This window comes from Rhyacophila brunnea, unplaced genomic scaffold, assembly GCF_057557595.1.
Source record: "Rhyacophila brunnea isolate RB1 unplaced genomic scaffold, BYU_Rbru_1.0 scaffold_21, whole genome shotgun sequence".
Taxonomy (NCBI): domain Eukaryota; kingdom Metazoa; phylum Arthropoda; class Insecta; order Trichoptera; family Rhyacophilidae; genus Rhyacophila; species Rhyacophila brunnea.
The window spans coordinates 29,651,778-29,789,399 of record NW_028232871.1 but is presented as its reverse complement, the minus strand read 5'-3'; the positions used below and the strand labels follow the sequence as shown (position 1 = coordinate 29,789,399).

The 137,622-nt window shown below is 34.1% G+C and overlaps 1 protein-coding gene and 1 non-coding gene across 2 annotated transcripts; one reads left to right on the top strand and one right to left on the bottom strand.

The window, feature by feature from the left end:
* Positions 1-28,830: 28,830 nt before the first annotated feature.
* Positions 28,831-28,902, bottom strand: TRNAN-GUU (transfer RNA asparagine (anticodon GUU)). The gene has a single exon. It is a non-coding gene; the product is annotated as a tRNA-Asn (tRNA).
* A 34,489-nt stretch (positions 28,903-63,391) lies between these two features.
* On the top strand, positions 63,392-133,299 carry tko (30S ribosomal protein S12 technical knockout). The gene is made up of 5 exons (XM_085948861.1): positions 63,392-63,476; positions 63,579-63,654; positions 129,728-129,891; positions 131,830-131,993; positions 133,139-133,299. Exons 1-5 carry the CDS (start codon positions 63,474-63,476, stop codon positions 133,218-133,220), a joined length of 489 nt encoding a protein of 162 aa, XP_085804987.1. The 5' UTR covers positions 63,392-63,473; the 3' UTR covers positions 133,221-133,299.
* The last annotated feature ends 4,323 nt before the right edge of the window (positions 133,300-137,622 follow it).

Here is a 137,622-nt window from a genome sequence, read left to right as displayed (position 1 = left end):
CCAGTGGTACAATCGGCCGGAGCGTGCTCCAGCACTTCTTCAAAAAATTCTCAAGATTATTATATTATGCACAATAATTTTGAATCACTTGAATATAGTTAATTACGTCGTTGTTATTGGGACTGAACCAGGAACATTCATAATCAGTAAACTGAGCATTAAAAACTTTGAAAAACGATTAATCAGTTCAATTCCGAACTGATTATAGAATTACTGCCTTTTTACTTTGGTCACATACACACGCGACAACCACTAGACGTTGCGAAGCAGGTGTTCAGTATAGGGACAGTTTAGACATGGGTCAATACGGCAACTTGCGTTAATACGGCAAAAAATACAGAATATAATATAATCCTTTTTAGTATGTTAATAAGGTACCGAACCATACTATCAAAATATTGAAAAATGTCCTTTTAACGAGGAGGGTTGATGAACATTTTTTAAATGACGACCAGGTACTATTTTATTTAGTACAACACCACCGTTGTCACCTTGCCGGAGACTACAGAAATAATTCAATCTTATCTAATGTAATCAACGTTTCAATAGGGTGACAACACAAATATGGACCATCCAAACCAACCCGTCTCGCACCACACTCGGTCTTAATCGAGCATATCACGAGACCCTACATTTGAATGTGAAGCATCACTAGTTTTTTACGCCTGCGAATTTCTCACTACTTTCTACCCAAGTCTGAGATCGCCACTGTCTCAAATGAGCTTTGACTTAGTTTACTAAAAGACTTAATTTAATAAAAACACACATGGGAAAGAAAAGCACGGAGACAATAAACAAATCTATGTAAGGAGATCTTTACTTCCGCAATAAGACGCCGCAATTTATTTTAATGCAATATAATTTATCTTTGTGGCGACTAGGTCAGACGGTCCGATGGGTCCAACAGCGATGGGTCCAACAGCTGGTTGGACCGGCATAAGCATCTCTTCCCTCTCAGAGCACATTCTCGGACATTCCCAGAGGATGTGGTTTGCATCCTGTAGTTCTCCGCCACATGAAAATGTTGACCGGGTAACAAGTCCAAACTCATAGAGTTTGGCAGCGAATCTACCATAGACTGTCAAAAACTGACTGGTATAGTGATCAGGAGTCAATAGGGCAACAATGTAACTTAAAGAGGTGTGTAATCCACTTGCAATTTCGTTTGGAGACTCATCTAAACATCCGCTCAAATCACAGGCACGGTCACTTGAGTCAAAAGAAGATAATAATTACCAGCACAAGAGCAACAGTAGGTCAAACATTATTTATTAGTACGATGATCACTTTTACGGACCAATAAATTAATTGCTAACTCACGTATTTTAATTACATAAAAAATATAAGAAACATTGATTAGACTTGCTATACCAAGTAATAGATTACATAGATACTTCGTAAATACCTCATAAACACATATATTTTTTTAAAAATTGATACCAGGCGAGACTGAAATGCATAGCAATTAAAAATATCACATATTTTAATTTTAATTTTGTGAATCATTCATTATTTAATAAAACGCATTTTTTTGTAGTACTTATTCCACTTTTACTAGTACTACAAAAATAAAATTGCGTTTTATTAAATAAAAACAACAATCCACCATGAATTGACAGTTAACAAAATAAAAGGAAATACAAAGTATTAAATAAAATAAAACAGTTTATTAAATTATTAGCAAAGACATCTACGTTAAGACTAAAATTTGAAGAAATCTAGACGTCGGCGTTAAGCGTCGGCCTATAGCGTCATGGGTTCCAGGTTCGAATCCTGGGTCTGGCAAGTACACATAATGTTTTTTTTTAAATTTGTCTTTAAATTTAAATGAGTCAGCGTATGGACCTAATAGGTTGAGTAAGTGTCCGACATCCATTTCTCGTAAAAACAAAATCTGTTAATACAAACCTCCACTCTGTGGAGGCCCATATGATCCTATTAGGATCGAACATGGTCGAAAGAAAAGAAGAAAGACGTCGGTTATAAATCAAAATATGTACCTGCCTACACTCTTACCACAAAAATCTGGTTGTCAATATTAACGCAGTTTGAGAAACACTTTAGTCGCATGATTTCGTTGTAATTAGGTTGAATTCAGTGGTTAAGTTGTTAAAGCACATTTGCCGAAATCTGACGTCGGTACCGTATTTTTTTAATATTTGTCATTTTCTAATGATGTATGCTATACAAAGAATGTTGTTTGAAAGAATGCTTTGACTGCGACTCGCTGTCATATCGCCACTTCTCATCTAGGAGAGGATCCGACGATCAGGTCCTTACTCCAATTCTGTAAAAAAAACTTTACAATTTTGCCAAGCTCTTCCATCTTACCCCACCGCCAGGGCTTCTTTCAATTCGTCGACATTCTTAAAGATATCCGCAATTCGCTGCTGTACTCTGTGTCGTTCATATTTAGGGCATTGTACTGCTTTATGTACAATGTCGAAAACATCACATTCGTCGCAAAGCTGCAAATCGCTTCTTTCCATGAGCACATCAAATCTTTTACCCATTGTGTGTCCTTTTCTTAGCCTCAGTATCCGTTTATGAATTTTATATTCTTAAATCAAGTAAATTATTGGTTGAATAAAAAAAAATATTAATGTTTTATAATGCATAGATGCTCTGCCTTTATTACTCATTGATTCATTGATTACTGATTAAACATCAAGTGACTCGTATGACTATAATAATTATTATTCTAGTCACTTGATGACATCCACATTAAATTACCTATAACTTGACAATGTTCTGCATGATAAATTCTTTGAGCTCACGTCTTTTTATGGATTTCCTGTGTATCTTGCAAATAGGCTTAGTCTTTTAAAATTTTGCGAATTCTACAAGCACTTCATTATGACGTCATACCTTTTTTTTAAATTAGATAATAATATTATAGTAATTTTATTCATTATATACGAGGCACGATTTGATCACTCACGCGTCGTTGCCTAGTTCAGGAGTCGGCAAACTGTGGCTCTCAATGCACGTGTGACTCTTCAGATATAATAAATTATGTAAAAATTAAATTATGTACACTAGTATTTCCAAAACTTGTCAAATTATCGCCGAAAAGAAGACGACAGTGCCTCTGTTAATTATTTTAGTAAGTAAATAAGTTTTACGCATGAACCTTTTTTTCTGCTAGCACAGTGTAAGTAATTTAAACTTTCCTTTAAATGCCAATTGTGAATTTAATATGTAAAAGTACGCCTTTGTACTTAATATGAAATCTGATTTCACAACACAGTTGAACATAATATTATAGGATATTCTTCTTTTTTGATCAGTTTATCAGGGGGGGTGTCAAAAATATGACGTAACATTGAGGGGGTAGTAAAAAGTTATGTTACGATATGTGACGATGGGGGGGGAGTTAAAAATAGCCAAAATCATGTGACGTCATATGTGGACGGTCCCTTATGTATAATATGCACATTTTAGGGATACATATTAATTACTGATATATTTAAATCTCCAAAATGTACTTATTTTTTTTTAAATCATACCTACTCGGTAGGAAAAAATATTTATGAAGCAAGTTACAAAAGTTGACCATCGCTACAGAAACGTATAAGAAAATTTCATGAACTTCTAATCTAAAATTTTCTCATTTTATGTACTTATAAATTCTTTTTTATCATAACCAACCGACATTACAATTAATAATGTAGAGTGTTAAATGTCAATGTTTTTTTTTAATACATAGGGTTAATGTCTGGGTGGTGATTGTCATGTTACCGTAAAATATTCATTATCAATAGCGTCTAAAAAATCTAAATTGTTATACTACTAATATTTTCCACTTATATGTCAAAAGTTTGACGATCCCCAGCCTACCTTGATAAAAAAAATATATTTAATTTCCAAAAGCTTCACATACCTATTTACTTTCTTTAGTAATATTTCTCATATAACTACATTATTTATATAATTTCATAATTTATAATTATTTAACCTTTCATTTTCATAACTGCCATTCTCAAGGGTGTTGATAAACACGAACAAGGGGGTGAAATGAACGAGTGCACGCTAGACCTTATAATTATACAACATTTTTTTTTAAATACATGTTACAATAATCATGTAATGCAAATAATTACATGTATTGTGAATAGGTACCTATGCTAGGTTATAATAAATTAAATATATACTGTATAAGGGCCTAGTCACATTACCACATTATGCTAAACTGTGGAAATGTACTTATTGATATATAATAATATGTCATACACAATATTCTTTTTTGCGAATAAAATTCCATGCCCTGACCTGCGACTTCGTGCATATTGTGGTAACGCCTATTAGTTGTCTAGTTGTCGTATGCGACGGCATTAAAGTTGTGCGCATTGATAACTACTTGCGCGTGCAACAGGTCGCAGCAACTGCTAGGGGAGCATCACACCAATGTTATAGTAGATCAGTAGTTGTTCATCGCTACAATCAAAGTACAGTATCCAGGCATGGAGAATTTACATGGGGTAAGTGCGAGGGGCTTGCAGTGAACGCGTCTAAGGGCGATTAGGTCGTGTAGTGGACGTTGTGGAGTTGTGGAGTTGTTCTAGTTTGATTGATATGCTGCAGGTATAATAAACTAGATTTCAACTGTTCCTGGTTAACTTTAGTTATTTATAAAAATCGCGCCATTTTGGGAATTTGAAGATCTTTTTTACCATGTTTTTTGGGAGTTTTAAATTTTTACATGTTTTGAGTAATTGGTCCTGAAAGAGTCGCAGACTGGAGATGCTTCATATCAAGCCTTAGTACCCCAGGATACGTGCAATTTAAATTTAGAAAAAATATGTAGGCTATTACTGCTATTAGAGTTTAAGAGCAATTAATATTGCTCGTGGTTTCGAAAATTCGCTGGAAATTGCTAGATCGCAATTGTTAAGATCTTTGATCGACTGGTTCGGGAAGTCAGCTGTCATGGAGCTGTAATTATTTTTAGAAGTTTCAAGACGTGGTCGTAGATGTTCCATCATGTGGCCATTAGATATAATTAGCATGTTATTTAAATGTGGTAATTAAATATTAATTAAAAGCATGCACCTTTCCATGACATTTTTCGTTAGGTATTCATATTTGGTATACTGTGTAGCCGGTGTAGCGCATCTTGGTTGTATACTTACTAGGGTTAAAAGCAGTGTGACGCTCTACCGAAACGTTTTCCAAATAGTGTTCCAGGTGAAATTAAGGGTATTCAATATATGTATTGTTGGTGATTTTTTTGTATTTTTCAATAAATCCACTTGAGTTATGAAGTTTTAAAATATCGACATATAAGAAAATTTGTATTAATATTTTTTAAGTAAAATAGCGCCGCATGCGACTTTTTTTACCATTAGAGTAAATTTGTGATGTGTGTTTATTACACTTACAAGGTAGACACGCCACGCCACGCCACGCCACGCCCCCCCCCCCCCCCCCCCCCCCGGAGCCCTGTCAGCCCGCCCTTGTGTCGACACACATTGAGTGGTCAGCTTAAATATCATATTATATATATAATGATAAAAATAAATTTCAAACAAGTGCGCATTAAGTAACTAATGGAAAATTATGTTAACTAAATTGATACAATAAATATATAATAATTTATTCTTGCATCAATAACGTTTATTGACATTGGTGCCGCAAAAAACTCGATCGACAGTTTTTTGTCGCTACATAATTTTTTTTATGTAGATGAGCGGTTGATTTTTTTTGGCAGACAAATTTGAGTCATGGTCGAAGCATAATGTTGTTATTAAAAGTTTTTTTTCTTGAATGCAAATCGTAAAATTGATATTTTTCAATACAAATACAATATTGTTGTAGCTGTTCTATCAACCATGCAGCCTTTTAACGATTAATGAAGATGCAGCGTTTAGCATGGCCGAGAAACGTGACATGAATTCTCAGGAAAACCTCAATCTGTCCAATTATTATCCCCTTTTCCAATAACCACCTCATTATCAATATGTTCATTATATTTAACAATATTGTGTCGATATATATGCGACATATATATCGGTGATGACATCATCGGTAGAATCTTGATAAAAAAAAACCCCGGACATTGCCACCCAGACATTGCCGCCAAAACAATTTAGATACGAGACAATTTTAATTTTTACATAATATAATATTTTAGATACACAAATAAAAAAATCATACGAATAAAGATATTATACAAAAATAAAGATATTTAAAAAATATATATAAATTATTTTCATTCCACATCTGGTATATAAGTAGACTTGTAGACTTGTATATATTTACTGTCTAAAAGGCATCCCCGATAGTTTCAATTGTTTTACTTTACACTAGCAACTGAGCGGGTATTATAAGAACTAAATAAAATAAAATAAAAACAATAATTCTTAAGAGCATACTTCAGTGAAACGGCAAATAATTTTCAACAATAGGTGCGACGAAATTTTGAGCTGTGAACACGTCAATTTGTTTTGTGATGGCGACAGCGGTATTAATTCTTAAATCGTGTGAAGATGACTAAAAAACGTCACCCATTTACTTGAAAAAGAAAACATGTCAATGAATATATTATTATTGTTACTAATATAATAATAAACAGAACATTAAATGGACGCATGTTAAATTTTTATGACAAATTATATTTCGTTCGGCTCGCGTCATTTGCACAATCCGCGCATCGCCTAGTCACGATCTTTTTAGACCATATGTCAACTAAAGGTATAGCCTTATGAACCAATCAAGAGAACGCGAGCAAATTGCTAGCTGAATCGTTCCGTGTAATTTCTATTTGAAGTCGACGATTGCTCACGGCGATCGTTGAGTCGGGTTGGTTCTGCGAATCTGCTTGTGCAATTAGATGTTAAGACTCACTCATATTCTAGTCCTAGTGTATGCCAATGAAGATCTAGATCAGGCAACGCAAAATTATTGAGAACTGGCTTACCCAAACTGAGTTTTGACGCAGCCTAAAGTCTTCAAATATTGAATACCTACCCGTTATGTATACGCAGGGATATCAATACCGAATAAATATATCAATACCCGTATTTCGGTATTTCTTATTGACAAGCGGTATTTGTCAAAACATATTATAAAATAACTACAACAAATTATAACTTTTTAAATACAACGTTTTTAAATTTTCTGTTGAAATATTATGCTCAATATACTCAAACTTGTACTTGATACGAAGTAAATAAAAAACAAACAAACAAACAAATATAGAATACTGAAATGTCATTTTGATATTTCATTTTGATTTCCATAGTAACGCACGTATATGTTAATAATTTAGTTGCTAGGAACACCCCCTTAGCAACCGATAATAGTCTTTTACTTTTTACGGATTTTTCCGAAATAACTTTCCATACAAAACAGAATTAACTGAAAATGAATTCAATTCTGCTTAAAGATTGCTAAAAGTATTAAAAGAATGCATTGGCATCGTGTTCTGATATATTCTAAAAGTTTCAAATATCTAGCTAGTCGGAAAGTTAGTTAAAAATCGATTGCACGATTTATACTGGACAAACAACCACCGGACAAACAAGAATACGAGCTAATGAAAACGTTGTAAAAAGAAGTAGGTACCTACCAATAAATATAGGTCTTAAAATTCATTTAAAACACTACTTTATAGCAACCTAAAGTACCTTCCTACATTTATTATGTTGACCATATTCTTTAATATAAGTGTTGAACTTTATAACATGTATTGATCGTAATATTTTAGAACTGGTAGAATTTTTAGAAGTAATATAAGTCCATGTACAGGAAAATCTTCGTTGTATGTTCTATCAACGTTGGATCGATAGTTACAGAATAATTGGAAATATTTGCCACAAATATTTTTTCTTTTTCGAAATATTTTAATTCATCCCGGCAATTCTATAAGTATATTTGAAGGATTTTGTTACTGGATTATTATTTAACCAAGTTTTATTGATTTCAGTCAATAAATTTGCATTTAGGCATCATTAACCTTATGCACTAATTTAATATAGATACAATAATATAGTAGTAAGTAACGAAAAAATAACATTAAATTCATTTTCGAAAAACGTAAACGCGTATGCTTTCTCAATACTGAAAATACCGGTATTTTGGATTTTTGAAACCGGTATTTCGGTATCGACAAATAATTGAATACCGGTATTGCAATCCCTAAGTATACGTGACAATCTTTTATACATATAATGAAACAGTTGATGTAACTATAGAAAATAAAATAGTGCTTAAGTTTATGCCATATTTTTCTACACTCAAGATTCGTACCCTGTTATTTCACACCCGGTAAGGTAAACCAGTTTCCATTAATGTTGTGTTCCCTGGTTTTGAAAAATTGTTTCTACAATACTCTCAGTACAACTGAGAGACTTCTTAAACTCATTCAGTGCTAACACCGCGACAGGCGGGGCTTGGAGCAGTTGGCCATTCGATGTAATTAACGTGTTGTTTTAATGTGGTAATTAAAATGTAATTAAAACTTCAGCAGTGATTATTTATGCCACGATATACGCCCGAATAACGGGTAGAGGAAATTTAAATTACTGAAAAGGAAATGACATCAGTTTCTAAAAATACATTTTGAACTTGACCAATCAGATAACTTACTGAATCATTGCCATTTATTTGAAAGTCAATAGTTTTTACTAGGCTAACTTGTTAGCTACCTGACCGTTTGAATTAAGACTGATTACATTCTGTGACTTCACCAAAGAAGAAAGCCTTGGTAATCATTCAATTTATACTTGGAATGTCAAATTTAATAACATTTATTTTACTATAAATTATCAATTTAAATAATTACTAGCTTACAAATTGAACACATTATTGTGTGTGGGTTAAATGTTAATTTGTATTTTTTTTAAATACAGTGGCCGAAGGATATCAGTATTCAGTACCGGATTTATGTTCATGTTCAAATATTTCATCAGGATATTCCGGTTAATTTTATTATGGATTTGCATACATACCAACAAAAAAAAATTTTGCAGAATCCAACTCATACAAGCCGCATCGAAAAAATTGATCCATGTGCGTCCAATCTAATTATGACGAAATTAACTAGTAGTATTAACATTTTCAAGTGCTCAACAAATTGTGTTAATTTTAGCAATCAGATTCTGTGTCTTAAATCAAGATTTCAATTATATACATTAATTATTACCAACCGACGTCAGGGTGTCTCGAAATTTTAGTACTCGCACTTGCTAATAATTTAATAAACTATTTTTTTTGTTAATATGTTCAATAAAATAGTTATACATTCTTACATAATATAATTGTGAAGTATACGTTGATCGCCGATCTGCAGAACTAGAGTCCGCCTTCCCTGTATTCCACGTACATAGCAATATCCCCGACCATCGTTTTTGCCTTCTAAACTACATAGTACATACATACAGCAATATTCAATCGGTATATTTAATAATTATTTTTTCATTAAAAGTAACATTTCAAAGTCAGTTCAATAATTGATAAACATACTACTATACATTAAATTTAAATTATAATAGCATAACTTAGGTAGAGGTATTACATTTATAATTTAATGGCAATTTAGACACTAGGTATAGATAAGTGCTAGTCGGTACTCTAGTTTCAGCACTTGCCCATTTCAGCATCGTTATTCAGCGCCGTTCTGATTCAGCAACAACCATTTTACTAACCGTAGTGTTTTTAACTCACAACGAGATACCACCCCAACTATATATGTATTTAAAGATTTTGACAAAAAAATAGTAAATTGCGTGAGAAATAAAAACTTGCATTGTTTTATGTGACACGCCGGAAGTCCGGGTAGGGAGGGGAGTCGGGGCCTCACAGCCCGTTCCGACCTCCGCGCTCAACTCTCCGGTCGATCTGACGTTAATGACGCCCTTGATAGCGCGCCGTCGATCGATACGTGTGAGTCACACGACCAGCTTCCACCCTTCGACTAGCTCAGTGATGTAAATTGTTCAGGGTGGTCAATCAAAGCTGGGTTTGGTGTGGTAGAGCACGCTCAGTGTAAGGTTAGGTCTTGACAGTTGGGTAAAGATGCAGGATTGACAGTTGATGATGGTGGACATTCAAAATGAAGCACACGTTGTTCGTAGCACAAATCTTAGCAAAAAGTTTTATTTTTTAACTGGTTAGGTTCACAAAAGAGGTTACTCGCTATACACACAGATACACAATATCAATACACATGAATATTTTTGCAACAGCCCTAAATTTGTTAATGATGGGCGCCGTGGGCTGCGGCAATTAAAATTTAAGGATCTATGAATCACTTGGTTCGTAACACTAGCGAATTCTACCTACAACGTACGTAGCACGCGAACTCTGAAATTATTTTACAATTCAGCGAAAATTATAACACTAGGAGTGGTGTGCGGGGACACCGTGTCCATCACGGATCGAAAGGCTTCGGCTTCTGACCTGGCCGCTCACACCACCGGCTATGTCCCCTTTTCAGCCTTATCGCTGTCCCTCTCAATCCACCCCTGAACAATAACCCCTCTCTATCACTCTCGCCCGCAGCGGGCACCTTCGTCTTTTACCCGCCATGGGTTTTTTTGGCTATAATTTCAGCCAGGTAGCCGTGTTATATGAATTCGGGGAATTGGGCTCAAAAGGAACAATATTAGGTATGGTTTTTGAAATATTCGAATTACGACTATAAATATTAATACTGCGTGACCAACCTTTATCTCAATCATCTAGTATTTTTTTTACATTTTTTTTAGTTAATAAATACAGAGCATTTTATTCATCGAGCGGCGATAGACGGAAATTTGGCTTTGCAGACTATAAGAAACATTAATGTGGCATCCATATCTTCGCTTGTACTTTACCCCTCCATACACGTAGAAACGTGGAGGTATCATATGTATTTATTGAAAATAGTAACAAAAAGGAAAAATGTATATTTTTGAACTGAGCACATTTCTACAAAAAATGCACTTCATTAGTTTTCACTGGATATCTTCTTAGTTATTCCCTTATGACCGAGGATCGACACCACCTTGACATTGTTTCATCTTTTGAGCGACCAAGACTTTCCATCTCTCTCGCTAGTCAGCTCCTCCAATTGGTTGCTTCAGCACACCGACACTTTTCCTCTGCTTCGCTTTCTTTAGAATTTACCCAAAACCACCAATCTCTCCATGTTATCCGATCCGCACCGAGCAATAAGTCCAAAAAATTACAAAATGCGTCTCAAACATATTGTTGAGAGCCATTCCTTTATCTTTAGTCCATGGATGATTGGCTGTTTCATCTTGTGCTCTATCCAAGAAATACGAAGCATTCAGCACCAACACCACAATTCGAATCCATCAATTGCCTTACGCTCCCTTGCTCTTAGTATCCATGACTCAACACCATACAAAAATATGGAGAGCACCAATGTTTGCATAGGCATTATTTTCGTGACAATTGGAATTCCCCGATCCTTCCATACAGTGGTAAGCCGTGTCATCGCATTTTTCGTAATCTTTGAGCGCATTCTTATCTCTGCTTCACATCCGCCTTTTCTACCAAGGTCGATCCCAGATAACTGGATATATATAGTTATATTAATTTAAATATATAAATACTTTTGACCAGTTAATGTATTTTTTCCAGAAAAAAGTCGAAATGTATTATCTTTTTCAATGAAAGAACTCTGTATTTTCATTTGTAAAAAATAAACCAAGTATGAAATACTTTCGAGCTAAATTCATGTTATCTTATAATGGAATGGTGATGTTATCATTTAATAAACTACGCTTTTTGTCATATTTTTTTTTGATAGAGGTTTAATGTAATATAATGGGTTATTTCGGAATAGATATCATGAAAATCTACACATTCATAACTCTATTTAACAATATAATGTCAACACAAACACACAAAGCGCCTCACCAGGCCCTATATTTGATGTGACACATCACCAGTTGTTTATGCCTGGGAATGTCTCAGGAACAGTTACCCGATACTGAAGCACTCAAGTGTGGTTTGACTGAGTTTACATAACTTTAAGTTAAGAGTACCTATGCAAGAAAGAAGCACGGAGAATACATAAAAAATGAATAATAAAATATAAATCAAACACTAATAAAAAAAACTACCAAACGATCTAAGTGAAGTACCTTCACGTTTGTCCTAAGATGCCGCAAATTTGTTAAAAGTATTAAAAATCAAGCTTTGTGGCGACCAGGCCGAACGTCTCAATGGGCTGCTTTTCGCCTACAAAATATGTCAGATAGTATTTTTTTGTTGAATGTTTACGATAGGTATTACGTTTCTTAGTACGTACTATTGATCAAATACATATTTTTAATCATCATCAGCCGGGGTCAAGTCACTGCTGACTGAACGCCTCTCCTAGCTCCATCCATTCTTCTTGATCCCAATCATTCGTGGTCTTGGATACAAATATATAGGTACTTCATTTATCCAGCGGTCGATATTCCGGCCCAATACTACTTCGTTAGTGTTAAAACCTCTATCACATCTCATACCCACTCTTACTAGTTTTATTATTCATTGGTTTCCTTTGTGGTCTGTGTATTTTGAATAAAACTGTCAATAAATTAAACTATACCTACAACTTTTTAATGTTGTCCAACCGCAAACAGGAAGTGTCTCATATTTTTAAGATGAATATTATTTCGGTGACCATAAAAAATATTACCTGTTTCAAACAGATGAAAGACTCCACTCCATTCATTTTTTTAAATATTGACAAGAATTAAATAAATATTTTAATAAGAAATTAAAATATAATTAATATTAAATTCTACAGGTTTTTTTAAAAAGGTTTGTCGATAGCTATTTCGGTTGTAACACCATTATCAAGACTATTCAGATAGGCCGTTTGCCTTTGCTTAAATACTATACGTGTATAGATAGAGACAGAATACATTTTCTTATTCGTTCCAGCAATATTATGAATTTTTACATTATTATTAATTGTAATATTATTAATACTTTGAAAACCCTAAGTGGGTTTTTTTTAAAATGGATATCGAAATTTTCAAAATTTATCAAAATTACAGTATTCGATGGTTATTTATTGACATTATTGATCAATTAAAATATTATTAGTATAATTGTCTTAATCGTGTGTTTAGATTATATTTAATAGTGGCGACGAATACATTACCAAATTTTCATTAATTATGTCATTACTTTTGGATAATTCGCGATTAATTTCCAACTGTTCAAGTAAATTTAATTTTAAACCTTTATTACATATATGCAAACATTGTGGCGTTTCATTGTTACTGATGCTATGCGAGTTTGATATCAAATGTTTAGCAAACTGAGAATCTGTTTTACCATTCTTAAAAGACCGGAGGTGCTCTTCAAAACGAGTTTTATTGACCTGCCAGATTGACCAATGTAGCATAGACTACATGTGCCACATGTTATTTTATAAACTCCGCTTTTCTCCAGTTTGTTGATTTTATCTTTACTATTTTTTAAGTTTAATCCTAGATTATTATTAGCTTTGAATGCTACGTTAACGCTATGTTTAATTTCTTGATAAATTTTGTCTGAAATAATGCCGTGATAACCAATGGACTTGTAATAACGATTTGAATCTTTAACGTTAGGGTATATTGTTGATCTAGCTAATTTAAGTTGTTTTTTATATAATATTTTATCTACCATTGATGTTTCATATCCATTACTTAAGGCTATTTGTTTAATGGTATGTAGTTCATCCTCAAAATCTAATTTGTTCATGGGTACGCTAACTAGCCTGTGGATCATGGCATGGTATGCCGCCAACTTATGAATCCATGGATGTTGCGATCCTTTATGTATAGTAGTTTCAGTAAAGGTGGGTTTTCTATATATTTTGAAGTTATGTTTATTATTAACCCTCTGAATAGTGAGGTCTAGAAAATTAATTCTGTTTTCTATCTCTACTTCGACCGTGAATTTAATATTACAGTGCAATGCGTTAGCCCTTTTGACGAACGAGTTAAGTTGACGGTCAGTTCCTTTCCAGCAAATCAACAAATCAGCAAATCAACTGCTATCAACAAAAATTAATAAATATTTTAATGTTATATTTTATTATCTTATGACACAAAATGATAAGTATTGCATTTTTGCATTAATTAACAATTTGCTTGTCAACATAGGTATTTCTTTGTATAAATAATTATTTTAATCTCCATGAACTCGTGTTTCCTTCCGCAATCCTGTTTTAAACATAACACGTCCTAAAAAAATCTTTGGAAAGATTTAATCACTTAACAATAATTATACATTATAATTTTTCCTAACAATGCAATTTATTATTTTCTTGTAATGTCTAATATTATAATAATATAGAAGGAAGCGGTAGAACGGCGTTCCGGCACCCTTTTTCACAGTATTTTTAATGTTTTAAAAGCAATTAAACGAAACAATGTTTGCACTTACATACCTAGTACAAGTTAATTTTCCTGAATCATCTTATATGAAAAGACATATCCTGAAAAACGATCGCGTTTGATATATGCATTGAATTATATTTTAGCATTTCTTCAAGTGAATGTGAGCGCATTTTTTTGCAAGTGGATCTAATTATTACCCCTTTGAGAAGGGCTTCGTTGAAGGCCAAAACAGTTTTGGCACTTTTGTTCATCAAACTTGTCGGACCACCTTTAACACTTTTAGATACTTCAAAATACGTCGATCGGTGGTTACTCACTGGAAAACATTCGGCCATAGACTCTAACACTAAGAAAAGGAATCGAGACAATTTGCCAGACGAAAATTGAAAATTGGACTGAGCTTTGGAAATCACCATGGCACCCACAAAGTGGGGGGCTGACAGGGATCTAGCCTGGGAGATCGACCAGATAAGTGAGATAAACGCACATTACAAATTTGCTCTAATATGTGGTTGTTTTTTTGTATTTTTTTGTTAATATTTGTTGATTCACTGAATACCCTTAATTTTACCTCGACCACCATTTGAAAAAACGGTACTACAGAGCGTCACACTGCTTTTAACCTTAGTGATAAGTAGGGGGCCCGCCAAAGATCCTGGATTGGGGGGCCGCTTCAGGATGTGGGGGAAATGGAAATTACTATAGATATACTTACTTTTATTCAAATATATGACGTTTTTACAATTTTATTTTTATTTGTTTATTTTTTATGCGCTTCATGGCATAAGAAAAGTTGCTTTAAATGATATTTGAATATAATTTTCTTTAAAAGCCCCGCGTACTATAATCATTAAATCCGTTATGTAGATACACACTATAAAAGAATTAACTAGTTTAACGCTTTCATTACTTTGTAAAACTACTTCACAGTTAACGATTTTAATTAATTTAATTTAATTATACTGTGCAGTAGACTGTCGCTGACAAAAACTTGCCATACTAGGTAAAAAAATACAGTAATTGGCAGAAAAAAACGGGATATTCTCAAAATACAAAAAAAAAATCTTAAAACTCGCATATTATTAAATAATTCATAGTTGTTTTCACAAGAACAAACATTGAAGATGAGTTCTTTTTGTTTCGTGACAACAAATAAGTCGTAAAACTTTAAATTTAATAAAGTGAAATATTTGGTCATCTCTTAATATATTTTTATTATCGATTAACATTGTAAGCATGTTGTTTTTCAAGCAAATCTGATAAATTATTCCAGCATTTAGTAATAAATTTTAATCTTTTTTTTCAGTGTCAACAAACGCTTTATTTAACGTCACGCGCCAGATAGGTAATTTTCAAGGTGGATGAATATTCAAAATATTCTATATTTCGTAAAAGGGTACTGAACTTGCAATGGAAGACGAAACGCCATTATATTAAACACTGGTTTACCATACTGGGTATGGTATTAACAACCAAAGGATCTCGAGTGTTGAAAAATATGGGATAAATTTAAAACACGTGTTAGAATATGTTATTTTCAATCGTTACTCCTGTATAATAATAATAATAATAATATGCATTAAATTGTGTTAGGTACGTAAATGTAACGTGCATCCAATATTGAGTGCCGTCGGCACGCTTTGTTATATTTGAGTTTTACGGCCTGACCGCCATAAAATACCCTGCTTCAACATATCGATCCACGGCGATGGCTTTTACATTTCTATATTTTATTAATATGTTCTGTGATGTTAACACATAAGTATATTAAATATACTTACATAATTTGAAAACATTTCATACATATTATTATACATAGGTAGGTACTAGAAGAAAATATTTTGTAGAAAAAAATTATGTCACCCGACGGGACTTTCTTTTCAAATTATGTATCTATATATATAAAACAAAGTCGGGTTAGTTACACCATTTATAACTCAAGAACGGCTGGACCGATTTTTATGATCTTTGATTTGTTGGATTTGTCTCCGCCCCGAATAACAGAATAACCTTTAAAAAATTCGGATAAATTACGGAAAAAATAAATTATGAAGAAAATTAATTTTCTCATACATTTTGTATGGAAAGGCTTTTGACTGACATCGATGAATTTGAACGATGAAAACCTCGCGCATTCGAAAATAAAAGAAAATCACAAAAAATTTAAATCCGTATACAACGCCATCTCTGATACATGACAGAAACAATAAAGAAGAAACAAACAAACAAAAGAAAGAATGATAGTCGAAATGTCTAACTGTCAATGGTGTAGTGTGCCCAACATTTCGTGCTTCATGTCAACAGCTCAATTTGCTTGAAAACGATACTCATTGGGATATGACAATCGCTGAAGCAATTGTTTCTGCATCTCCAAGTCAGATACGCACATTTTTTGATATCATTATTTCGACATGCTTCGCATCAAATACACCTGAACTGTGGAACAAGTAAAAGGATGACATGTCAGAAGACATTTTACATCGAATTTGTGTCAGTTCAGCGAATCCCGATCTCGAGGTGAATGAGGAGATACATAACCAGGCTTTGTTTTTGATCGAATACATTTGTGTTACCTCATGTGCGGCAGTTTTTTAGTCTAGTTAGAAATGCCAACGCCACATCGTGGAATGAACGACGCTTTCAATCGAGAATTGGAACGTGATCGTGAATATGATCGAGATGCATTGAACCAATCAGTTCGAACGAATGTACCACTGTTGAACCCTCAACAGAAGGAAGTGTACGATACGTTAATGAAGGCAATTGATGATGGAAATGGTGGCTTATTTTTCCTCGACGCGCCCGATGGAACTGGGAAGACATTCCTCATGTCATTGATTTTGGCTACTGTTCGTGCGAGATCCGAAAATGTTGTAGCAGTTGCTTCTTCTGGGATAGCGGCCACGTTGTTAGAAGGATGCCGAACGCCTCATTCAACGTTGAAATTGCCGACTGAAAAACCGACATGCAACATTGCGAAATACTCAGCAATGGCCAAAGTTTTGTTAGCAAGTAAAATCATTACCTGGGATGAATGCACAATGGCGCACAAACGCGCATTGAAAGCACTCAATCGAACTATGAAAGATCTGCGCAATGACTCAAGAAGTTTTGGAGGCGTAATGATTCTACTATCTGGCGATTTTCGCCAAACACTACCAGTCATTCCAAGATCGACCGCTGCTGATAAAATAAATGCTTGCCTCAAATCATCGACTTTGTGGTACTATGTGAAGACACTTCAGCTGAAGACAAACATGCGAGTTGCATTGCTAAACGATCCATCTGCCGAAGATTTCTCCAAGCAATTGCTGACTATCGGTAACGGCCGTGTTCCTGTCGATGAATCGAGCGGATTGATTTCGTTTCCACTGAATTTTTCTAAATTTAACTAAGGACGAACTCATCAACAAAGTGTTACCAAACATCATTGCTAATCACAAACATGACAATTGGTTGAGTGAACGAGCATGCTTGCGGTAAAGAACAAAGATGTGGATCACTTAAACTTCACAATTCAAAATCAAATCGTTGGTCCACTGCATTCCTTCAAATCTATCGACTGTGTAACAAACGAAGACGAAGCAACCAACTATCCAACTGAATTTTGAAACTCATTGGATCTGCTTGGCTTGCCACCGCACAATTAACGACTGAAGGTTGGCTCGGTAGTCATCATTGAATTGAAATTGAATTACAATATGTGAACTTACCAGACCCAGGATTCGAACATGGGACCCTCGACACTATATACCGGCGCTTAATCCACGTGGTGATCGTGTGTGTACAGTGTGTACAGCTCAATATAATTAAAATACTTTTCATTTTGATTTATTAATTATTATTGAACTTATTCATTTTGAGTATTCATTTTAACTTAATAAAAAACTAAATTTAATTCAGCTAATAAGTTAACACAAGATTATTGATTCTGAGGCGGTACGAAGTTTGCCGGGTCAGCTAGTATTCAATAAATAGAAATTCTCAAATTTTGTGCCTTATTCGTCAAATAAAAGAAATGATTTATTAGATAAGTATATTATACAAATCTTCGATTATTAATTAGCCAAATTAACATTTTTACCAAATTAGCATTTTTAAAGTCATCCATAGTTTATTCTTTTTTCGAAAAACAACCAATTTATGCATATACCGGCCAATCTTACGCTGATGCCAGACTGGCGGGTTTAATATTATCATTTCATCTTAAAACAATAGAACAAAAATTAATTATTAACAATGCGAAACTATATGCAAAATATTCTAAGAAATTAGCCTACTACCTAATCTGTGTATAATTATTATTTATTCAAACGTATTGTCTAAATTAAATATTTTTGTTATCGTGTGTGATAGATTGTTTAGTATTAAAATATTATTAGTGTTGATTTCCCTGGAACTTATTAGTCAACGCGATAGACATTAGGAAGATATTTTTTTTGCAGGTTCGATGACATTAATTTATCTATTGTTGTTGTTTTCCACGTAGCGGTTAGTGTGGGCACGTGTTTAACTGGCAGGCGCCAATAATTATTATAAATAATATTCATGTCAACTTTATATTAAAATCAGAGGAAACATTCGCCATCACCTAATGATATGATGACAATATACCTATATGATAATCTATTATTTAACTGGATGGCATTGAGTTCAGATCAGCCTCTCGCTGTTACCAATAATCTTCACAGAAAAACAATGATTCATATTATTTATTCTATTAAAAGCATACTTCAATGAAACGGCAAATAATTTTCAACTATAGGTGCGACAAAATTTCGGACTGGCTGCCAATCGGAGAACGAAATTGGAGCTGTGAATACGTCAATTTGTTTTGTGATGGCGTCGAGGTATTAATTCTTAAATCGTGTAAAGATGACTAAAAAAACGTTACCCATTTACTTGAAAAAGAAAACATGTCAATGAATATATGATTATTATTACAAATAGAACAATAAACATAACACTAAATGGACGCATGTTGAATTTTAATGACAAATTGTATTTTGCTCTGCACGCGCCGTTTGCACATTCTTCGCGTCGCGCAATCACGATCGTTTTAGACCGTCCCAACTGAAGAATAACCTTAATATTTAGGGATGGTTCAGTACCAAATAATTTGTATTATAGTTTATAGAAAACCTCATTATATTCTGTTATGTAAACACTGATGCAACGCACAAATTATTTGGTACTGAACCGCCCCTAAATATTAATAGAATAAAGGTGAATCATTGTTTTTCTGTGAAGATTTTCAGACTTAAGAGTTATTGGTAACGACGAGAAACATGAATGATTTGTTTGCGTCCTACCTTACAATATTGAAGCAATCTATCATTTTTCATTATAATAAGCGATAGGTACTTACCTACCAAAGACATAATTTATTATTGATATAATATTATACATCAATAAATTACTATTTTTTATAAAAATAAAAGGTTACACAGGATGACAATATTTTATAAGCACATAAATTTTTTTATATCCAGCATTTAAAATTGACACAGTAACAAACCAACTATAAAACATAGTAGGTACACAAAACATAAGTGTAGTACAGATACTATAAATAATAAAAAAATCGACTTCTTTGGCGTAACAAAACAAAAACATAACTTGTGATAAACTAGATTCTTTGACTAGCTCTTAATTATCTTGTGAAATTACATACTCAAGAAAAGGGGCCGCTTATTGAACGCCGTTGATTTATTTCTATACACTTTAACTTATATAATCTAAATTATATAATGGTTTTTCGTTGTTTTTATTTTTAAAGTACCAACTTTCAATCTGACGTTTAATCGTTTGTTTATGTAAGCAATTGCAAATGGCCGACAATAATAAACTCGCTGCCTAGGCAACGGAACAATTCTAAACTATAATATTATACCGTATAATCGTCACGATTGCAGTATCATACTGTGGCGTAAAGGTAGTGCGTTTGGCTTTTAACCGAACAATCGGTGGTTCGAATCCAATCGAGTGCGTTTTTTTTTCATGTGAAAAAATAAATTATGTGTTACATGTCACACGCCAAAAATACACATTTCCGAAACACTCCAAAATAAGTATAACTTCAATAATTATAGTATCGTTTGTAACACTAGTCAGCTGTTGTATTAGCAGCGTCACCAGGGCTGAAATGTACATATTAACATCTAATAAATGAACTCCTTTTCGGTTATTACAAATAATGTTATTTCATTTGTTTCGATTCTGACATATTATTTCAAATTTGTCTTTATTTATGTAATGCTCTTTTACCTGCAATTTTACATCACAATCATTTTCTTCAAGTGCTATTCCAGCTACATAAGTATAATTTTTGAAACGTAAGAAAATATACTTAAATATAATTATGTTTTGAATTTATTATCATTATAAGTACATACTAGGTTTAATTGTATTTATTTTTAAAAAAGACTTCGGTTAAGTGAATAATTATCACAAAAACCGAACAGGTTTTTATGCGCAGTTTCACGCCGTCGTAATGTACATACGTCATTACGTTAATAAATTGTTTTCATTTTTTGCAATATTACATGTCTCAAATTGAAATTTATTAACAAGATACTTCTTACGTGAGCTTGCTAAAAATAAATTTCATAATTAATGGTTGAATGACATGTTATAAATCACAAGACGACTTAATAACTTACATAACAATATGTAAGTTTGCTACACTATGATTTTTATTAACAGAAAACTCTCAGCACAATAAAAAAAAACGTTAAGAAATCGAAATACTATGAATATTATTTATAAAAGATTGTAGGTATACACATAAGTTGACAACATCATAAAATGGTAACTCCGCTCAGCTTGCTCATTAATTCTAACAAAAGAGGAATATAAGTAATAAGCTGTTATTGTTGTTAAGGAAAAATCGGTACTGTTCGGTTAAAGTGGATACAGCGGAAAACGCATTTTGAAAATAGCCGATAAACTGGATTATTTGTTAGGTTAACCTAACCAAACCTAACCTAACCTAACCTAACCCAACCTAACCTAACCTAAACTAACACAAACTAACAAATAATCCAGTTTATCGGCTATTTTCAAAATGCGTTTTCCGCTGTATCCGTTTTAACCGAACAGTACCAAAAAATCTATTAAAACATTTTTATGATAATAATAATATTATAATAAACTAGTGACCTTTCTCACTCAATCGACTCAGGTCCCAATAGCCTCAATATATAGTTACTAAATTGGGCTAAAACACCCACGATGGCTACGCGGCTTAAGCGTCGGCCTATAGCGTCGTGGATCCCAGGTTCGAATCCTGGGTCTGGCAAGTACACATCGTCTCTGTTCTGCCAGAACACACTAACTGGAGAATACTAGTTTTGAGTAATTTGACTTTGAAGTTGTTAAAATGTTTGAAATGGCCTATCATGTGAGTTTATTAAGTAATCGTAAAAAGGATGACTTTAAAATAAAGACTGTTTATTCATTAAGATGGTTTCCAGACGGTAAAGTTTGAAATAAGGAACATTTTGGTATAACTAACTCAATATGTAATTTTTTCGAATTAGTGTCTTCTACCAGAACAGTGACGACAATAATTGTTTTACAATTTGTGTATGAGTCAGAGTATGGACCTATTAAGTTAAGCAAGTAGCTGACATCCATTTCTCGTAAAAACGAAATCTGTTAATACAAACCGTCACTCTGTGAAGGCCCATATGATCTTATTAGGATCGGACATGGTCGAAAAAGAAGAAGAATTTGGGTTTGAGCTCTCACTTAACCTTTGTTTATTTGTTTTACAATTTTTGCATTCATCTTGGGACTCACGACTTTCATTCAAACCATGAAACATCGGAATAGGTTCAGTGGATTTCACTCATTTTATTATGATGTTTAAATTTATTTTCTGTTTGTTGAAAGCTGATGATTCATTCTATTTAAGATAGTGTGAAATATTGGTGTGTTGATACTATTCAAAATCTACTATCGTACAAGCCCAAATTGTACTATAAGTACTATAACCTCCAAATGTGTCATCACTTAGGGAAATCTCCTCCAAAACCCTCAAGAGGCCGAAATCATTAACGAGCTGACTCATAGAGATATTAGCAGAGCTGACTACGTGAAATAGCACTTTTCTAGCATTGAAGAAAAAATATCGTATCTAACCCTTAATGTAGGTACATAAATAGTATCCCACCAAGCGAGAGGAGATACCTTACGTCGGAGGTTATACACAATACATAATACTAATATAAAATGATTTGGTATGAATGACTATTTTAAACCCATTTAAATGAACATCTGTAATATGTATATTCATGTTTGCTGTGGTTGAATAGCTACAACAACAAATTCAATGTTTCTGATGAGTTGCCAAACTGTTGTACCAAAAAAATATATATGGTGAAGAAAGTTGGTGTTCGAAAATAATCTATGGTGCAAGTGACATTTCGGTTTTGTTTACGAACGACAATTTGCCTACTTAAGCATCAATTACATTGAGCTACTTTACGAGCTGTTTGTTAGCGAATTTAAAAGCGGGCAATTCAGCTACTGTGATTGTGATTATGACACACAAAACTTTCCATTCGCTGAGAAGCCACAAGCCAGCGACTATTTTGACAGAACGTAGTTCGTTTTTTTACCGGGAGGTTGCTACTAAGCTCTACTGCGCAGACGCAGTAGGCCCACACGCCGGCGTGTAGCGTGTAAAGTTGACCGGCTTTCAACTTTTCTCTGTAGATTGTTTACAATCTGCTTGTTAGCTTATTCGATGATGACACTGGGCGAATTTACAGGCAGATTATAAATTCGCTAACAAGCAGCTCGTAAAGTAGCTCAATGTAATTGACGCATTAACGATATCCGGTATCAGTGTCACCAACTTTATTATAATAATTCTAATACAGTCGGTGACACTGCTACGAGGGATGGTTAGGTTAGGTTAGGTTAGGTATAGACAATAAAACAATTTTAATTCCGCAAATTATTTTACATAGTAAGTTATACTATAATTTTGAAATATTAAAAACGAAAAATGTTTCGTATATTAGAGTTTGTTTTTCAGAAATACAATAATTTTTAGACCTTCAGAAAGATGGCAACACGGAACCGGACAAATATAAATATATACCTATATATTATATTTTCATTATGTTGATTGAAACGGTACAATAACAATAACAATCATAATGATAATAAAGAATGATCTTTTTTATATACATAGTTAATTTCAATGTTATATTTTACAAAATAATATTCCTTTTTTATTATTTTTGATTTTTATCGTTATAAAAATAAACAAAATAATTACTCTCAATGAACTTGAAAAACTCCATATTGTGTTAATACTTTTAAATTATATTTTTAAATAAAAATGTCGAGGAGGCATGGTCTCGTATATTTCATATTCAATAAGCAGCCATTGTCATGTCGACATTACTGCTTGGCTACCTATTGTATTCGATAATTATATTTTTTCACACGCCATAATAATAATTAATATTCTTTTGTATTCCTAGAGTGTTTTTTTTCTTTACTGTCATTTAAAATTATTCATAATTTATAAACCTAATTATTTTATTTTAATATTATGACCAACATAGTGTTTCTGATAGGCAATCATCGGTATAACGCAAAATTTTTCAGTGTGTTCATCGGTGATTAATTTCTAGGGCTGCCTCAAAATATTTGATTCAGAGGATTGGAGCGGACCTTTTTTGAGTTGCTCCAGTTCTGCTCCGGCTAGAAAAATAGGTTATATTACAATAATATAAGTATACAAATGATATTTTTTTTTAAATAAGTAGTTTTGAAATAAGATTTATTATTCATAGTTTTCATTATTTATTATATTTTAACAAAATCCGACAGCAAATCGTTTTTATTATCTGCTTGTTCTGTCACAAAAGCGAGGTTATCTATAAGGCGATCTCAGTCTTAGGTATCTGCTCCATTCCAAACATTCCCAGGCGTAAAAAACTGGTGATGCTTCACATCCTTGTGATGCGTTCGATTAAGACCGAGTGTGGTGCGGGGTGGGTTGGTTTTGGAGGGGTCCATGTTTTTGTTGTGCTCATCTATAGGTTGTCGCCTCGAGTTGCACCGACCGACCGTCATCGTGGACGGTGGCTCTATGCAGCAAATGGATGACTGATAATAGTCTTTACGCAGTTAGGGAAAGTCTTCACACAAAAGTGAATGGATCCAGGCTGATGATAATGGATGTTAACATTATATTATGTCAACAATTATCATTATTATGTTCAATTTTTTTTTAAATCTACGAATATGTAGATAGGTACGTAATAATGACGCACAATAATTAAAATAATAAATTTGCACTAAAAAAATCAAAATATTTCGATAACACAATTATTTATTTTACCTAAGTGCCTACTTAAGTTGTATTTTTGACTCGTTAGTCATTCATTATAAATAATTCCAAATATCATCAACTAAAAATAGACTGACATAAAAACCTACACACACATTATGTTTTTTTAGCTACTAAAAAATATTCTTGGAATTTATCCTTATATTCAACAATAAAAAATACATTACTTATATATATGTATGTATAAAAATAAGACTATATTCAATCATTTTTTATGCTTTTGTTTTCGAATATTTATATATTTTTTTACTGTAGTATTTATTTGTGTATACTATGTACCTCTGTCATGTCTACTTCCAGAATGAGCATTAATTTTTAGTTTAAATTGAATGCTCAACTTACCAGAGGCAACTAGCGGAAAAATGCGTAGCTTTCAATTTGAGACGATTTATCGATAATTTACGTTTTCAATACACACGTAGTGTCTAAAAACCTTAAAAATCAGATTGGATGTTTTTTCAAATCGAAGCCAAACTTAGGATTAAGAAATACAAATATATTCAAGGCGTGTACCACGTGACATGAAAAACAAAGAAATATAAGTAATATTAAATTTCGAAAAACAATACAGAAATAGTAGAATGTATAAAGAGTAAATACAAAAATTATTAAGTACATGGGAGTAGTAAATCCATAATAATAATAATAATAATAAATAAAAAGCCTTTTTATTTCTTACAAACAAAAGTAGATGACAGTTAAATGACTATATCTAATGATTATATCTATTAATTGAGTTAGCATTTACTTGGTAGAATTCCATTTTAAAAGAAATGAAAATATAATTAATATTAAAATCTACAAGTTTTCTAAATTGTAAATCCATAATTTTATAAAATACATACCTAGGTATATGAAAAACCGTTAAAAAACGTGAATTCGGTAAAACTCTTCTTATTATTACATATTTTATTGTTATGTATATCGTTAAAATTTATTTTTATCAAGTTTTCTCTTATGTGTAAAGAAAATATTTTTGAATAGTTAATAGTTCTTATGTACTTATTTAAGATTTATTAAAAAAAAATGTGCATAATATATAACTTGAAATCCTTTTTATTTATATCGAATCTAACTTCGGTAAGGTCACAATCACAGAACAGATAATATATAGATATTTCTGAGCTCCCTGGTCACAATATTAAATTAGTGTTCTGAAAAAAATTCACATTTTCCACGGTGTCAATGGTGCAATTGGATGTATTTCTCCAAACAAGATTCAACCCACACGTGCAACATTCTGAGAAAATTCAATATTTGAGTCATGCTTGATTTAAAATGATGATCAATGTATCTGATCACTTAGATATTAAATTAATCACGCAAGGTTTTTTTTTAAATCAATCGTATCTCAAATATTGAATTTTATCAGAATGTTACACGTGTGGGTTGGATCTTGTTTGCAGAAATACTTTCAATAATTGGTAGCGCGCCCGTATATCAACCGAAAGATTGGTGGTTCGTGGCCGAGAGCGTCGTATTTGTTTTTCAATATTCGAACAGGCTATGACAGTTTTTCGTGGCACATCATCCGGCTTCATTCTACTAGCAAAATTGGCATACAGCCCATAGTTTCACTCAAAAACTATACGAGAATCATCCATTCACATAGTCAGTGGCGGCTCGACGACTTTCTAGGTGGCGGGATTTAGCTATTGATTATTAAATATACCTAGCTACCTACTTTCTCATATTATAAATTATATTCCAAGCGAATTAATTACTTTAATACCACGTAATCATCATTGTGTTATTACATAATTTAGTGGTTCACAAGCATCGTGAACCAAGCCCATTCTGGTTATTTTTGAGAAAGCTAAAGTTAAAACATAATATTTGAGTATTTCTTATTCTGTAAGGGCAATGACATTAATATGGACGAACGACTGGGGAAAAAAATGACACTCTCTTTTTTGTCGGGTCTGCCGAATGACATAATCTGTTCTAACGCCATTTACAATAAAGGTGGTATTGCTATAAATTCCCGATGCTTTCTGTCGGGTCTGCCGAATGGTTCGGTTCGAACGGGTTCGTTCAAATGATCATTGACACTAGAAATACTGTTCTAACGCCATTACAATAAAGGTGATATTCCTATAAATTCCCGATGCGTGATATCGCATAATGGAAATTGCGTGACGTCTACCTATACATGTGCGAATGTCTTAGAAATAGGCACTCAAATATTATGTTTGAACCTAGCTTACTCAAAAAAATCCAGAATGGACTTGGTTCACTATGCTTGAAAACCACTCAATTGACAATCATTGCTTTATTATTTATGCAATAATAATAAATATCTCATAAAATTGCGACGGGCATCTTTTCTTCTTTCGACCATGTCCGATCCTAATAGGATCATATGGACCTCCACAGAGTAGAGTTTTGTATTAACAGATTTTGTTTTTTACGAGAAACCGATGTCAGCCACTTGCTCAACCTATTACCCAAAAATATGACGTGTACTTGCCAGACCCAGGATTCGAACCTGGGACCCACGGCGTGATAGTCCAACGCTTAAGCCGCGAGGCCACCGTGGGTGGGTGGTGTGGCTTAGATGGATAAAATAAATTAAATAGTTCATTTAATCATGTAATTAAATTGGACAATGATAAAAATATCGGACATGTATTTTTGACATGATAACGATGTGGGGATGGTCCTTACGAACCCTTAAGGTAGATCCGCCTCTGCACCTGCCTCTGGTAGATAATACAGGCCACCCATTCGCAAAACTTAAGATATTATGTGGTTATACAGATGAAATAAATAAACGAATTAAATTTGGTCACAATCCAATAAGATACCTACCCTCTATAATGCCAGGAACAATAAATTATGGCATATAATATTTAATACGCGAACATAATCTTTTAGGTCAAAATATTCCGCTTCAAATATAGAGAAATCCAAAGTGTTTACGTAGGAGTACCTACTGTAGGAAATTAATTTTATTATTCTACTCACGTTAAATTAAGTGTTAATAGCTCCTTAAATCTGTGAGTAATAAGTGCATGGCTATATATAACAAAATATAATAATAATTACAAATATTTATCTTTCCAAATCATCTGTTATGGGTTTAGGGATATTAAAACTAGATAAATTCTTAAATAATGTTCCTGTATTTTAATCCACTAGCTAGGTTAAAACATAATATAATCAGTAATCACATAATCATTTTTTAGGGGCTGGGTCCAACACAAAAGCGAGTGCTTTGGTAAGCTTTATACGTCTACTTATATTAAGAATTTGCCATAAAGATTTAAATGATCTTAATAACTTATACTCGTCAGATACAACTACCAGCTCCTAAACATACCCTCTCGTTCTTCAGTCACCCCTACAAAGATACCCTGAAGTTATCTAGAATACAGTACAAACGAAGTATTGTAATAATTATTATTATGCATATTTTTCTACATCGTAACCCCATGATCAATGTGCCCACAAACGCGCACACCTACAAAAATATGTCCGCACACATGTTTTCATCCCCCGCACAGTCCTCACATAAAAATATTGTTAAAGAAAGTTTCCTTTGCCAGATTTTAGTTTTGCTCGAATGCACGAAAGCATCACATGCACAATTCTTCGACTCATTTCTCGGAAGACGAAGGTCAAGAGCGACTAACGCGAGCACGCAAGTGAAACTTTACTTCGAGTGGGATCACTTTATTATTAAAATATATGTTTTAATGAAAAATTGTATGTGTGTGTTTGTGGAGGGGGGGGAGGGTTAAATTTATCGCACCGGGTGATACCAATCCTAATTACGTCACTGCTCAGATGCGTTGATTATCCGCACACACAATAGAAAAATTAGAGGGAACGTTACCCATTATAGTTGGACGCATAGAATATTGTCCAAAGTTTTAAGTTAATTGTTATGTTCTTTAGAGGAACGCACAAAATGAATTCATTGGTAGTTGTATTTTAAATTAAATAAATAGATACGCCTGTTTACGATGGCTCGTATGGGTTAAGAGAGCGAATGTTTGCTGTCATTAAGAAATAGTACTTTAATGTCATTCAGAAGCATTTATGTTTTACAACCTGCCACTATACAACTTGTAAGTACATAAATATATTATATACAAAATTGTACAAAATAATCGCCCCCGGGTGGGCTCGAACCACCAACCTTTCGGTTAACAGCCGAACGCGCTGCCATTGCGCCACAAAGACTGATATGTTATGTGAAATCAATAAAAAACTATATATATATATATAATTATGCAAAATTCTTATCACAAAAATAATACAAATGCAGTCAAGTACAAAACGATAGTAATTTTATCACATCAAAAACAATAAATTCCATACACCTGAATTGTTTGCAACTACCCACGTCATAATAAAAATGCTTACCATTTTTCGATAAATTCAAAGCTATCAGAATGCAATAAAATTTGTTATGAAAAATAAATTTGGCATTATAGTACTAGTTTTTGTACCCGGGATTTTTATCCTGGCTTTTATTTATTTCTACTCATCTATAATACCGTACCTCTTTTATATAATAATTAAGCGATTTATTAAACATTGAAAAACAATTTTAAAAAACACTTAGTTTCTCGACACTTTTGGAATTGCCAATTAGAACGTCCAATGTATTATACAAAATATTAGTATGTTTAAAATAGATATCTTTTTTAAAATGCAGTTTAAAAAATATTTGATGGCGCAGGTATTGCATACATTATATAAATAACAAGAAAAAAATAGTGATGGCCAAAGGTAAATCTATACTAGTTGAAAATACTAGTGGCAATTTTTGTGTACCTAACGCTTTGTCAATGTTCGTGTTAATAAAATAAAAAAAACGTGCTAAATACGTGCAATGAGTTAAGAGTTTCTTTGTACCGCCGATTTCCCTTTCTTTCTGATTATTTGTTTTTTTACGATTACAACATCTGAATAAGCACACTAAGAGAATTTTAATTTCAAAATTAAACTCAGTATGAAAGAAGTCAAGGTATTTATTTTTAGAGTTAATTACTTTGCTCTATCTTCTGCTCAATAGTAAATTTATGGAATGTAACAAACTTTAAAATGTTTAACTTTTATTTCCATAGCAAGTTCTTAAGAATTACAAACTTTTAGCAGAAAGCTCACGATATAACACCCCCCCCCCCCCCCTCTTACACACAAATAGTTGGTAAAAAGAGGCATTACAATGTGATGTTTGTTTTTAAACAATTAATATAACGCATCACTTAAAATAGTACATCAAATGACAAATTATGGTGAAAAACTGTTTCAAAGATAGCGATATTAGTTCAAATAAAAACGTACGTTTGATCAATTAAAAAAATATTAAATAACCCAACATCATCATCAACCGAGGTCGACCCACGCTAGATAAAAACCTCCCCTAGCTTCTTCCACTCTTCTAGATCCCTGTTATTTGCTGTGATCGTTTATTATTTGTCATTTGAGTACCATTTTATGACAGCACTTATCCAGCAGTTGTCTACTTGCTGAGCGACATGTTTAACACATTGCTATTTTATCTACTTGGCTACTTATATCACTTCGCGTATTTTTGTCTACTTTTTTATTTATTCATTTATGTTGTGGTCTTTCCGCGTTATGCGTAACATGCACTTTTCCATGCCACGTAGTGCAACTTATAATTATTGGATTTTGCTTACATAAGGGGTTCACGTTTCACACGCATACGTGAACATAGTATAGCTAACACTTTACACTTAAGACACAATGGGAGATCACTTTTGAAAAAATGTACTATTCAAGCACCCAAAATGACACCTACTGGTGAAAAATATTTTATATGCGATGTTTGTTCTGATTAACACATAAAACAATTTAAATGGTATTATCGGTTTAGTATTATTTGCTTCATTAAAGCCATTGAAGCACCCTTACATTACCCCTTCTTTGCCAGCGCTTTCCAATAGGGTTGTAGTAGCGCTCACTTTGGGAATCACTGGTCTAATCTTTTTTTATTTTTCTGTCAACCAGCTACGGCATGTTATCTTTCAAGCAGTGTTCTATCTCGCATATTGTCCGGCAATAATTTATTCTCTAAGCCTCCCCTTAGAGCAGGCAGCCTATTTTGGATTAAACCCTTGCGGTAATATGCTTTTAAAGAAGGCCGTAAATTATGTTATACACACATTATTTCATCCATACTTAAGCAAGGGCATTATTATTATTTCATCTATAACATCATACCCATATAGAATAGACTCTCCGGACTATCTCCTTTTTTTCGATTAAAGATAGCATGTCCAAACAGATCATCAGTATGTTTGCAAGGCAAAAAATACCCGACTATTTCCATATTCAAAACAGCAGTCATTCAAATTCGTGATGCGCACTTTATTAATAAACTTAATTTTATATTATTGAACCGTTATTAACCGTTATTTCATACAAAAAAAAACTTTGAACTGAGCTCATTACATACTTTTCTCAAATACATAATTAAAGAGAAAAACAAATAATACTTACTAGTGGAAATCCACCCCCTCCCTGTCTCCGCCACCTTTTTTTTCTCAATTTGCAATATGTATGTTATAATATCTCGAAAAATAGATCGACGACGACGCCCATATTTTTTCACATTTCAAAAAGTTTTTTTTAATTATACGAATACTCCATGCTTAGAGTACCGAACCGCCCCCAAATTTTAAAATAATGTGAATTAAATTTTCGGGAGTACAGGAAATACATTTTTAAGTAAATGTTATATTCAATGTTCCCTCTAAAGTGTGCGCGTGTGGGCGCGCACACCTACCAAAATATGTCCGCACACATGTTTTCATCCCTCACACAAAAATATTGTAAAAAAAGTTTCAAAAAGGGATCACCATATTCGTCCCGTTTTATTGCATGCCAAAGTATACGAAAACAGATACGTAGTTTAGTGTTTAGCAATGACCACTTATGTTCCGGGTCCTCTTCATTTCCTTTGACATGTTTCAACTTGCAAGAAACATTGTCAGTACAGTCTCAAAGTATTCCTTATTGTTAAAAAATCAGAGTTCTTAAAATATTTTTTAAACGTTAAAGTGTTCGTGCCAAAAAATCAGTGCTTTTACTTAAAATTTTATAATACAAAACTAATAATCAATCTTTGTAATAAATAACTACAGGTGTGCTCAGTGTACATAACAAACAATAGAATTGCTTGCACAGTTACATAATATATAGTACAATTATTATACTTATTAATTATTATAGAAAACTTATCCGCTAAAAATGTCAAGAAGGAGTGTATGTGATATTTCAAAAGCGATCATTAAGTATAAATCCTGCGATACATTTAAATTGGAATGGCTCTCTGAAAAGATATTCATAATCATGTATCATACACAAATATTCCCGAGTATCATGCGTTCGAATTCGTCGAACTCTGTAATTAAAAAAGAAATTGTGTTGTATGTTTATGAGGGGGGGGGGGGTGTAAATTTACCGCACCGGATGAAACCGAGTTGCGGGTAATGCTGCTGCCGATCGCCAAATTTTCTGGAAAACGATTCTTAGTAACGAAATCCCGACGAAAACCCTACATACTTATCAGAAGTCAAACTGCATATTATATCATAATATTACATATATTATGAAAGTTAGTCGAACACACGGTTCCTTTCAAATACCAAGTTAGGAGGTTAAAAGGGTGGTATCTACAACCACTTCTGGAGCTAACAACATAAAATGTTGTGTATACTGTCATGTCAGGTGAACAAAGCATAAAAAATATATGTTACCCATAAGAAATCGAGGCGTGCACGTGGTATTCTTGAAAAAATACTAAGTTACAGATATGTAGCGTAGAGCCACAACCACTTCCGGGGCTGGCATCATGACTTTTCGTTTATACTATCGTTTTACGTAGACGAATCACAAAATAAACTGCGTCTCTTATGCTATATAATACACTCAACTACAACGAGTATTTTCTGACAAACTTTCTTCAAGGCATGCTCGCCTTTCAATCTCGTATGTCACTTCTGTTCCCGATATTCTGAAAAAATGAAGTTTTATGCACCCGTCGCAGCCACGACTATTTTGGGTGAAGGCTGTTTCCTCATGTCAGGCTCACCAGGCAGCAAAAGCGAGGGCTGCGCGGCTGGTCAATACACTCCCTAGAGATATAGACATTTTTAGCGATGCATTATGTATTTTGTTTTTAAAATATAATATTTTATTGTTTAATTTGTATTTGTCTTTATTAAGTTGATTTACCTGTACTTTTTATTCTAAATGTGATCTTGTGAACGTCTTGAATTAATAATTTGTTATGTAATCAGTGTGTCTTTTTAAATAAATAAATTTAACAACTGGACATTATAGATTTTTATAGGGTTTTTGAAAGTTTCCCCCAAATTTTGTAAGAGTCATGCGTGTCGATCTTCGCTGTTTTTTTTATACCCTGCAACCCTATGTTGTAACTTGTGACATGAAGTCACCCGACGACATGACGTAATTGTGATGTATGCTCAATACACGCATCGAGGCGAGCCGCCCAATGCATACGGCTCACCATAGATATTATTATGCTGAAACACCTATTTGTGTATGGGGACAATGAATAACGCTAGTAGCGTTAATTTCTCGAAGACTATTGACTCACTCTGATAGTACGTCACAATGATGTCATATGACGTCATGTCGCCGGGCGACTTCAACTCACAAGTTACAACATAGGGCTGCTGGTACCTATTTCATGCTTGTATTAGTGGGTTTTTCGCGTCACGTATACCGCTTATCTCAGGTATATCCTTATATCGAGAGATGAGTGTATTAATATAATTTGAAGGGAAAAACCTATTTCCCTTTCGGCATCTAATCTACTGAATCGATTTAAGATAAGATTGCTTTGCTGTAAGATAAAGCAAATTATTATGTCGTTGAACACGAGACTTGTGGCTTTTAAACCTAATGACGTATTTAAATAATTAAATTTGTTCATTAAAAGTTCTGACAGTTTTTCGGCAGAAACACAACAGTAAGTCAAATATTAGGTGAATTTATCACCTCGGCGCGAAATTTTGTTATGGGTGGAGTTGAAACATTATTGAAAGTATATTTTTTAAATTATGTAATATTCCAGAAAATATGTTGTAGGTACTTGGCCAACCAGCTGTTGGGTCCATCTGGCGGTCCGACCTGGTCGCCACAAAGGCCAATTGGATTGAAAAAAATTAAAAAGTCTTATTGCGGACGTGAAGATCTCTTCGCATAGTTGTGTTTGTCCGTACTGTTTAGGCTTTGTTTTTTGTATCTTATATATTATCATTAAGCGAACTCTATTACATTTCGTACAGTTCGCTAAAAACCTCATATAGAAATGGGCTGGACATATAGCTGTAAGAAAGGACAATCGCTTGACAAACTAGTCATCCAGTGGTACCCTAGAGGTACAAAGCGTCCGCAAAGTAGTCCCAAAGGCCGCTGGATCGATGAAATGGTTAAGTTCTGCCGAAGTACGTGTCAACGCAACGCACAGGATCGAGAAAAATGAAATCAGCCTGGAGAGGTCTTCATCAGTAGTGGTTAGATTCAGACTGATGATGATGATGATTATATCATTAAATTCGTGTATTTTTGTCTTAGTCTAGATAGTAGTAAATTTTCAAAAAAAATGGCTCAAATTGCAAGCTTCGTATTTTTCCGTTAGGTGCCTCTGCTGGTATAAGCATCCCCCTTAAACCATACATAATTTTAGATATTTTATAGATAGAAGAATATTTTTATCGATTATAGCTTAGTAGGTATAGACAGGGCTTGATGAGTTTAAAAAAAACTAAACAACACCATGTGTAATATAAATTCTTAATTCAACGAAAGTAAATAAGTATGACTGAAAAGGTGTGCACTATTTTAGTTCGATCACCGATAGCATACCTAAACTATTATGGTTTGGATTAGGCAGGGTTTAATTAAATTTTAAAACTTACCAGCACCATACAAATAGTATTCTTAATTCAATGAAAACAAATAAATATGACTAACAAAGTTTAAAGTGCAGTACTTGCAGTACAGAATCTACCTCTACACCTTGCCACTGATTCCCATCGAAAAATAACATCAACAAACTGAGGAAAACGAGGTTGTTTTTATAAAATTCTGGAGTTATGTCTTGTAGCACATACACATTCTGACTCGAAGAAGAAAAATTAAAACGATTTCATATATATGTTCACATATATATACACACATTTTTATTTTTTAAATTTTCGACCAAATAAGACCTAAAATTTCCCCGCCATCCCCCAAACCTATATTTCAACATAAAGCAATATTTTTTTATCTTGTGGTCATTACGCCTTCACTTGCACGCGTATAGAGTTTTTTTTTCCTCCGAAAAAGGAATGGGATAATCTGTTACTGTATATCTTTGACAATTTATTGAGAGAAAATTTTCCAGTTTCTATCGGAATTTAAAACGCGCGTGTTAAATAATGTAGGTACTTACATAATATATCGCGACTCCACCCTCACAGACAGTTGTCTAAAAGTTTGAGAAACAATTTTCACCTCGCTTGCTTCAATCCAACGGTAAATATTTGTTTCGACTTTCCCAAACTTTCATCCCTTTTCTGGATCCTTCCTGTAAATATAAGTAGGTAAAATCCTCTCGCCTATTCATTATTTATTGTGCCAAGTTATTCTGCTTTCCATTCTATAATAAGGCTGTATGTATATTCAAAGAGATACAATATTAGATTTGCAGAACGAAAGTATTATGTAGAAAATCGGTTTTCAAAAGCTTTGCAAACTTATACATACAGTATCTTATCATTTATTTCTGAATAATATATGCATTATGGTTTATTTAGTATAATATTCAACTCACTTTTCAATTTCTACACCCTCAGAAAACGTGACTAGCTAGCATATTATGACGGCCTAAAAGCACGGAATTAGACGAAAAGATTTAGTTTAAATTATTTTATACACAGATTCGCTTTCAGAATTGTAACAAAAACAATCTGCCTAGATTGCACAGGCTACCCAGTTCCAGGAAGGAAAATTGCCAATTTTTGTTACGTGTTGTTATAATGTAACGTTTATCGCGCGGATGACACAAACGGACACTAACAATCCTGATAAGTATGACCATTTAGCCACGCGGAATTGATAACCAATTGTGGATGCGACAGATTACAATAACTAGTAAGTACGTAAACACCCTTAATTATACCTACAGGTTAGATATTTATTGCTAGACTGAAAGTGCGGAGTGTCTTGGTATAAGGAACGTACCCGGAAAAGTGCGGTTTTCCGTGGGTGGGTAAATGTAGAAGTAAGTGGCACCTAATAGATTTTGTTAACCCCGACCTCTACTACCATCTTAAAAATCAACAAAATAAGTATTAAGGGCATTTTTTTTCAAAATGGACATATAGGTACGCTGCGTTGTATAGTTACCACTTTTGTGCGCTAAAATGCATATACATGTATCACGTTTTTATACAAAATATCGAATATCGTGACATATACCGGAAAATTATTGTAACAGATCGGCAAATTGAACTAAAGTATAAGGCGATATTTCAGTGAAACGGCAAATAATTTTCAACTATAGGCGCGACGAAATTTTGGACTCGCTGGCACTCGGAAACCGAACGTCGAGGTGTGAATACGTCAATTTGTTTTGTGATGGCGACGGGGGTATTAATTCTTAAATCGTGTAAAGATGACTAAAAACGTTACCCATTTACTTTAAAAAGAAAACATTTCAATGAATATATTATTATTGTTACTAATAGAACAACAAACAGAACATTAAATGGACGCATGTTGGATTTATATGACAAATTATATTTCGTTCGGCATGCGTCATTTGCACCCGCAATCCGCGCATCGCCTAGCCACGATCTTTTTAGACCAAGCCTCAACTGACATATAGCCTTAAGGCTTTTCAAAAAGCCTAACAAACAAATAATTGAAACTTTCTCATTTTAAAAAAAGTTTTATAAACGCCGTTAAATCTTATTTAATATTGGATGTTTTAAAAAAAATAATTTTAAATATTATTTATTATGGTTTTTTGGACCCACATTACCTACATACCTTTAAAGCCTTTATCGATGACACACGTCAGTTGGAGATAGAGAACTACTCAATCAAAGCAACTGAAAATTGGCGGTGCTGGATGTTTTATGGAAAAGGCCAAAACAGACTAAAGGTTAACGTGTCATAACCTATTCAAACATTCACTACATTTATCTGTATTACATTTTTATAAATCATAATTTGAAGAAATATCTATATTTTCTATGACATTTTTCTTCTAAAACTAAGCTAAATAATATTTTTTGTTTCTTTTATTCTCATTTCTGTTAATTTCCTTCCAATGTAATGAGTAAAATAAGCACATGAAAAAGGCCGTCCATTTCTGTTTTCTACAAATGAATTTATATCAAAACAATAATATAATAGACGTTCACTTAATTTGGTTTTCCTGGATGAAAAGGAAAATATATTATATTCAGTTTCATATATTTTGGGAAAATTCTTCAATTACATAAAAAAATACAATGGTAGGGAGAAAAAAAAAGAAAGAAAAACCACAGTACTTTAGCCCTATTATAAGAAGACAACATTACAGCATTCCCCAACTTCAGCTGGGGCACGGTCTAAAACGATCGTGACGACGCGACGCGAAGATTGTGCAAACGACGCGTGCAGAACAAAACAATATAATTCGTCATAAAAATTCAACATGCGTCCATTTAATGTTATGTGTATTGTTCTATTAGTAATAATAATAATAATATATTCATGGACATGTTTTCTTTTTCAAGTAAATGGGTAACGTTTTTTAGTCATCTTTACACAATTTAAGAATTAATTCCCCCGACACCATCACAAAACAAATTGACGTATTCACAGCACGACTATCGCTCTCCGATCGGCAGCCAGTCCGAAATTTCGTCGCACCTATAGTTGAAAATTATTTGCCGTTTCACTGAGGTATGCTCTTAAGAACCTCCGTGATTAGTAAGAGTGCAGGTTATTTCTAGGAGGTATATATAAACATTTTTTCTAATAAGGATACACTACAAAAAAAATGTTGAAAAACAAAAACAAAACGCACTAATATGGTATGCACGTCCATCGTACTCAATTACGACCATAGACTATAGATCAAAGAGATTAGGGAGGATTCCAATCTTTTTGCTATAGATACATCTAGACGCCACCCGTTGCATTGCTAAATGAAGCTACGTGCCGTGGGTTTGGTTTGTGGGCGAGCGAACGCATTCGCCTACAAATATTCGAGACCATAGACCATTTCGCTAGTGCTCGCACTAGACGCTCAGAATTAAAATATAATTTTCTATTTTTTTACATTATATAGTATTTTTAAGCGGTCAAAATGCAACCATTAGGTAAAGATATCCATAATTGAAGTTATTTTAAAGAAACACTAGGTCACTGATATTAAAATAAATAATAATATACAAATAAATTGTCACGAACATGTATCAACTTACCTATGAAACGTAATACCATCTTCTTGCTTATCAGTACGGCTACAATATTTTAATACAACACGCAGAACCACCTTTCCTACTTAATTAACTAAAAATATATAGCACTGACTTTATGTTTAACACAAAAAATAGCATATTTAGCAACACGAACTCGCAGATTATCGATGCTACGTGAAGCGATTCACCACGATTTGCCAGCGATACTTTTGGAAACTGACTCACTACTACTTAGGGTATGTGCTTATTCATTTGGGCCACCTAGACGGTTTTTAGCGTCTATCCCCTTTATATGAAGTATCTATCTGGAGTGAAGCATGATTGGAGTGAGAGGACCTGGCTTCGGCGGCTTCGCGACCGACTGAGACCAGGTTTAGGATCTGGGTGAAGGAATCTCTAGTAAGTATATTAAAAAAGTGTTTCTTCTGAAGAAACAACAACAAGGACCGCCGCCGTCACAGGCCCCCAACCTCTCCCCACCCCACATCTCGCTTCTGTCCGGCTTTGCAGAGTCCAGCGTTCAGCCTGTGGGGTCTGGCGTTCGTCCAGTCCGAATCCAGAGCCGGGGTCATCTTCTTCCGCACCAGCCGGTGCTCCCACGAAGACTGAGAGAAGGCCAAAAGCAAGACTGGCATCCATAATCGCATCTTTATCGTGTGTTACTTCGGGTCTTAGCCCGTTTGCTCATCAAATGCATGCCGCAGAGGGGGGAAAAACTCCGGAGGTGAGCAAGCCCACAACCGGCCAAAAACCCCTCCGCTGTGGTTTTAATCTGTAGGAAGAGAAAATAATATAAGGAAAAAGGATATTTATTTAGGGGAGGGGGGATTTATTAGAAGTACCCTCCTGGGTCATCCGGTCATCTTGGGTGGTGGTCGGTCTAGGTTGAGTGGCAAGGGATCTGTAATCATATAGATAAGTACAAGAAGTAAAGAATAAACAGAGAGAGAAGTATATAAGGAAAAAGGATATTTTATTAGGGGAGGGGGGAATTAAAAGAAGTACCCTCCTGGGTCATCCGGACATCCTGGGTGTTGATCGGTCTAGGTTGAGTGGCAAGGGATCTGTAATCATATAAAAAAGTACAAGAAGAAAAGAGTATACAAAAGAGAAGAATATAGGAAAAAAGGATATTTATTTATTTAGGGGAGGGGGGCATTAGTAGAAGTACCCTTCTTGGTCGGTCAAATTGATAGTGAGCGTGTATGTCGTAATGTAATAGGTCTTTAATTGTCGTGTTGGGATGGTTGTTGATGGAGCTGTAGAATTGCTTCGTGAGCTTGAGGATGTGGGTTTGGAGGGTTTCCAAGTTAAGATCGCTGTGGAGTGTGGTGTTCCTGACGAACCAGGGAGCATTGGTGATTGCTCTGAGAGTTTTGTTCTGTACGATTTGAAGTCTGTTGATGAATTTTAAGCCGGCAAATGCCCAGACGGGGCATGCGTAGGTCATAATGGGGCGAATGATAGCTGTGTATAATTGCAACTTGCTTCGATAGGCAAGTTTGCTCCTATGTCCTATCATGGGTTTGAGCTTAGCTAAGACTATGTCGGCTTGGCGTCTTTTATCGCTAATGTGTTTTGAAAAGTTGAGTGCTGTGTCTAGCGTTAGACCAAGATATTTGACCGTATTGGTCCAAGGGATTTTAGTTTTGTGCATTATCAGGTGAGGAAATTTGCGCTTACGTTTAGGAGGTGGTTTCTTCCTAAAGTTGCGCCTGAAGCAAATGGCGTTACTCTTGTCTGCGTTTATCTTTATGCGCCATTTGTCGCACTAGGCGGAAACCTGGTCGGCCGCCCTTTGGACTAGTTCTGTAGCTCTGTCTTGATTCATCGATCGGGAGAGGATCGCTGTATCGTCTGCATATTGTGCTATTATGCATGAGGCTAATGGGGTGTCTGATGGGATCGGAATGTCTCTTGTATAGAGGTTATACAGAGACGGAGCGAGAACGGAGCCTTGTGGGACTCCGGCGCTTGCGGGTCTGATTGAGGATCTTTCTCCGAACAGTTTGACTGCGAAGTGTCTGTCGGTGATGAACGAGTGCAGGATTTGAATAATTGGCTGATCGATTTCGGCCTCTGAGAGTTTAACAATGAGGCCTTCGATCCAAACTTTGTCGAAAGCCTTAGCAATATCTAAGAACAAGCCAACTGTAGATTTATGGTGATTGAAACCGTCTGTTATGTATTCTGTTACGCGCAGCAGTTGATGGTTCGTGGCGTGACCGGCTCTGAACCCATGCTGAACGTCTGGTATGAGTTTCTTCTCATGGATAATGATTTGAAGTCTGGCATTTATGAGTCTTTCTAAGAGTTTGCTCATCGTAGGGAGGAGGCTGATTGGCCGGTGACTTTCGGGGAGAGTGTGATCCTTGCCCGGTTTTGGCAGGAGGATGATGTCAGCAAGTTTCCAGACATCTGGAAAGTATTGCAGTTCTAGACAGGCATTGAAGATCCCTGTTAAGGCAAGGATGCCTTTTTCTGGTAAATTCTTGAGGGAGAGGTTGCTCACTCTGTCGTTGCCTGGCGCTGAACGATTTTTAAGTCGTGAGATTAAATTTTCAACTTCCTGAGTGGAGGTTGGCGTGATCGGAGGTGGTGGAGGATCTATTCTATCATGTATGATTGCGCTGGCCCTGTCTTCAATTGATTTTAGGTGTCTTCTGGTGGACCTTTTAGATGTGTCTAATTCGTTGGGTCTAAATTGATTTTGGAGGCTGTCCGCAAATACCTCGAGTTTTTCTCCAGTCGTGAAGACCATTTTATTATGGGCTTTCAGAGGAGTGATAGGACATTTCTTTATCCTCAAGGCTTTAGAGAGTTTCCAGAAGGGGTCACTGCCCTTAAGTAACTCTGTGAGTTTGGAGTTCCAGGTCTCACTAGCGTGTGTGGCGTTTAGTTTGCGAACCTCTTTCCTTAGTTTCTTAAACTTGAGGAAAGAGGGCTGGTCCCCCAGGATTTGGGAGATTTTCCTGGCGCGGTTTCTCGCCGTGATTTTAAGTCTGGTGGATTTAGGCATATCCATTCTGTGGGTATCAGTCTGACTGATCAAAGTTGAAGCGGACTTGATCGCCTCGTTTATAGAGGCTGTCAGTTCCCATATTGCGGAATCTATTTTAGGTGTTGACGAGAGATCTAATGGAATCGTGTGGTGTTCCTCCAGATGAATGGCAAAGTCTTCCCAGGATACTTTATATCTTTGGGAGTCTGGTGTCGTAGCTAGTGGGTCCAATGCATCCCCGAGGAACATTAGGACCGGTTTATGATCGGAGTTTAGTTCATCTACCGTACGAATGATGGGGATGTAGTTGGTATTACGGATGATAGCGAAATCGAGAATACTAGGCATGCCTCTGTTTGGGAAGTTGGTGGGCGTCAGAGGTGCGACTATCACTGATTGGCTAGCTTGAATGAAATCGTATAACACTACTCCACGAGCCGTTGACTTACGGTTGTTCCAAGCGGAATGCTTGGCGTTGAAGTCTCCGGCAATGACTGTGGGAGTATTGTTGGTGTCCAATAAGTTATCAAAATCTGACCTGGTGGGTTTCTGTTTCGGAGGACAGTAGATAGCTGTGAATTTAACTAAGCCGTAATTCTTAGTGGTTACTAATATCGAGGTAGATTCTATAGCCGGACGTGTGACGCGCGCGGGTGGCTGAGAGTGTATTGAACAGTGCTCGATATGTGATTTTACGATGATGGCTGTTCCGCCACCTTTAGTGAGTCTGTCGGTTCTGTGAATAGTGTAGTTCGGTATATTAATATGGTGCGAGGGTTTGAGCCATGTTTCATTGACAAGAAGTATGTCAATGTCGTGCTCACGCAGGAAGTGTCGGACTTCGTGTTTGTCTTTGAGGAGTGAACCTCGAGTATTCCAGATCGCGGTCTGAAGTGATGTTGGTTTTATTTTACCGGCCATAGAGGGTTGGGCATATTAGCTCTAGCGAGGAGTTGACTTCCTCCGACAGGGCCTTCAACCTTTGGGACAGCATCAAAATATGCTGTACCTGTGGATGATCCTGCGGGAGGGTGGTGAAGGTGGAGGTGGAAGTGGATGGGTGGGTTACGGGGGCTTTGGTGTTGGTGGATGGGATGTCCTGGGTTCGGGGGGCGCTGTTCATCTGGGAGGCCGCTAGCGTGGCCCAGGTGTTTGGGCGTTGGACTGGCCGGCTCATCAGTGGTTGCGGGGGCAGGCGTCTGGCAAATCCTTGATTGCCGGGTCTTCTTGAGCAGCCCTTGAAGTTCGCAGGATGCGGTCCTTGGCAGTTTGCACATGTCGCGGGGCCCATCTCCCTCGTGTGAGCGCAGGAGGAGGAGATGTGTTGTTCTCCGCATTTAACGCATCTGGGGGGGGCGAAGCAATTCATGGCTGAGTGGTTGTATCCTTGGCATTTATGGCATTGCCCGGCGGAGGTTTTTCGTCTCAGTGGCTCGGCCTGGATGCGGAGCTGCCAGATCGCGGTTAGGTTGTAAACTTCCTTTCCACGCTCTGTCTTCTCGACATCTAATAAGACCAGGGGCATGGGGGTCCTATTTGGTCCTTTGTTCATCCTCTGGACTTTGAGGACTGGGTGGTCGAGGACTTGCGTAAGTTCCTCTAGGATCTCTTCCTCGGTGAATTTTGGATCCAACCCTCTGAGGACGATTTTGTAGGGTTTTTGAGTCTGGAGATCGTACGTGTTGTACGAGATCTTTTCTGATTGGAGGTGGTCTTGGGCTTTTCTGTAGGTATCCATTGACGGGAGGGTGACTTTGATTCCTTTTTGGGTGTCAACAGCATCGGCTATTGGCTTGCCTATGCGGAACATGTATGTTTGAAATTTCCGGTAGGTGGCTTTGTCATGGAGGACAATGGGTGGGATTTTGATCGTCTTGTTGACAGGTGTAGACGAGATCGTGGTTGGGACGGGGGTTTTTGGGCTTGAATTTGTGCTTGATGAAGCGCTGGAAGGAAGTGATGGTGAGATAGGTGGTGGGTCAGTTGTGGTCTTCTTCGTGGGGGGAGTCATTTGGTTATTGGGGCCTTGGGGCGAGGGCGAGCTGGTTGAGGAGCTCGAGGCGTTTTTCCTGCTTTCGTTGTGCTCCATTCTTGCACGCGCTTTTTTTCCCAGAGGTATAGGGGTGGAGTGGTTGAGCGGGGAAGTTGCTTCGTCCTCAATGATAGTTTCCAATCCTTTGGGAGTCCTGTTTTTGCAGATCTCCTTTATGAGGGGGGAGGTTGTGGAATTGGAGGAGTTAATAAGGCTGTCCTCCTCTTCTGAGTCCAAGTTGTGTATTTCATCTGGGGTGATGGTAGCTTGGGAGTCAGGGAGCTGGGGGGGGGGGGCGGGTTGTTTATTCCTGGAGGTGCTCCTGGTCTGGCGTCCTGTTGTTGTTGGTGTACCTGGGGGAGAAGTTGGTTTAGTGTTTAGTTCGGTTGTCTTCATTTGATATAGGAACTGGCACTCGGGCGGTACCTCGTTCGGCTCCAGGGCCATGAGGGTGGCCATCATCGTTGTGAACATTTGCAGGAGTGATTCCGTTTTATTGGTGGTTTTTTTATTTTTATTTGATGGTGCCATCGTATTTTAATTTAATTTATGGAGTTTAAAGGAGATAAAATTTGTAAAGATTAGAGATTAGAAATTAGAATAAAAAAAAGAAATTAAAGATTAGAAATTAAAAATTAAAAATTAAAAATTAAAAAATTGCGCAATTAGGTTGTGCAATATTGTGAGATAAGAAATTGCGCAATCCAAGTTTGTGCAATGTTGTAGAAAATAGAATTGTTGATAGACGGCGCGAAAATGAGTTTAATGCTATTGCGCAATTTTAGTGCGCGGTCGGTAGGGGGGTCGGAGTAGGTAGGGGGAGGGTTGATAATGATATTGCGCAATTCAATCTGTGCAATATTGTAGGAATTAAGATTATTAAGTGGCGCGAAAATTAATTTAAAAATTTACAAGTAAAAATATTGCGCAATGTTAATGCGCGGTAGGTAGGGGGGGAGGGTTGGTATTGCGCAATCCAAGTTTGTGCAATAAGTAGAAAACAAATATTAATTAATTAAAGGGCGCGAAAATTAATTTGAAAATATTGCGAAATGTTGTTGCGCGGTGGGTAGGGGGGTCGGTGTAGGTAGGGGGGGAGGGTTGGATGGTTTGTTTGGTAGGTATGATGGAAGTTTTAGGTATTAGTTTAGGGGCTGGAAAAGGGGCTGAGAAAGGGTCTCGTCGGCGAGCTGAGGTTTTCGGAATTTTATCGGTATACGGGTGCGCGGCGTAAAAAGGGTCAGACGGACCGAACGAATCTATTGTTACAAAAGCAGGTAGGTGAAGCCTCTGTGCTTTTTGTAAGTTTGAAAGAATTTAAAGTTTATAGGTATTTAATTTATTCTATGCGAGTTGATGAATTTATAGTAAAAATGTACGGACAAGAGTGAAATTTAAATGAATAGGATAAACAGAGTGAGAGATAGCTTAGCTGTAGCCTCGGCTCCTGAGGCGCGGTGGTCCGGTGGTCTCCCTGGGGCACTGTTACTGGCTGGACCGAGCTGAACGGGGCCGCCGTCGATTTATGCGATCCGGGACAACGACAACTCCGGTGGGATGAAGGTATACTCGGATCGCACACGACAAAAACACAGAACTGCCCGGAACTGACAGCGTTGCACTCCACGGATACACTCGAAGCACAACACTTTGGAGCACACGGAAGCAGTGGCTCGCGGCTTAGCACTTCACTGGGAGGTGGATAGTAGGTAGGTATATGTGATTGGTTGGGCGGGTTGGCGAATGGGGCGCAATTCAGGTCTGGACACGATTGACGGGTCGATTCTCCACTATGAAGGCCCGGGCGAAGATTCTAGGTTAGTCGGCTGTCGGCGATTATCTTTAAAAAGACTGTTCAGCGGCAGGTAGATGTCTGCTAGAAATCCTCAGGCTGGCGATGATAGCGGCGATTCGATGGTATCTGGAGTCCGGTGCGATAACAGTACTGAATAATCTTTGCAGAATTAATTCAATAGTGAAGGCTGAGATCGGAGCGGCTGCAGAGAGGTGTTGTCGGTACGCGTGTCAGACGAGAAGAAGAGAGACGAAACTGACTCAAAAATATGTAGACCTTTTATCTTACTCTAGCGCGTGTCGCAGAGATTATAAGGGTGCCGAATACTTTCTCACTCGCACTCATGCATCGTTTTTGTTCAGGTCTTGATTACGACGAAATTAACTATTTATAATAATACATGTGAAGCAACAAATTGCGTTAATTTTTACAATCGGTTTTTTATGATTTGAATCAATGTACCAATAATAGTTACTTACCTTAATTACTAACCGACTTCAGGATCTCTCTAAATTTTATTTTGTACTTTCTAATATTTTTATTCGACGATTTTTGAATAATTTGGGAATGTAACGTTTTTCTAAGTATAAATCTTTCAACAAAAATACGACACCCAGCAGGACTTGAATCTACTATTGTACTTGATGTAGATACGTACAATGTGCTCCACTCAAAACTACATTCAGTTAATAGTATTAATTAATATAATTATAACGAATAGAGACATAATACTTAATGTACTGTACCAATCTTATAATAAACATTTCGGTTTACGTTATTTTTATTCTGTTGAATATGAAAGCAAATCAAAAAGGCGCCGTTGAAATGATAATCTAAAAGTCAGGTCTTGTTATACAAGGTTGGAAATGCCAACAAAAGATGGCGCCGGGCACATTTAGAAATTCGTTATCTAACGTCTAACGGCCTCTTGCCCTGTGAGCATTTTCTTTATTTTATTGAATTAATATCTCATTACTTTCAGGGATGATTTCGCGAGATGGCTTTCAAATCTCGGCGTACTTGATATTTCGCGGGAAAAAATAAAGACTCTCACTTGATACTTTTCAAATCTGTTACTTACATAAAGTAATTAAGGTTCTGCAAAGTTTTGAATTCAGACATTTGAAATTGGAAAAGTCTATTCTCGGATTATTATTTTGAATCACCTAGTGTCTGTAGAGTTCAACGTTATTATTTTCGTGGTATCTCTAATATAATTGTTACTTAATTATAAACTTCAATTGGGCTCTATTATTATATATTTTTGTACATAATATCGTCACCTGTGCTAATTTAATGCTAAATGAAGGTCTTTCCTCTTCCGATAGCCATGTCTTATTTGTAACCTTACCAATCCATACATAGCCAGCCATACTAATAAATTCTCAAATCAATAAAATCCCCCTTCTCTGCATGATCGAAAAAAATCTGTAATATTGATTCATTCTTTGCTGTGACCAGAAATTTGTACGTATGCAGTTCGCCGTATCACATTTCACCGTGAAATATTATATCGGGAATATATGGTCGTATATTAAAGACCATCCAACCTCTTTCCTCCAAAAATTCATGTCTAAATAAAACACGGTTCTTGTCGGTTTACTTACAGGAAGCCAGCGGCAAACAAATTTTGAAATTAGGCGATATACTGGATTATTTAGGCTAGGTTATGTTATGATCTCATTCTTGAATTCATGAATTTTGCCAAAATCGGCTATGAAAATTGAATTAATGTTCATATTGAATCAAATAAAACTGGAGACCGTATAGTATATGCCATACGGTCATCTCTTTCCGATAGAAAGCCCATGGCGAACTGTTCTACGGTGAAATGGTTTACGTACAATTTACACATAACCATTATCTGCATGAATTTGATAATTAGTAAAAAAAAAAAAAGGGGGGGACAGGTTGAGGAAAATTTCGACAAAGCGTCTGGTTTTTAGTAGTTCAGAAAGAAAAAGGAGTGCAGGATGACCACAACTTTGATGGATTGATGAACAATGGTGGGTTCAGGAATATGGATACCCGTCACAATGTCTTCATGATATAAATGATCTTTATGCCTCTTTGGTACTACAGAAATTTTATGTTATGCCTTGTGTAATATTATAATATATCTAGTTTGTGAATAATATGCATATTTTTTAAATTTAGGTAACCTTATTTAACATTTGTATTATAATAATTGTTATGTATGTATTTTTTTAATACAATCCCAAGCAAAATTCACCGAACGTCACTGTTGTATACCTACTCAATTTGTATTTGCAAAAAATATGAATCTTTTTAAGATTCCACTATAATTTTACAATGGTGTGACTGGTATGGATTGTTTCGAGGCCCCATTTTAAATCGTCTGACGAATCGATTGCGTCATATTCACCGAAGAAGAAAAAAAGTAGAACATAATTTTTTATTGTTTGTATATTTTTACAAACCTGCACCACTTGGAGGCACGAACAAAAATGCGTTGTTTTCAACCCTTTCATTAGCCATCATCAAAATTATGACAAAATAAATATGTACTCATGATCCCTAATTTATATGTTCACTTTTAAAACAGGGCTAATTGCCCAAAATGTTATGTTGTTAATCCAGGTGTCGCGATATCGCCGACAATCTGCCAGCTCCAATTATAAACACCTTATACGGCTTATGATAACAAGCCTCCAACGAATTATTGCTCTTCGTCTGTCCACCGCGAGGCTTATCACTGCCCATATTGTACCTACAAGGTAGGGTTTTGGTTTTAGGCTCCACCTTGTGTTGGTTTCCCAAGTTTGTCTTGAATGGATAATGGTAAAAAAATAGTTTAATATGTTAGAAATGCTAAGTAGTTTATTATTGATATAATTTAATATAACACAATTTATGTTTAGTACTTAATCCAATTTTATTAGATAAATCTGAACCAGTTTCGTCCACCTCACAGGCTCTCTCTCTTCTCTCCTCCAGTTGGTGTTACGAAGGTACCCAACTAGTACCAATTAGGTGATTTTTTTGTTTCTTCAACTTCGGCTCCTCATTACGGGAATCGAAAATAACGGTGCTGGAGAGAATATGGTTGAACCAAATTGTGGTCACATTCATGCTTAGTCTCTCCCACTCAAATCCCCTTATTTAGTAGTTTTATAAGACCAGGCGATGAGCAATTATGGGTCAAAAAAGACCGTAATTGCAATCAACATTTAGTTACTCCAAAACCGCCGAGCGCGTAAGACTTGCTAAAGCTGTCGAGATTCAGATGTTATATAAGATGTTTTAACCACCTTGGCAATGAGGTACATGCACGCCACTCTCTCCTGTCCTCTTTACGAGTACCATGGAGGTCGAAATGACAATACCTACAGATGATATTCAGATAATATTATTTATTATGTGGATATAAATAAGTCCTGTAGCAGGGGCGCAAAATAATATTCGCCCTACAAAAGGTTACGCGGTTCTGACGTTTTCTGACATTCTACTGACTCACAAAACCCCTTTTTTTAAATATTGTCTCACCAATTCACTATTAAATGTATTATTCATTTTATAGAAAATATAATACTCTTTATTATACTGGATACGGAATTCGGATCCATGTGCTAGCTATTGATGAGTTCTCAGCTGCAAGAGTACTCTAATGGTTACACTTCCAACTTTTATAGAAGTGGACTCTCCTTTACTAAATAATATATTATTTAAAACATGGTCATATTCACACTCCTTTGCAATGCATCCCTACTCACAGCTTGAGAACTATACCGCGAATCTAATGTGTAATTCGCAAAGGATTTGAAATGAGCTTTTTGGAAAAGCTGATTTAACCGGTAACTTTGTAACTGAAATGTTACATGAAAGCTCGTAACAACGAGGCTAAGAAATTTACAACGAAACGACATACATTAATGTACTTCGTATAAACAATATTAATTATTATTATCAACGTGTGTAGATTTCTCGAATTTTGTTGCAGAATGATGATATTATCCTGCTTTGCAATCTGAAATTTTTTAAATCATTGAAAAAAGTTTGCAATAATTGTGAAACTACCACAGTCTAAGTCTACCGGCACTTATTTTTACTTATAATAATTATATTGAAGAGGAGCTACTTTGGCGGTTGGGTGCCTTCCATCCTTGAGACATGGCCTGCCCTACAGAGTCACCTCATTTACACGTGAGTATTCGTATAACGCGTATAGTTTACGGAATACTCTCCTCGCATCTGGTTCCGATGGTCCTTCTCAATATCTACGTTTAAAATATCCCCAGTTTCTCGCATATTTATTTGATAATGTCCAGTATTCCGATCCATACGTCAATGACCTTACCTACTTGATGAGACTTTTGTATAAATTTATTTTATTTTTTCTTGAGATATGAGCCTTGTGTCTCAGTAAAGCATAGTAGGACTTTATGAATAGTCATGATGTTTATTTTTCGATATAATTTGTGCGTCCACAGTGAACTAGTTGAGAAACTTTCGTCATAGATACGCGGGTCATGGATTCGATTCCTGTGTCAAAACCTAATTCACAACTCTGTCATTACCAAAATTTTCAATGTTAAATACAAAATACACTGAGGATAAGTGGATATACCTACGTCTCTAGGAAACGCATTAATCAACCCGCAGTCCTTAATCCTTGATAAAATGCTTCATAAACCGGTCACATAGATGTACAGTTTTGATCCAGAAGAGCTCATGGCTCTGATCACGTATGTAAATGACAGCTGGTGCTACTAACAAATTAAAATTTCCAGAACATCAAGATTAGAAACCATACTACGTGAAATCAGGGAAGACTTCATAGAAAAAGCGGATATATCATTATGATATATTGTCTTATCTCATCTTATAAATTAACATTTAATGACTACATAAAATATATAGTATATAGTTATATATAAATAGTCGGTAAATTATTCCCTCAGATCTACGATAAAGGACCATGGGCTCTTCGTTAAAAGATATCGCCACCTTACTATTAAGACCTCGTTAGTCCGATATAATGGAAAAATGAAGTTAGTTCAAACATGCAATTTAAACCTCGTATTTCACAATCAATGTTAGCAGTTTCATCGATTAGAAAAGTGTTTAAAATATTGTTTTAGTACGTTTTTTCTTCCCCTCAACATTCTTCTCAAACAGACTTACGAGGTTTTAATAGTAAGGTGACGATATATATGCAATCGTGATAACTACATAAAAACTAGGATAAAATGCTGCTTGGTCTTGTGCCTCATATTATACATATATAAAATAATAGAATAATAGAAATCAAATGGGGATGAATACACAGTGTAACCTAAGTACATACCAAAGAATACATAGGTACATAGAATATATAAAATTTCAAACATCAAAGAGATTTTTATGGCAATTTCTAATTCATAATATATATAGGTATGTAACCCTTATTTACAGAAATTCTTTATAGTAGCCGAGGCGTAAGGTGTATGACAGCCAGTAGGGCGTAGGTCTGAAGCCGATTTATCGGAGGACCTGCTATCGTCCGCGATAGCTTTGTAAACGTCTCGTAAAGCTGTTTTATTTCCCAAATGGCCGAACCAGGCTCTGATGATAACCGTCAAAACAGCTGAAAAGAACTGATGGTAAATGAATCAAATATTCAGTAGACTTAGGGTTACCTTATTTTTTTTAACCCTAAAAATCTTGGACACTCGACCGGTTTTAAATAATTGAACCTAATAGAAATGGATATAACAGTGGCAAAGACTCCATACTAAGCGATTCTTTAAAGCCTACCCGCTTAAGAAAAATATTTTTAATTATATATTAACGTATTTAAACAGCAACTTGATTATTTTATATTGTAAAAAAATAATTTTATTTGCCAATGACATCAGTCGTATGTAGTAATGTATAATAAATAAACTGATAACTTGACGGACATATTGTATTTACTCCTACTGACCCGATAGTATTGGTACCTACTAGAGACCGACAAGATTAACGTGAGGCTCCGCGGCGATGCGGCAGCTATGCAGCGGAGCCTCACGTTAAGACGATACTTCAGTGAAACGGCAAATAATTTTCAACTATAGGTGCGACGAAATGCTGGCAATCGGAGAGCGAACGTCGAGGTGTGAATACGTCAATTTGTTTCGTGATGGCGACAGGGGTATTAATTCTTAAATCGTGTCAAGATGACTAAAAACGTTACACATTTACTGGAAAAAGAAAACATGTAAATGAATATATTATTATTGTTTCTAATATAACAATAAACAGAACATTAAATGGACGCATGTTGGATTTATATGACAAATTATATTTCGTTCGCCTTTTTAGACCATGCCTCAACTGAGGTATAGCCTTAAACTTGTCGGTCTCTAATACGTAGCAGACACCAACACAACAATACAAAGGCTTCAAATAATTTGGCACATTTCACACACACACACACAATACGTACAAACAATAATTACACACGTATTGTAGAAAACATATACACACAATGTCAAAAGTAGTGTCGTTCTATCACTGACCTGAGGTTTTTGCTATTAAGCCTAACAAGCCTTATCTATATATAATGTAAATATTCATTTCATCACGCTGGATTCGTCCCGTGGTCCCGACGACTGTGTTTCATACTCTTTTGATAACCGTTTTTTTTTGATTTTCTTGATCGAGTATTCTTATAAAACATCTATTTTAGCGCCTGTTGTCTTTTTTCGTGTAATATATATTATAAATCTAAAATATAATATTTTTTGTTCAGTAAAATATTGAAGATCTATTTGTAGTCATCGTCCCTCTGGTGACAAGTGCCGATGTGACCTTCTCGGAAATCGCTCACTGTTAGAACATTTGTACCATAATGCAATTTCTTCAGTTATCTACATACAAATCTTAATATTATTTCATATTCAATTTAAACTAACTCCTTGTTATACGACCACCAAAAGTCGGTTCCAGCCTAATCTCCAAAGAAAAATCAATATAGCTTATGTTATTAGGTACACCATATTCTAAAACAATGTATTCCATTTTTTTATATTGATTCACGTGTTTTTACTCATTTTGAATATGACACATATAATATTTAAACCACCTACTCAACTCAAAAATTCCAAAATAAACGGACTATATTCAATTTGTAGTATTTTTAATAAAATCTCGCGTTTCTTATTTCTCCAAAGTGCGGTAGGTACTTATAACTTATGTACAAAAAAATATTCGTTACGAATACAGACTAAATAATTTGATACATAGTATTTATTAAAGGTGTAAAAAGCGTTGGTGTTCAAATTATTTTTATGCGTCAATATAAACGTAAAATAGCCGCCTGGTATCAAGTCTTCACAATAACTGTACTGAAAATAAATATGAAGGGTGAGAAAATAGTATAGCAAGTTGATTTATATTATAATGGCATTTAACCACAGACCGCCGGTTGACGACGTCTGCCGTTAAGGTCCGGCGTTACGGCATAACGGCTCGGCAGGCCGTTCGTTAGCCACCGCCTCCAATAGAGATAAAACAGGGCGACGACTCCAAACACTGTTGACCCAATAGAAAGTTTCTCAAAAGTTTGCCTTATTTCCTTTTTCCCATCGCGTAAATTCAATTTTCAATTAATTATTTATTTCGGATATTATGAACATGACAAATCATAAAATCAAAGCGTTCAAAACATGACATAATAAAATAAAGAAAATAGGTGTTCACAAATTATTTAAATAAAAATCTATGGAAGCACGCAAGTAGACCCTGTTTGAAAAAGTTATAAAATAACGTTCGCGTAAACTGACCCTCACGTAAGTGAAATTCATATATTAATATCCAAAGAAATAGACAGTTATTACCATTCAAATTGGCATTATCAATGGTAGATTAGTTCTGCATGGGAGAATAAGCAACGGACGCTCTAGATGTCAAAGATTGCTATCTGGAACACACAAGTTCATTCTGCTAAGAATGAATGAGTATATGTAGAAACATATAGATATCTTTTAAAGTTTAGACTACAATATTCAAGGATACCTAAAAGAAAGTCAGTCGGATTGAGCCACGGATAGTAACCATCAAGACCCCAAAAAGGGGTGGCTGACAAGGCTCTAGCCTGGGGGGCCGGGCTTTGGGCGAGGCCACCATGGCGGGTTGACCGGATAAGTGAGGTAAACACATATCATAAAATTAGCTTTAATAGTAAAAAAAAGTCGCTAGTATACTTCTTAACCCTTAACATTTTAAATTATATAATTGTGCGATGTAATTTTTGATTAATTGTGTCGCTAGATTTCAAAATCAGCCAAGTCCACCTTTAGGTATTTTTGACTTTTTTTATGAATTGGCAACTTGGAGTGACTTGGCAACTCCATAATTAAAGGTGATGTATTAAATATCGCTGTATGTTCACTTAATTTGACCTAAAACACAATTTGAAAAACGTTAATGTAGTGCGTCACTGTTTTTAACCTTAGCGATACGTAGGGGTCCCGTCAAAGATCCTAGCCTGAGGGCCCACTTTTGGATGTGGGGGCCATGGTAACCATACAGCCTGTTCAAACTCTTAACACAAGTACACTGTAGGTATAGCGATAGAAGCTTCACTTAGGGGCGAAAATAGTAATTTAAACAAAAATATTAGTAGTAGGTCTGACAATAATAGCATTGTTTTTTTTTAAATATACCTACACAGTTTAACAAGGGCTGCCTTAACGACAGACAGGGCAATTTTACCGGTCCAATGGAAATGGGGTGGGGAAAAAACTGCCGGTGAAAATTGTATTTTTGGTCAAATCAACCAAAAAAAAAGTAGTGTATCGCCTATCACTGTGCCATAAAGTAGTGAGCACTGCTAGTTTCCAGTGCGTAGCAGTTTGTTGTAAGTAAAGTTGGATAAGCAAAATGCAATACAGGTGCTTTTTATTGGCGCTGTGGGAAATAAAACCAGCGTAACAGCGCGGTAATAACCGTTTATTTCGTTTGTCCAACGAATGTAGTTATTCCCTTTTGGCACATTGACACATTTTTTTTAATGCGCTATGATATCAAAGCATTCTATGAAAGTTATTATATTAATATATAAATGAATGTCTTTCTAAAATATACACAATAAACAATTTTTTTATATTTAACGAATTATTTGTAGGTAGCTTGATTCGAACCACAAAGCCAGTCGCCAATTTAGCGAAATTTACAAATGTATTCAGCGAAACTAAGTATTTATATTTTATTTATCATATTTATATATTGAGGCGGTTAGTTGGTGCAATAAATTAACCGTCTCTGAACTATCAAAAAGTGGTACTTTTTAACAGCCCCTCTCTTGGTTGTTAACTTTTAGAGCGAGATAGACAGTTTTGATAATTTAGACGGCTAACTTATTGTAACAATCATAATAAGTACCTCAATACATAAAATATAATAAACTACCGTAGATAGCTACCGGTAGCTGCTTTATGTATAGAATAGACCCACTGATCAAGATACTATTTCACAGTGGTATATTTTGAATAAACTTAATAATATAAAATTATAAAATGTAATAGTAGTCGTTCAAGGCACTTCTTTTTGTTCTCATACAAATTGTTGAGATAAAAGATTTGGGTGTATTGTATTATGCAAAGTTCACTTTCAATCAACATATTATTCTTAACATCAGTATTAGATCTAGTAAAATGCTAGGTTTTGTTGTGAGGGTTTCAAGATCATTAAGTTTAGTATTCTCGAATATGCCAGCAATATTTCTTCTTCAATTCTTGGACAACCCTCGTAGGTTAATTTTTTTAGGTTTTTATGATTTTACTTTAATATTTACAACATATTACGTTCTTTACAACTTTGTTGTTATTTGTACCTAATTAAATCATTTTTACAACGTTTTTATTAGCTCGTATTCTTGTTTGTCCGGTGGTTATTTTTCCAATACAAATCTTGCAATCGATTTTTAAGTAACTTCCCGACTAGCTAAACATTTGAAACTTTTAGAATATATCAGAACACGATGCCAATGCACTCTTTTAATACTTTTAGCCATCTTTAAGTAGAATTGAATTCATTTTCAGCTAATTCTGTTTTGTATGAAAAGTTATTTCGGAAGAAATCCGTGATCCAATGGACTATCATTGGTTACTAAGTGGGTGGTCCTAACAACTAAATTATTTATATATATATATATATATATATATATATATATATATATATTATATGCGTTACTATGGAAATCAAAATGATATTTCAGTATTCTATATTTGTTTGTTTTTTATTTACTTCATATCAAGTACAAGTTTGAGCATAATAATTCAACAGAAAATTTAAAAACGTTGTATATAAAAAGTTCTTTTTATCTTGTAATTATTATATTTTGTATTTATTATGTATTATGGAGCATTGGCCAATCTCTGTAATACCAAAATGTATGTATAACCAGAGGCTTGGAGCGAACCCTTTTTGAGGTGCTCCGCTCATCTACCTAATACTTGCTCCAGCTCCGCTCTAGGGTCTGCTCAGCTCCGGGAAAAAACCTTTTAATAGGTATATCATATAGTTTTGAAATAATGTTTATTATTCGTCATTTTCATTATTAATTATATTAAACAAAATTGTAAACAGCAAATCGTCTTTCATTGTGTGCCTCTTCTGTCGAAAAAAGTGAGGTTATTTAGCACTCGGCAGTGTTGCAGTAAGTAAGTTGCAGTACATAATTCCAGTGTCAAATATAATATTTTCATTTGATTTTATGATGAAAATTTATCAAGAGTCAAGTGAGCTATTCGATTGAACTAGGTAGATGGTCTGTTCTAGTATGAAATTACCACGCAAACTTATTATAATCGCGTTGTATCAAATTATTGTAATGTAAAGTGTTAAAAGACAAAATTTATCATACACACTTCGTCGAACCCACGACTTATAATTTATAAAATAAGGGAAGGAAGGAAGAAGAGTTACACCCCTTATAAAAATAAAAAAAAACCATCCGGAGCAATGGAGCACTACAAGTTTTCCGTGCTCCAGGTAAAACCCCATTGCTCCACCGCTCTGCACAATACATAAATTAATAAATAAAATATGTTCAAATACGTAGACTGGCAAAGTTTATAACTCATATATTATATAGGTATATATACTTACACATGTCGACGTTGCTAAATAGAAAAAGTACATATATAACTAGGCACATATTATCTACTTAATATATTTATCATTTTTCCTGTTATTTTTTACTTCATGTCTAATACATGCACGTCTTATTTAATATTATCTAACTATATAATTTTAACATATTATTTATTTTCAACAACATTTTAAAAATATACTTTTAAAAACTATACGACAGTAATTATATTCTAATGATCTACGTCAGCGGTGGCGAACCCATGACACGAGCGGACAATTTGTTGTCATATGAAAGAATTATATGAATGATTTTCCTGTTTCCCAAAATATACAGAAAATTAAAACGGAAACGCCTCATTTTGTGGTATACATTATATAAAGATTCCTAAGAAGTCTCGACTTTCATTATGGACGGATTTTTTTTTTAAGAAAAGCTTAAATTATTAATGTCCCACATTTCCGCCAAGGAAATGTGTTCTTGGTAAGTATAATTAATATTTTTCCCAATTACTCTATCTAACGCCACCTATCAATACCTTTTTATAGTTTTTTCACACCTAAGAAAGTGTTCGCCAAACAGCGAGCTCTTGTACCATGTAGTTCCACCACTAACATAAGGACAATTCAAGTGTAAATGAGTAAATCCGGATTGGATCATAATTTTACTTATTGCATCATTTATAAGACACATTTTGTTATCCTATTTTGGCATCTCTAAGTTCGGGATATGTCTTATTATTGACAGCGAGCGTCTTACAATCGCTGTCAAATACAATATTATTTTTATGACTGGCTTACGATCGCGGTATGAATTTTAGTTGATAGCACCATGACCAATAGAAATTGAGTCGTGACAATATAAAATGCGTGTATGTTGAGTTGTAATATAATATGATTTCGATTATATCCAAAAATATAATTTATCATTAACCATTCCTATTTATATTTCCTTAACCAGTTTATGTGAAAGTCGTTTTCAAATTAACCATGAGAAAGTTCACGTGACATCGTCGTATCACTTGATTCGTATTCAAACACTCACGGCCTGCCGCAGGAGTGCGAGAAAGAGAAGATGTGAATCTTCGCGCTATAAACTGAGCCGTTATTTATCTTTACTATCGCGCAGTAAGCTCTTTGTCCTCGTCTCTAGACAAAATTCCACCCTTAGGCAGACTTAGAATGACGCCCACTTTCATTTATAATCTCAAATTGTTTGCAAAATTTTTAGTTGCATACCTACCTATTTTACTACCATAAACTGATAAATGTATGTTTCATCGACTGTGGATTGGAGTATTTCTACAAAACCTATTCTGAAACATCGATGGTTTTAGGCAAGTGGAGTATTAAGGTACTGACAAGTTTGGAGGCCCCCTTGTGACTTCTTTTAGCTAAGATATCGGTACTTTCTAGCGAAGTGACCTCATCTTCCGTTTGATGGAAAACTGTTAATCCTTTCAAAAGTTGTAAAGATGTATTCATTCCTTAACGCCCATGATGGCCGAACGGCTTACGCGTCGGCTTATAATGTCGTGTGTCCCGGGTTCGAATCCTGGGTTTGGCAAATATACATATTGTTTTTCTGTGCTTGGAGTCAGAGTCAGAGCAAGTGGCTAACATCCATTTCTTGTAAAAACAAAGATCTGTTAATACAAACCTCCACTCTGTGAAAGCTCGTATGATCAAAATTACGATCAGACATGGTCAAAAGAAGATAATTCATTTTGTTATCTGTCAACCTGTATATACTTTTTCCCTTCTTATTTTATTTAAGCAACGCATGGCATACCTATCCTCACAGGACGTCACTGGGTACAATACATTTACGTACACTGCTTTTCATACAGATAGTTTCTAGCCATGTCACTGCATTGAATGTTGACTCCACAACAAAAAATCTACGTATTTGTCGTGTTGAACGTTTTCCTTATTGGTTTTGTATCGCGCGTCAACCTGTATATACTTTTTCCCTTTTTATTTTATTTAAGCAACGCATGGCATACCTATCCTCACATGACGTCACTGGGTACAATACATTTACGTACACTGCTTTTCATACAGATAGTTTCTAGCCATGTCACTGTATTAAATGTTGAATCCAGAACAAGAAAATCTATTAGGTATTTGTCGTCTTGAACGTTTGCCTTATTGGTTTTGTATCGCGCGTCAACCTGTATATACTTTTTCCCTTTTTATTTTATTTAAGCAACGCATGGCATACCTATCCTCACATGACGTCACTGGGTACAATACATTTACGTACACTGCGTTTCATACAGATAGTTTCTAGCCATGTCATTGTATTGAATGTTGAATCCACAACAAAAAAATCTATTAGGTATTTGTCGTCTTGAAGGTTTTCCTTATTGGTTTTGTATCGCGAGGCGTTGTACCTACCGTCAATCTTGAACAGGAAAACTTTCACGTCCTCGCAGGAAGACAGAAGTATTTTATCATTTCGGCCCGAGATGTGCGAGCTTCACGCAACCTGGCGGTATTAAATTTTCACAGGCCCGTGCCCTTTTTACACAAAACAATGTCACGCATTGACAAAGGAGACAAAAGGGATCCTGAAATTTTAACTCGCTCGATAAAATTCCCGCCAGTACTCTTGTCTACTTACCTCGCGATGTTATTTATTAAAAGAGATGGAAACGTAATCATTTTGTTATGGAGATTATCATTGTGTGACGTAATATAAAGATAATACGATCATTATTTTTATTCGGGAATTTACAGCCTTTCATCTTTTTTTTGTTGGCACGACAGTATTTCTTTTTTATGTCGTTACTTCCGATAACCACAAAAGAACATATTTAAAAATAAACAAGTCGAAGAATGCCTTCTATAACACGGAGCTTAAATATTTAAATACAATATTTATTTATTTATTTACACAAATCGAACATTACAAATTATAAGTTTAAATGTACCAACATGAAATGATCTCCTATATATTATTATCCTACAGCTTTGCCCGTTTTTGCGAGCGATTGTGTGCCTTATTCGTCATGTCCAATAGGTTTAAATGAAAAATCGGCTCTCGGATCGTGAAATATCGGTAAACCATAGTTGACAGCCGTTTGACGAAATTCGACCCGAAATCGGTGATTTTTATTCATTTCCCGATACATTTTCCAGCGACACGCCACTTTATTGACAACTGATTATGTCGGGAATTTATTTTTTCACAATGTTTGCAACACTCAAACCGACTAACCAAAGATGGCCGCTTTAAATTTAAAATGCGTTTTAACCGATATATACAATCGATTTTCACAAACTAATCATAATAAGATTAACAGATAAACATATTAGAACTGATTTATTTAAATTTTTATGAATTAAGTTCTTTGTTTAAGTTAAGTTTCTACACCTCTGACGGAAAGGAAGTCTTTTGACATTGCGCGTATTTATCACGCCATGTATACTAAATTACGGTATTTCAATTGACTCACCACATATTTACTTATCAGATGCATTCGAGTAACTATAATTTGAAGTGAGCACAATTTTTAAATACTTAACACAGTCACAAAAAAATCACTTTTAAAAACTAGGTACCACCCGTCATTTGTTGTTTCACAGGTCACAGGTGATATTATTTACGTCTCATAATGATTTAAAAATGCACATCACTATATAATAACTCACATTTATAACAAGTACCCGTAGATAACTATAATTATTCAAATAAACAATAACATTTCTACGAATTCACATTAAAAATGTTTATTTCATTTCACTGCGGGCGCGCACGTATTGTCATTTCAAATAAAATTTTAAAATTTTATGTCACTTTTGTTTTTTTTTTTTGTAAGGCTGTTGAATGATTTTTTTTTTGAACCAATGAAACATAATATATACATTGAATTGGCTCATTATAACCCAAACATATATTTAAAAGGTATCAACCAGCGTTGCCAACTAAAATTTTCAAAGTTTAGTAGATTTTTTGATTTTTTCTTAAAAATATCAGCAGATTGACAAAAATGTATGAAATTCAACGATTGTGTTTGGTGAAAGCGTGCATATTGACATAATCTCACAAGTGTCTTCTCATAATCATAATTTCTTCTTTTCCTGACAAAAATTTCAGTAGATCGAAATTTCAGTAGTCATGGCAACACTGACTATGCGATCAACCCAGTGTTGCAAGTCAAAATTTAAAAATTCAGTAGATAGACATGGCAACACTGACTATGCGATCAACCCAGTGCTGCCAAGTCAAAATTTATTTTTTCAGTAGATTTTGACAAAAAATTCAGTAGATTTTGAAAAATGTGGTTTATTAGATATGATTTAAAACTAATAAGAATAACAATAACTAATAATATTAATTTATTGTAAACAATGATGATATTAATGGGTGAAATGGCGCTCTTGGGTAGAGTTACAATGCTTTTTATGTCAATTTAGAAGTGTATAACATCAAAAAAGGTCATGCGTAAATCATTTCAAGTTTTTTATTAAAAGAATCATCAGTTAATTTACAATCATGGAGAAACACAAATATCAGTAGATTTCTTGAATTTCGAAAAAAAATAAAAAATTCAGTAGGTATAATGGCAAAAAATATCAGTTGATCTACTGAAATTTCAGTAAACATGGCAACACTGACTATGCGATCAACCCAGTGTTGCCAAGTCAAAATTTAAAAATTCAGTAGATAGACATGGCAACACTGACTATGCGATCAATCCAGTGTTGCCAAGTCAAAAATTTTTTTTTTGTAGATTTTGACAAATAATTCAGTAGATTTCATAAAATGTCAGTAGATTTTGAAAAATGTGTTTTATTAGATATGATTCAAAATTAATAAGAATAACAATAACTAATACTTAATATTAATTTATTCTAAACAATGATGATATAAATGGGTAAAATGGCGCTCTTGGGTAGAGTTACAATGCTTTTTATGTCAATTTAAAAGTGTATAACATCAAAAAAGGTCATGCGTAAATCATTTCAAATTTATTATTAAAAGAATCATCAGTTAATTTACAATTATGGAGAAACACAAATTTCAGTAAATTTCTTGAAATTCGAAAAAAAATCAAAAATTCAGTATATTGGCAAAAAATATCAGTTGATCTACATAAAATTTCAGTAGACATGGCAACACTGGATCAACCATAGAATATTATTTCAAAATTTGATAACGTAAATTTTTTTTTATGGCTGTTAAATGATAATTTTTTAAACCAATGAAACTTATATACTCGTACATTCAATTAGCTCATATAACCCAAAAATATTTAAAAGGTATTCAACAATAATTGGTGTTATACACATTATTTAAATCATTATCAACCAGGATCAATCCACTGCTGGATAAAGGCCTCCCTAGCCTGATTCTATTCCTTTCTGTCATTTGAATTCCTGTATTTATCAAAATCGGTGATATTATATTTATCCTCATATTCATATCGTCATCATAATCATCGACCTGAACCAATTCACTGCTGGATAAAGGCCTCCCTACTCTGATTCTACTCCTTTCTGTCATTTGAATTGCTGTATTTATCAAAATCGGAGATATTATATTTATCTACATATTCGTATCGTTATCATCATCATCATCAACTAGGATCAATCCATTGCTGGATGAAGGGTTCCGCAACCTGATTCTACTACTAGCAGTTAAACGAATTTGTGATACTATACCTATTTATATCATCCTAATCGACATCAACCTGAACCAATCCACTGCTGGATTAAGGCCTCCCTAGCCTGATTCTATTCCTTTCTGCATTTTAATTGCTGTATTTATCAAAATCGGTGATATTATACTTATCTACATATTCATATTGTCATTATCGTCATTGACCTGAACCAATCCACTGCTGGATAAAGGCCTCCCTAGCCTGATTCTACTCCTTTCTGTCTTTTGAATTGCTGTATTTATCAAAATCGGTGAAATTATATTTATCTACATATTCATATCGTTATCATCATCATCATCAACTAGGATCAATCCACTGCTGGATGAAGAGTTCCCTAGCCTGATTCTATTCCTTTCTGTCATTTGAATTGCTGTATTTATCAAAATCGGTGATATTATATTTATCTACATATTAATATCATTATCGTCACCATTGACCTGATCCAATCCACTGCTGGATAAAGGCCTCCCTACCCATATTCTACTCCTATCTGTCATTTGATTTATCAAAATTGGTGATATTATATTTGTCTACATACTCATATCTTTATAATCATCATCATCAACTTGGATCAATCCACTGCTGGATGAAGGATTCCGCAACCTCATTCTACTACTATCAGCGAAATGTCAAACTGTCTGACGTGAATAAAAAACCCATCCCGAAGAGAAAACTATGGCGCCATCTATGCATACTTCACAATTATATTAAAATCCAACACCGCCAAGCCGTCTGCAAGACCTAGCGAGACAGACTGGCGAGAGCCAGCTGGCTCAGCTAGTAAATATAAATAAAATAATGCACAGAAAAACTTACTCATTCCTACTAATACTACTAATACTACTAATACATAATATTTTTCATATCTATTTTAAAAAACATCGATTTTTATAAAAAATATAAATGTGTATAACTTGAAATCCTTAATAAAATATTAAAACTATGAAATTGTCAAAAATCGCTTAGGTGATGCTTAGAAAACTTAATAAACTAAATTTTAATAATAAATATGACCATAAAATATATGTAATAATAGGGTGCGGACCGATAGAACAAATTCACATTTTATTACATTTTTTACAATTGTAAGTTTGTCTTTGACTTAAAATAAAAAATATTTTTATTTTTAATGTTTTCAGATACATATTTATTCATTAATACAGTTGAAATTGTAAATTATCAAAAAAATGTCTCAAATTGCAAGCTTCGTATTTTTCCGCTAGGTGCCTCTTTAAAAAAGGCTCAGTGAAGACTTCGCCTTAATATATGGAAATTAGACTGAAAAAGATAAATAAAACTAATGATTTGATTTAATTAAGTACATATTAAATTCAATTCACATTTTAAAATATATGATCCGTCTCTTTGTGGCGCATTGTTCAATAAGTGTAATGCCAGTATAGCTGAACGTTTCGTATATTTTTGTAATTTTAAACAGTAGTAAATAAAGTAAATTACAACAAAATATAATAATTTCCTGCATTATTACTAATTTATTCGTAAAATTTATAAATATTTTTTCCAGCCATAAAAATATAATATACCTATTTATAAATAAAATTGCATGGTGCACGCTCTAGCGACATAAGTGTGTACTTATTATATATGGCCATGAAAATCTACTATACCGACGGAGTTTGTTATGTCAAAAATTATAACCTAAAAATTTGACGTAATATCATTGAGTGTGCGATAATATAATTCGGTTTTTATGGTAAATTTTCAATATTATATACATACAATGTAATAATAAAATATTGAATTGTCTTTTTTCATTCCATAATATCAAAATAAAAATGTTTGAACTACATTTCAGATGAATTTCTTGAGAAGAGGATTTTCAGCACTAACATCGACGATTTCTTCTGTAGTTCATACAAATACTAGCATTGGTGAGTTTTTCCACTAAAATATTGGTTGTTACAACATGTTTCTCTAATAATTTATCTGTATGATGAGTTTTTATCACATTAAAACTGATTTTCAACAAATGCAAACTTAACCAAAATGACTATATAACTTTGCACAAAAAAGCATTATTAATGCTTAAATCCACAACAAGTTGATTTCGTTTGATTTTATTCGTATCATAGATTATTGTGTATATTTTTATATAAAACAATAATTACATAGGTATAAGTATATTTCATAAACAATATACCTAACCTATATCTCAAAATAACCGTTATAACTTGGTTGTAGACATTCTACCGAATGATTATAAATTACACATACTTCAAATATCAAGAACGCGTATCATGATATTGAACAGATATTCTGGGTGACACCAACGTAACCCGAACTCAGAAACGCCAACAAAATTACATTCCGGCCCGCTCACACAAACCTGATTTAATCCATAGAAATGAATCATCTAAAAATTCAAAATATTTAAACCGACTACTTAAATTTCCATGTACATAATTAATATATAGAGCCTCTGTAAGCTTGGTCTTGTCATTTGTCCAACATCTCCATATGATGGAGAAATACAGGATGCAAACCTTATCCTCTGGGTATGTCATGTATTTAAAAGAGCTATTAGCTGATGGCATCCGTATCACATTTTTTTTTAAATTATCAGTAGATCTGTTAATGTATAAAGTAATCAAGTATATCGCAGCAACCGCCAACCGATCTACCCCTGCACACATACATTCTGCCTAAACAGTCATTGCTGTGAGACGAGCAGTAAACACCTCAACTGCAGCTATGTGTGGTAACCGCTGGTGGGTACACTCAACTATCAGTTGCTGCAACCTAAATTTTACCGTTAGAGTTGGTTAATATTTTATATAAAGAATGGTAAGAAAATTACCTATAATTCTTTATTAGGTATCTATATGAGAATCTGACACAATTCAGTTATTTTTATCAAATGTTGCCTATCTAGTTCAAACATATTTACTTACCATTTTTCTTAGCAGTTCCATTTGTCTCCTAAACCGCAAGACTACTATTTTGTGGACATAGCTAATATTGCAGAGTTACTTACTGAATTTGCCTTCTCAAGCTTACCATAAATATAAGCATAAAGTCCCACCATTTCGCTCGATTCAGTGGCAGCGTGTAGGTCGTTCTTGTAGCAATAATGCAGGGTACAGAATTAATAATGATATTTATTTATATATAAATATATTATTAACAATGTCTTACAATAATTCGAGGGCTTAGTGTCAAACAACACTATCTACAAAAGTGCAACTTTACAGGAGAGCCAAAAATCGTTATTTTAGATTCTTGTAACTCAACAAGGGAAATGTTTATTTAAAACCTAATGTTAATATTTTATAATGATGATGTTAAAATTTATAGGGATAGTTTTTAAAAAATATGAAAACAAGGGTAACTTATATAGTTAGCGTTAAACTTTACTAACGATTTAATAAGAAATTAGAAAAGATTGACATAACGTTGTTTGACTATCATGTAGCCATAAATGTAAAATAACGTTATCTCAATCTGTTTTTTGTAGATAACGTTGTCTGACTTTAAGCACTCGAATTATTAATGTCTTCATTGATCAGATCCCATATTTCCTAGTAAGTGGATCTCCTAAATTATACCTAATTATTATTAATTAAAAATATACCTATCTACAAAATATCCAAAGTTATATATAATTTAAATGCATCATTTTAGATATTTTATAGGTGTACGAGTATTATTGGACTATTATTTATAATGGCTTGGTTTCGCAGGGTTTAATTGAATTTTAAAAACTAACCGACACCGTCTGTAAATTGTAGCCTTATTTCAATGAAAACAACTACGTATGACTGACAAAGTTTAGTGTGCACTATTTATGGCTGATCTTAACAGCCTACCTCCACCCTTCGCCACTGATAGGTGTAACAAACTCTTGATTATCCAGTTGTGGATGTTCCTGTTTGCCGATTATTTATGCATAAAATGAACAGGATTTGTGCCATTTTTTTTAAATCATTAAAAGATTCTCAGAAACAACTCTATTAAATAATGTAAAACTATCGACTGCATTAAAAATATATTAAGTATAATACATATTTTAAAATTAAATTAAAATTAATGGTTTTAATCTATTGATGAAATTTAATAACCTCTGTCGATACAAAATTATAGAGTGATGAATTTTTGTGTATTTTCTTAAATATGCGAAAGAATACATTTTTTTAACTACTGACTTAGATTATAAATTAAGGCTATACTTTAGTTGAGGCACAGTCTAAAATGATCGTAACTACGCAACGCACAGATTGTGCAAACGACGCGTGATGAACAAAACATAATTTGTCATAAAAATTCAACATGCGTCCATTTAATGTTATGTTTATTGTTATTTAAGTAATAATAATAATATATTCATTGACATGTTTTGTTTTTCGAGTAAATGGGCAACGTTTTTTAGTCATCTTTACACGATTTAAGAATTAATTCCGCCGACGCCATCACAAAAGAAATTGACATGCGAACAGTTCGTCTATCGCTCTCCGACTGGCAACGCATGCAAAATTACGTCCCACCTATTGCTGAAAATTATTTGCCTCACATTTGTTTCACTGAAGTATGCTCTTAAATTGATCCCTTATAAACGATTGTTGATTGTTGAAAAATGATTGTTGATAATTTCAAACAAACACTACTTTGACAATATACCGGTAGATGGCACTGTCAATTTCTTATATTAAATATTTTTTAAGTTTCAAACAGAAAATGCGCTGGTTTGAAAACAACTATAATATTGTATTAGATAGTGATGTTATCACAGTGGTTTAAAACATACATATTATTATTTATTATTTCAACTAATAAAAATCTATTTTGTCTGCACTGCTATGGTACTTGGGCTACTAAATGCTTTTTCACGTCAAATAATTGTTAAGTAAATAGTATTCTCCACTAAATGACTCATAGTCTAACTAAGGAAACTGTCCGGTATTTGAATCACGCTATATCAGTGCTCGAAATAGCAAAGTTTATGAACCAGAGCGCTCGATAATTTTCCAAAAAGAATAAAATGTGCAAGTACCCTACCCATCTACCTACCTTAGACGAACACATGCAATAATAGTCTTAAATATCTGATATGTACTACCTACTACTAAATTCGGGCAGGCAACGTTTTTCAGCACTTACTAGTTTTTTATTAAACTGTATTTTAAAAAATGTAAATTAATGTAGGTACTTAATGGTTTTCATAATATTTCCCGAACTGGCCATCTTTTCCACGAGACAGAGCGGAAGTATCCATGATTTTACAAACACGAGCTGCGCTCCGGTTTGTTCTGGTCCATTTCGAGCGCTTCGCTATTATATTGAATAAGTATCAGTTACATGTTCATTTTCGCCCGTAACTAAAGCATAATATAGACCAGCGATTTCCAAACTGGGAGGCACGGAGTGTTGCTAAGGGAGGCGCGAAAAGTTTAACACAATTCACTTAAAACCAGAATCCATATTTTCATACAGTGAAAGTGACGTGACAAATATTTATTTGAATATTTTATAGATGTTGAATTTATTTTAAATTGAAGAAAAAATTAATGTAGCCACTGGTTTGCAGTTTCCAAATGCATAGTTTATAAAACGGCCGCTAGTTATAAACTATACAAAAAAACAGTCCTATAAAAGGTTGTTTGCAAACCTGTCTGAAAATATGGAGTTAAATTTTATAATACCTCACTTCTACACTATTGTGAAGCGCGCTGGCTATCTCGTGAAAAAATGAAGTCTGAATAAAAGGGTCAAATGATAATGTTGAAATTTGACGCAAGTTTGTTTAAGTACGATAATTTTGTTGTATTTGGTTGAAATTTAAAAAATTGAGTGAATAAATCAATGCAAGGACCACTAATGCATTCACTGATTTAAAAAGACAGAAACAGAACAAAGAAGTGAAGGTATTCATAAAAATTTGGAGCTTTGGAAATCAAAATTACAAAAAAAAAAATTCGCCATGTATCCACATTTAAATTATTTCTACGCCAGATATATATATCGAAGCAAACAAAAATCTATTTACTGAGTTCTTGGTTAGTTTGATAATGCACTTTTAACATTATTTTATTAATAGTAAAGAAGTCAGAAAAAAGTCTAAAGATAATTATTATTGAAGATTACCGTATTGACATGTAATAATAGTAAGTAATGGTTTTTTTTGTCTACAACTATCTGTTTGGGTGGTTGGTGTTAGTTGCAAACATAGTGAAACATATACGTATTTTTAAGTTATTCTGATTTAATAACCATGAGTGGTTTGTACTGTTTCGAGGCCCCCTTTTACATCTTCTGAGGAATCGATTGCACCATCCGCGTCAAAGAAAATCGCCATTGAAATTACCGATTACGTCACATTGTTATGTATGTTTTAATGAAATTATACATAGCCAATTGGTCATCTGCGAGGACGGACTGATGCCGTTAACTAATTCTTTCTATATAGGAAATATTAACAAAAACAGCCACGCGTCCACCATCTGCCAGCTGTCGACCGAAATCGAAGTGAGTGTCGAAACGATCGGCTTTCATAGATAAGTGATATGATTTCACTTTGCGATACGAAAATAAATTTATTTTTCTTTCATGTCGAGTTTAACATAATATTCATGAACTGAATATAATGCCATCTCACACCGATTAACCTGACACTAATTTCTGGACGACGAAATATCCAACTCACTAATTGCGTGAATTGATATACTAAAACGGGGTTCCCAACACTGTTAATAATATTATATCGATGGATAACACAATATTGTTGACACTGTTAACACTGTCAATACTCAATTCCTATAGGGAAATAACTCAAAATACCTAACTCCAAAATAATGGCGTTTGAAAAGTTTGCACTAATTCTCAATTCAAACCTTGATTTTTTAAGTAAATGTGTTTATTTTTTTTATTTAATTCAAATAAACTTAGCGATACACAATGAAATTTTACAGTTTAACAAATAATCAACCCGGACATTCCCGTTTATAATTGAATTAATAATTAATCCCAGAAAGGATTATTCAATTTTATGACCAGTTGAGGAAATTTTAGATTTTTTTTGTTGAATTATAAAGAATAGCCCTTTCTACATCGAATGGCATTATTATCTCAAAACATTCAAATTTTGAGTTGTTTCCCTATAAAAATTGGGAATCGATATTGTTTTTTTTATAAACAGTAATTCGAAATAAATATTTGACAAATCCAGTTAAATCTAAAATAAATTCGCGTAAAATAACGACGCGCACAAATTCAATGCAAGCCAACTTCTCTGTTTATTCTTCAATGCCAAGAATTCATTCACTTATTGATAGTTCTTCTATTGACATCTTCAATACCTCCATTCAGGATATCTACCGTTGAAATAAATTATTTGTTTCCTGGTATCTACCTACTCAACTTCTTTTGATATTCGTATATAAATTTAACCATAAATTATTGTATTTTGTTTTGTGTATGAATTATACATTAATATTATTTATTATTATGCTGTGTACTCTTTTTTACTATTGTATTGTATTGTATTATATACATTTTGTCTCATATATGCGCCGTTTTAAATTATGTCTAAAAGTAAATTGACGACACCGATGTTTTTCTTTTATTTGGTTTATCGTCTTTATGTCCGGTTTAATTGAGTTGGAGTTAACCTTGTAAAATGAACCATATTATAATAGTATACCCTCAAACCCTTGCATGACGTTGTCACATCGTCATGTTGTTATAATCGCACGAGTCTGTGTTTATCTTATTCCAAAATTTAGACACAAGGACTTTTTTTTCTTTGACATGAATTCGAGGAAATGTACATAATAGTATGTATACCTACACCTCACCCGTGACAGGCGACAGCTGTTTCTGAAAAAATCTTGCAAAATAATATGAAATATGTATTACGCCGATATTCATTATTGGTTGTTGACCGATAACTTGAAAAACCTCAGAAACATTCCTAGTAGAAAAATCATGTATTTTCTTTTTGGACCGAGTGGGATTCAAACTCATATCTTTCACGTTCCGTATGTCGGCTCAACTATATCCTTTTTGTTTTTCTTTTTAATTTGTCGTCCTTTTTGGGAATAATGTCCAAGATCTAATTTCAAATTTCGTCAGAAAATGGTTTAACGGCCCACATGCCCAACGTAGGTCAAAATGGAGCTTTTATGGTATTTTCAAAGCATTAGCCTGAACATTTCTTAAACGTTGTAGATAATCTATTTACCTATAAAATTTTGAAACCTTATTATGCTTCATATTTATTTTAAAATTTGATGACTGCATAAAGTATTTTTATTACATAAAATAGTATTCTTTTAAACCTCTCGATCTAATGTTTTAGAATATAGTCATATTTCAGTACATCCATGTGCAGTGGTGTTAAGATTTTTTAGATTTATTAGTTTTTAAACGCATTTATAAAACCATTAGTAAAATTTATGTTGACATTACTATAGTGAAATATTTACGATAAAAAAATATATTTATAATCTCTGTGATCCCAAATTTGACAAGAATTAGCAATTTTATTATTCGTGTTATAAAGTTAGTGTTAGTAGTAATAGTAATAGTGTTAGTAGTTATTAGTTATTAGTTATTAAGTGTTTTCAAATTATGTATGTTCAATAAAATAATGTTGCATTCTTAGATCTTGTGAATTATTCGTTGAATAAAAAATATACTCTATTCTAATACTTACTGTACAATGATTTTCTAATCTTAATCTTTTTTAATCTACGAGTAATTTCTTAATCATTCGCCTATCCCGGTGGGTCTTTGTTGTACTTATTCAAACATCTATCTATTTTTGAAGAAAAAATAATTTAATTGTTATCCTCAGCCATGAGATTGAACCCGCGACTCATGCCTTCAGAGACGGCCACCTTACCAACTAGGCCACCGCGTGTGAACTAGTAGGTACATAGTGAAAAAATATTAACTCGTGACTCGCGTATTTTTATGGCGAAGTGAAAAAGCTGTATTAGTTAGACTGTTTTTAAAAGGGTAAGTTAAATCAATATTTTATCACCGTGGTGTATCCCCCAAGCTTTCCTAAAGCATGTAGGTATATAATAGTATATCTACATAATGTTGAACAGTGCCGAATATTTCCTGTAGGATGGAATTAATCGGCGTATTATCGAACATAATAGTACACACTTGGACAGTCATACTTACGCGACTTATGTAGATAGCATTATTTATAAAATTGCAGCACCTCTTTTATTATTATTATTAATATTTTAATATTTGTTTTGCATTATTATAGTCTCGAAAAATAATGAATGTCAAATTTATATTGTTATGTCAAACGCAAACAGGACAACACGTTCGCGCAGCCACTCATGGAATCTCAAGATTAATTATTGACCGTGCCAAAAAATAGGATTTGTTCCAATTCGCTGGTGACTTCTCACGACTCCAGAGAACGCCTCAAAAGTGACTTTTCAAGATTGGGGGCTACCGCTGCAGACGGTTGGCCTGAGAATCTGCCATCAGCTTTAGAAGTCTCCAGAAACTAACTGTGGTTATGTAAAATCCGTAGCGTATCACTTACCGCATCTCACCGCACACTCCACGTGTGTATTCTTCTTCATACCTTGCCATACCTCATTATTGCATTCTGCTGCGCAATAGAAACCTAATTAGATTAACCTAGAATTTTCAACTTGAAGTCTTTCCGACCGGTCTTCAGTCATCAGTAAACCATGGTGCCATTTCAAGTAACCTTTTGATAGTTTTCAGTTTCAGCTTTCACCCTTCGATAACCAATATTTGTATTGATCGAACTTTTAGCGGTCAGATGCTTCTTAATATTTACGTTTTTTATCTGCCACTTCAAATTCACCGTCGATTTATGGGCAGCTAAAAATTCCCAGGGCGCCAATTTTACAACGCCTGTTAAAAGTTGCAAAGCATTAGGTGCTTTCATCGCTTTCCGAATCTATAAAATGAATATACGAGGGCTGTAATCTTTACGCGCGCTAAAGTTATTACAAAACCGTTGAAAGCTGCTCTGGTGTGACTTTAATGGTAGTTCAATAACTGCACGATGTGCTTATCGATGACGTCTATTGCTAACATCAGCCACGAACGGGTTAATAAAATCATCCCCTGCTTTTGAAACAGTTTAATTAAACTATTTCAATATAAACATCTTGGAGTTTTTAATAGCTCTATCCAAAGTCACCGCTTTCCGATTCCCCAGGCAAGGAAAATAGGAAGATTTGTGTACCACCATCAGGACGCCAGGACAGTTCTGACGATTGCCATCTTGGTGCTTGTAACGTATAAAGAATTGCAAGACAGGCACGTACGTTGATTAATTAACATGGGTACTTTAAAGGCAAATTATAAATAAATTGTTTCAATTGCAAGTTTTGAATTTTCCCGCTAGGTGCCTTTGGTAGGCGGAACATTTATATTAAGAATTTGTAGGTAAGGTATTCAATAAGAATCCTAGTTTAGCGAAAAATGTTACCCCTAAAATCTATAAGTCAGCAGTATTTTGTAGTTTAGGTAAGTACTCTTAATTTTATGTAGGTATAAGTCTAATGACTTAATTATATATTTCGTCACCTCAATACTACAACTAGATTACTTAATTCTCACTGTTTTTGAGATACCTATTGAATATTATTCTACATTTCCTTCTCTACAAAATGATAAAGCTAGGTAAGTCAGAAGTTAATGGGAACTGTATTAAATTTTGTGTTTGAAAATACCATGAATGCATTAAATAAATAAAATAAAATATCTACAATATTTTTCATTCAATTGAACATTACCTATTTAATTATTCCCAATTAGACAAAGCCCAATTTTCCATTTTTATTGTAAATAATAATTATAGCCTAGATTTATGTTGATCAATTTCATTTTCCCAACAATGACCAAATCAGAGTTACCTAGTTGTAGTATTGAGGTGACGATTTGATTTTCAAGTTGTTTCAATAAATTGTCTCAAATTGCAAGCGTCGTATTTTTCCGTTAGATGCCTCTGGTAGACAGATCATACGCCTTAACGAATATACTTATACTTGAAATAATCCAAAAGTTTCAGTTAAAATCTATAGATAGTATCATCTATATCAATACACGAAAATATAAATTGAATTGTATATTGTGGTAAAGGCTATACCTCAGTTGAGGCATGGTCTAAAAAGATCGTGGCTAGGCGATGCGTGGATTGCGGATCGCGGGTGCAAATGATGCATGCCGAACGAAATATAATGTGTCATATAAATCCAACATGCGTCCATTTAATGTTCTGTTTATGACTGCCTCCCCCAAGGGGCGGCACACTTACCGTTTATTTCCAGACGTATTCTGCAGGCACCAAACTAGAAGAGTCCAACCTTCGCACTGGATTAGCCAGTTCCTCACGGGCCATGGCAACTTCGCCGCCAGACTCCACGAGTTTGGCTAAATAGTAGATGGGCCGGGTTGTACCTTCGGGCATGACCACCAAGATGTTGAACACATCCTCTGGAATTGCCCGCTTATGGAACTCGAACGAGCGGAGCTGTTTGCCAGGGTCCGTCCTCACACGGACCCAATTGGTCATGAAGATCTGATAGCAACCGAGGCCAACTTTGCGGCATTCGAGAAATTTGCAGCGTCGAATGCGGAGCGGAATAGTCCCGACTCTTCTGTAGACTCATCCATTTCAATTCGTGACACTCAGTATGCGGGTACACAAAGCGCTTAACGTCAGCGGACAGCAGAGCCAGTTCAAAAAACAAAAAATTTTCTTTCTTCACTTTCTTTTTTAAGCACTACGGGGCATGGTTGCAGCATCAGTCTCGGGACGGAATGAGCACTTATAATCACTTCTTTCAGACACGTTTAAAGCGTAATAGAAATCGGCTGTGCATATCCACGGCTGTGCATATATGACGGGTGGTGGTGGGCATTTTAACGTATGTTCTATTAGTAACAATAATAATATATGCATTGACATGTTTTCTTTTTCAAGTAAATGGGTAACGTTTTTAGTCATCTTTACACGATTTAAGAATTAATACCCCCATCGCCATCATGAAACAAATTGACGTATTCACACCTCGACGTTCGCTCTCCGATTGCCAGCGAGTCCAAAATTTCGTCGCGCCTATAGTTAAAATTATTTGCCGTTTCACTGAAGTATCGTCTTAATAAAGTGTAGTAATTACTAAGGTACATGTTTTCTTTATACCTAAGTCAAAGATAAATGTCAAAAATTAAATAATCATTTTCTATCGAGTCTTTGCCCCTTGATACTTTTTAACTTACATCTAAATTTAATAGTCGCTTAATAAAGGGACTTCGCCACTGTAATATTGAAAAGCAGACAACAATAGTGACACATGAACACTAAAACCCGAATGCAGTTTCTTGCTCAATGGTGTATAAATTTTAGTATTCTCTCCAAAGATATTATCGAAGTACATTAAACGATTAAATGGATTTCTAGGTTGTTTCAATAAAATACGTGTTACGAACCACGAACAAAGTAAGAAGAGATTGTTATATCGACTGCGGTTTCTAATGAACTGAAATAAACTTCGTGATAACTTTACTGTCCCCTTGGATCGCGTGATAAAAATAACAGGAGTCATCATTGCTACAAGCATTCGTTAATTTGTAACATTTCCATACATGTTAGCTTCAATAGCATCTAGCGGTTTTCATTATTCTCCCAATAATTGAAACTTCAGCAAAGATGGTGACAGCAGCAGCAATCTAGCATGCAGGCACTCCCTGAATCAAATCCTAGAACATCTATAATTATTATATATTCTCATCATCATCAGGGGCGCGACAACCCGGTGTGGGTCTTGGCCTCCTCCAACAGCTCCCTCCACCTCTGCCCTTCTAAGGAAGAAGGCAGTAACTGACTCTCACACACTTTCGAGATAAATGACATAATGTGGTTTTTTTCCAACTTTAGTACTGTCAATTAATAAAAAACGGTGATAATTTTTATTAATAGGATGTTAAAATACAAATAAAGTAATAATAAACAAGCAGTAACAGCAAAACATAGGTGCAATTACTGGATTTTTGCTAAGAAATTTGTATTATTTTAGCAGATGTCCATTTTTTCACTAAGGATTTTAACGGTATTTTAGTGATAATTCAGATTTTAATGTGAACAGAGTATATAGCTTTCAAAATTACCTAACGGATGGCATTTATAACTCTAATTTCACAAATTTCGCGAGTTACTGCCTTTTTCCTTGGAAGGGCAGACCTGTCCCTATCCAGTGTGGCCGCTTTCCAATTCGGTACCCCCAGAATACGGCAGTCACTGGCAGCTCCATAAAACCAGCGAATCTTTGGCCTGCCTCTTCGTCTACGCCCTATTGGATTGCTGGACATCACTCTCCTTGCCGGTTCATTGTCATTCATACGGTGCACATCGCAGTCTCCCAATCTTAATTTGATTGTACTGCGCTGCAATCTTCGTACAGCTCGTAGATCTCAGCATTATATCTTCTCCTCCAATTGGTGCCGTCCTTGATCGGTCCATATATACGGCGGAGAATTTTTCTTTCAAAGATATTCAGGGCTCGTTCATTTCGCAGAGTTAATGTCCAGGTTTCCGATGCGTAGGTGAGCAAATTATATAATAGCATCTAGTGGATTTTCATTATTCTCCCAATAATTGAAACTTCAGCAAAGATGGTGACAGCAGCAGCAATCTAGCATGCAGGCACTCTCTGAATCAAATCCTAGAGCATCTATAATTATATATTGTATATTATGTAAATTATAAAATATTTGTGCGTGTATGTGATAAATGAGTGAATAGCAATATATCCGCGTTAAGAGCGTACAAAAGTGAAACGGCTAATAATTTTCAACTGTATGTGGAACGAAATTTCGGCCGCGTTGCCATTCGGAGAGCGATATTTGACCTGTTTGCACGTCAATTTGTTTTGTGATGGCGTCGGAGGAATATATTCTTAAATCGTGTAAAGATGATTAAAAAACGTTCCGCGTATACTTGAAATAGAAAATGTGTTAATGAATATACTATTATTACGAATATAATAATAAACATCACATAAAAAGGACACATGTTAAATTTGTATGACAAATTATATTTCGTTCGGCTCGCGTCATTTGTACAATCCGCGCATCGCCTAGTCACGATCTTAGACTATGCCTCAGATGAGGTATATCCTTAAAATAATGTCTGCTTTCTTTTAAATTGTTTCGTTTTATAGATGGTGGCAATATTTACGCCAGAAAGAGTGGGCCGTGTAAAAATTGGGCTCGATTTGTTACCATATTGGAATAGGGGGTACTGAAGAATTAAGAAGAAGCTTTATACGTTGTCTGTTATGAGTTATGACATTTGAAATTTATCACACGCATAAAGCATGGCTAAGTTGTAATTCAACAACAATTAACATCGATTATCGACCGATAATTTTTTTTACTCATGAAATGTCATCAATTTTTATTTTCCAACGTTTTTATTAGCTCGTATTCTTGTTTGTCCGGTGGTTGTTTGTCCAGTACAAATCTAGCAATTGATGTTTAACTAACTTCCCGACTAGCTTGACAGTTGAAACTTTTAGAATATATTATCAGAAGACGATGCCAATGCTTTCTTTTAATACTTTTAGCCATCATTAATTGACCAACCATAACCAGAATTGAATTCATTTTTAGTTAATTCTGTTTTATATGGAAAGTTATTTCAGAAAAATCCGTAACAAGTAAAAGACCATTATTGGTTGCTAAGAGGGTGGTCCTAGCAACTAAATTAATAATATATACGTGCGTTACTATGGAAATCAATATGAAATGCAAAAATGACATTTCAGTATTCTATAATATTTATTCAGTACCTATTTCTATCAAGTACCAAAAGTATTTATTAATACACAGAATTGTCAAGTTTACATGATTCAACAGAAAATTTGAAAACGTGGGATATAAAAAGTTCTTTTTATCTTGTAATTATTATGTTCTTGATTACTTACTTGAGTGCAGTAATACACGGTTCTACACACATTTTACAATATTTTTTATAGTATTATTGGCTGCTTATATACTAATCGTGATGAATTGTCTTTTTATACGACTTGCAAATTGGCAAAAAACTGTCTGCAAAAAATTCTCTGCAATGAACATGCAATGCGAAGTCATTGTATGAGACGTCCTTTTTTCTGCTTAAATTTTATATATTTAGGTTTCATCTCTATTATAGCAAAAGATTTTTTTTCGTCGTCCTTAGCTAGCACGGACCTTAAAGATGAACGAAAATTGGTGAAGATAGTGGTCAGGATATGCGCTCAACCATCATCTAATGTACGAAAATATGCCTTTATTCTCAATTTCAAATGACGGCGCTTAATATACCTACTTGTATGGTTTTAATGATATTCCTATATGAATAAATATAGGGCATACTAATGACAGAATTAGCTGTCAAAGATACCCTAATTTTCAACCTTTACACTTTACACGGCAATCTTTTAAAATTGTTTTGCGTGCGCACCAGTGGCGTGCGGTCCATAGATGCTGTGAATGTGGCGCAATCCTTATTTATTCCAAGGGAATACTTTATTATAGTTTAAGTAACCGCAAAACCAATAAATAATTTCAATAACTTTCTAGCTATTTTGTACTGTTCCATATGAGAGAAAATGTGCTGTGGTGTAGGACTTACTATTTGCTGGAATCTTTTTTGTGCTTTACTATCAGTTCCCCATTATTTTGATATAGTGTAGTCAAGTTATTATTTCATCTATCTTCGAGTTTCAGTATAAATAAAGTAATCATAAATTGGAATATATACTCATATATATACTAAGAGCATGCCTGATCTTAATACACACCGCATACCATACCATTGGTACGCTCTATATTAGCAGTCATATACCGAAGATCGCCGAATGCTCGTCTGTTTGCGAAAACTCACGAACGTCATAACTACTTGTACGAGCTCTAGCCATTAATTTGTAGCAGTTTTATACTTTGTAAACCCATCAAGAACATCTAGTAATAATTCCTAGTGAATCTTCATTAACCACCCCACTGAATTGGTTGCAAAAAAGTAAGTACCTAAGAGTCCTCCGCCGTGGTAGAAACACGAACCACTTCGTTCCCAAGCCATCGGCTTTTACTTCCCGGCTTTATTTGACGACCGCGGCCGTATCTTTTAACGCCCATCGAACATTTAGCTCTCGATTTGATGCCGCCATTAACTTATATTTCTTTTGCTTCGTCCGGAAACGGCGCTTATATCCGTTTCCGCCATCGCAGCGCCGCCCTAGCGAGACTTTTAGAAACACTTTTCTTTTAGATTATTACACTGTTGCGCATATGTTCGTTCTATTTAGAGCCACATAGATAAATTGCTACCAGTAGCGAAGGTTGGAAGTCATGGTACAAATCCGACAAAATCAGAGTAGGCTGGGCCAAATTTCCAGTTTTGAAAACCATCAATTTGAAGTTGTCAACCGATTCACATACCTGGGTTCCAATATTACAAAAGAGAACGAGGAACTGGAAGAAACAAAAGCCCGAATAACCGCTGCAAATAAATCGTACTTCTCATTGCTGCCCATATCCAAATCCAGAAATGTCTACAGAAAAACTAAGACCCGGCTCTATAAAACCGTCATACGCACAGTCGTTGCATACGGGTGCGAGTCATGGACGCTAAATATAAAAGCAGCTGAAATGGTGGACTGCTTTGAGAGAAAGATCCTGAGGCAGATATACGGACCCATGAATGATGGTGGGGAGTGGAGAATTAGGTACAACACGGAACTATACCACTTATACCAAGATTCAAAACTCTCCACCTTCATAAAACTCCAGAGGCTAAACTGGGCAGTCACGGATACCGAAGAAGATCCTCGAAGGAAACCTAGGGGGGAAAGGCCAGTGGGAAAGCCACGCACACGATGGGGTGATAACATTACAAAAGATGCCAACCAGCTGCTAAAAATCAGAAACTGAAAAATACGTGCGGAGGACCGTTCCGGCTGGAGGATGGCGGTGGAGGAGCCCAGGGCTCGACTTGAGCTTAGCGCCATCGAAGAAGAAGAAGCGAAGGTAGGCTGTTAAGATCCAACATTAATTGTGCACACTAAACTTTGTCAGTCAAACGCATTTGTTTTCATTGGGCTAAGACTACAACGTATATGCAGTGTTTGTTAGTTTTTAAAATTCAATTAAACCCTGCATAATCCAAGCCACCATAGTAGATAATAGTAAAAACATATTCGTTTATCTATAAAATATCTAAACTTATGCCATTAAACCATACATCATTTTAGATATTTTATAGGTAGAAGAGTATTTTTTATCGACTATGATTTGACTTAGGCAGGGCTTAATGAATTTTAAAAAAAGTAAGCGACACCATCTGTAATTATATGTATTCTTAACTCAACGAAAACAAATAAGTATCACCGAAAAATTGTACACTATTTTTGTCGGATTATCCATAGCATACCTAAACTAGTATGGTTTTATTAGGCAGAGCTTAATTGAATTCAAAAAACTAACCGGCACCATCTGCAAATTGTATTATTGATTTAACGAAAACAAATAAGTATGACTGACAAAGCTTAGTGGGCACTATTTTTGTCGAATCTTAACAGCCTACCTCCACCCCTCGCTACTGATTGCTACTAAGCTGTGACCATACCGTAGCTCGCTTCGATATAACTATAATCGATTTCGTGTTAAACACATTATTTTTTAGGAAAAAAATATGTTTTTAAACAACTATAAATTACTTTATCACACTACAGTCAGTCAGTGGCGGGCAGAGCTTCAAACCGTTATTTTTTTCGTTTCCTTTTTCGTCCCGGTTCAAGTAATATCGAATATCCTTTTATGATATAACCATGTCTTCTGTTCAATTGTTGTTAACACCTCTTTTCTTTTTTATGTCATGCTATGAACGCCTTAATTTAATGTCTAATATGTAAAATAAACAACTTTGATTTGACTTAAAGGGGATGCTTCTACCTACCAGAGGCACCTAGCGGAAAAATACGAAGCTTGCAATTTGAGACATTTTTTTGATAATTTACAATTTCAACGGTATTAATTAATAAAGATGTATCTGAAAACATTTTAAAAAATATATATTTTAAGTCAAAGATAAACTTACAATTATTATTGTAAAAATGTGAATTTGTTACATATTTATGTACACAGTTACGTCATTATTACATTATATTTTATGGTCATATTTATTATCAAAATTTAGTTTATTGAGTTTTCAATTTCTCCTCGTACAGATTTTTGACTAATTCATAGTTTTAATATTTTTTTTATATTTATTTTAAAAAACATCGATTTTTATTAAAATATAAATGTGTATAGCTTGAAATCTTTAAATAATCATGAAATATCGATCAAATGAAACCAGTAATTGTATATTTTTTATATTTACTATTCTGGAATTGCAATTTAAACGCGCGATGATACTGGGTGAAATAATCCGGTCCCAAACGAGCGCAAATGAGTGACGGATGCCTTCGCCGTAATAATAGCACTCAATAATGAGTTCTACGGCAAACACAATCAAACTGAAGCCGCTACGGCGGCGTAGCTCGTAGAGCTCGGAAATACGCCTCGCGTTTCCGATTAATTTGACTCCGTTTCGCGTGTGGTACAATGCACATCAGTTACATTTACCTAGAAGCCTTCTTCTTTTTTATTCTAAATTATTCTTGATTCACAACGTTTTGAGTTTCGTAATACAGTCGAACTTGGTTATTACAATCACGGATATAGCGAGATCTTGGATGTAATGAGGAAACATTCGTTGAAATTTTAGTTTATAGTTTTCTCCATACATTTATTCACTTTTATAACGAGCTACTTCTCGGGTATACCGAGCAAAACTGTTGATGTGTCGATCGTTTAAAAACAACATTTTCTACCCTAAGCAATAAAATCCGACCGGTCAGTTAACTAGACCGATGCCGCCGGGATCGGATTACGTTTATGACACTAGTTAAGTGTCTAGGTACCTAATTGGTGTTTTCGCCGACAACATTGAAATAAGTATCCACGCATTTGGTTGAAATTGCATGTAAAAAATCCAAGCTTTATGAAGTCAGTAGGTGCCTACCAGCGCCGGCGGCTCAGCACTTCATTACAATAAACAACTTATTTTGTAGTTTATGAATGTCATGCTTGTTTCGGGGATTTTTACGATGGTTTTCAGATTTTTTTAATGTTCTATGCTTAAATAGAACGTGGCGCGAAAAATGTGATACAACGAGTAAATGTTTATAACGATCAAATTCAGTCGGTCCCATATTCCTCGTAATAACCAAATTCGACTGTATATTCACGCTATTTATATACATACGCCTATTACTAACATTCTAATCCTAATACCTCAAAATACATACACTATAATATTAACGATTTAGATTTCGCGGCTGTCACTAGCCGTGAAATGATCCATAATACGGCGCTGACACAAGTACACATTTGTCGTTGCGTTACAGGTATATTAAATCTAAGCATACTTTTTATCATTATTCATTACTATCTTGCTGGGTCAAATATCGATTGCAATGATTTCTTTTTCGTGTGCATGAATAGAGTTTTTTAGTTTATTTAAATTCTACTATAATGCCTTAAACATAGACGAAATGAGAGAATATCGCTGTCATAATTCTATAAATATAATGCCTTAGCGATTTAATTTGTAAAATATTCAAAAAAACAAAATACCTAAGTATACTTATACATATTATATATATTTAAATATTATTACTTTCAAGTGAATACATAAAAATACCACTACAGTGCGACTTTTACATAAAATCTTCTACGTCACCGCGGTCGTTTCTGGGACTAAAACTCATCCCTCGCATTTACATTCCCCTTTAATACATTCTCCGCGGCCAAATTCAGTTGTTTTCGATATCGCGTGGAGTTATGTTAACATTAAAATGCATAAACCTTTGCGAAAGCAGACGAAAACCATTATTAATTGTAGAAGTATTATTAGGAAGAGACAGAAAAGAAAGCTTTTAATTCCTCTAGCGCCAGAGATAAAGTATCTGCTATGAAAAATCAACAAAGACCACATAAATATTTTATTTGACATGGTTTTAAAAAAGTTTAGTTTTTTTCTGTAGATTTACTAACTACTTAAACGATAATTCTAAAAAATATTCAGCTTCTATTTATCGAAATATATTTATGTATTTTTCCAAAAAATGTTGAAATAACTGGGAATCAACTTAAAACTCCTAATACAACAGACTCTACGTACAAGAGCAGTATTAAATAACTTGAGTACTTGAAGTACTTAGTTATTAAATTATGTTTTTATTTTTTATTAATATATAATATAACACTTTTTTCTAGTAAGTAGGTAACAATAATTATCTTGGTGCCAAGCACATCTTTTTTTAGGTATGGATTTAAGCGTTCGTTTTCAATAATTATTTTTTTTAATAATAGACTAAAGTGCACAATTGCGAAGTGCACGGGGCTTACGGCAATATCATTTCTATTGAAATGCGAAAACTTAAGAAGCTTTTCTTCAAATAATTAGCGGAAGCTCGAACGGTGCACCTCCAGCGCGGAGCAGTGGAAGAATAATGATCTCATTCAACCGTTCAGCGGTTCCAAAAAATTTCGGTGCCCAAATAACTTTACTAAAAATGAATTTTGGTGCCAGACACAATTAAAATATATTTTTTTTATATATCTTATGCTAAAGTATGCATAATCACGTCGCGATAGGTATAAATACTATAGTACTTAAAGGAAAAGAAAATTTCAAAGTATTTAATTTAATGAAAATTTATAGGTAATGCATGTTGACTTACTACACATATTGCATAATTATGAAGATTAACTAGTCCCTATTAACCGACTCTGCTCAAAGATCCTTGCGAGTGTTCATGCAAACTTTATTATTTCGTAAATATATATATATATATATAAATTAATGTGGTTGAAGAATGAACTCTACCTACTTTGCAATAAGAGTCATTATTACAAATCTTGGTTCGTGTTTTCGCAGCATTGTTGTCACAATCTCCTAACACGTCTGCAACTGTCTGTGTGTTGTATTTGTATAGTACATACGGTATGTAGTTTAAACAGTGAACTTTACCTACATTGCAATAAAGGTGAATATTACAAATTTACGTCCATATCTTTGATCTATTCAGGAAATACCTTATAGGTATACTGATATTTTGTACGTGAGACAAACTGTCCTGGTATACATGATACATGGTGAATAAATTTAAGAATGCTTCAATCTCTATCTTTCGCTCTCTCTCAAAATACCGTTGTGTAATGCGGTTAAAGGTTAAACTATAATGAAGCTCCAAAATAATCAATAAAGCGCATCCAAGTTCAAATAAGGTGATATTTAATAATTAAAATGATCCGAGTGTGTTATCCCGCACCACGTTTTGACGATTGGTGGTAGGTATTTCACGAAAGACGCTGAAAATTACAAACGAACTCCTGAGAGATATTTGCACTACCGGATGTTTGAATGAGATAGGCCTGCGGCTCTCAAACCAAGGAGCTCCAACACAACACTGCCTGATAATATAACTTAGACTTTCCATTACCGCTTTCTTCGGCGTAGATAATGTACGCAGTGGCGCTACTAATTGGGGGTGAAATATGCCTTGGACAAATAATTTATTCATCATTATTGTCATAATATAATACGAATTCTACTGTGTAATTGTTCTGGTTGTCTTTTTAATTATCTACTGGGGTGTATAGTACTTACGATTAGCCAGAGCTTAGTAAAACTTCATATAACTAAAAGTAAATAAAGCATATTATAAACTGACTCATATGCGACAAACTAGTTAGATAAACCTCTGGTCTATGACTTTTCCATGAGAAATTGAGGGTGAAATACAAAATTTCAAAACTGTCATGGGCATATTTTAAGATAAGTACTTATTTTTTGGGCCTGAAAATGCGAACATATTTCTTTCAAAAATAGTGCTTGTCATGTTACAGCCTGACACACTAAGCGATTATAAGTCTGAACGCTGGCAACACAAGAATGGAGGGGCCAGGCAAGATGGCGGCTTGCGACGGATATGAGATGGTTGTTCTGTGTGTGATTGGCGAATTGTGCGAATTAAAACACTTAAAAATGTAAATTATATCATATGTGCATAGGCCATTTATAAATAAATTATTAACTTGTCTATTAAAATATCTGAAATTGCAACCTTCGTATTTTTCCGCTAGGTCATACCCCATTCAATAAACCTAATTGCACGCCTTTTAGCCGTTGATGACGTTGTAGGCAACGTCGCCCAAAGCAATATTCTGTAGTTAAATTTTTTTAAAAATACATAATATTCAGTAGGTACGCACAGTCATTCTCTAACGTTATTAATCTTTTTGTCGATTGATTTTAGAAACTTTTAGCTCATCAAACTTAATAGTTGATAATGCCATAACGGATGAATCTGCCATTACTATATTTAGGAAATAATAGTTTAAGAAGTACTTTAAAATATGTGTGTGTATGATATGCTTGCGACAAAATGTATTTTACAATGGTTTTATTAGGTCGTATTCTTATTTGACCGGTACAAATCTTGCAATCGATTTTTACCTAACTTCCCGACTAGCTAGACATTTGAAACTTTTAGAATATATCAGAACACGATGCCAATGCATTTTTTTAATACTTTTAGGCATTTTTAAGTAGAATTAAATTCATTTTCAGTTAATTCTGTTTTGTATGAAAAGTTATTTCGGAATAAATCCGTCATCCACTATTATTGGTTGCTAGGAATTATTTATATATACGTGCGTTACTATGGAAATCAATATGAGTGTCAAAATGACATTTCAGTATTATTTCTATCAAATACAATTTTTTTGATCGTTTAAGCTAGTCAAGTCAAGTTTATATGATTCAACAGAAAATTTAAAAACGTTGTATATAAAAAGTTCTTTTTAACTTGTAATTATTTTATGTTACTTTCCATTACAACACATATATTATAAGTTACCTACTGGCCATAGCAAATTTAATTTATTTTTTGAAGTTCATATTTTAATTCAATTTGTATTTTTAATCGAAATAAAATATTGTCTTATTTTCAAAAGACCTTAATCCAATATAACTTCCTTCATTCATAGGCGATATTTACATTTTAAAAAAACAATGCTATATTGACATAAATTTATGTTTATTCATACTAATACGTTGTTTATATACAAATGTGTCACTTACTCGATGCCCCGAATAGCGCATTAGGTAGCGTGCGCGCTTTCTGAACGTAAGGTCTACTGATCGATTTTGTCTGCTACAGATTTTTAATTCATTTTCCGAGTACAACATGACGGTATTTTCGTCACAGATCAGCAGGAATTGATCTGTGACATATTTGTTTGATTGAATTGATTTTTCAATGGTTAGGTTAGAAATGGTTTTTTTTTCGAGTGCAAGCATAGAGTTTTGAGTCAGAATTTAGTAGTGCGATTAAAATCACGAGCAAACGATACCAATCTGACGATCGAATGATATCTATTTTCTTCTTTCGTTATGACGTCCCTACTGACAAATCTGGCACACGTTTAGCGGAATAAGTTTTTAATAATTTATTCGTTATGGAAATAGTGACGGCAGGAGCAATTATTTATATATTAACGTCATAATTGTACATGAACGTCGCATGGCTATAATCATGGCCCCCACACCCAGAAGCGGCCACCAGAAGATTTTACTGTGGCCACCAACATTATTTTCTGTTCTTATTTTAATTAATTGGGCTATTATTAAATATGCGTTATTGGAAATGAGTCATGGCCAAGTACTTACAATCCATTTTAATAATACCACGGTTGAAAATTTTTGGTCTAAGTTTTACGTTGACCAAGAATCAAGTCAATTCAAAGAATTGGCAACAATTGCTTTATTAATATTGTCAATTTTTCTACTACTGTATACTGTGAAAGATCATTTAGTGTAATTCACTTTATAAAAAAACAAATGTCGAAGCCATTTGACAGATTGATGTAAACTTAGAAGCAGCCATGCGGCTCGCATTGGAAAAAGGGAGTATTGAGGAATTTCCATTTGCATTATTTTTTAAATAAATAGATACTTATGTACTAAAATGTTCAAATGTCTTTTATTAAATGGACTTGATTTGAGTTGCCTCATTTCCACCCGCCATGTATTATGCAGCCGCGGATTAAATGGACTTTTGGTATGATTGATCCATTTTTTAGTACCTAAATAAAATTTAACTTTAATTTTTTCAATCACAACAAAGGTGAAATTTGGTGCGTTCACCAGTCGTTTCCATAAAACTGTCAATGTCAATTGTGCGGCTATAGTTAAATTTCACATGAGAACCACTGATTTACAGTCTACACTCTATAGTGACATTTTCCTAATGGTGTTCGAGGTCAAATAAAATTCAGTGTATTTTTAGCGATTTTATAACATATGGAATTATGGAATTGTCGAGTATCAACACACAAGATGTGTGTTTATCTCATTTATCTGGTTGACCCGCTACGCCGGGCCCCCTTTCAACCCCTTCCCTCTTGTGTTGTGGGGGCCATGGCTTTAATACCAAGGTTCATCTTTTTGTATTTTGTCATTAGCAATGCGAAAAGTTGACTCTAAGTGCTCAGACGTAGTGGTTTGGCGGGCGCGGCGGCATCTTGCAAAACTCAAACGTATAACCGTGTGTGAAATATTCGTAGAAAGTGTCTTTTTGGGGCATAATACACAGGTTATACGTTTGAGTTTCGCAAGACGCCGCCGTGCCTCGCCCGCCAAACCACTACGGCCGAGCACTGAACGTTTTTTTGGAATTTAACTCTTGTATCCTGTTAAGTACTGTGTTACTTGAATAAGTTTATTGATAAACATGTACCTATGAATCAATTTTTTGTTGTTACTTTTTGCAATAACTACTGTCAAAACTTAATTACCATGTATTGTGTATATATATTCAGTTATTAATTAATGATTATAGGTATCTGATAATTGATAAGCGTAAATAATGGAACAATGTCGCCTATAAACGGGGCGTTTAATTCTAAGCAATTGTTTCCTCAATCACCGGTGTTTTACCGGTGCTTGTATTACCGCCTTTCATGTCAACTCAACTGTTAATCGTCAAATCGTACAATACCCATTACGGCTTACGCTTACACATTGTATTTATTGATGATTGACTATTGCGAGCATCAAGGAAATTTCGTCTTACATTTTATTTATGCTATTTTTATATCGGTCAACCAACATAGCAAGAAGTGCATACCTAAGAATGCAATATTAATTTTATGAGTATGTGATAGACAATAAATTTAAGTGATGATATCATTAAGGGGGATGCTTATACCACCAGAGACACCTGGCGGAAAAATACAAAGCTTGCAATTTGAGACATTTTTTTGATATTTTACAATTTCAACTGTATGTATTAATTAATAAATATGTAGGTATCTGAAAACATTAAAATGAAAAATATTTTTTTAAGTCAAAGAAAATGTTATAAAATGTGAATTTGTCACAGGACCGCATCTTATTATTACATTATATTTTATGGTAATATTTATGATTAAAATTTAGTTTATTAAATTTTATATTTTTTCTCGTACAGAATTTTTTACTAATTCATAGTTTTAATATGTTTTATTTTTACATATTTTAAAAAACATCGATTTTTATAAAAATATAAATGAATGTGTATAACTTGAAATCCTTTTTATTTATATGAAATCTTATTTAGGTATGGTCCCAATATTTAAGCTCGATTTGATTAAGTTTTGACAGTAATTATTGCAACAAATAACAACAATAAATTGATTCGAAGGTACGTATTTATTAATTAATACAGTTGAGATTATTAAACAAATGTCTCAAATTGCAAGCTTCGTAACCCCTTAACAGACATGCACAACATGCATTTAAGTTCAAAATTACAGTTGTTCCAAATCTAATACAGTCAAGGTAGAAATTTAAAATAAGTAATTGAAAAAAACAGGTATCGTAGGGAAAAATATTATTTACAATTCAATTACTATGCAGTTATTATGAAAGAGGCAAGAGAACAAAACATCTTCACTCAGTCACATATGATGAATCATAGTTCTGATTCAAACAAAGTGGATAAAGACACTATGCCATAATAAATGATTTTGTGATTTTCAGTGATTATTAAAAATTCTATAAACAACTTGTATCACGCTTGTAATACTAATATAAAGTGTTTTTATCTCAGTACAACCCTTTCAAAAAACCTTTAGTTTTTTTTACTTATGTTCGTTTTTTGCGATTATCTCTAATAACGGTTCAAACATCCATTCGTAACAAATTTAAGTTTTAGGGTTTATTTTGGTAAAATATACATATTTAATTATCTATATAATTGATTCATTGAATCTTTGAATCATTGAATTGAAATTAAACGCGGATGCAGCCGTTAATTTTCTAAAGTATGAATCCGTAATGCGAAATGTGTTATAGTTATTTTAACCATACGCACCAGTAACCTTACTTCAGCTAGGCGGTGGTGCAATGAGTAATGCACTGGCCAGTCAGCACTCGAAATGGAAAAGTTAACGAACCGGAGCGCTCGACAACTTTCTAAAGATTTCAACATAGTTATCAAATTTTATGTGTATTTTATAAAAAAAAAACAAGTGTTCGATATTTTGTTATATGGCATATCTAGCTCAGACAATCAAATTAATTTTTCCACGAGACAGCGATAATTTTACCGATTTCACGAACCGGAACGGCACCCCGGTACTCTCCGGTCCATTTCGAGCCCTGTCTGGCCTTCCATCCGGGAGCTCTGGGGTCGATCCCGGTGAGGATACAATATATTTATGTGATTTTCCCAAAACCTGGGTGTTCGTGATTTTTCAAAATTACTAACAACCACCTTGTATAAAAAAGCAAGGATAATATGGTTATTAATATGTAATTACAAAAAAAAAACTTACTTCAGCATACTTTTCATATAATTGTGATTTGTCTATATAGATAAGGTTTTGTTTAACGTCTTTAGTTGAATGCCATCAAACCAGTGCTAAATAAACTAAGGTTAACAACATAACAGTTTGTAATATTTGATTCAAAAGACATGGTGTCGCACCCCTCTCTAGATTCTAGAATACAGTAGCGTTGTTTTCGGGATATAAATTAATTAACAATATGACCCGACAACAGTAACAATGGCGGATCGACAATTTAATTAATGCTCGCGGATGGCTCCGGAGCTCTGTAGTAATAATTTAGTGTTCAACTTATCGTAATATTGGTTGCTGTAGAGTCGGTAAGTACTCGGAGATGTCACGTTGAATGAAGAATCGGTATCGTAGTCGGTAGTGTTTTTACTGAACGAAAATTATTCCATGGAAAGCAATTTGACCGCAAGTTTTTATAGATGCTTATACCTACCGGAGGCACCTAGCGGAAAAATACGAAGCTTGCAATTTGAGACGTTTTTTTTGATAATTTACAATTTCAACTGTATTAGGTAAAAAATAAATATGTATCTGAAAACATTAAAAAGAAAAATATTTTTTATTAATATACTTACAATTGTAAAAAAATGTTAAAATCCTTTTTATTTATATCAAATCGAGCTTAAATATTAGGACCATACCTAAATAAGATTTCATATAAATAAAAAGAATTTCAAGCTATACACATTTACTTATATTTTTATAAAAATCGATGTTTTTTTAAATAAATATAAAAAATATTAAAACTATGAATTAGTCAAAAATCTTTACAAGGAAAAATTGAAAACTTAATAAACTAAATTTTAATAATAAATATGACCATAAAATATAATGTAATAATAAGATGCGGTCCTGTGACAAACTCACATTTTATAAAAAAAAATACTGATTGAAGTTTATTAATAAAAAATAGTTTTCTTTTAAATGTTTTCAGATACTTACATATTTATTAATTAAAGTTGAAATTGTAAATTATCGAAAAAATGTCTCAAATTGCAAGCTTTATATTTTTCCGCTAGGTGCCGCTGGTAGGTCGAAGCATCACCCTTAAAGCACGGTAGTATAAAATCTCGTAAAGAAGATAGTACATGGATTTACTTTCACCAATAGTGTGTACTTATTTTAAACTATCGCGATAATAACTGTTCACACGTAAAAATGCTGACTAACGGCTAACCTCAAAATGAGCCTCTGCGCAGTGTATTTCGTTTTTTTACCGGCAGGTTCGCCACTATCGTTATACTGCGCATGCGCAGATATTGCACAGTCCAATTGACGAGTGAAAATTCAGAAGCTTCTGAACAATCCATACATGCAATCTTGCGATTTTCACGATAATACATTACACGTGCATTTTTTGTCATGGCCGCGATAATACGTACTCTCAGCAGTAAATCCATGCACGTGTAAACGGGGTATAATGTAAGACTAAAATTAGTCACAGCGTATCAAAACAACATGATGTGCGGAGAGGTGTTCGGTTATGACTACCTATTTAAACTATAGAAAGTAAGTACTTAGCAACTTTATTTTTAATATAGAACATTTTGAAACACGTGAAATTAATTTTTCATTCATTAATCAATCAATGAATTAATTTTAACCCAAATAATTTATTTTTATTTAAGTATTTATTTTAAAAAAGATATTAAGTACATAAGAAATCATTCATTCAAAATATTCACAACATGACATTTTGAATGAAAAGGACAGGTAAATCCCAGAAAAGACGCCACAAGACTGGTAAGCAATAGGTATTCCTGTAAACGTTGCATCTTTTCCATAATTATATTACATCCAGGAAGTAGGCATTATTCAATTCAAGAAGAATTATGATTAAGTATATTGAAAAAAAAGTTTCGACGATTTTTAACATCCCTTTCTGTAAAGTTTTCCAACACTAAATAATATTTCAGAGTGGTTGGCCATTTCGGTATTAATACCTATGTCTAAATTATTCACGAACATTCTAATATTGCATGTTTGTTTTGTACATGATTGTTTGTCGTGGACGGATTGAAAAATGATTTTTTGTAAACAAAATTAAGATTTGATTTCTTTTTTCCATAAATTATTCCTTATGGTTATAATATATTCTTAGGATTATTTATGTCGTAAATTATATTGAATTAAGTAACTCTTCAAATGAACAGACGCATAAATTAAGAAGTATAAACTTTCGGAAAAATGCGAATCGTTAAAACTTTTTTCGAATAAATAAGTAGCTTGCGTTAATTGTTTGAATATAACATCTCACAATATACCCCTTGAATGTGAATCAAAAACAAAATTATTTTGCTCGTCTGCAGATCAGTTTAGTTGTTTTACATCTCGAGGGAACAATTGCATCTAGCTGCAGAATAAATTGTTTCATGTTTTGTGCGAATATTTCAATTTAAATGCAAATGTTGGAAAACGTTGGTTTATTGTTTCAAGACGATTTAGTGCAGCGCTGTAGTTTTGACATGTTTATTGTTTCTGACTACATTTAATGTTTAAAATATTCAAATTCTTCACAAACTTTTTACAGTACGCAAGTCTTTGATTTGTATTGTAGAAGATAAGTAGATACAAAGATAAGTAAATCGAATAAACGTCATAGCAGCCATTTTTTCTGATTCCCACCAAAATTGGCATTTCAGTATTATTTAGAAAATCATCATATACTTACAGCGTATACAAATTGTTCAAATGTATTACAACAATTTAATGAATCTATTCGAGCTTATGTTTCGTGCGTGAAATTTATGGTCAAAATAATCGGCCTACAGAGCTTACTATTCGTAATTTAATTGGAAAATTCTAGACAAATAGTAATGTTGGCGATGTTAAGAATCGAACCCGTCAAAAACTTAAACGTGCTGCTGAAAATATCTATGTTGTGAATCAAAACGTGAATGAAAATCCAGAACAAGCAATAACACGTCATTCTCGAGAACTTAGACGTTCTTATGGCACTACATGGAATATTCTTGATAAAAGATAAGGCGTATAAAATACAGTTAACGCAAATTTTAAGACCCATTATTTCATGAAAAATCATCATTAGCAATGAAGCTCATTTTTGGTTAAATATCTTCGTAAATAAGCAGAATTGACGCCTTTAAAGTAATGAAAATCCACATGTTATTTTTTTAAACACCTTTACATTGAAAAAAATTAACATTTTTTTGTGGTTTATGGTCTGAATGTGTAATCGGGTCATATTTTTTTGAAAACGAAAATGGTAATGCAGTTACTATCAATGGGTAACGCAACAGAAATATGATTACTGATTTTTTCTGGCATGAATTAGATTATGTTGATATATCCTAAAACCCGCCAAATCGATTAATTAAATAAATTATAGGATGAGAGGGGTCACATGAGATGAAGGAGGCCTTCATCCCTATAATACAATGATAATGTAGAGATAATTAGTGTTAGTATTTTTTTAAGTATTAGGCTGGCAGAAAGTGTTATTGGTATTTTAATAATAATATCCATACGGAAGAACCGTTTGTCCTTTGATATGAGCTACGATGCATTCCAACCTAGCGCGTTCACGCTCCACCAAAAGTGTATCGGCTAATCCCAACAGGTGGAACTGAACAACGGGTTGAAAGGATCAGGCAAACAGAAGTGCACGGAGCAAACATTTCATATTTATGTATGGGCATTTATAAAAACTGAACAAGGAAGCCCTTTCTAACGGGGTAATATGAAAAAATCATATTTGTCCTATGACAATAATGGCACACGAGCGACAGCCATGAAAATGTCACAGTAAACGTTTGAAAAGTGAAAGAATTGATAAATTTCTGATTATTTTAAGTGTAATATCATACAAGAATTAATATTAGCTAAATTTTAATATTTTTAATCAAAAGACTAAAAATTAAATAAAACAAAACATTATAGGTCCATGAGGTTTTTATTTCATAAAATGTGGGGTTAAAGCCGTGAGTTTACAATATGTCCTTTTTCAAAATGTTTGATCCAGAATAAGGAACTAATGAATTGGAAAATGCTAGACAACAATTCCTTGTAAAAAGGGTATGTTGGTATAAATTATTCCCCGTTCTGTAGAAGTATATAATTATGGTCCACTCAAGGGCGACTATGATAATTAACCTTTTTAAATAATATATGTAATTAATTTAATGATTTAATTGATAACAAATCAGTTGTAGAACAATAAAAAGACAATCCGGTAATAAATGTTGTTAAATTGCGTGGTTAAAATGTGTCGTTATAATTAATATAATTTGTCTTGTTTAAGATCAACTACATGATATGGGTTGATTAATAAAGGCTGACTGGTTGAGCTTTTTAAGTGGACTGTAACTATTTTTAGGGAAGATAAGGAGGTCGGATCTAGGGGTGGGGGCGATGGAACAGAATGCCAGACACTGACCTTTGTGATGATATTTGATGGCTCCGTGGTCTGGTTTTAACTGTCACTCGCACGGTATTGTTGTTTTGGGTCACCCGGTTCGTACACTCACGCACTTTGTGACACAATTTTATGGATTATATGTGAGGGTGTATGAATGATGATGATAGATTCTGAATGAGTCTGTATCTATTGAGTCAATCACTTAAGCGACTGAAAACTATTAGAAGCCCGCTCACGCCCGCTATCGAGATGCAACTAAATGTTCTTTGTAACACCGTCTCTCATCACCCGTAATTGCTTATTGATTGTCTGGTGTCAATAACACTGGGGACTAGGAGGTGGGTGAGGAGATAAGGAATGGAATGGGAATATAAATGGCCCGACCACTGACTATTTTGTTTTTACGTCATTTTTGCATATAATCAACATAAACATTTTTCTTATTGCTTTGAGTAGCAATCAAAGACACAAACACAACAAACATTTTATTACTCGATAAATGCGTGTAAGACATGTTAATTTTTTGTTACAGACCACTAAAAATATTGTCATCCAAAGTATGAAAGAATTATTTTTTTAAAGTTCATAATTAATTGTCTTCGGATATTAAAATTGGGTCCATAGATATATTAATGCAGTTATTAACCAACGCTCAATCTCTTAGGGGTTGTCATACCACGGCTTATGGTGTCACTAGGGAGGAAGGGGGTCTGATATAATGTGATGTTTGGTAGCAAAAAGGATAGTAACTTGTAGAAAATAAGACCTCACAAAACCGACAAAAAACTACTTATTTGGAGAATAAAATGTGACGTAATTTAAACAGGAAGTAAAAGATTTTGTGGCGAAGTGTGACGATGTGGGACGGTGGTCAAAAATAATTGAAATTGCGTGACGTAATTTATGGAAGCTTCTATAGTAAATACCTTCAATCCACTCAAGCACATTCATGGTAAAAAAAAAACTACCCATCGATCGAAATCCGAGCATGTTAAACCATGTTTACGTGTATAGCATCAATAATAAATATAATATGGTTATGCTGGTAGATTACTGATTTGACTGCGACATTCGTAAACCAAATAAATTTACGAATTTTCATATTATACCATGACACAAAAGGGGTTCTAAAATTATGAAAAATGACCAAATGTTGGACAGTTGTTTCGAGCTGTGGTCAATCTGCGCATATAATGGAAGGGCTAACGCTGACCAATGACCATGCCCATTATACTGCGTGTTTGTGGCGGTTCCCCGATGAAGCTCTGGGACAAACTTGGACCCTACATCGTACAGGATTTGGATGATTTGGTAGAATGAAAGTCATGCTTCAGGCGATGGTGCCGCGATACGAGGAGTATGTGACACTAATGCTTCTATTGATAATGATAAAATATTGTATTATCATTAATATTTGGTTTGAAATGAGCATTTTTGTAAAAGAAGGGACTGCCAACGTTGGCATAGTCAACATACAGTTTTTATTTGTGCTATCTCTTTCTCTACCCAATGAGTGAAACTGAAAATTAGCGACTACCACTCGTCAAAAGGTGTATTAACAAACTTCTCTATATTCTCCAGTAGAGTTTTTTTTACGAAGAAAATTCAATAATTTTATTTATTTTACATGCTATAGTGAACTTTACTAATTATAAATTCAAGACGGTCACGATATGGCATGAGGGGAAAACAAAGAAATCTTAACAGTATACAAAAAGCATAAACCTATATATTATTAACTAGTCAAAGCGGTTTGGTCTGTCGGATAGTATGACATCTGTGTGTATAAAAAATAATCACTTCATAAATCAAATTGTTAAAAAATTCTGGTAACAAAACTATCAGTCTATTTTTTACACCCAGTGACTGTTTATCATAAAAACAAATTGTTCGTAGGGGGCCTCCGAACCTCTCACCTCCGGCTCTATATACCTAAAACTAGCATATTATGGTGGCCTGAACCCATACCGATTCCTGAGCCATAAAAGAAAACCAATATCTAGAATTATTTTGTTCTAGAAGAAAGTATTTGTTATGACGTCGAATAATGTATGGTTTTTGGGATCATACAATTAAGGATTGCAATACCGGTATTTTTATCCCGGTATCCCAATATTTTTGAATACCGAAATACCGGTATTTAAAAATAGACAATACCGATATATTCGGTGTTAAAAGTTGAAAATGTATTAATTAACATAAAGGTTTAACAAGACTGTAATTTTTTGTCGGCTTACGCGATGTCTAGTTTACTTCCGTTGTCCTTAGATATCCATGGTGAACACCAATGACACGTGCAGATTTGCGAAATACATTTGCATTATAGGTAGTTGCATCCTTATTTTTAAAATTATCCTAATGTTTCGTCAGTCGCTAGCGGGTTTTAGAAGTTTTCATGTGTATTTTTACAACGTTTTTCTTAGGTCGTATTCTTGTTTGTCCGGTGGTTGTTTATCCAGTACAAATCTTGCAATCGATTTTTAACTTACTTCCCGACTAGCTAGACATTTTAAACTTTTAGAATATATCAGAACACGATGTCAATAAATTCTTTTAATACATTTAGACATCTTTAAGTAGAATTCAATTCATTTTCAGTTAATTCTGTTTTGTATGAAAAGTTATTTCGGAAGAAATCCGTAAAAAGTAAAACACTATTATTGGTTGCTAGGGGTCTGGGGTCCTAGCAACTAAATTATTAATATATACGTACGTTACTATAGAAACCAATATGAAATGTCAAAATAACATTTCAGTATTATATGATCGTTGAAGTCAAGTTTATATGATTCAACAGAAAATTTAAAAACGTTGTATATAAAAAGTTCTTTTTATCTTGTAATTTTTAGATGTAGGTATCTGAAATTGCGATATAATACCATTCGATTGTATAATCATTAGTAACCTCTATTGTTAGATTCTGTTTTTCGAGATATTTCACAAAAAATACCGGTATTCAATAGTAAATATCGAAATACCAGCTATGGTAATTTAAGTATGTCATCGATATTTTAAATCGTATTGAAAATAGTAAACATACTGACATCGTACCGTATTTTTCGGTTAACAGCTCTCGCAGACTGAGATCGTTTGTTACCAATCCTTGCAAATATCAATACTTTCTTTCGATATATATGCCATCCCTAACCCACCCAAATGTTAAAAATACACAATGATTCGATATTGGCAAAAGAAGTCTTGATACTTACCGGTTTTTATATCGGAATTAGAGTTCCTATCAATGGTTTTGAAATATCAGTAACTTTTTCTCCAACTTAACGGTCCACATGCTCTGCGTACATCAAAATGGAGCTTTTATACTATTTTCAAAGCATGATCCTGTACATTCCTTAAACGTGTTCAAACACGCGCGTTAACATGATCTTACTCCCTTCTTCATTTATCGTTTGTCAATTTATGGCTACGGCCGTATGTTGTGGCGTAGCCACTGGGAAATGCCAATAGAAATGGCGTATTTCAAAAAAATAGTACCTTATTCTTAGATCAATATTTATATTATAAAGCAAACATTATTCGTATAATGTTTATCACATTTTAATGGTCAAAGACATAGCTTATAATCAGTATCTTTAAATGTGTAAATCTTGCCCATTATTTGAATAATAAAATGCCTAATTCTTGTCAAATTTGGGATCGCAGAGATTATCAATATAATATTTTATTGTAAATATTTCACTATAATAATGTCGACATAAATTTTACTTATAGTTTTATAAATGCTTTTAAAAATTAATAAATATAAAAATCTTAATATCACTTCACATGGACGTACTGAAATATGACTATATTCTAAAACATTAGAGCGAGAGGTTTAAAAGAATACTATGTTATGTAATAAAAATACTTTATGCAGTCATCAAATGTTTTAAATAAATATAAAGGATAGTAAGGCTTCAAAATTATGTAAATAGATTATCTACAACGTTTAAGGAATGTCCAGGATCATGCTGTGAAAATAGCATAAAAGCTCCATTTTGACGTACGCTGAGCATGTCCCCCCTTAAAGTATAATAATCTATCCTTAAATAAAACAACGACCACAGTTTTTACTCCATATTAGTTTAATTATTCGAAGTACGAAATCGATAATTTTATTATACTTTTTTAATTAAACTGCGTCTCAAACCGTATTCCCTAGAGATCTCAATTATTTTTAAACCGAAAATGTCTATACTCGTAATATCTTACTTGTAATATGTTTCTATTATAAAACATAATATCTCAAAAATATGCCATCCATTGTCCACCAAAGTTACATAAAGGTGCAGTTATGATCTCAGAGAATCTTTTTTTCACCTGTCAAATGACAATACCACCGCAGAAGAAAGGATTATACGCAAAAAAAATGCATTGCATTTGCGGAAAGCCTTTTCAAACCCTTTCTAATGCATTTACGTTTCTTCTATAATGTAATAACTGCACCGGAATTTCTTGTCCCATAATGTGACATATTTATTCATATAGTAAGTATTTCGCAATACGTTGGTATATATAATATTTTAGATAGATTCCTCGCAAAATTTTTAGGAATTCTGTAATTGGACTACATAACATCAATTCGTGGATATAATTATTTGTACCATTTTTAAGACGTTTAAAAAGCACGTAATGTATTCAATAAACGATTCGACGCAATAACAAAAATGCTATATGACAAGCATTTCCAACTAGGCCGTGACTCTTCTATTGTCATTATGAACTCAAAGAAACTTTCTATATTTGGCTAAAGGCAATCATTGCACTCAGTGTCAAACTATTATCATAGTGTGCAAACAGCCTACTGCGTGACGGTGAGTGGAAACTATGCCTCATTTTAAAGTGGAGGTTGTATTAACAGATTTTGTGTACGAAAAATGGATGTTAACCACTTTCTCAGCCAATTAGGTCCATACTCTGACTCAGAACACGCATTATAAAACAACGTTGTATTTGAAACGTACTATATTTAGCTGAAGGCAATCATTGCACTCTGCATCAAATTATTATCCTACTGTGCAAAGAGCCTACTGCGTGACGGTAAGCGGATACTATGCCTCAGCTTAAAGTGAAGGTTGTATTAATAGATTTGTTTGTACGAGAAATGGATGTTAAACACTTTCTCAGCCAATTAGGTCCATACTCTGACTCCGAACACACATTATAAAACAACATTGTATTTTAGCAGACTCTGGATTCGAACCCGGGAGCCACGACATTATAAGCCAACGCGTTATCCGATCGGCCATCGTGGGCGTAATATGTGTGAATAAATATTAATTTATATTTTATATGGAAGAGTCAAATCAATACCTATAGAAAAAGTGGTGATTTTAAAGTTACCCACTTTTCAATGTATTAATAAATAAGTTTTAAAATAATTTCACCACATTGCAACAGTTTGAGAAGCCACCCCTTACCCTTTGCCCAAAAATAAAAATATATAAATACGTAAATACAACATGTCTTCAACGAGATACTCTGTATGGAAACTATTATCTTTTATAATCTGGCAGCGAATTTCCCATGCGATTGTTTTGCCCGGCAGTGGCCAACAATAGAGCGGGTGCAACTGGACACTGTGACAATGCGAGCTTCTGCGATTCAGGATGACCACACAGATTTCTGGCCACAGACGGCAATCGTGGCCACGTATTGCCTCCATTCACTGCAGTTAATTGATTGTCGCTCAGTGATTTTGGGAATTGAATTCGGTATTCCTTGAATAGGGCGGTGTAGTAAATTTGGCTAGATTGGTATGCCTGCATATCTAGTTTTCTGACCGAGAAAGGGCGTAGGGGAAAATTTGTTTTTTATTATGGGGTTAAATTGATAATGAAATACCATATTCATCGTCCTAAAAGTGAGGAATTATTTCATGACTAGTTATTTACAATTATATTTTGGTTGAATAATTATTAAGTACAAAAATATGTGACAAAACCACTATTATGTTAATTTGTAATTAATCTTTTGTTAATTATTTTCAAATTGATGTGTAGCCAACTGTTTAGTACTGTCGCTTAAAGTGTATTAGCATTCGGCAACATTTTATCATATTTTTACGCAATGTTTTTATCAAAGTTTATACGCCCAGATGGTGTAATCATATAATGGCATTTTCAATATCGTCACCGTTTTAGCAAAACCATCTATGTGCACTTTCTCAAATTGTGCAGGAGAAGGATAAAACTGAATAAAAAAATAATGTTACATTTAAACATTAAAATTATGAAGAATGCTTTATTATAATCAGAAAATGGTCTAAGATTATTATTTTGTTTACAAAAATCTTTTATTTTTAATACAAAAATAATAAAAATACAGTTTGTGATGTCACATAAGTTGTTTTGACCGTTTTGTAAATACACATAGTTTAATTTATTCATCAAAATGTGAATAATAATAAATTCATGAAAAACTGTTACATAAATAATAGTTGAAATATACATAGTGCATTAGTGATAAATTGCAATATCATTTTATTAATTATTAATGCAATAGTGAGATGATATTATATTTATAAGTTCGTTTACTTTCTATTAGCAGGTTTAAATGTTAGGTTATCGTAGAAATAGTGGTGATCTTTCTCTATTACACTTTTTAATTCCTGAAGATGTATGTATTTCGACTGTGATATTGGCAATGATTCATTATATATATTATAAAGGCAGTCAAACGGTTGCACTGATAAAGTTGAGTTTGTAAAAGATTGTTCCATCTGGTAGATACTGTAACATTTTAATATCATATACAACAGGATCTCCGATTCGTTTTCCTGGTCTGATTGAACTTAATCCAGATTTAATCTTATCCATAATTCTTAAAAATTAAAAATCAGTGACATTAATTTTATAAGGTTGTTTTGGTCTTGCTAGCCGCATACGTGCTATATAATCAGATGGTGAATATATTGGAGGCTTAAAATACTTTTTTTAGGTAGCATGTGCACTATCGGCCTCTATCATGGTGTGGCCTATTTCCAGAAAAAGCTGTTGAATCTCGATGTTTTTTCTCTCTAAAGATATAACTTAGAGCAGTAGCGAATAATTTATTTCGGTTTTGATATCCACACCCATCCGATATTAGAATTATTTCATTGTATTGTCCTGCTTTCGATGAGATGAGACAAATTCATTAGAAGATACATTATGAAGAATGTATATGGTGAAATTGTGTAGTTGCAGCTTTTGTTTATAATACATTTGTGCCTGTGTTTTGGACATAGCAGCACACTTTGGAGATCCATTGTGATTACTAACCGTCCAGTAATACTTCTGGTACTCTCCTTCATTTCATTTTTGGTCTTCTAGCATCTTTTTTTTTTTTAATAATGTGGCTATTGTATTCCATTTCTGAAACATTCTTCATTTTATAACTACAGCAGATGGCAGTGATGGCACACTGATCTTTACGTGGTTGGTGGATACTGATTTTTTGGTGGTAAATATACTGGAGTATATTCTGCTGCTTTATGACCATTTTCCAGAGACCATTTTTTATATTCATCATGCATTTGTATTTTGGATCGGAAACACAATTCCACACACACCCTGGAGGTATTTTCTCTGCAATAATGGCTGGGAACTTTGGAATTAGATCCAACCATAATGTAACATTTTTCCACAAATCTCTCCGTTTTGATTTTTGGTTGCACTACCAATTATTTATCTTCAGTCAGATTCTTATTACTTGTCATTATTGCTTTCAATTGGCCACTGTCATCGAGACGTTTGTAGTTGTTTATCCAACTTTTAAATTAATTCTCGCCTATACCCTATTGACCATGTAGGCATCTTCCAGAAATTATTGAATATTTCCTGTCTCTCTTTTTGAGAAAGCATCTTTCAAGCCGTCGTGCAAGACCATAATGCATAGCATATAACATATAAACAAACAATGTGTAGCCAAACTGTAAAAAAACATAACACTCTCGATATCAAAATACCATCTATATGTTACTATAATATACACATAGTTGTTTTTGTGAACCGTGGTTTTTGAACCTTACACATAGCTGTTTTTTATTTTTTGAAATAACTTCGGAGCGAGTTTACCCAACACATAGATCATTTTACTGGCCTATAGAGAAAAAAATAAGGAATGACTTGGTATTTAAAAGTCATTTTTGATAAAAGTGACACATAGATGGTTTTGCTAAAACGGTGACGATATTCTCTTTTGTGTCACCACGTCATAATATCATTGCACACGTAGAATGTCTTTGAACGTCTTCCTCAAAATGAATCTGTTAAGTATGCGAATGGCTTGCAGCTGAGTTAAACATACGTCATGTTTCCTTTTCTTTTTCGCATAATATGTACTTAGAGCGCACCAGAACTATGTGAATTGATTTGGCAATAAAAACCATCAAGAATTGCTAATTTAGCTCGACTTGGGCGTGAGTTGGCCGTATCTAAAATGGTTTGTTCTGGGCCACTGCCATACTACCTGCTATATACTTTATTATTATGTATTGATACTGCAGGCGACGCAATCTAAGTTGCCGATATTGGCCTCTTAAAGATAGGCACGTATCTTAAGGACTTGCGCGCCTAAATATGTTTCTGCATTCCACTCTTAGGCTCCATCTACTAGAGTTTTATGTTTTATTTTTTTTTTATTTCAACAAGTTTAAGTATAATATGCTCAGAATATCAGTCTTATGCGACATTTCTTTTACCACGGGAAAAACTCGGCTATAAATCGCAGTTCTGAGTTCCCAATGAATACGACGAAATATTTGTCAAAATCACCACTGCCTTGCGCTACAAAGAATTTTGCAAGGTTGTTTCCAATATCCGATACGGGTAGACGAATATTTTTCTTTTTCATCTTTCTCAGCCGGCAAAATTTTAATTTGACTAGCACCTAGTAGTTTGCGTGCAAAAGTCCTTAAAGATGATAGTAAATGCGAGGTATCCATAACGGAAAAAAAATACATCCATAATAATTGCAAACAGTAAATCAGTAGGTATAACTCTATTCCGACTCACCCGTATCAATTTATACATTGCTTTAATATTTTTATCTCAAATAAACTTAATTTTATTGGGGAAAAAACATTGAGTAATTTAATCTGTCGTATATGAAGATGAACGGTACTAGGGCCATTTTGACTTCCTCTTTGATCTCAATTATTTTCAATCAGTAAGCTTTCAGCTAAACTTTTGTCAAAGCTAAATAGTTGTCAAAGAAGTGAGAACTTTCTTATTGTATAACTTAACTACGGCTGTAATAGCGATGGAAAACTTCACTTATACTTAGTCATCGATGTTAGGGGTGTCATTGCGAGTAACAAGTAATCGATTGAATACTATAGACTAGCGTATACGACTTTAATTCTGTCAGGGAATCCAACATCAATGCCGAAGGGTAGAGGTACCTAGCCCGTTAAGATACGACATAAATAGTGTACTCTAAACTTTGTCAGTTAAACGTATTTATTTTCATTGAACTAAGACTACATTGTGAAGATAGTGTGTTTTAGTTTTTTTTTAATCCAATTAAACCCTGTCTAATCCAAGCCATAGTAGATAATAGTCAAAGAATATATTTTATCGATTATGGTTTGGTTTAGGCATGGCATAATGAATTTTAAAAAAACCAACACCATCTGTAATATTTATTCTTAATTCAGCGAAAACTAATAAGTGTGACTGAAAAAGTGTGAACTATTTTTCTCAGATCGCCCATAGCATACTTAAACTATTATGGTTCGGCTTAGGCAGGGTTTATTTGAATTTTAAAAATAACCAGCACCATCTGCAAGTTGTAGATAATATTTTTTTTATTTTGTTAACTATAAATTCATGGTGGATTATTAAATTATTTAATTTAATTTAATAAAACGCAAATTTTTATCGTACTTCTTCCACTTTTATTTAATATCTGGACCGGTTTCGTCCGCCTCAGAGGGACATTTTCAACCATAGAATATTGAACTCAACTCTGTAGATACCCCGTCCCCAAAATAGAAATGAGTCTTCTTCTTTTGAGAATCATTTATTTTTAAATAATCTTTCTTTTAATAAATATCATTAAAAAATTTAAAATCCTACATTTAAATGAGAAATCTTAAGAGTTGGATAAACAGGATATCCTAGAGATTAATATGTATAAATTTTTGCCTAATTCTAAATTGTTAAATAATCAATTGAATTTTGGGTCACCTCCGTTATTGTATCCTATATATAATGTTCGGGATTGTCTTATTTATTTAACATAACTTCATAGATTGTGTATTATTTATTATTTATTTTTATTTACGTTTGACTCATAATTTTGTTAGAATTAATACTGCTCCGATTGTCCATCAAGTGGTAATAATGTATTATTATATTGTAAATTTTATAAACGGAATATTAAATGTTGATTATTATTATTATTGATTAAAATTATTTGTTTGGTGATATATTAAATGTGTTATTGTGAGTGTTTATTGCTTTATATTTTTGTTGTATGTTAAGAGCATACTTCAGTGAAACGGCAAATAATTTTCAACTATATTATGTGCGACGAAATTTTGGACTCGCTGGAAATCGGAGAGCGAAAGTCGAGCTTAAGCCTTAAGGCTATACTTCAGCTGGGGCACGGTCTAAAACGATCGTGACTACGCGACGCGAAGATTGTGCAAATGACGCGTGCAGAACAAAACATAATTTGTCATAAAAAGTCAACATGCGTCCATTTAATGTTATGTTTATTTTTCTATTACTAATAATAATAATATATACATTGACATGTATTCTTTTTCAAGTAAATGGGTAACGTTTTTTAATCATCTTTACACGATTTAAAAATTAATTCCCCCGTCGCCATCACAAAACAAATTGACGTGTTCACAGCTCGACTTTCGCTCTCCGATTGCCAACCAGTCCGAAATTTTGTCGCACCTATAATTGAAAATTATTTGCCGTTTCATTGAAGTACCGTCTTAAGAGACGCTGCTATATACGTGTCATTATATTATGGATGCATAAATCTGCGCGGCGATCTGCGGAACTACAAATGTCTCCTTCCTACCAGCCCCCTGCGTAGGTATATATACGCCACCATGTAATTGCTGCCATGACATGTTGATAGACTCTATATATTTACTAAAAATAATAATACTAACATAAAATAATGTCGCTGCGATTTCTAATCGCCATGGGAATTCGCTAACTGCAATCTATTATTCATCTAATTTGTTGGGTTTATTGTTGATACAATTCTTTTATTATCTTGACAGGTAACGTAAATTAAAATTGACTGTTTTAACGATACACTTAACCTACGCGTGAGGAAGAGAATAGAAAGTATGCTTCGTTTTCTAAGGATGGTTTTGTGACGCCACCTAGACAACTGGACTATTACCAACTCGGCGCCGATATTAATAAACATGTAATTTTTTTAATGCATATTACGCAAAGTTCAGCTACTTAGTAGAATTAATCTAAAAACATTATTCATCTATGTAATATTATATGGATGTAAATCATACACAGCTTTCTAGAACGATCCGACGCCGGAACATCTATCTGGGCGCCACGCAATTGAATGAAGTTCGAAAATAAATAAACTTTCGTGAATTAGTACTTTTAAAATATATACATATGTAATATTATTAATTATTTATATTTAAATTATTATGTAATACTTAGTGAGAATTTAAATATCTACACGTAAATAGTGATATACCTAATTATGCTTATGTTTAAGTTCCAATGAGAAGAGAGTTCTTTGATTTTTATATAAACCCTTAGACATGATAATCTCGATCCCCAATAAAAAAGCATAATGTAAGAGCAAAATGAATTAAAACTACTAGAAACTGGTCAAAATTCCTCGTCTACTTTCTCTATAAAACCGTAACGAACATTTATTTATGTCATCAGACAGTGCGGCGCCCAATAAATTGTCTTAGCGCCCAGTTGTCCCATTCCCTACACAGCTATGAATATATTAGTTTTTCATACAGCTTATAATTTTTACACATTTTTTCATAACAGATACTAAAAATTAACAACAATCCGGTTACTAATTCTGAAAATATTCGAATAACCGGTGGTGAAATAACCGAGTAATTTTCCATCACTAATTGACAAAAGGAAGAAAATATTGTATACAACGCAAGAAGTATATACCTAGTAGATACCTACCTTAAAGCTAGGGTTTGCAATACCGGAATTCCGAATACAACAATCACGCTCGTTTTATTGACCCAGAAATTCCGGGAATGAACTGCTGGAATCTTCCTGAATTATAAACTATATGATTTTCCAGATGTAAATATAAAAAAAATAGTATCATCGACTTACTTTTCGAGATAGTAGTACCGGAAGGTGGAGTTTTACTCGAATATGTAATATATGCACCTTGCAAAATAAATGTTTTTTGAATTTGTTTTAATTATCGATTCAATGAATGATGGATAAATTACAACATAAATGTCCAGACCGACAATCTTTTAAAGTTAAGCACATAAAATGCCCAGCGGAACGCAGTTATTGAAGCCTGTCTTCCCCCACACGTCTCGCCGACCTTGAGAATCCTAATCAGGGAATGTGTATGTCATTAGTATAATTTTGCTATTTTTATTTCTTTGAAAGTTATAACTCATAAGCGATTATATTTTAATATTTTTTTCGGACATCATCGCCGCATACGGAGACAGAAAAATCAAAATCTATTTTATTGAAATAATTTCATGTGTTTTAGTTATTTCGGAATCCCGAAATTGAGATTGGAATCAAGAATAGTAGTCCTGTAATTGAAAATTCGGTCCGTGGTTGAAGTCCCTACTGAATACCCCTTCGCCTTCGTCAATCCCGCAAGTCACGTTGCCTGAATGTGTCCTTTGTGTTTTTTCCTCGCCGTATTTGTACGCGAGATCATTACTAAAATGGTTTTTCCGTGTCAATTAGGACATTTTTTCTTCACCTTCTATTATTTAATACTATATAGGCTTCAAAGTACTGGATATAATAATATATTACACCACACTATACCATTGATAAACACGCGTCCAATTTGTATGAAGTTATTCTGTATTCAATTCAATATCGTTTGTTAATATGAAAAGATTCTTTCACGTCAGTTATAGAGTTTGAAATGGAATTCAAACGGTGATAGATATATTATTTCAATTTGTATGATAAACTAGCGTTGCCAGATAATTATTATTTTAGCAAATCGGGATTTTTACCACATGAAATTAAAAAAACGGGATTTAGGAGCAAAAAGAGGGACGTTTATTTTTTTCTCTCGCCAACTTGTATCTAATTACTACAAAATTATTGTTGAAACCTCAGAGCCAGGGAACTCAGAAATAATCGGAACTGAAATACACAACGGGAAAGGCGATAGCAGGTAACCGTCTCGAGTAAGGAAGAATCCGAGTTAAACTTACACACGTGTTAAGAATACGTTTTACGTCGAATACTAAAAACTGCTCTCGGTTTATGCATTTACGCTCATTTAATGTTGGTGTATTACACACACTATTAGGTACACGTGCATAATGCGTACTTCATTTTCGTAGGACACTCGAACACATTCAAAACCCTGCTTTAAGATGTGGCGTATTGAATATAGCCAATCGGTATTCTATTTATTATCTGTTCTGTGCTCAGAGCAATAATTCTAAAGAGACAGGGGATTTTCCGGGTATATGAAACCGTTTTCTTTGCGTATGAGTCACAGTAGAACCTCCATTTTATTATTATTATTAACTGACATAGGAAATGTCGCACCATCATTTGGTTCTCAGTACGGCTACTAATTTTAAACACAGCAAAGTTAACCATATTTTCTACTAAGTTAAAACTAAAAATATTGCCCAGTAATTTTATATTTCAACAACACGTACTCCCAATTTTGCCCTAGGCACATAATTCAACCAATATTTACCGGCTTTACTTCTAGCATGTTAAGTCATTATTCATATGTCTTCTATCTTACTCTCTCTAACGTATATACGCAAGCCGAATGCGTTCTCATTCGCGCGTATGGTTATAATTTGTTCAGGCCTTGGCTGAAGCGTTTTCACGTAGGTATACCATTTTATTCCGTATTGTGTATGTACTTCAAAATTAGCTTGTTAGATATCTAAGTTTACATACTTACATACGTTTTTTTTAAGTAAAATGAGTCAGTAAAACAATCGATTTTAAATAATATGTATATGTGTGAATTTAGTTTGCCTGTTCTGTTCGTGAATTTTTTTTTCAAATATATTATATTAGGTACTTATGTGGAAAAGGTATTTTTACACCAGGTTGGAATAATTCGTTAAAATGTGACGATATTTGGACGGGCGACAATCAGAGACGTCTCAATGCGCCTTTGGCATTCTAACAAATGATCTCTCGCTCGCTCTTCAATGCACAAAGGAAAACCTCTAGGGAAAGTATCTACAAGGTGATTCAAATAAATATTTCACATACGTATGAATTATTCTAAAACATTTTGTTTGTCAGATATAAATAAAATTATCTGTTTATCTTACAGTACTTATTTACTTTTACGCTCCGGTATCGGTGTATAGGGCAAGCACAAAGCCACGCCATTTCCTTTTACCCAGCTCTTCTTCTCGTGGTACTTGCCATGTCAGACCTGCATTGCGTAGTTCGCCCTTGTACGATTGGTACTCGGCGGGGAAGAGTCGGCTAGAACGACAATATAAATAATATAGACACCTCCAAACCAACCGCCCTGCACAACAGCCGACCTTAATCACGCGACCCTACATTTGGACGTGAACCATCAGCAGTTTTTTTTTTGGTATTTTCTCAAGACCAGATACTCAATACTAAAATCGTCACGCACTCAAGTGTGCCCATGTGAGAGAAGAGCATGATGAATTAACGAAAAATAAATAACTGATTAATAATCATATATTATTCGAAAAAACTAAAGCTAAAACAATACTGACAGTTAAGTCTGTGTGATGAGATTTTCACGTCCGCTGCAAGTCGCCGCAAATTTTTTTATAGCTATAAAGTTGGTCTTTGTAGCGACCAAGTCGGATGGTTCAATGTGTCCAACAGCTGGTCGGACCGACTTGAGCATCTCTTCCCAATCCATACACATTTTTGAACATTCCCAGAAGATGTGATTTGCATCGTGTAGTTCTTCGCCACATGTTCAAGCTCTAGCGAATCCACTGGGTCCTGTCAAAAATTGGCTAATACTTAAGAGTCAAAGCGGTTATTTCCAATCGACATTGCACATAAGGAAAAAAGATATCTGTGCCTGCCTTAGACTATAGATACATCTAGACGCCACCCATTGCATTTCTAAATGAAGCTGCGTGCCGTGCGCTTGGTTTGTGGGCGAGCGAACGCATTCGTACACAAATATTTGAGACCATAGACCATTTCGCTAGTGCTCGCCCAAAGTGCTCACACTAGACGCTCAGAATTAAAATATAATTTTCTATTATCTTTTACATCATATAGTATTTTTAAGCGGTCAAAATGCAACCATTAGATAAAGATATTCATAATTTAAGTTATTTTAAAGAAACACTAGGTCACTGATATTAAAATATATAATAATACTTATACAAATAAATTTCACGAACATGTATCAACTTACCTATGAAACGTAATACCATCTTCTTGCTTATCAGTACGATTACCACATTTTAATACAACACACAGAACCATCTTTTCTACTTAATTAACTAAAAATATTTGCCACTGACTTTATGTTTAACACAAAAATATCAATTTTAGCTCGCAGGTTATCGACGCTTAGTTAAGCAACAAACTAAGATTTGGCGGCGACACCACAGCAAATCATCTCACACATCTGTAAATCTTTTATCTTACTCTAGCGCATGTCGCAGAGATTATAAGGGTGCCGAATTCTTTCTCACTCACACTTATACATCGTTTTTGTTCAGACCTTGGTCAAAACGGTTATTTCCAATCGACATTGCACATAAGGAAAATAAATAAATATGTGTACCTGCCCTACAATAACAGAATGCATTTTCTTGCACACGCCAAGTACTAACTGACGCGTGTATTCACGAACTTAATGTATTTATGACATGGTCGAACCAGTGTACCCCTAAAATCAATGGAATTAACGATTTTTATAAAATTATAAATAAATAGATCCATTTGTCCCCGTTGCTCTCTTATATGGAATAGATTATTTCTATGGACAGTTTGCATTAACTACACCTGTAAGTTTGTTTATAAATCAGGTAAATTTATGTTTTTTTTTTACTTAGATTGTCATTTGCAGGGCTGCACCAAGGGTGGGTTCTGTCCTGGGTGAAAAACAAAATTATATTTTTAACTATAGATATACAGAACATAAAAATATGAAATAATTACGAAAAATATCTCATAGCATGAATCAAAATTTTACTGTATTTACTGTGCAAATTAATGAGAAAAATTACTCTTGCAAATTCTATAGTTTCATGAATATTTCCAGGCGTTTTTTACCCTACAAAGAATTACATTTTTGTAGAAACGTTGTCTGCCACTGTTATACGACGACACTGACTTGTATTGAGACTTTGAAAGTTTTTTCAATATTTTTGTATATTACTTACTATGATACATAGTTCAGAAATTTTCAACTCCTAAATATGAATATATTTTGCATTCATTCTTCGATTTAGCTCACTTCGCCAATACAAAATTACCCATGTAATGTAATTACTAGAGACCGGATTATATGCAACATAAAAAGCTTGAAATATGCATGAAAAATGTTTAAAATATGCATGAAAAGTATCAAAATATCCAACATTAAATAATAAAAATTAGTAATTTTTAGTTTTTTTATTTAAAAATCAGAATACAATTAGTAAGTATCGACGATAATTATTAATTAACAATCAGGTACTGTTCCATAAGTTCGGTATTAAGATTGTGTCTTCGATCACTCAACATATTTTTATAAGTGGAAAAGGACCGTTCCACATCCACTGAGGTAACTGGGCAGTATTTGAATTCGGGTGTTATTATTGTTTCTGGCAAAAGTTCATTCATCCCATTAATAAAATTATCAATTTAACACGAAGGTTCAAAGCCTCGCTTATTGTTCAAAATGTTTTCAAACTTATCTCTAAGTTTACGCGGGAATACCTCTGGCGATGCGGAGTACAATATTCAATATAATATCGAGGTCTTAGTGTCAAACAACACTATCTACAAAAGTGCAACTTTACAGGAGAGCCAAAAATCGTTATTTTAGATTTTTGTAACTCAACAAGGGAAATGTTTATTTAAAACCTAATGTTAATATTTTATAATTTATTGTGTATTGTACATTTATCTTGCTTATGATGATGTTAAAATTTATAGGGATAGTTTTAAAAAAATATGAAAACAAGGGTAACTTATGTAGTTAGCGTTAATCTTTACTGACGATTTAATAAGAAATTAGAAAAGATTGACATAACGTTGTTTGACTATCATGTAGCCATAAATGTAAAATAACGTTATCTCAAAAAAAAAAAAAACACTTTTTTGTAGATAACGTTGTCTGACTTTAAGCACTCGATATATAGTTGCAATATAGATAAAATATGCGTCATCACTAGATTGTATGTGCATATTTACTATATGTTGTATGCAATAACCGATGAGAATGGGCTAATTATGCAAATGCATATAATCCAGTCTCTAGTAATTACATTATAATTTTTTCTTATTGTTATTAAGAAAATATTTGTTGTGCGTATTTTACCGCTCCCTGAACTCTGCCACCCGGGTGCTACGCACCCCAACACCGACGCTAGCTTAGTCATTTTAAATCATTGGGTCTTCAGCCTCGTAATCTCTCTAAAAAAAACTAGTGCACCAATAGTTTGTACGGTAATTGATAATGATTAATTTGACGGAGTGTGCAATACTGCCGAACTCATGTACTTACATATAAATAAACAAAATCGTTAAAATACGATTAATAAGTATACATATTTGTAGTTACCCTGTAGTAATCCAGAGAGGGACTGAGTATTGTACTCTCAGTGCCATGTCAATCAATTCCTCTCTCATCACTCTGCAAGGTTCAAGTAGGCGTCGATTCAGTAACATTTTAAAAGCACTCTTTTAATACATTTTTTCCACTACGCGTATACCGAATTTGTCCATTTTATTAGGTCGCGCGATATAAAGGTATAGTAAGTATATTATATTCAAATGCATTTCTTAACTAAACATTTTAACGCATTTTTTTTACATTTGAAATTACATTATTTTATAAATTCGCTAAAAGTAATATAATGGCTAAATTACATTACACTAACAGCATTGTCGTCTCGCAGATTTACGATTACAGTTGTGATCAATTGTCAGTTATAAATAACTATTACGTCTCAACGCTTACCACAATTTTCCAATCGTCTCAAAAGACTGTCCTAATCTCCTTGTTATCTTAATTTGTGCATACCATCTTCATGTAGATCTTAATTATTGTTTCTGTCAAATCCATGTATCAGTATGCATCAATCTGGAGTGGAGAGTATATTATATTAGCTAAATTCCATGACCAATTTCGACACCTCGCAGATATACGTAAACTGTCGTGTCCAATCGTCAATCACAAATAAATAATACATTCAACAATTCAAATACCAATTCGATCTTCTCGATACATGTTGGCTTATTATGTTGGATATACAAGCTTATTGGGTATACATGGCTTTCTTCGTATTTTTATTCCAAATGTCACAGCAAACTATTGTAGATTTTGTTGACAAGTTACGATTCTATTCAAATAATGAATAACGTTCGAGCGACTATGTATTTTGAAGCCAAAAGTCAGGCCATGCAGCGATGACACCGTTGTCGCGTATGACGATTGGCGGTAATGCCTTCAGAAGAAAGGAATTCTGGCAGGTATATCCCAACTGGAAAAACAGATCCAAAATAGGTTATACATTGTCATAATGCTGAAGATCGAGCCAAACGATCAACTGGAATCGTGTCGTTTCGTGTAATTTGGCCATACGGTAAACCACTTTCCGTTCCTACAGAAAATCCTAACAGGCCACTTGTCGTTTTTTTTTTCGAACATTTTCATTCGCAATTCAGAAGGGAAAAATTAACAGTGGATTAGGCAGGGCTTAATTTAATTTTTAAAACTAACACTATCTACACATGATAGTTTCAGTTCAATGAAAACAAATACGTTTGATCGACAAAGTCTGGTGAGAACTATTTAGGTCTAAAATGGAACAGATTTATCGATGTCAGTTTTGCTGGCATTCACAAAACACATGTAACTTAATGTACCCCAGGGGCCTGCCAGTGCGATATTTCGAGAGAACATAATGTCAATGGCGGTGATTGTAATGAAATGACGTGCATTCGGATATTTCTGGTTGACAGCTATTAATGTATCCAATATATCTGCCTTTTATTTTCTTAAATACAAAATCGCTATTTATTTATCGGGTGTATAATTATACGTTTATCCGTTTTGACAGGAGATCGCGTCACTTCACTGTCGCGACCACAGAACAGATAATAAATAGAATTCCGATAGGCTATTACCAATACAGTACATTTTGACGCAGGGTTTTGAATGTGTGAGTGTCCTACGAAAATGAACCACGCATTATAGACGTGCAATAGTGTGTGTAATACGCCAATATTATTATTTGATTAATTATTTAATTAAACAAATAATTAATCAAATAATACAATGTAGTTCCACCATGAATTGACAGTTATCACTATAAAACACCAATATTAAATGAGCATCAATGCATAAACCGAGAGCAGTTGTCAGTATTCGACATATTATGACGTATTCTTGACACGTGTTTAAATTTATCCCGTATTCTTCCTTACTCGAGATCGGTTGCCTGCTTCTCCTTAGCCGTTAGGTATTTCAATTCCCATTATTTTTAAGTTTCCTGGTCGCGACTGTGCGCGCGTTAGAGACTTGCGACATAGCTGGCAGCTATGATTTATGGCTATGTCAAGTCGAATTTCAGAAATTGAAAAATCAATTTATCTCCAGTCAACGGAAACATGAACCAATTACATATTAAAGACATGATCACATCACTAGTACGCCGCGTTAACAAGTGCCACAATAACACACAACATAGATTTAGTCAGTTTAGTTAGTTTAGTACGATTAAATACCACTGATTATAATAGTATGTTACCCATTTCACAAGGCACGTACCCTTAGTTAGTAGTACTCCACATAAAATAATCATATAGTAACAGCCGTAGTGCCCTTACCATTGCCGACTCAAGTAGAAAGCCGATACATTCACAACGACTGGTCCTACTTTTTCCGCCCATCCCGTTGTTGTTTATGAATGACCTGTCATTGTTCTATATATAGAGTGCTCGTACTGACGCGTCTGTCGTGTTCACACAGGGAATGGTTTGATTTGGATAGATGAGTTACATGATAAATAATACACTAGCATTAACACACCTTCTACAAAAAATGGAATGCATAAATCAATGGAATGTATATTATTTATAAATAACACTGATAGTTAATAATCTATCTCTATAATTCATTTTGAAATGAGAAAGGGCGAATCAATATGTTAAGCAATCCGGGATCTGATTTTGACAGCTGAACAGTCGACCGGACCACTCGTTGCTTGTGCAAAAAGATATGCTCAGGTTTTATTAATCTAAAGATGGTGCGGGCCTTTCCACATTCATTCCACCAACTAATTGATTGGTGTAATATTATGTTTTAACTGTAATCTGTAACTGAAAGAAGGCAGTAACAGTACTATGATACATTATTTACTTTGAAATAAAGTCATCAAAAGAATTCGATTCGTGATTTACCTTTCATTATTTCGAGTCGTTTTTTTTTTAGGTTTTTGGACTTTGTAAACTTTCAAACAATACAAATTGGATACGTACCAACCTAATAAAAATCACTTTGATTTCGTTAAATTGTTTGGCTTCCTTTATTTTTGAACTTTCTCAATAATATAACTCGCAAACGAGTCGAAATTATATTTACCGGCTAGTAACTGAATACCTATTTGTTTTCCCGTTAACAACAGTTTAACTTGGAAATTTCATAATATGAACACAGTGGTATAATAATATTATAATTCGGTAGAAATTAACTAAGTATTGTGTATATCGATATGGTTTTCTGACTTCGGGATGGATTCAGTGATGTCCCTAGGCAAAGTGCCACCCTTAAGCAGACTTAAAGCCGTCCCCTTTAATTTTTAGTAAAATTTGCAAATTCGTTAGCTACCTACTTACATATTATTTTATTATTTATTTTCGTCTATCTTAAACAAAGAAAAGTGATATAGATATGCCTACTGAGAATTGGAGCATTTCCACGAAACCTGCTCTCAAACACTGGTGTTTCTAGGTAGACTATCCTTCATGTAACCTTGCCATTGTACACAGTGACAAGGATTTGTGTGTATACGCAACCGTATATATGTATTAGTAAAAGCCGGGCACCCGATTGGCTTACACACGTACGCCGTATAATTGTATTAGTAAAATCCAAGCATTCGATTGGCTTATTCACGTTTTCATTCAAAAACATCTATTCCAAATGGCAAGGTTACGTGACAGAGAGTCTACTTGAAAGTCTGTGGTGCTGACAGATTAGGAGGCACCCAAAGAAAATATATGTGTATGCTCGATTTTAGTTATTGCAACTAATAATAATATGCCACTTGGCAGCCCTAATAGGCTATGTGAAATATATAATATGTATGAAAAGAAATCAGTTTAGTATTGTGTACGGTTCAAAACCACACAAGGTTTCAATCTATGGGCGGTATCCTATGCAGCCACATCTCAAAAACCTCAACTCTCCGTGACATCTCCTGGCTTAGCGTCCATGAATTTCATCCAAAAGCGAACCATGTATGTTAAAACCTAATATATAGAAACCCACTAACACAAATTGCGCCGCGGGCGAGTTTTTCTTTATACGGAAAGGATGGTGTAAGGAAATATGACTATGGAAGCATCCATGTCCATAGAAAAGTAATGTTATAGGACCTCCTCATATTGGATACCGTATGGTAACCCTACTCATAGCCCAATGAGTCTATACTAGGTCCATAAAACATATATATATATTTCTCAAACCCTGAGTGTTTTTGTGATTCTGTTTCACTACTACTAATTCACTACTGTCATTGGGCCTCATAGCCTGTTATAGTGTTGAAAAATATATAACGAGATAAGTATATAGACAGATAAGTAGGTAAGTATTCAATTCTTCATAAATTATACAAAACCCTCTTTAAAAAAATATTCTGAAGATTGAGTGGGATTTTAGGTAGACTAACCGATTTTTAGCGCAATAACTATTATCGTTTTTTTAACCCTTCGTTTTATATGACACTTTTATACTTTGCACTGTCACCACACCCCGTTCGGTCGACCTTAACCTTTTTTGAAAGATTTCAATCTAGTTTTTGAGAATAGGTTACCTTTCTTCAATGACCACTCTACTTGACGATATATGAAGATGTGCAGTGGCGTATCAGCAGCACCAATCAAATCGAACTCAGGATCTAATATAAATATTTTGTGACCAAGTACCGCATGAGTTATAAAGAATTCGGGGTATCTTTTGTAGTCGAGCTTGAATAATGTGTAGAATTTATGGGAAAGATATATATGTTATTCTGACTGTTCTTCTCTACGACTGACGACGACTCTACGTCACCTGACCGCCTTCTCCACGGCTTTTCTTCACCCCGCATCATCATTGCAAACATGTGGCACTTTTGACTTAGTCTCTCCATCTGGACCGATCTCTTCCTCGCGCCTTCCGACCTTCGACCCAACATATCAAGTTTTTCCAGGTTTTCGTCACGGGCTGTATGATCAAATAACTGAATAGTCCGAGGAAATTCTGTCTTGAATCTAGATTCTCAGCCTCCGTCTCCAGTAGCACATTTCAAAAGTGTCTAGCGATTGTCTTCCACTTATATAGATACATATACAAACTTTATACAGATATATATACAAACCGAGAAGACATGAACTCTTACTAGACACTTTAGAAGTTTTAGTAATATTTTTGCTCTTCCAAATTGATTGTAGTTTCGACTTTTTCGAGCATTTTTTGCCATCACTATTCTCCTTTTGACTTCAGTAACGCAGTTAACTTTTTCAGATATCCTCGACCAGAGATAAACATATTCGCTGACCATCAATGTCGTATAAGATATCTATATATTTAATCAATGTGCTTTCTTCTTCAACTCGGTAGACTATAGGTAGAGTAAGATAACAATCTCTTACGGTAATTTAGCAACGAACAATGTCTGGTCTGCATATTGGAGAGTTTTTTTTTACAGAAACGAGATTTCCCCAACTTTGAAGATCTCTTCTCGTGATGCATAAAATAAATTAATACGTGCGTCATTTTAAATTGAGAATAAATTACTAAATAGTATTCGATTATTAACCCTTTTTCAGTTTTATTTTAGGCTCTTGCTTTGTATCTTGTAGCTAAATACACGCCACTGTACGAGATGTTTGAATCTGAAAATCCTTTCATTTTTATATACATTTTTGGTAGTCACATTGTCCCCACACCTTCAGTGGTTACATTTTCCCGCCTTATTATGACCTGCAGAATCATTTTGACAAATTTATTCGATTTTTTCTGCCCTCAAAGGTCTATGAATTATATTCAGTGAACTAAAGGGTGTGAGGTGTAGAAAAGGTCATATTTTGAAGTAAATTTGCCGACGCACTTGTCCTGAGAATAGTTTCTTTTTATACACCGTTACTTACTCGAAACCATTATTTATATAATATTATATACGTGCATAACTAGATCAATATTGTTTTGTAAATTAAATATCTTAAGTTAATTTTACCTTTTAGGAAACTTAATCGTTTGTTTAAGTGTCCAGGTGATCAGATACATTTCGTATATATTATGAGAGACGCAGGTTCTTTTGTGATACGTCTACCTAAGACGATAGTATACGCGAAAAATCATGTTGCTACGGTCGGAAATATATTCTTGCCTCAGGTAGAATAATTATGAAAAAACTGCGTCTCTCATACCATGCAAATAAATCTGTCCGTGAAGAGTTGGAGCCACGACCACCTCTCGGTCGGGCTTCACTTTTCGTATATAGTTACTATCGTCCCAGGTAGACGATTTACAAATGAAATTGCGTCTCCCACATTATGTATATTTACAAAAAGTGTCAGAACACCCGGTCTAGACGATACGATACAATGTTAACTTCTTCAAGACAGAACAATTAATAATTCTTCAACGTGTGTTCGAAACCTACTATGTCCTTTTCAGATATCTCGATAGATTTTTTTAGGACTATTCTAATTGTTATGTTTATGTGACCTTTCAATATAATGCAGCTATGTACTTATTTTTAAATGAATAACACTACAATATAAAATATTGTCTTAAAGTTACCATTATTTGCAATCACATGAACGTCAAAAATGAATTTAATAAATCCTGACGCCATCTACGATTCATTTTTATAAGTATACTAGCTGACCCAGCAAACGTTGTTCTGCCATATAAACTATTTCTAGTGAATATTTTGGTTGTTAAATAAAAATTAACGAATGTATCGTAAGTGTGTGGGGATGGGATCTATGACAGAAAGAAGAATAGAGCGCTGTAGACGATGACCGCCGATAAAAACAAAAAAACATCAACCATTCATTTTCTCAATTCAAAATGAGTAATGATGTTCATAATGAATGAATTACTTGTGACAGGATCTCGTTGTTTACTGTTTATGCAATATCCGTCTTGTCCCTTCCAGAAAATTAGCGGATATTGGAGAGCATCGTATGCACGGTGTGTGTCAGCGATGAACTCCAGATTATTGTTTCTTCTTCGAAACACGATTTCTCGCGTCGATGTGCGGTTGCCAACCATGATTCCAGCAATGTCGTCAACAACAGTCACATTGAATCGACGTATGTGCTCTCCAGCTGGTGTTTTATCAGGATTGATGACAATAGCGTGATTGTCACTTTGCAATTCATGCATGTGTGCTTTGAAGAATTTCAATAATTCATTGTGCTCATTCAACAGGGCGTCCAATTCGCTGACGATGCGCCTGGCATTAGGCGAATTGAGGTTATTGTAGCCGCAACGTGCATCCACATGATTGATGTCCTCACCGCCGCGCCCATGAAGTAGATTTGTAAAAATGTATGTGGTTCGTTTGGCATTGGCAGCAATGAGCCTACTTTGTGGTATACTTGGCCTTTGATTTTGAACGTAGAATTGACCATTTGCCGCAGTATTGTGAACTATTTCTGTTGCTCCGGACGAAGTCATTTGGAAGCATGAATTGAATGTGCGAATGGACTTCAGGAACAGGTTTGAATCTGGAACTATGCCGATGAGCAAGCCGTTCAATAGTTTTGGTGGTATCTCAATTTCTGGTAGTTGCATTTTTCCTGATGCGCAACACATCCCGGCTGACTCATGTTTGAATTTGAGCGCATGACAATGGGGACATTCTTTGTCCATAGCACCAATCAGCACTTTCGGATGAGCGGAATATTCAATATCTGGCTCGTACTCGAATGCGAGACGAAGGAACGAAGCGGATGTAAATGTTTGATGTACTTGTTGGCGTTGTCAGTCATTTTCTCTGCGTGTGTTAGCTACGAACCGGCGCGCTTGGCTCCGTTCCAATTGTTGTTGTTGATTTCGTTCAGCTCGTGCCTCTTGTGATTGAGATGCACGCAATTGTGACATGCTTACACGCACGTTTTTGTTATCTTGTTGGATTTGTTTGTCTGTTTTTTCTGCTCTACTATTTCGCATGTTTGTTGCTTTATTCGTTTGACGGCCCAAATGGCCCCCCTTGCGTCTTGCTGGCATTGTGCACTGTAATACACGCACATAAAAATAGATAAATTAAAATAAATCGTACAAAATTTTGCACACACTGCGTTGTGATATGCCGAATGAAATGTCAAAATGACGCGACGCTTCTCTTGAATTCTTCTCGGACGTAGCGCCATCTGTCATTCAACAACATAAATAATTTCGTTCTGTTTGAAATACGAACGACGGTTAAATTTGTTCATACAAAAATAAAAAATCGCGATTAAAAAATGAGAAAGTAGGAGTAGGAGGGTGAAAATTTGGGGTTATAGGTATTTTTTTATGTCAAATAATAAAAAAAATTTAAAAAAAAATTGTCAAAAAAATAAAAGAAAAATTTTCTGGATAGAGATACCCTAATCACCTAGCGGTATGAAATATACTTGTTGACCTATTCTCATACCTAACAAATATACATACAAAAATTCATAAAAATCCGTCGAGCCATTTCGGAGGAGTTCGACCACAAACATCGTGACACGAGATTTTTATATATACGAGGGTGGGTCAATAATTCCTTAGAAAAAAGCATTAAAACAGGTTTTATTTTTGTAATTTTTTTTCATTTCTCAACATAATTTCCTTGGAGCTCAATACACTTGGTTAGACGTTTCTCAATTTTTTTTAAACCGTCAGAAAAATAAGTTTTCGGAAGGTCCTCAAAATAAGCATTTGTCCGATCGATGACTTCTTCAATTGAAAAAAAACGTTGTCCACTTAGCCATTTTTTTAAGTTTGGGAAAAGGAAAAAGTCACTGGGGGCTAAATCTGGCGAATACGGTGGGTGGTCGACCAACTCGAACTTCAATTCTCCAATTTTTGCCATTGATCGTAAACATGTGTGAACACGGGCATTGTCCTGATGAAAGAGAATTTTTTTCCTGTTTAAATGAGGCCGTTTTTCTTCAATTGTGTTTTTTAGCTGGTCCAATAAAGATGCATAATAATCCCCTGTTATTGTTTTTCCTTTTTCCAAATAGTCAACGAAAATAATTTCACGTGCATCCCAAAATACAGTAGCCATAACCTTACCAGCTGATTTTACGGTTTTCGCCTTCTTTGGACATGGCTTGCCTTCGCAATCCACTGCTTTGACTGTTCTTTCGTCTCGGGAGTATAGTGGTGTATCCATGTTTCATCTACAGTCACAAAGCGACGAAAAAATTTATCCGGATTGCGTTGCATGAGCGACAACAGGGCTTTAGAGGCCACCACCCTACTGCGTTTATTGTCGACTGTGAGCAAACGCGGCACCCATCTTGCAGAAATATTTTTCATGCCCAATTTGTCATGTAAAATAGAAATGACGCTACCTTTTGAGATCCCTGTAACCTCAATTATCTCACTCAACTTTAATCTTCGGTCACTTAACACCATATCGTGGATTTTATTGATCATTTCTGGTGTAGTCACCTCTACAGGACGTCCTGAGCGTGGTTCATCCTTTGTTGATGTACGACCACGTTTAAATTCATTTAACCAGTTATAAATAGTTGCAAGTGAAGGAGCAGATATGCCGTGAACTAAATCCAACTCATTTTTTATTTCCTTTGCTGTTAACCCTTTTATATTAAAATGTTTAATAACAACTCTAAACTCAATTTTCTCCATTTTCCATTTTTCCATTTTCCACAAGCAAATTTTTTTTTAAATGTACGATAAACACACAACAACCCGACCAATCTGATTGAAACTTCGCAGCATACTGAATCGGTAGTGCCGCTGCATGAAAACAAACCGCTTGCAGTACTAGTCGCGCCACCTGTCGGCTTTTCTAAGGACTTATTGACCCACCCTCGTATATAGATTATCTTAATTCAAATAAATAACAAATGTAGCCACTATTTGCTGAAATTTGATAAACTCAGATAATGTAGTCATTATGAAATATTTGTAATGTACATACTACTCGTACTCAGGCTCAGCTTAGTGGTTAGTTCCCTCGCTGTAAAGGTGGGAGGCATGTGTTCGAATCCCACACAGTCAAGGTAGTTATGTATTTCAAATTGAATAAGAAAATAGTTGTCTATACATTCCCACGGTAGCGAAGGGTGGAGGTAGGCTGTTGAGATCCGACATAAATAGGCCATAATTTACAGTTGGTGTTGGTTAGTTTTTAAAAATTCAATTAAACGCTGCGAAACCCAAGCCCAAATAGATAATTATCGTCTATCTTTAAAATATCTAAAATTATGCCATTGAACCATTCATAATTTTGGATATTATTATAGATAGAATAATATTTTTTTATCTACTATGATTTGGTTAAGCAGGGCTTAAGGTGACGCATCAGTGAAACGGCAAATAATTTTCAACTGTAGGCGCGACGAAATTTTGGACTCGCTCGCCAGTGTTGCCATGTCTACTGAAATTTCAGTAGATCTACTGATATTTTTTGCCAATATACAGAATTTTTGATTTTTTTTCGAAATTCAAGAAATCTACTGATATTTGTGTTTCCCCATAATTGTAAGTTTACTGATGATTATTTTAATAATAAACTTGAAATGATTTACGCACGACCTTTTTTAATGTGTTACACTTCTAAATTGACGAAAAAAGCATTGTAACTCTACCCAAGAGCGCCATTTTACCCATTAATATCATCATTGTTTACAATAAATTAATATTATTAGTTATTTTTATCCTTATTAGTCTTAAATTATATCTAATATACTACATTTTCCAAAATCTACTGATATTTTATGAAATCTACTGAATTTTTTGTCAAAATCTACTGAAATTTTAAATTTTGACTTGGCAACACTGTCGCTCGCATTCAGTGAGAGAACGTCGAGCTAGAAACACGTCACTTTGCTGCGTGATGGCGACGGGCCAATTAATTCTTAAATCGTGTAAAGATGACTAAAAACGTTACCCATTTACTTTTAAAAGAAAACATGTAAATGAATATATTATTATTGTTACTAATAGAACAAGTAAGTGCCCACCACCACCCGTCATATATGCTCAACCGTGGATATGCACGGCCGCTTTCTATGACGCTTTAAACGTGTCTGAAAGAAGTGATTTTAAGTGCTCATTCCGTCCCGAGACGGAGCCGCACGGGACTGATGCTGCAACCAATAAACAGAATATAAAATGGACGTATATTGGATTTATATGACAAATAATATTTCGTTTGACAGGCGTCATTTGCACCCGCAACCCGCAATCCGCGCATCGCCTAGCAACGATCTTTTTAGACCGTGCCTCAACAAACTGATGGACGGCCTTAATGAATTTAAAAAAAACAAACCGACAACATGTCTAAAATAATACGACTAATATAAATGAAAAAGTGTGCACTATTTTGTCGAATCGCCCATAACATACCAAAACTATTATGGTTTGGTTTAGGCAAGGTATAATTGATTTTTAAAAACTAACCAGCACCATCTATAAATTGTAGTCTTAGTTCAATAAAAACAAATACGAATGTTTGACCAAGTTTAATGTGCACTATTTATGTACTATTAACCTAATAACTATCGAATATTATACTGGCTTTTCTTTTTTTCATATTATTAGAATTATTTAACAAAAAAAAACGCCCCGTTTATTAGGATCCAATTTCTGTCACCGCGTTTCTTCCATTGTTTATATAGCTTTCCGAGAATCCTACAGTCCGGGGTATGTCGTGGAGTCCCTCGGGACAGCGATCGATTGTCTTTTAGTGTCCGGGACACTCAATAACAGCTGCCCCTGGGCGTCGCGACGACGTTTAGGTTCTATTGACGCCCTCTGGATACCGATTTATTTGTCAGCTGGAATTATTACCTTGCTACCACCTACTAGCTACGTAGCAGTTTTTTACTTTAAATAATTATTCCACAGAAGTATGAAGTAGAAGTACGAAACGTCTCTATAACGAGAGTGTCGTATTATTCATAATATAATGATGTTTTAATATTATAAAGTCTAGTCCTAGTGACTAGACTTCGCTAGAATCTGGTCTAGTCCAACCTCACACACATCTGCCCGGGTCTAGGACGATTCGGCGCCGGGACAACTGGGTCCCACGCAATCGAATGAAATTCGAACACAAATAATATAAGTGAATAACTATAGGTACATAGTATCAATATTTAATACTTGATGAGAATTTAATTATGCACACGTAAATAATGAATTAATTGTGCATAATATGTTCAAGTTCCAACTAGAAGAGAGTTCTTTTATTTCTATAAAAGCCTCAGACGTGATGATTTCCAATCCACAATAAAAAAACATTATGTTAAGAGCAAAATGAATAAACTGATATAAACGGATCAACATTCCTTCTCTACTTTCTGTATAAAGTCGTAACGAACGTCTATTTATTTCATTCGACAGTGCGGCGCCCAATTATCCTGGCGCCCAGTTGTCCCGTTCCTCATCTGCCCGTAGATAAACAAACATTGTATAAAAAATATTTAAAACATGTTCACAAACTTTAGTTAATACTATAAATATGCATTTTTATAAAAATGTCCTCATTTTTTTTTTGTATTCGTGCAAATGGACAGGAAATTATTGCGACGATGTTTGCGGGATTTTTTTATTGTTTCATCTGCAGTTGAGTTGCTTCTTCATAACTTTGCACTCCCGGCTCTAGGATGAAAATAATGTAGGTACCGTATATATTCTAAAAATATTTTTTTACAAATATGTTTTATTTATTTTCTTATTACTGCATTTATTAATACAAGTGGATATCATTTGATCTAATTGTATGCGAGGTATTTAAGCACAGAGGCGAATCAGTGTAGTAAAAAGTGCAAAGTTATAAAACGTATACTTTTTTTCTACCGACGTTTTCTCATGGAATGTTATGTTCTCTCAATCCTTTTATACAGTTAAGAGGTACGAACCTCTGACTAAACCAAAAGATTTCACGGGGAATTGAGGCTTTAAAATGGGGCTGTATATGTACATCATAAAAATTTCTTGATCTCACAGGATGACAAATGATCCCATTCTCAAACGAATAGTCAGAGCCAAAACCGACCTGATAGTGACACACCTCCAATAGGGGATGTCATGGGGAAAAAAGAATAGTGCCTATAAATTTTACGTTCGGACCACAGAACTGAATAATTATTTAATAGTTACTAAATAAAAAGAACTTTTTATACACAACGTTTTTAAATTTTCCGTTGAATCTTATAAACTTGACTTGACTAGCTTAAACGATCAAAAAATTTTGTACTTAATAGAAATTCTGAATAAATATAGAATACTGAAATGTCATTTTGATATTTCATATTGATTTCCATAGCAACCCGCGTATATATTAATATTTTAGTTGCTAGGACCCCAGACCCCTAGCAACCAATAATAGTGTTTTACTTTTTCCGAAATAACTTTTCATACAAAACAGAATTAACTGAAATGAATTCAATTTTACTTAAAGATTGCTAAAAGTAAAGAATGCATTTCATCGTGTTCTGATATATTCAAAAAGTTTCAAATGTCTAACTATTCGGGAAGTTAGTTAAAAATCGATTGCAAGATTTGTACTGGATAAACAACCACCGGACAAACAAGAATACTACCTAATAAAAACGTTGTAAAAATGCGAAAGCCAGTCGCCATTAACCAAGTCCGCGAAGTCAGTTTTGGTTTATGACGAAATTAATGAAGACCAAGCTGTTAAACGTAAAAAATATAAACCCATCTAAATTTCCGATGTATTTCTATATTATATTACGAATATTGAATACGCGTTTTGAATACATATTATAACGCAAACGTATAAATATTGAAAATAACATATTCTTTAACACGTTATTAAATTATCCTTTATTTTTCCACACTCGATAGTCGTACCTTTCAGAAGGTAACTTACCTAAGTACATTATTTAATTGTTCCCTGGTCCGGACCTTCCAGACGTATGGAAACCCTACCTAGAGACCACACAATCGGCGAGATAATTAAATTTTGTGGCAAAGCAATGCACTAAGTGAACGACTGAAAGGAATGGAGGTCACTTGGAGAGGCCTTCGTTCAGCAGTGGATTAATCCACTTCTAATTAAGCCATCTTACTTGTTCAAGTTGTTCCTATTATGTACATGGATAAGTCATTTAACATATGAAGTACCTGAATAAAATATTTTAATTACCTAATATAATACTAAGTATCACAGTGCTAACATTTCAAAGACAAATCGTCTTTGGCCACCGCCATCTTTAGATTAATAAAGCCTGAGCATAACTTTTTGCACAAGTAACGAGTAATCCGCTTTTCAGCTGTCAAAATCAGATCCCAGATTGCTTGACATATTGATTCGCCCTTTCTCGTTTCACATTGGATTATAAAAAAATCTCAAATCAAATATATTAACTATCAGTGTTATTAATAAATAATATACATTCCTGTTATTCATCAGCAATGTCAAAGTCAGACTAATCCTTCACACAGAAACCGGTGGTAATATCGATTTCCAAAAAATATGTAGCATTGATCTATGCATTACATATGTAGAAGGTGTGTTAATGCTAGTGTATTATTTATCATGTAACTTATCTATTCAAATCAAACCATTCCCTGTGTGAACACGACAGACGCGTCAGTATGAGCACTCTATAGAACAATGACAGGCAATGACAGTTCATACATAGACAACAACGGGAGGGGCGGAAAAAGTAGGACCAGTCGTTGTCAATGTATCGGCTTTCTACTTGAGTCGGCAATGCTTTGGCTCACTTCTTCTCTTTAATACGGCCAGGTAGAAATTGCTTTTCTAGCAAAGGAGTATTATTGTGAAATTAATAAAAATTTTGAAAGTACTTCATAAATTCTTTGAAGTAGATACGAAATTTTAAAACTTTCCAGACGATAGTAATAAAATAATATTTCTGCAACTCGCTTATTAAATGACTTCTTAACTCAACGTTACTGGAAACGTGGGAAAAACTTTTGGCCTTCCTGGTAATACAACTTTTTTAGTTAATGTAAATACATAATACTAGGATACTAACCTATTAGGATATTACTCGATTAAGCATAATAGCAGATACCTACCTTTAATATTATAAACCCATGATTGCCGAGTGGTTTACGCGTCGACTTGTAATGTCGTGGGTCCCAAGTTCCTGAATCTGGTAAATATACATTGTATTTCAATTTGTGTTGGGAGTCAGAGTATGGACCTAATAGATTGAGCAAGTTGTTAACATTCATTTCTTGCAAAAACAAAAAAGCTGTTAATTTCAATTTCAATTTTTCAATTTATTTATTTTTAACATATTGTGGACATTAAAAGTTTAAGACGTTCACAACATGACATTTAGAAACAAAGAAATATAAAACAGTATTACATAAAAAAAGAGATAGATAGTATGTTATTAAACAGTAAAAATATGTACATACGAAAATATTAATTAGATAGGTACATGTAAGTACACCGGATGAGTTAAGCGGACCCTATTTTAAAAATTTATAAAATAACGTCTACCTATACTTATCCTCACGTAGGTGGAATATATCAACACCCGAAGCAATTTCGTTGAACATAGTTATCGCCCTCCCAATTGGCATTACCAGTGGCAGGTTGGTTCTGCACCTTGGGAGAATAAACAACTGATGTTCTCTATTTCTAAGATAGTTATCAGGGACACACAGGTCAACACTGCCCAGAATGGCAGAGTTCTCATTTATACCTCGTATAAGTCGAAAAAAATACGTAGCTAAATAAAGATTTCTTCTGAATTGTAAACTGCAGTATGTAAGCATGCTTTAGAGAAAGTCAGTTGCATAAAGCCTCGGATAGTATCCGTACAACCTCAAATAAAGGAGTCTCAAGAATTTCTTCTGATCCCTCTCCACCATAAGGCCATGCTTCATCTGATGCGGTGCCCAAACAATAGACCCACTCTCAAGTCTGCTTCGAACTAAAGAATTAAATAAAAGTTTTAATACCGTAACATCCGAAAAGTCCCGGGAAGTACGCATGACGAAGCCCATCATTTTATGCGCCTTGTTACAAATGGTAACTATATGGCTAATAAATGTCAGTTTACTCTCTAACGTAATGCCAAGATCCCTTACAGATGATATTCGTGACAGAACTCTGCCATGCATCGAGTATTGGAAAAACAACAATTTTGAGGCTCTGGTAAACGACAAAAGATTGCATTTATCAATATTGAATTCTAGTTTGTTACACCTGCCCCAATTTAATATATTATCTATATCAAGTTGGAGCTGACGACAATCGTCCAAGGTGACAACTTCCAAAAAGAGTTTCAAGTCATCAGCGAACAACAAAAACATAGCATTTTTTATTACCAATGCTATGTCATTTATATATATAATACAAACATCCACTCTGTGTAGGCCCATATGATAATAGGATAGTAGGTATCCTGTAATAGTAAGCTAAGTGATAACTAAAATATTCAAAGCATATTTACGTGTCGTCCCTATGGATTCAATTTAACCCAGTGACAGCAGGTAGGTACGTCTGCCGGAATTATGACATGACATTATTAATTAGCCCAATTCCAATCAACAAGCATTGTTTCGTTGTGCTGTACAGGTAAACCAAACCAAAATAAAACATAGTTATCAACTATAATGATCGTTGTTATGTCAAACGCATTGAATTTCATTGAACTAAAACTGTAATGTGTCGATAGTTTTTAAAATTCAATTAAACGCTCCCTAGTCCAAGCCATAGTAGATAATAGTAAAAAATATTCGTTTATAGAAGAATATTTTTTAACGATTGTGGTTTTGTTTAGGCAGGGCTTAATGAATTTTCAAAACCAACCAACAATATAGGTATGTAATAAGTTTTCATTATTCAACGAAAACAAATAGGTATGACTGAAAAAGTGCGCACTATTTTTGTCGGATCGCCCATAACAGGAATGGCGAACCTATGGCACGCGAGATGATTTTGCATGGCTCGCGAATGTTTCATTTTGAAGAGAAAAGAAATTACTACTATATATTATATATATATAAAAAAAATAATGACGACATAGGCATGTGTATTTTCTTCAAATTTTCATATTATGTTTACCAATCGATGCGCAAACGAAAACGACGAAATCATTCATAAATGACAGATCGCATTGTTTAAAAAATAGCAGGCAAATCCTGTTAGAAGAATGAATAATCATTACGTTTAATGTAAATTCTAAATAGTATACAATTGCATAGGTCGGTTCCTAGGATCGGGCAATTAAAAATAAAAATATTCAATCAACAATCCTTATGAAATTATGAATTATCGACATTCATTCGAATAATAACTGCTTGTTATTTTACCACAAACATAATCTCTTAAAATGGAAAACCGTTTAGTGATGGAGAATATAATATGAAAGAAGAGTGGTTTAAATGCTTCACGATATCTTTGAGAATTTTGAAAACAAGGAAAAGATATTCAAATAATAAAAGTTATGCATTCGGCTATAAATACGGTGAAAGGTAGAATATCAAGAACTCAATTGTACCTACTGTTTAAACTTTTTTAATGGAATTCTTAAAAACTGTTTTTTTAGAAAACTTTCAAAAATCTCTGTTTCGCTATTAAAAACTGCTTGGCACGTCAGACAGTCGAAAAATATTATTTAGGAAATTTTGGCACGCGAACGTAAAAAGGTTCGCCATCCTTGGTCCATAACATACATAAACTCTTAGACTAGCATACACTTTTATGGTTTGGTTTAGGCAGTGTTTAATTATCTGCAAATCGTATTCTAAGTTCAATAAAAACAAATAAGTATGACTGACAAAGTTTAGAATGCACTATTTATGTCGGATCTTATCAGCCTATCTCCACCTCTCACAACCGGTTACCTATTATGACTCATATGTTTATATTAATATAATACATTCGTTAATCTTGTATAAATGTACACCTAAATAAGCCTAAGCGTAGCTTAATAAGTAAATACCTAATTTTTAAATGGAGAAATAAGTTAATGATCAATTAAGGCTATACTTCAGCTGAGGCACGGTCTAAAATGATCGTGACTACGCAACGCACAGCTTGTGCAAACGACGCGTGACGAACAAAACATAATTTGTCATAAAAATTCAACATGCTTCCATTTAATGTTATGTCTATTGTTATTTAAGTAATAATAATAATATATTCATTGACATGTTTTGTTTTTCGAGTAAATAAGTAACGTTTTTTAGTCATCTTTACACGATTTTAGAATTATTTCCGTCGGCGCCATCACAAAACAAATCGACGTGCGAACAGGTCGACTATCGCTCTTCGACTGGCAATGCGTGTAAAATTTCGTTGATTACCCTCCTATTGCTGAAAATTATTTGCCGTTTCACTGAAGTATGCTCTTAATTACAATGTTATTAGTTACATAAAAGTGTGTCTTTAATATGTTGAATGAATATAAACGGTGGCCGCGCGACTAAAGCGTTGGACTATCACGCCGTGGGTCCCAGGTTCGAATCCTGGGTCTGGCAAGTACACATATTGTTTTTCAATTTGTGTGTGAGTCAAGGTATGGACCTAATTGGTTGAGCAAGTGGCTGACATCCATTTCTCGTAAAAAAAACAAAATCTGTTAATACAAACCTCTACTCTGTGGAGGCCCATATGATCCTACTAGGATCGGACATGGTCGACGAGAAGAAAAGATTTAAGTATATAAAAAGCACTTTGTGGTATAAAGTTATTTTTCAAAACCTGTGTCAATTTTTTTATTTTATTTTATGTTAGGATTTTCCGATCAAATTTGAAAATGATTTATAGTTGTGTAAAAAAGGTGCTATGCACCTGCCTAACTATCTGAAGTAATTATTAACGTGTCGTTTTCTTTTCTTTTCAGTTCCCTACAATTCAATTCTTGGATCCTTCAACCAGGTCATGGCTGGTGCCCAGACCAGTATATGGGCAAGATGCGCGAGTTCACTCTATCAGATGCACAAAAGGGGACCACATTACAAAACTAGGTCAAAAAAGCAACCTCTTGGCGGAGCCCCATTTGCTAAGGTACACTGCGTTGTCATATTCATCCTGTGCTCTCTACTTCCTATTTCTAGCAAGACACTTTCAAGAAATAATGTATTTAATAAGTCATACTTTTTAAAAATGTTCAGTACAATCAGTCTGAAACGTCGATGAAATAAGAAGAAAGGTGTTTGAATGAATGTGTTGTCTTATTTATTTATTTAAGAAAACAGAACATTGTGGACATAATAAATCTAAATTCAAGACGTTCACAACATGAGATTTACATTATAACAAATATTACCCTCACAAGAGAGAAGAGAATATAATACTTATATAATAATAATTTAAGTACAATTTTATACAGAAAAATAAAATTTCTAATACAAAATACATAGCACGTCAGCGAAAATGTCTGCGTCTTTGGGAAGCGCATTCACTAGTCTTGCACCCCTCGCTAATGGTGCCTGATAGGCTTGACACGAGAAAGCGGTTCCGATCCTAAATAAACCGTGGCTGCGACCACTACGGTAATTGACAGGCGCATGTAAATTCAAATTCATTAGGACACCAGGATTATAGGATTTAAACCGCCAGGTCCAGGTGGTAACACTAAAATTATTACACCAACTTAAAAATCTTAACATGAAATCACTGCTAAATGACTAGCTTCACCCTAATCAAACTGACATAATCACTGTTCATTATCAAGTCAATTCGTCAACATCTAATTATTCCATTCATAACCAAGTACTAAAATATCACGTCGTAATAATTTATATCTTCTCTTCTTTGACCATATCCACTCCTCAGTTAGAGCATACGGACACTAGACTTCACCACCAAGATTTTCTATCGCTGTTCATCCTGTAGCTCCGCCGTATACACCATGTAAATAGTATTCTAGGATGCCGGAATTCAGTAGGCTTGAAGAACAGGAAAGCCAGATTGAAATTTCCGAAATTTAACGTCGCCTTTTCACTCCTAACGTGATGAGAGACTGCTTGGTCCGCTCTCTTATTTCCTTGTCACTCATAAAGTTACATTTACCGCACAGCCAGTATCCGCTGCAAACATATAGTTTCGAAGCTTAATATACGGTTACTCTGAGCCTTTCTAAGGTTTCATGACTCGCTACCGTAAATTACCACCATCGAATTCAAGCGTCAAATAGGTGACATTTGGTTTTAACTGCATGAGTTACAGACATTCCGTATTGAATGTTGTTCCAGCAACCATTTCTATGACAATGCGTTAATAATCATTATTATTTGTTAAATTTAATACCACATTATAATACTTATATTATCATCAATTTTAATTTCTTTTATTGTATTAACTGTCAATTCATGGTGGAAATACATTGTATTATTAATTTAATTTAATAAAACGCAAATTTTGTAGAACTTATTCCACTTTTGTTAATTATATCTGGGCCGGTTTCGTCCGCCTCAGAGAGACATTTTCAACTCTAGTGGAAAATATTTGCATTTTATTAAATTTTATTAATAAACATCAATTTTTAAGCATATTTTTCTGAAATCTTATAAATTCTAATTAGATACAATATTTTGTTCATTAATTTCCTTCATGCACCCCAAAAAAGTCGCATGCGGCGCAATTTTGATTAATATGTGCAGATGAAAAAAAATATACCATATATTTTTAGACCGTTCTAAAGATGTGTTTATTACCAGCAACATACATATTTCAAATAGGTATCGTACAATCACTAAAACCATTATGTATAATGTAGTTGTTCCATGGCGTAAATGCCAATTCAATTAATATGATTCCACCTTTATTTTAGTTTGATCTTATTAAAAATTTTGTTACATAAAAAAAACTTTAAAAATTCGTGTTATATAGGGGGAGGTACGTAAACTGTCGTAATCCGAATTACAAACATTCCCCAATATAAGTGTTGAAAAATACAAATAAATGTTGATTCATTACTAGTATTGTTTCCATTATTTTCAGGGGGTAGTGCTGAAAACCCTTATAAAGAAACCGAAAAAGCCAAACTCTGCCAACAGAAAATGTGTGCTGGTAAGACTGAGTAATGGAAAGGAAATGGTGGCGTACATTCCAGGAATCGGTCATAACCTACAGGAGCATAATATCGTCCTTGTAAGATGCGGAAGGTAACTAAAACTGTTTTCCTTCACATTGTTTTATATTATTATTCATTTACGCAGTGCCCTAGTAAAACCATCCAAGGCTTAACTACTCGTATCTCGAGATACAAACTGTAGAATTTCATTTGTTAACGGCAGAATCAGTAGCCGCGCTAACTAGATAGAGCGGAATATTATATAATACTCACTTTGTGACACTAACGCCACCGCGCCATGTTACAACTCTCATCTGACATGTCTACAAGCTGTAAAATGTCGTTGATTAGGTACCCGAAATATTTTCAACAAATTGCAATAATTGCATTGTACCTTTGTAAAATGTTGAATATAATATTGAAATGGCTATTGTAAAAAGAAAACTTAAGTTAAACATTTTACTCAAACAGAAAAAGTCATTAGAAAACAAAATAACAGCACTGTATAATAATTAATCACTGTGAAACCGGCAAGGGATCGATTCACACAATAGCTTCCGGCTTGACCTGGTGTGAGGCTGAAACTCATCCAGTGAAGGCATACATGAATATGACTCCACGATGTACTCCGTAGTCTGGATCTCACCACACTCGTAAAGCGTTGACTTTTTCCAGTCCCACGTATATGTATCTTATATAAGCACACCTGAGACCATTGAATAATATACAGTATACACTATCCAATGTAATTGAGACAGAGAGAGCCGAAAATCTACAATGTAATATATATCATAAGCGCGATATTATAATAAAACAGTGATTATTACTTATATATTAATATTATATTATAAATTCAATTCGACGACATCTTTTTTAGGTTAACTAAACGTCAAAGTGACATAATAAAACATTGGCAGTGGCGTTGCGTACGTGCATCATTTTTATGTGTTATATTGCAATTTAAATAACCACAGCGTAAACAGAATTGATTTAGAGGTTATCGAAGTTATCTCGTATCAAGAAAAATTACGAGAAAATGAATGATATTGTTAAAACCTGTAATGTTGATTTTATAATGTTTAAATTCATATGCAAGTGGGTAACATCCATTTCGCGTTTAAGAAAATCTATTAATTCATCGTCCACTCTGTGGAGGCCCATATGATCTTCTTAGGATTAAATATAGATTTAAAAAAAATGGTCATTATACTGCTTAATATTATTTATATCTTTCAGAGTGCAAGACTGTCCCGGTGTCAAGTTGAAATGCGTACGAGGAAAATACGATCTTCCACACGTCATCAAAGCTGTCCAATAAAAATTATCCTAGTCATTTAAAACTGTTCAATTGTTTTGCATTTGTATTTGTAGATATTTAAATAAACAACATTTAATTAAAACCAGTTTTATTGTATTTTCCGATTGATTTTATTAATTATTAACAATTAAACAAAAAAAATGTTTCAATACACCAACATACACAATATGTAGGCCCGTGATATTGAAAGAAAACGTAAGTATATCAAAGTGTCAGTGAAAAAGTATTGACACTTTTTGACGGTCCTAACAATGTGTATGTTTCATTAAACAGAAATTTGTGTATGATTAAATACAAATCTAATCACAATAAAAACGTCAGCGTGCTACCAAACCAAAGGTAGTAATACACAAATGTATAGTCTAAATAGTTTTGTGTTCTCGGTTCAAAACTACGGTGAAAATTATTTTAATTTTGACAATAGTTTACAGTTTCACCTGAATTTCGTACATATATGAGTATCGTAAGGTACCCATGTTTAACAAAAAATAACTAACCAAAGTATACCATAACGAGGAACAAATGATCGAACGAATGGTTAAAAAAAAAGCTGTTCAATCAATGTCTAAGCAGGGTGGGTGTGAAATGAAGTACCATTTTGTAAATCACAAATCGATTTCACGTCTTTATTTTCGAATTTGTGACGCGATCAATCACCCCACAGCGTGTGCGGTTCAGATTGCAAAACTATGAATCCTTTTTTTGTGTTGCAACTGTCTAAAAATATTTTCCCCAAAGAGGAATTAATAAGACAAAGCTCCTGTCTAGTTCATTGAGGATATTATGAGAGTGGATAATACTTATTTTCTGGAGATGGCTCAAGTGAAAAGCAACGATGATTAGTTTTGCAGAAAACGCATAATAATAAATTAACCAATAATAGATATTAAAGTGTAACTGAGATTCTTTATCACATAATTTTTGCTGTCCGTATGATTAACTTCTTTTTTTGTTATATATTTTAAATTTATTTTCTTTTTGTTAATTTCCTCGTGCCTTTTCTCTCCCCGGGACTGCATTAGAGTAAAATCAGTAAACTCAGTCAAAGCTCACTTAGAACGTGGCACCCTCAGTCTTGGGTATCTTGGGTACTTGGGTAAATAGGTTACATGTAAGTTGTACGTATGCAGTTCATCGTGGGACACTTATATTGTATGCTTTATAGAAAACAGTCACTGCTCTCAATAGTTGTAATATCCGTATTCGTTACTTTATCTACCGCCCTTTATAATGTGCAGCCACTAAGCAACACATGACCCGCCTACCTTAACAGGACATCACTGTACCTAATAAATATGACATATAAACAAATAAAAGAAGTGTTAACAATAATTAAAATAGTATAATACAGTAATGCAAATGGGTCTTTTGAACCATCTCCGCCATAAGAACGTACTTCAATTGATGCGGAGCCCAGACAATCGACCCACTTTCAAGCATGGTCCAAAAGGAAGATTCTGCGGCAAATTTGGACGGTTACATGCAAGTTGTACGTATGCAGTCCATCGTGGGACACTTATTTGTGCACCGCAGTACGTGAAACATGAGTTTGTATAATATTTTATCAAATGACGAGTTCTTCGTTGAACATTTCACCGTGGAATACATTTGTACGTATCTTACAAAATGCGGCGATAGTTTGCAAATAGTACTGTTCCAATTAGAATAACCCTAACCTAGTAAAGACATCTTCACATGTTGTAGCATACGTACAAATATACTCCACGGTGAAATGTTCAACGAAGAACTCGTCATTTGATTAAATGTTACACGAACTCACGTTTCACGTACTACGGCGCACGAATAAGTGTCCTGCGGTGAACTGTTTACGTACAAATTTCCGGATACGGGGTAAACAACTGTACTGATGCTTCACATCAAACGTAGTGTCTCGTGATACGCTCGATTAAGACCGAGTATGGTGCGGGTTTGGTTTGGAAGGCGTGTTTGTGTTGTTAAATAACCTACAGGCCAATTCTCTTTGTAGAAAAAAATACTCAAGATGTACCTACTTGATTTTCCGGGGTCGCACTGAGAAAAAAAAATTGGCTTTAGTGTTATAAACCTAAAATAAATTGTTCATGCAACGAATTATCATAATTCTCTAAAAATGTCATAATTCGGTTAGATGAACGATCACGTGGTTTATGAAAATGCAGAGACTGTAATGGATCGGCAATCGACATAGAATTCTGGAGGAAATACTAGCAAGGCGGGCTATGTATACAACCCCCGAGGGCAAGAGAAGACCTGGACGATATCTACTGAGATGGCTGGACTGCGCCACAGCAGATTTAAGAATACTCGGGCAAAGCAACTTTACTGTCGGCGCTGGATAGTCAAGGATGGATGAAGTTGTTGAAGGAGGCCAAGACTCGCAAAGGGCTGTAGTGCCATAATCACATGAAATTCCAAACAACATAGCGTAAGTAAGTGACCAAATATCATGTCATAAACAGTAGGTCACCATTTCTGAATTTTCATTTACAAAAAATGCATTTCATGCTACCAACAAGACATATCCTCCAGTGACGTCCCATGGGGGTAGGCAGATTGAGCGTCGCTTGAGGGCGGCAGTTACTCGGAAGGGCGGCAAATCGAAGAGAATCATTTGGTTTATATAGAAATAGCTACCTAAACTGAATACTTAATAACGAAGATGTCTTTCCTTTACAAAAATCAGTTCAATGGTTGGAAACAAAATATATTAATTAACATAAATGGTTTAACAGGACTGTATTTTTGTCGGGTTCACAATGTCTAGTTTACTCCCGTTGCCCTTCGACGTCCTTGGTGACCAGAAACGACCCGAGCACAGATGATGAAAAATATTTTATAAAAAAATGGGGCGGCATTTTGTCTAGGGACGTCACGATATCCTCTTAGATAAAAGAATAAATACATATCCTACTATCAGGCAATTGTATTTAGTAACCAAATCAACTATACTAAAAACGTATCGAATGGAATTATTCAGATAATGAAGTTCTCTTGCTGTGCAATCTAACAATAATTATTTGGTCAAACATTTTGAATGTTGGAAAATTAATTCACAATTTAGGGAGATGTACCTATCGCTGTTTAGTTACCAACTTTTGGATAGAAAAGGCACCGGAGACTAAGTTTATAAATATATATATATTTAAATACAAATAGTCGTGTTGCTAAATATTTTTTTAAATAAGTTTAAGGGAAATTGTTTAAAAATTGGAACCATTGCTCTGTTGGTACGTCGCAAATGTGCATTGTAGCAAATACACTTATATGCCACTCGAGTGTGTGTGCTTTTTGGCTTAAATGAAGGTGCACGTTTTTTTTAAATCCATTTTCCATGAAATATTATGGGTTATGACAACTGACAGGATATATTGTAATATATTGTGTACTGATATTGTAAAGGTAAGATACGGCATATACAAATGATATTATTTATTACTGGTAAGCCGAACATTTAAAAAGATTATTGCAAATGAAATCTCGATAAAAAAATGATTTATTTAAAAACATTAAGAATAAGTTTTCTATCAGGATACTTGTATACTCTTCTCATTTAAATTTACTGTTTTCTTTTATTGTGTTAACTGTCAATTCATGGTGGAAATGCATTATATTATTAATTTAATTTAATAAAACACAAATTTTATAGTACATCACTTTTATTAATTAAATCTGGACTGGTTTCGTCCGCCTCAGAGGGACATTATCAACTAAATAATCTTTATACAACAGGCATTTATAAAAAACAAATTCAAAGGCGACACAAATAATCTAGCAATACATTAAATTATCCATCCAATAATATTTTACCAAGAACAATTAAATTACAATTAATGAAATTGGATATTAATATTACATAATAACTCATTAAGCTACACCAAATATTCTAAATTATTAACATAAAAAATATAAAGCAATACACACTTACAATAACACATTTTAATATATCACCAAATAAATATTTATGATTAGTCAATATTTAATTTTGATTTTTGATTTAATTAATAATTCATTTATAAATTTTCTATAAAAAAAACATTAATACCACTTGATGGACAAACGAGCAATAGAAGCAGTAGTAATTCTAACAAAATATGAGTCAAAAGAAAAAAACATAATAAATAATGTAAATCTATGATTAAATATTGGAAAATATCTTACCTTGTAACAGAAGGTTGCTGATTTGAATCCCGCAGCTGGGTCCATCGATGGCCTGAGCGAATGGACAGCAAATTTTATATCATCCAACGAACCAACATTGTTAAGTACATTATTCAAAATATACCATTCAAGGCGAATCCTCCACTCGTTCCATATTTTCAAAAATATATCATAATACTGTATTATGAAAGGAATTGACAATCGTATTTCTATAATGTAAGTACTGTTACGCGCCTGTTTTGCA

Bases quoted from the DNA above. Each gene is read 5' to 3' on its own strand.
- tko (XM_085948861.1), top strand. The intron at 63,655-129,727 runs GTGAGTTTTTCC...TTTTCTTTTCAG, and splicing joins TCATACAAATACTAGCATTG to TTCCCTACAATTCAATTCTT. The intron at 131,994-133,138 runs GTAACTAAAACT...TATATCTTTCAG, and splicing joins GTCCTTGTAAGATGCGGAAG to AGTGCAAGACTGTCCCGGTG.